This window comes from Balaenoptera physalus (genome assembly GCF_965194825.1).
Source record: "Balaenoptera physalus genome assembly, chromosome: 7".
Classification (NCBI taxonomy): Eukaryota; Metazoa; Chordata; class Mammalia; order Artiodactyla; family Balaenopteridae; genus Balaenoptera; species Balaenoptera physalus.
This window is the reverse complement of record NC_138886.1, coordinates 6,540,445-6,678,687: the sequence shown is the minus strand read 5'-3', so window position 1 is coordinate 6,678,687 and position 138,243 is coordinate 6,540,445. Positions and strand designations below refer to the sequence as shown.

The window sequence follows — 138,243 nt, the reverse complement described above, 5'->3', positions numbered from 1 at the left end:
GCAGTATGGAGGGGAGTGGGCATAAGGTCCTGCCTCTCCCATCCTCTCCCTCTCCCCATGACCCCCACGCTTTCTCTCGAGGAGTGGTCGAAGGAGCACCGGACTGGGAGTCAATGTAGGACTGATGTCCCCTGGGTGCCCCTCTGTGCCTTGGCTGGACTAACAACAGCCACGTCAAGGGTCTGGCTCCCGGCATCATGTCCAGTCCCTCAGTTCCCCTAAGGCCAGATGAGGGATCGGAGACCAGGACCCACCCGGGGTCCCACGGCCAGGAGGCTGTGCCTGACCCAGAGCCCTGTCCGCCTGTCCCGAGTCTGGGAGGAATGATTGCCTATCAGGAAGGACTTGAGGATCCCAGGCAGAAACCAGGCCACAGCGTTCAGAGTCCCCTTGTCCTGTCCCTCAACTGGTGGCTTTGGCTGCCAGTCATCTCAGAAAGGGCCTGTGTGGGTCAGCCTAGCAGCTGCCCCTTTGCCCACACCCGATGGTGGCTGATGCCCTGGGAGGCCATCCAGGGCAACTTCAGCCTCCACAGTGAGACCAGCCTCCCTTTTCAGAGAGGTGTATATTCAGTCCGTCCCATCTCTCAGAACACCATGGCAGATGACATCCAAGGCCTTACAGAATTCTTGATCTGGAGATATGGGATCCCGTCCCCCTGGGCCTTGGACCAAGGGCCCTACTTTATGGCAAAGAGAGAGCACAGTGGGTGTGCAAGCACGGTAGCCACTGGTCTGACCCTGGAGCAATGGGCCTGACGGAACGCCGGGGCAGCCAGCTCGTGCGACACCCTGTGTCCAGAACCCACAGCCAATCAATGGTGCTGTGACCCCCAAAACTAGGACACACGGTCCAGGAACAAGCTGTGGAAATAGGATTGTGCCCGCCTCCATCACTCCAGTGCCTCACTTGTAGTTTTGTACTTCTCCTCCCTGCAGCCTGAGATTTTGTCAGAGAAGAGGGCGGGGGCGGGGGGAGAGCTGGAGGAAGGGAACAGGAAGTGGAGGGAGGGCTCCACCGGGCACAGAATGGGTCCCGCTGAACTCAAAGCTGTGACTGCCATCTGACCACTTTGGAGGCCTCATGCCAGGGACCAGCAGGCCGAGAAAGGAGTTACTGTTCAGGGGTGGGTCATCTACCCCAGATCCAGCTGCAGGGGCAATAGTTTGCTTCAGTAACAGGCTTGTGTCAAGTCTTTGCGGGGACTGTGGATGGCCAGCTCCTTTAAGGGGACTCTAATGGGCCGGGCTCAGTGCAGGGCAGGGGCAGAGCTGAGTCCTGCAATGGGTGGGCTGTATTGAATACCTTTCCTGTGCTACTTCCAACGTCTTGGCTTTGCCTCTTAATCCAGGCCCAGTGGTGGTGAATAAACAGCCCCTGCAGGGTCTGGCCAGGCAGCTGCAGGCCAACAGTGCCTCACCCCTGAGTTGCATCTCTCTTCCTGCCCTGGGAGTTCACTGATGCCCCATATGGGATGTCCCTCTCCCCATCAGGAACCCACTCAGAGATCAGCTGTAACACCATTCAGGCCAACCCTTGATCCAAGGGAGACGGAGCTATGGGGTGCCTCCCCCTTTCTTCCCCCAGGCAGATGGTCCCAAGATGCATTTCATAAGGAATCTCGGACAACCCTGGGGGCCTGGGCGCCCAGGTTGCCTTAATGGTGAACTCAGGAATGCACATTTGGTTCTCTTTCCTCTCCTGTTTTCCTCTCCCCTCTCCCCATCCCTCACTCTTGCCCCTCCAACTGTACTCCCAAACAAACTACGGGTACCTCAGCCTTTATTTTAGCCTGCTTTCAGGGAGCCCAGACCAAACAGGTGTTATGGGCAGAATTATGTCCCTAACCCCTCCCCGCCAAATTAGTAGGTTGAAGTCCTAACACCCAGTACCTTAGATATGACTATATTTGGACACAGGGTTTTTAAAGAGGTAATTAAGTTAAAATGAGGTCATCAGGATGGGCCCTAATCCAATATGACTGGTGTCCTTCTAAGAAGAGGAGATTGGGACACAGACACGCACAGAGGAAGGATCACATGAAGACACAGCAAGAAGATGGCCGTCTACAAGCCAAGGAGGGAGGCCTCAGAAGAAACCAACTCTGCCTATACCTTGATCATGGGTTTCCAGTCTCCAGGCTGGAAGAAAATAAATTTCTGTTGTTTAAGCCATCCGGTCTGTGGCACTTTGTTACGTCAGCCCTGGGAAACCAATACACAGGTATATTCTATTATCGTCCCATTTTACAACCAAAGAAACAGAGGCTTTGAGAGGCAAAGGACTCGCCCAGGGTCACACAGCTAGTGAGTAGCAGAGCCCAAATGCAAACAGGGGACTTTGGGCGGCAGAGTGCAAGCCCTCCACACTAGGGACACTAGGAACCCAGTAAGTCTTCAAACCCCCCTGGCCCAGCATCCCCAGTCTCCCCTCCCACGTCTGGGAAGTCCCTCCCTCTATCCAGGCCCACCCCGCCTTCTCCAGCCTTGACTGCATTGGCCTTGGGAAGCTCCCTCCAGCTCCCCGCCTCTGGGCCTCTGGCTCTGCTGTTGCTGCAGCGCTAAGCTTTGCCAGCTCATTCCCTCCCGCCTTTCCTCTGAAGTCTGTTCTCCAGCAGCATTACACAAACGCACACACACACACACACACACACACACACACTCCCACGCGCGCTCCACGCTCACCTCAGCACTCTGAGGCTCTTTCTACCACCTTCCCTCATGCCTGCTGCAGACCAGCCACAGAGTGGCTTTGGGGGTGCCCCCTGAATACCACACCTCCCTTGCTCCCTGTGTCCCAGTTCCCCAGTGAGAACCCTCCTGTCCTAGCTGGGCACTGTGCACAGAGCACCTCACTAACTCCTACCCCCTGCAGCAGGGACTAGTATTGTCTCCATTTTCTATATGAGGAACTGAGGCCCAGAGAGGGATAGGGCTCTGCCTAAGGATGCACAGCAGTGAGAGGTGGGGCTGGGATTCATCCCAAGTCTCAGGACCGAGCTCTCTCCAGCAGAGGCCACACTCAACGAATGGGATTAATTCCAAAATGTTGTGGCTACGACATGGGACTTTCCCTGAGAGCAGGTTGTGATGCAGGGCAGAGGGCAGGCACTGGGCGTGTGCACCCAGAGGTCATGCCCCTCCCTGCCACTGCCCTGATCCTCCCCCTGTGGGTGCTCCACTCCCCCAAGGACAAGCATGAACCTCCACCCTGCCCACACTCATTATCATGTGGCCCTCGGCCATGAGGGTGCTATGCAGAGACCCTCAGAGACTCCCACTCGGGGGGTGGCGGGGGATGCGGGCAGTGGCCAACCGTTATCAAGCACCTCCTGTGTGCCAGGCTGTTTGCTGTGCTGTAGCAATGGAAGGGAGAGGCAGACCAGGGCTGACCTCCAAGAGCACGTGGTCTAGTGGGGGAAACACACACAATGAACTTTCTGATCACAACAGACGCTGGGAGAGAAAGGCAGTCAGTAATGGGGTGGTTTGACCCAGTCTCAGGAGAGGTTAGGGAGGGCTTCCCAGAGGGCGGGGCCCTAGAGCAGAGATCTGAAGACTGAGTGGCCTAGCTAAAGAGGGAGGGAACGGCATGGCAGCTTGAGGGAACAGCATGTGTTGTTCAAAGGGCCTGTGCAGGGAGGGCCGCAGGGAGGGCGGGGGGAGAAGGGGCAGAGAGAAGGCCTGTGGAGTGGAGCTGGTGGAGGCTTCAGATGAGGCTGGAAAGACTCCCAAGGGCTAGGCCATGTGGGGCCCTGTGAGCACGTTAGACTCTTGTCTTTCTCTGGCAGACATTTGTGTTTTGAGACCCCTGCACCAGCTCTCCGTGATGGAGAATGGGGTCAAGGCAGGTCGGCAGTGCGTCCAGGTGAGAGGGCCTGGGGATGTGTTAGCTGTCATGAATATTAAAAAAATAAAAAATAAAAAGACGCAAAACTCAGCACAGCAGCGACAATAATATCCAGTCGTCACCTGAAACTAACACAATATTGTAAATTAACTATACCCCAATAAAAATTTAAAAAAAAAAATCCAGTCCTGATTTCAAACTGGGAGGGACCTCAGAGATTCTTAGTTTGTGGACACACAGTTTTACACACGAGGAAACTGAGGCCTGGAGAGAGGAAGTGCTTTACATCCACGTGAGTGTGCTGGTTCATTCATTTAACATACATTTTTTGAGCAACTGCTAGGTGACAGACACTGTGCAAGAGGCTGGGGACATACGTAAGAGCAAGACAGAGCTGTCTTACTGTCCCAGGGTGCGCTGAGGCCAAACCTGCGCGGTTCTCAGGGCAGGATGGCCACTGGGGAGGAGGGGGGGTGATAATGATATTGACAAAGTTATACCCACGAGCATTCTCCATCCCCAGACACTGTGTCAAACCTTCTGTAAACATGATCTCATTAATTGCTACAACACTGCAAGGGAGTGCTGTGGTGCCATTTTACAGATGACAGGATTAAAGGTCAGAGAGGTGGCATGACCTGCCTCACCCACGGATGAGGGAGGGACCAGGCAGCCTGTCTGGGCTAAGGGGCCAGGCCACCCCTCACCCCGCCAGCGCACCCCAGCTTGCCCTCCTCTTGGCCTGAGCAGGTCGTCCGCAAGACCCCAGCCAGAGCTGGGGGGACGGTGCGGGAGGGGGGCAGGGGGATGCGGGGGGTGGGGGGGTGCTGCCTGGAGAAGTAGTGCCTGGCTTGGTGTCCCCTGGGGATACTGGGAGGTCTCTGCCCCTTCCCCCATTCAGTGGAGGGGCCCAGGCTGGGGGATGGAGGTCACGGGGAGGTCAGGGAGGAAGGAAGGAGCAGAATGTGTCAGCACTGAAGGCTGCAGACATACTCTTTCCTTCTCCCACTCTCTCCTCCCCCCTCCAACAGTAAAGCAACCTCCCTGAGTCCACGGTCTGCGCAGGGGAGAGGGGACCACAGTGGGGAGTGGAGCGCTCTGGCCTCCCCCTGCTCCAGCCCCCCTCCGGGGTACAGTCTTGGCTCCACCACTGTCCCCCATCACTACCTGCAGGAACATACGGGCTGCACAGCCCTCCTGCATCGAGCAAGCACGCATGTGCACACACGTGTGATCGCAGCCTCCTCACTCATGTACCCACACCTGTGCATTCACTCGTTCATTCATTCATTCCACAAAGTTCTGAACACCTGCTCTGGGCTAGACCCCATGCTGGGTGCTGGTGGCAGGGGAGAACAAGGCAGTCTAGGTTTCTGCCCTCAGAACAGGACCTCAGAAGGAAGAAGGACGCTCACAAGCGATTATCCTACCCTGTGGTTAGTGCTGAGACCAGGGGAGCACATGGGAGGGAGTTGCCGTGAGGTCAAAGGGTAATCATCCCAGTGGGGGTAGCAGTCAGGGAAGGCTACCTGGAGGAGGTAACCTTTCCAAGACCTAAAGACTGAGTAGGAGCTAGTCAGTGAGGAGGAAAAGGGAAAAGTGTTCCAGACAGAGGGAATAGCATGGGCGAAGGCCTGGACTCCCACGGGAACATGACCGCCTAAGGAACAGAGTGGAAGCAGGCAGGGCTGGATCTCAGGGTGCAAGCTGGGGAGTTGGGGAGGTGGAGAGGCTGCAGGTGCTAGACGGCGCTGGGTCCTGGAGGCCATGGTGAAGAGGTGAACTTCTCCCTGGGCCAACAGGGGGCTGTGAGTCGGGGAGTGACAGGTCAAAGGTGAATTTCAGAATGCTCATCCAGGCTGCATATGTACCTGCACACAGGTCCTGGCACACGCAGACCTGCACATGCACACCTGTTCACAAGTACCTGTACACACATGCCTGCCCACCCAGACACATGCAGGGATACACCTGTGTGCCTGGCCCTGTGCTGAGCTCTTCACACACATGGCATCCAGTTGGGCCCTACAGCTAAGTCCTACCTATTCTCTGCATTTTACCGCAGAGAAAACTGAGGCTCGGGGAGGTGGGCGGACCTGCCCAGAGACTCATGTGACAGCTCAGCAGAGCAGAGAAGCAGCGCCCGGGCTCCGGTCTCCAGGCTAAGCTTGTGACCCCTGGGCTCTGAGGTCTCCTGGTGAAGAGAGGCAGCGGCGACAGCAGCCCAGAGGGGCGCCACAGCTCTGCTTTGGAAGCACATCCTCCAGTTTCTCCTGCTCACCTCTCAGGCCCCCCCAGCAACCCCAGGCTCGGCAGTCAAACGGGCTAGTTTTGTTTCCTGGAGAAAATACAGATGGAAAGTCCCAGACAAGGGCTCCTCTGTGACCCCATGACCTCAGAAAGCTCCCACCTCTGCCCCTTAATCATTTGCAAAGCAGCATCACTGCATATTACTTCTTTTCTTTCTGGAACAGCAGGGCTGGCTAAGACCTGGGAGAAGAGCTGGTGCAACACCCCCGTATGGGTTTCCTGTAGCTGCTGCAACAAATAACCACAAATTTAGTGGCTTAACCCAAATGTATTCTCTTATGGTCTGGGGGTCAGAAGCCCAAAGTCCAGGTGTCAGTAGGGCTGTGTTCCTTCTGTGGGTCTAGGGGAGAATCTTGCTTTTTCCAGCTTCTAGAGGCTGCCCACTTTCCTTGGCTGTGGCCCCATCCTCCTTCAAAGCCAGCAGCACAGCACCTTCCAATCTCTCTTTCTGACTCTGCGCTTCTTGCCTCTCTTGTGATTACAATGGGCCCACCCCGCTAGCCTGACTGTAAGCCCCTGGAGGGCTCGGCAGTGCTTCTCCCACGTCCTCTTCCCCCAGCCTTTACACGCTGCCCAGGATAGGCACGGGGCCCACCACTGCTGCCTAGAAGACAGGGAGCCCCATCCAGGCTTCCTGGGAAGGAGTCAAGATGCTCTTGAGGTCTTCGGCTCTCTGGCTCCAAACTTGAGGCCTGCCTCTCCCTTGCCAGAGGTAAGAGCTGTCCAAGGAGGAGTTGAAGTTGGAGCTGGTGGGGACCCGTAAGTCCTGTATGAATTCCCCTAGGCCTGATTGGTATCTCCCACTTTGGGGGAACAATGCCAGCAGCCAGTTAGCTGGGCCCCACCAGGCTCTGGACCTCTCCTGGGGGCAAATGGGAGGGGGGGGCTCCAGGACCTGGAACCAAGGGCACTCCAGGGAGCTTGGAGCAGGGAGTCTCTACTCTGCCATGTCCCTGCTGGGCCACCCATGGGGAGTCTCACCCCCTCTCTGAGCCCCAGGGGCCCATTGGGAAGATGGAGATAATCGTGGAGCCCTCTTCCTGGGTTGTGTGGGGATTCAGGGCAACTGGTTGAGCACGTACTGCGTATTAAGAACAGTTCAAACCTGCAAAGTAGGCAGACATGGGCCTTTGTGGGGCCCTGGCTTACCATGAAAACAGCTATGTCTCCACCTGGATCCTGGAGAGAAGGTGACCCACAGCGGAGCTGCTGCCCTCCTGCACTCAGCTGACCTCTGCCGTGAGCAAGAAGTAAGAGCTCTGCGGAATCTGGCAGGGGGCCCAGCAGATGGGTGACTGGTACCCAGGTGGGGCTGGGTGGAGAGAGAACGGGGCTCTCTGGTCGTGTGGGCCTCTCTCCCTGAGGGATGGAGCCTCAAGGCTGGAGACTGGCCTTTCCAGGCCTCCTCTCTCTGCACCCCACCCATATGGATTAAGTAGGAAGATGTCCCCAGGAAGAGCTCCTTGGCAAGACACCCCATGGGGAGGCAACCACCACCCAGGGGAGATGTTGGAGAAACGCCGGTGAGACAACATCCCTGGGCTCCTACCCACCCCCAGGCTCACCTGCGTGCTCCCCCAGGAGCAGGACACCCCAGGAGCCAGAAACTGGGGCAGGGCCACCCCAGCTTCCACACTGCCCTGGAAAGATCTTTTCACACTGCTTCAGTCCCAGTTTTTGAAGGAGGCCAGAGGTTGCCTCCACGTCGCCCCTCCCCCTTGGTTCTCTGGAACCCTCCATCACAGCTGCCCTGCCCCTCCGTCCCCTCCAAGTGGTAAAACCCCCTGCCCCGTCCAGGAGCTGGCCTCGCTGAGTCCCCTTGCATCAGGCCAGGCTCAGTCCTGGAGACCACAGCCCAGACCCTGAGCCAGCCCAAGGGGGGAACCCACACTGAGGGGTGCCCAGTGCATTTATGGGGCACATGGAGATGAGCAAATTCAGTCAGGTCAGTAGTTCATTGTGCAGCAATTTATCAAGCACTGCAGAGAAGTAGAGACATATCAGCTCTAGAGCTAGAAGGCCCTAGGTTCGCATCCCATCTCCACCACTTACCAGCCAGGTGGCCTTGGGCAGGTGATTTGACTGATACTGTTCCTCAGTTTCTCTACCTTGAGAGTTATTGTGAGGATTAAATTAACAACTGCAAAGTAACGTAATAAATACACATCAGCTATTATTATTATTATCATTATTGTTATAAGCCAGGAGATGAGAACTGTTGACACAGGCTGCTAGGTCTCTTTTCTCTTCAACCATAAGAATAGCACCCCCCATTCTTAGCTAGGCATAGAACTGCCTGGCCTAGAGACTACATTTCCCATCTTCCCTTGCAGCTAGATGTGGCCATGTGACCAAGTTCTGACCAAAGGGATGTTGGCAGAAGTGCTGGGGCTCACTCCCTGGGAGTCTCCTTAAAGGACAGAGGGGACACCTTCTCCCTTTTTTCTCCTTTCTCGGATTAGAATGTGAGCACGGAGGCTGGAGCTGGAGCAGCCATTGTGCACTGCGAGGTTGCAGCTGTGTGTCGAGGACGGCAGGGCAACAAGACAGTAGGAGCCCGGGTCCCCAGTGGCCATGGACTCTCATACCAGCCCTGACTGCCTGTATTTATTTCAGCAAAGAATAGAAACTTTTCTTGCTTAAACCACTAATATTTGAAGTCTGCCCTGCGTGAAGCACAACCAAATCCTTTTTAACGCAGAGATGCAGCAGTGAGGAAGACATACAGTCCCTGCCTCGTGGGGACTTCAGTTGACTTGAGAGTTGTGGAGGAGCCATAACCATGTAAACAAAGAAGGAAATAATTGCAGTTGTGAAAAGAGCCATGAAGGAAATGAAACGAGAGAATGGAGAACAATAGGGGGAGTGGAGGAGGCATTGACTGACTCTGGGAGGACAGTCCACGGAGAGCCTCGGGAGGAGGGAACAGCCGAGCTGAGATCTGAGGCGGGAGGAGGAGAGGAGAGGTAAAGGAATGAAGATGGACCCCCACCCTTCCAGGAGCACAAGTCTGGGGTGGAGTCTGGTGGTCCTGGGCCCCTAGCCTGGTCCTGCCTCTTCCCAGCTGTGGCACCCAGGCGAGCTATTTCTCTCTCTGAGTCAAAGCATTCAGCAAGTACCTGACACATAGTAGGGGTCCAATGAAAGATGGCTGTTTTAGAACACATGGGTGAACCGTGCATGAAATCATAGAGGGGACAGAGGCAGAGGGTGGAGGTGTGTTCTGGAAGTCTTCACAGTAGAGGGAACATTTAGATTGGGTCCTGAGGGGGGACTTCCCTGGTGATCTAGTGGTAAAGAATCCTCCTTCCAATGCAGGGGACTCAGATTCGATCCCTGGTTGGGGAAATAAGACCCCATATGCCACGGGGCTACTAAGCCTGCACGCCACAACTACTGAGCTTGTGTCCGTCAACAAGACAGCCCGCAGGCCTCAACCAGAGAGCCCGCAGGCCGCAAGCTAAAGAGCCCACACGCCACACTACGAAGAGCCCACATGCCTAGGGGAAGAAAAGGTCTTCTAGGAGTGTGGATCACACCCCCTTTCTACTTGCCATGCACTTTGGAGCCAGCCCCACCCATCATACCTCCTCAGAACCTAGCTTCTGGTTTCTCCATTGACCAGTCCATTCTAGGTGGGGTCTGAAATACAGGCTGGGATTGTCTTCTAACCCCAATTTAATCCCTCCTGCTTCTTTTGGTCACACCCATTGCGTTCCCTCAACCGGGCAGTGGGGACCTTCTGGGCTGGATTCTGTGGGTTCCCAGGTCCGGCAAGGCCCTGCTGAACCAGGACCCTGCCCAGACCCCTTGCTGTCCCCTGGCCTCTGCCACACCACCCTGCTCTTCCCTCCTGCCATGCGTCCCCTCTCTCACACTCACAAAATCCAGCCCACCCACTGTGCCTTCTGCCATTGCCACCACTTACTCTCACCTGCCCTGGCCTTTGCTTTCAATTCATCCATGCCACTTCCTCCAGGAAGTCTTCCTTGATGTCTGGAGTAGAGCCTTTTCTCTGAACTGTCTGTAGTTCTACCATCATAGCCTGTATTTATGGATCTATTTGACTCGTGTCTGTTCCCCCCACTAAATGATGAATCGATCCTGTCCACAGAGGCACCCACAGCACTTAGCACAGGGCTGGCACAGAGTAAGTGCTCAGCAAACACTTATTAAAGGGAGGAAGTAGGAGAATTAGTCCAAACTTCCAGGAAAGATGAGAAAACAGGCTGAGAGGCTTGGCCCAGGCGGGAGTCAGGTCTCCTGCCCCCGGGGTGAGCCCTCCATTCTCTCTCCCTTCTCCCCTCTGCCAGCTTAACCCAGGAGAGAGCAGACCGTGGGGTGGGGGTGGGGGCAGTGAGAGGGGTGGGAAGGAGCTGCAGACAGAATACCCAGTCCCCTGGGGAGGCAGAAAGCTGGAGCTGGAGGGGAGACTGAAGCTCGCATCTGGTTTGGCCCACCTAGGCCGCAGCTCCTGCAGGCCTCACATCCACCTCTACACCCCGCCTAACCACGCCCCACCCTCCCCCTCCTGGGGAAGCACCGGAGGGCCCTTTCAGAGCTGCCCTTGGATTTGTGTGCACATACAGCCAGTTATATGGTGCTGTGCATGCATCTAAACATCAGTTCCTGAGACAGAACACTGAAACCTGTCTTGAGGCTTGCGGCCAATTTGTTCCTGTATTTAGTATACGAAAGCCCCACCCCTCCACAAAAGGATGGTGAGTGGACCCAGGAGGCCTTGGTTGAATGGAGTCCTAGGTTTGAATCTAGCCTGAGGGGCTCCCTCTCTTTCCTGAGGCCTAGCACTGCCAGCTCTGTCCCCCAAGCTCTGGGACCTGACCCTTTTGTGGGTCTTAGTGTTCCCATCTGCAACTTGGAACTAGAACTCTGTCCCCAGCCTGCCACTCTGGGGCGCTGGGACAGGCGCGGGAAGTCAGCTGGGCAGGCAGAGGAGAAGGCTGAAGGAGGCATCGTGGGACACTGGGGCAGGGAGTCAGGAGGCTGGGGCTTTCTGGAAGCTGTCCGTGGTTGAGCCCCTCTTTTTTGCCCTCTGCAGTGAGGGCAAGGCCCGGGCTGGAGGTGGGGAGAAAGGCCACCCAGCTTTGTAATTGGAGGATACAGTGTACCGGGAACCTGGAATTCTCCTGGCGCCCTCCACCTCCGCCCACCAGACTGGCTGTCCCTAAGGCTTATTATTATGGCTGCTGTTATTGAAAGATTCCTTTTCCCTGTTTCCCAAGCGCGAACCCACAGCTGATAAGGATGCAGTCCTGGAGCTCACAGCCAGAGGCCTGTGGGGGGGGAGGGTTACCAGAGCGTGGGCTGCCACGGGGGGCGCTGCGGCAGTGGACCAGGAGGAGGGCACCTGGCAGGGGTGGGGAGCGGTTCCGAGGAAGGCCCGCAAGAAGAGAGAAAGCCCCAAGCCAAGAGCTGACCCTGAGGCCTGGAAGGAAAAGATGGGAAGGGCTTCTCAGGCAGGAGGAACAGCATATGCTAGGGCCCGAGATAGGGCAATATCTGGGAACCACAGTTATTGTCTGGCCCAGGGGCTGCGTGGGAGCATCACGACCGGTGGTGCTGGCATGGTACCCGCCGTTGGGGCCTTGAACGCCGAGGACAACCCGCTTCTTCGCTCCATGGGCGGGGCTTGGGCGTTCACACACCCCCTCCCCCGCCTCCTCCCCTCCTCTGGGAGGTCCGCGAAGGCTGGACCCGCCGCTTCCCTTTCAAGTCTGCCTCCCGACGGCTCCGAGCCGGCCGGGCGCTGGGGCCGCTGCTACTCCGCCGACATCAAAGCCCGCCGTCCCGGCCTGATCCGGTTGCTGGAGTGGCGGGCGAGCCGGGAGGGAGGCAGGTTGGGGCGGATTCCCCTTTCATCCCGCGGCTCGGCCGGCGCGCCCTCCGGGAGGCCCTGCACGTCCCTGCAGGGCATGTCCCTACAGGGCCTGGCAGTCAGGGAAGGTAGGGGCTGATGGGGCCGCGAGGCTGCGCTGCTGGGCCCAGCAGGGGCAGAGCCTCCATCCTGGTCGGGCTGTGTGACCTCGGGCCTGTCGCTGCCTTCTCTGTGCTTCGGCTTCCACAGCTACCCTCCTCCCTGCCCAGGAAGCCCTAGCACCGGGAAGATTCTGGGCAGATTCCCTAATGTCTGGATTACTGAGATCCGAGCAGGGAGCTAGGGCTCACCTTGGTCGGCAGTCACCCTAAGAGGCATCTATACTTATCACCCCCATTTTACAGATGGGAAAACCTTGGCCTTAGGAGGTCACACAGCCAGCTAAGTAGCAGAGCTGGGTATTGACCTGGGTTTGTTTGTTTGTTGTGTTGTTTTGTTTTTTTCTCCAGAGACTTGAAGCTTAGCTGCTGCCTCCGGGATGAGAAGGGCAGGGCTCCCCAGAGCCCAGGCAGGGAACCATCTCAGTCAACACAAGAACCCCAGTTGGGAGGTACCGTTATTATGCCCATTATATAGCTAAGGGACTGAGGCACAGAGGAGTGAAGGGTGAGCCTCAGTCTCACGGGAAATGACCAAGTCAAAATTTGAACCCACACTGAGCCGCGGTGCCTGATTTGATAGCTTTGGCCACAGAGAGCAGTGGTGTCACCACCACCATCCCCCACCTCACGGGCCAAACAACACACAGATACAGAGCCTGGAAGTGCTTCTCTGTGCAGGGCCTTATCTGCCAAGAGAGGGTGGTTTTAATGGGCCTCCCCAGGATGTCAGGTGCACTCAGTCTGGGGGGATGGGATGGGTGCCCGGGTATCAGGCAGATGCCACCCCAACCCAGAGACTTAGAATTCCTCCCTGGAAAATCAGATAATCAAGGAAGTCACATACCGTGAAATGAGTGTGATCCTTGCCAGAAACCCACAGGGAGCACCAGAGAATCATCACACAGCACCTTACAGGCAGGGAAACTGAGGCGCAGAACACAGCAGGGAGCCCCCTCGCCCAGCATTTATTGAGGGCCTCCTGTGTGCTAGGGTCTGGGCTGGGGACCTGTTCAGTCCCTGTGCTCCTGGAACTCAGGGTCTGCTGAGACTGGTCCTCTGTGCACCAGTCACGTAACCATTGTTCTGTTCTGATCCAGGAGGGCTTCCCTGAGGAGGAGACATCTAAGCTGAGACCTGATGTTTAACAGGAGTCAGTGAAGCTAGTGGGAAGAGCATGTCAGGCAGAGGCGAAAGCAAGTGCAAAGGCCCTGGGGGCATGAAGGAGTCTGGCCTGCTGCAGAAGAGGGGAGAAGCCAAGGAGAAGGCAGAGGGGCAGGACCTCGGAAAAGCCTGCCTGGGCCAGGTCAGTGCCTGGTGGCAGGAGAAGAGGCAAGGTGGGGGGAAGGGGAGAGTGAAGGCTGGCAACCACCTCGGTGACACCCCAGGAGTTCAAATCTCCTTGGGAGAACCCCGGCTGGGAGCAGGATTAAGGTGGGAGCTGTCTCCAGCCCTGTTCTAAACCCAACTCTGTTGAGCTACTAAGAGAAAAAGGAAGGAGATCAAAAGGGAAAATTTGCAAGTTAGATTTACCCGCAATTCTATTAAACCACCAAAAGCTGTTGGAAAATAGTATTAGGGTCTTAACTCCACAAACGCTGAAAATCCCAGCCTGGAAGGCCCATGGAGGCCCGGCCCTGTCCACCCTGCACTGGGGCAGGAGGGAGGGGCCGACTGGATTGGGCAGCCTGGCCTGGTCTGAGGGCTCAGCCAACATGCAAACTGGGTAGAGCTGGTGGCTCCCCAAGACGGGGTCTGGGCTTCTCAGAAGTGTGCTGTGTACAGGGTAGAGCTGTTTCCACCCTAGTCTTTGCCTTGTTTGTGGAGGGGGGAGGGGGGCTATGGAGGAGGGAGGGAGGATGGAATAGGGAGGGAGAGAGACAGTAGCAAGGGAAGGAGGGAAGAGGGGCGAGGGAGGGAGAGGAGGAGCCTGCCTTGTGCTGGATGGCAGTCTTCGAGGGGTGTCTGCACTGTGGGACACCCACTTTGGTTCCTTCCCTCAAAATAATATCAGCTCCCGGGATGGTGGAGCCTGGACGCTGGCCCTGAGCCTGGGGAATCTCCAGGTGGGTCTCATCTGATCCTCACAAGGACTGGACCCCAGTCGTGAAGCTTGGCCAGACTCCCAAGCCTGGGTGCTTGACCTGGGGCTCCCCACGCAGACTCTCCCTGGGGCTAACCCACAGGTGTACTGAGGCACTGTGTGTGTGTATGTGTGTTTGTGTGTGTGTGTGTGTACCCTCGCGCACACGTGTATGTACCTGCGCACACATGCGTATATGTTATGGTTAGGTTAAGAGTACAGACTGGCTGCACTGGCTGGGCTTAGATCCTGGCTTAGCCCCTTACCAGCTGTGTGACCTTGGGTGAGTGACCCTCAATCATGGGGCATATGTGAGTTAATCTGAGGAACCCTGCGCTACAGCCCCTGAAACAGAGTAACTGCTCAATTTTGGCTATTACGATTATTATTCCTTATTATTCCAAAAAGGCTGACTGTGGGATTCCTTTAGGAACACGTTCTAAACTGGAGGGAGGGGGTCTGTGGATGGGCCTCAGTAAGTCCTAGAAGCTCCTGGAATTGACTGCAAAGCTTTGTGTGTGGGTACATTTTTCTGGACAGATAAGGTCCTTAGCTTTCGTCAAAAGGTTTCATGACCCCCCCCCCCAAAGTTGCGCCTTCTTTCGCCAGCGTCGATGGCACCCCCAGTGCTTGGAGGGCCCAACTTCTGGGGTTGCCTGTTGCCTGGGGTGGCTCGGCAGGGCAGGTGGGTGCCGGGCTGTCCTGCTGACCCACCACTGGCACCCACACTTGGGAGGCCATGTGTGCCCAGGGATAATGAGCCCCCAACTCAAGGGGAATCATTTTTTAAGGTTGAGACAACGCAGCACGTTGTATCTAAACCAGCTCCCTTCCCCGGGATGGGGGAGGCACGAAAACAGATTTCAAAGGCGAGCTTTGCATAAACAAAACACAATAAAAATAACCCTTAGAACCCAAATGCTGAATGGCAGCCCCAGGCATATTCAACCAGCTGATGCCAGCCCTCTCGACAGGCACAGCCCACCAAGGGGCGCCTGCCAGGAGCCTCCATGCATCTGGGGCCTAGGGGACAGGCACCCACACCTGCCTCGCCCCCCTCAGCAGGCCACCTGGCTCAGCCCCACCCTCCAGGCCTTGCTGGGACTCCTGCCAGCTCCATCCTGGTGGCTCTGTCAGGCTGGAAGGGTCCTTTGCCCAATTCTCACCTGCTGAAGTCAGAGGCCTCCCCATCTGGCATCAGGGAAGTTGTGAGTATATGGCAAGGGGCAGTGCCCCCCCCCCCCACCACCCGCCCAGGGAAATGTGAACCTGCTCCTGGGAGGTACTGCAGCTTTGCAGGTTCCAACCCTGGTTCAGCTGTGTGACCCCAAGATGGCGACCACACCTCTCTGAGCCTCGTGTAGAAATGCAGATCATCACAGTACCTCCTTCACAGGATAGAGCTTTGGCTCCCTCCACGGTAGTCCTTGAAATTAGGACAGGAGAGCGGCTGTCAGGGAGGCCTGGGCATATATGAGCACGTGGAAGGACCATGGGTCTCAGTATGCCAAGGCCAGGAGCCACGCCTGGGCCACCAGAACACCCACACTTGCTGTGACACTCTGGGTCTCAGTTTCTCCATCTCTACAATTAAATGACCTTGAAAGCGCCTTCTCCGATTTCCCAGTTAGACTGACAAGTGGGAACACTAGGAGCAGAAAGTGTGTGCAATGCAGAATGGATATAAAATCGACACGGCACCAAAAAAATAATAATAATCAGTATCACAATACAAAAATACACGTGTGTAAGCACTTCCTTGTATGATGCAGAATAACTCAGGAAAGTGCCCAGCAAACGTTGTTACCTAGTGGGAGGGACCAGGGCCTCGGGGGGGACGGCTGAGCAGGGCTTTCTTCTCTCTGGTTTCTGGCCTCTGCCTACCGATGCTGGGCATGCGTTATTTAGTCGATACAGACATGCAGGGGTATTTTTACAGTCCCTTTGGAGCTTTGCTGGTCCTGACCTCCTGCCTGAGGCTGACCCAGCTCCCAGGGAGCTGCCCTGAGGGAGCTGGGGACCCATGACAGGATTTGGGGTCAGGACAAAGCCCACTCCTAAGCCGATCTGTTACTGCCACCTCCAACAAACCTCGTGGACCCTCCTGCCAGCCCTCCCTGTAGCCCCAGCCCAGCATTCACCACAGTTTAATGTCTGTGTCCAGGACCAGCTATACAATTTGCAAAGGCCCAGGGCAAAGTGAAAATGTAGGGCTCCTTGCTAAAATTGATTAAGAATCTCAAGATGACGGCTTTAAACTCAGTGGAGGGCCCTTTTAGGCAAGCCCCTGTGTGGCTCACTGCAGGGGTCACACACTGCGAGCCCAGCCCCATCTGTATCTGCCTGGCCACCACGATGTGGGCTCCCTGAGGCAGGAGTGCGTCTGTCTTGTTCACAGAGCCTGGTACACAGTAGATGCCCAATAAATGTGTTCTGTGAATGAATATGGGAGAAGGAACAGAACTGAGGCGTGGGCAGAGTTTACCATCGATAGGCAGTCTGTGTACGCTGGCGACAGTCCTGCCCTCCTGGGCCTTCCCCTCTGGGCCAGAGGAAATCTGGGGCTAGTTTTTCTGGAGGAGGAAACCCTCACCTCAGAAGAGGCAGCTGCCCTGTGCTCCCCTGCACACCTGCCTGTACATCCCTCATCACAGCACTTCTCACTGACTTCTTATCTGGAGCTCAGCTGTGTGACCCTGGGAAAGTGACTTAACCTCTCTGTGACCCGGTTTTTTCATCTGTAATATGGAGCTAAGGGTGTGCCTACTTCACAGAGCTGCGCCCTCCTTCATGGATCAGTAAGCTCCGAAGCATGGCAGTCTTTGGACCAATGCCTGTACAAGGACCTGCTCGATAGCCTTTGTCACTATGCCTCTGTGATCCCCGGCGAACTCTGAGCTCCATGAGGACAGGGCCCAGGTCTGTCTTGCTCACGTGGATTCTTGGTTAACATTATGGAATGGCTGTGGGCTGTCAGAAGTTACTCAGGAGCCATCCTGGGGAGGCATCGTCCCTTGGAGAATGCACACTGGGGATCTGGGCTGCCTGGGCCAGCAGATTTCTGGAAGAAGATTCTTTGGGGTTTGCTGTGCCCTGCAGCTGGGGGAGCTGGAAGCCAGCCCAGAGCCCAGATGGGGGCTCCCTGGGAGCTTGCGGGTGTCACCACAATCCCCAGGGCTGCCAGGTGCAGACAATAAATCCGGAAACCCTGGAGGGTGAGTCATTAAGGGTCCCCAAGGTCTCATGATGGGAGATGGCAGATGAGCTCTTTGGGTCCAAGTGCCACCATTCAAGAGGGTTCCAGAAGCCAGTGATGGGTCCAACCTCTGCTGCTGGCTCAGACTCCACCCAGCATCCGAAGCTGGCTCCGATGGGCCCAGACGGCACAATGAACATCACCAGTGTCACCCCCTTTCCTGAGGCTGTTTACAGGGGAATGTTGAGGCTTGTGGAGGTGGCAGCATGCATTGTCTCCATGGAGGGGTTTGATGGCCCTCGGCAGGAGCCCCTGGAAGCTGCAGACCATCTGTCACTTAGGGCATATTTGGGAGGGAGGGACAACAGGACCCCAAAAGGCAGAAATGTCAGGGAAAGGGAGGACGTGGCAGGGCGGGGGGTCGGGGGGAGTTAGGATAAATGGCACAGACAAAGGCAGCAGGAATGAGCAGTGCGCAGCCCCACATGGCCGGGACAGAGGGGATGTGTGTGTGTGTGCCTGTCTTGGCTAGGGGAACTCCGGCGCTTCCTCCTGCCTCATCAACAGCCCTCCTGGGCCCCTTGCCCTACCCTGACCCGTGCTAGGAATCGTGGCACCAGCCTCGCTGCAGGGCCTGTAGCAATCCCCTCCCTTCCTGTGCTCTTGGTCTGCTGTCTGGGTCTGACCATGCCTCCATCTCACTGTCGTCAAAAGGCCCAGGTGTCCACCCCGTGCCCCAAACTGTGGGTTTGGTCCCCCCACTCTGTGCCCCCAGAGCCCGGGCCTCCCCTCACAGTACTTGTCACTGTGTCCTGCAATCGCCCATTCGAGTCCATGTCCCCCACCAGACTGTCCCAGGGCCCAGCCTGTGTGTGTGGCAAACAGGTGCTCACCGAACTGCCGGCAGAATGAAAGTGAATGAGCCCCTGGGGCAGCTCATGTCCCCGGAGCCCACCGTGGGACCGGCTCTCTCGGGTTCCACGTCTCCAGTGGCACCTCACTGCCATCCGGGCTGGGGGGGGGGGCCCTCTCTGACCACGCCCATGTCTGGAGGCAGCGCTGCCCTCCTGCCTCCCCGTGGGTCCAGCCCCACCCTCTGGGCAATTCTTGAGGCTTCCGGCTCACAGGACCTTTTGCTCCTGTCCTTTCGCTTGCCAGTCTCCACATCCTCCCCAAACACCACCTCCAAATACATCTCTCTCCCTCCCTGACCTTGCCCGGTTCTCCCTGCCTCCAAGGTGCCCTTCACGCAGGAGGAAGGACCTGGGGCAGGAAGGGTCCTCCAGACCACCCTGCTTGCCCTGGGGCGAGGGAGCCCCAGGATTGTACATCGGCACCTCTTCCTGCTGAATTTGAATCCTGACTCCAACCCTTCAAAACGAAGTGACCTTGAGAAAGAGATGCACCTCTCTGGGTCTCGGTTTCCCAGCGACAAATGGTTGTGAGAGGACACGGGTGTGGGTGGCTGAAGGCTGGGCACTGGCATAGGACACACGTGGGCCTAGTCCCAGTTCCGGCTCCTGCGCTTGGCACGGCCTGGGCAAGACCCCCTAACTTCTCTGGGCCTCAGTTTCCTTATCTGCAAAGGAGCTAAGGGGATGCCCTTGCAGCGGGTGGAGAGGCCCAGTGAGGTGGGCACCGCCGGGAGAAAGGAGCAGAGATTTTCCTGCTTCTCCCATCACTTCCTTCTGCCCTGGGTTGGGAGTCATTCCTCCCTCCCCGCCACCCCCAAAACTAGACCAGCTCCCACTGCCCCCCAGCCTGGGTTGGCCCCGGTCTGTCCAGGGCCGGGGTGTGGGTGGGAGATGGAATGGGGTGCGAGCTGCTATTGCACAGAGTGTTAAGGGCAGACAGGAACTGGAGGAGACCGGTGGGGGGTACGCCTGCCTTGCCCACCCCCAGAGATTCAGGGGGGCTCTGAGGCTGTAGGGAGCAAGAGCTGGGGCACCAGCTCCAGCCACGGCCACTTCCCCAGCCTTCCCGCTGCACTGCTCCCAGGAGCCCAGGCGGGATTGGCCACCTGCCAGCCCTGAGTGGAAATGTACCAGCGAAAGGACCCTGATGGGGACCCTGGGGAGGGGTCCATCCCCTCCCTGCAGCACTCCCTCCCCTCCTCTCCCCCTTCTTGGTCACCCCACATTCAAGTTCAAGCTCTGCCTGCAGAGGGGCAGGGGCATGTTGGGAAGGTCTACAGAGGGCTGGGGTGGAGGTTGCGTCTGCGGCCTCCAAGGCAACAAGTGGACTCTGGAATGTCGGGGTGCGGTCGCTGGGAGACCCTAGCTGGGGAGGACATGCGCGTGTCCTCTGTGAGTATGTGGGGTTTCTAAGTGTCGTGGTGTGAGTCTTTGCATGCGTGTGGGTGTGGGTGTGGAGGTGTTTGTGGTGCCTGTCTGTGTGCGTGTGTGACGTGTGTGTGCGACGAGTGTGTGGTGTGCGCGTGGGGCGCGTCTCCGGGGGCCTGTCTGCGGCTGTCCCTGTGTGTCCCTGCGTTTCTGCTGGCAGGGGCGGGAGGGGAGGCTCGGGGCTGCCGCTCAAGGTCCTCTTGACACAGAATCCATGTTTGTGGAGGAGGGAAAGAGAGCGGAGGAAGGAGAGGGGAGGAGAACGGAGCGAGAGAAGGAAGAAATGGAGGGCTGGGGCGGGGGCGAGGGGGGCGATGCGAGCGGAAGGTAGGCGGGCGAGGCGGGCGAGGCGGGCGAGGCGGGCGAGGCAGGCGGGCAGGCGGGCAGGCGGGCAGGCGGGCAGGCGGGCGGGCGGGGGGGGCGGGGAGCGGAGGGGTCCCCGAGAAACCGGGCTGCGGGACGCCGCGTGGCCGCCTGCCGGGTCCCCATCCCCACCCCACCGGACAGGCCCCCGCCGGGAGGCCGCTGTCCGGCCGCCCCGCTTTGGGAGGCCCGACGCCGCAGGGCCGTCCCCCGCCCCCTTCCCCGCCCCTGTGCGCTGCACGTGGGACTCAATCTTCAGTGCTCGTGGCTGACGGCGCTGTTGCAAGCTTAGCAGTTTTTTGGTTGAACAACGAAAAAGCGAGAAAGAGAAGTTGGGGGTTGGGGAGCCTCCCTTCCCCGCCCCGCGGTCCGGCAGCGAAGTCGGGCAGGTGGAAGGAGGCGGCGCGGCGCGGGGCCGGAGACGCGAGCACCGCGCGAGGGGAAAAGTTTCCGACCCTTTAGCAAGAGGCTGAGAAGTTTCGGCCGCGCCGGGCGGCGCCAAAGCCAGGCCAACACTGCCCCCGCGTGGGCGCGGCGCGGCGCTGCAGCCGGTGGCCGGTTTGGGGTCCGCCGCGGCTCTGCCGGGGAAACTGAGGCTCGGAGAGGGCGAGGTGGGCTGTGCAAGGCCACGAGGAAAAGGTGCGGTAGAATCAGGCCTCCGGGACCCGCAGGCTCTCCAGGAAATAGAAGTACTGGGGGGGGGAGGGGTGAAAGTCCAGAAAGTGGGGATGGAGGGGACAGATCATCCCAGGGATCGAAATCCCACTACACTCCCCAGTGAAGGGGAATGGTAGCACTGCTCCATCCCATCCCCACAGGGTTGGTAGATCCGTGGCCTTTTCTGGAGCCAGGGCCCTCTTTCGAAACAGTTCTCCCCCATCCACAACCCGTCGTGGCCCTAAAATCCCCACGGCCGGTCCAACACCAATCCCAGCCTTTCCTATTCAGCACTGCGTCTGGGTGTGGATTCCGTGGCTGTTTCTTCACTGGCCAGGAGGTGGCGATAAAGACCTCGATCCCGGGCTTGGCGAGGGGTTGGAGCCAAAGCGCTGCTTCTAGGAGAAAGGGGAGGGGGCCAAACTTTGCCCAGCAGTTGGAACGCAGGTGTGTGGCAGGGCCAAACCTGGCAGACAGGCAAATGGGGGTGGCACTGCTGGGTCAGTGCAGCGGTCAGAAAAGCTCCAGGCACTTCCTGCCACCTTGTCTTGCGCCACCGCCTGTGTGACTCTGAACACTGCCCCCCTAAGTGGGAGAGAAACATCTGACCCCTGCCCACCCAGATGCTTGCCCTCCAGGGACCAGATGAGACCCTGGCCTGGGGAACACAGAAGACAAATGTTTGTCCCTTTGGCCACAGTCTGGATGCCCTCACCCCACAGGGGAGGTTCGCAAGCAGCCTTTGGTTCCCATCAAAGATGGAGGCTGGGCTGGGGGAGGCTGGGGCAGGTGCCTGTTTCAGGTGTGGGCTGATCTAGGTTGACAGAGGCTTGGTCCCAGGTTTGAGGTGTGTGGCAGGGTCTCCCACCTCCCAGAAGAGGGGCTCACTTGGAACAAGCCTGACCCCTGAAGATGCCTTGCCCCCCCATCTTCATCCCAGCTGTGACTCTGCCCCTGCCCTCCCCCTGGCCCAGGACCCCCAAAGACCAGCAACCAGGAGAGGTTTGTAGGGGGAGACCTGATAGCAGATACCAGCCACCAGGGATGTGTGTTTATTTGTGGGTCAGGGAAGGCCTCTCCTCACCCCTCACCCGTGTCCACACCTGGGCTTGGGCACCAGCAGCCATTCACCTCTGAGCGCAACGTGATGTTGACGGCAGGAGGAGCTGGTGCCCCTTAGGGCGGCCTTGTTTCAGGACCGTGTGTGCAACACCAAGCTGGGCAGGAAGGACTCCTAGGGCGAGAAGGAGAACCAGCTGGGCGTTTTGGGGGCCTTTGGGCAGGAGATGGGGTTCCCTGGGCCCAGGGGGATTCTACACCGCAGCCCGAGGGGGCAGGCACTGTGGTCAGCCCCATTTTACAGATGTGGAAACTGACACGAAAAAGACCCCACCGATCGAAAGTTAGGAGCTTGCGATCTGAACCCAGGCAGCCTGGCCTGAGAGCCCACCCCTTAGCCGAGCACGTACGGGGGTTTTACCCAGAGCCCTGGCCACCCCACTGGGCACCACCCCCCCCACCAGGCAGGGGGGCTCCAGGTGGCTGGCTGCCAGCAGTTGCTCACTAGCTTCTGGCTCCAGGAACAGGGCGATTTGCCCACCTGCTCCAGAAAGGTTTTGAGGTCCCCCCGCTGCCTCTGGGGATGAAGGGCAGGCTGCTGTTCATAGAGGTGTCCTCAGAGAGGTGGCCCTTCGGCTCCAGGGTGGACCTAAGGGGTCAGGAGCCCATGAACTGCGTGGACCCTGAGTCCCAGGTCCACCCATGGCTGGCAGAGCCCTCAAGGGCCCCGACCACAGCTGGACGCGGAGGTTTACAGGCTGAGGAGATGCATGAATCCCGTCCCCTTCCACAGAGCCTCACAGGCCAGGGAAGTCCCAGCCGAATGAGTTGGCCATGGTGTCCTCCTTGGCCCTGGGATACAGGGCTTTGGGCAAACTCTCCAGCCATCTCCCGACACTCCCGAACACCTGCTCCGACGCTGCTGACCCGCTGGCTGTCCTGTTCTCGAGGATGCCCTGCCGGACTGGAGGAGAGAGAGCACGGGTGAGATCTCTACCCGGGCGGGGCACCTATACCCCCCTCTCTCCTCCTCCCTCTGGCAGGCAAGATCGGGCAGAGTCCTGTCTCCATGGCAACCCAAGGCTCCCAGTGCCTTCTGGCTGCCTCCAGGGAAGGCTCTGGTTTTAAAACTATCCTGCATGACTGTTTCTGCCTTTATTACCGAAGCTGTGCCCCCTACCCCCCCACACACACCCCCACTCCTGCTTCAGCCCAAAATGGGCCCCATTTCCCACAGTGGGAAGGCCAGTCGCCCCACCATGTGAATCCAAGAGACGATGCAGAGAATCCTACGAGGATGGAGAGTGTTTCCTGTCCAACAGCTGCCCCTCCAGCTGGTCAGGAACCCCGAATTCCTGAGGATGGAAAGGGCTGGGAAGCAGCCGCTGAGCGCCACTCTGGTGTTCTGGGCTATGACCACAGCCCAGTGGCTGACAAGGAAGTGTCTCCCATGCCAGCCAACTGCCATTCCCAAGAAACTTTCTCCAGGTGCCCCCTTTCCTTGTGTTCGCAGGGGTGGCCAGGGGGCACTCTGGCTTCTCTCTTCAGCTGCTGTGTCATGTGCCCTCAGGGCCTTGGCTGCCCCATCGAACAACCAGAAGTTGGGCAGAATTGCTGCTTCCACCTCCAACTTCCTGTGACCCTGAGGGGGATGGGTCGGGTTCCTTCTGAATCAGCCAAGGTTCTGGATTTTGAGGGCTTTGCCCCCAGCGGGGCTTTGGGGCAGCTGTTCCCTGAGAGCACACACAGTTGGTGCTTAATAAATAGATGAGGCCGTTGGACTGCTGGATCCTGAGAAGAGAAGGGGCTGGGCAGATGGGGAAAGCAGGCCTTAGGAAAGACCATACCAGAGCAAGGACGTGTATTCTTCCCGCCTCTTGACACCCACTTCAGAAAACACTGGAAACTGTGCCAACATGAACAAAGCTCTGCCTGGGAACCTGGGCCTGGTGGTTGGTTCCTAGCTTCTTTGCTGGACCAGGCAATGCCAGCCTTCCGTGGAGGTGTGACCTTCTAGAACTTTCTGGGCACCTCCCAAGCCAGGCCTCTGAGGTCTGCCTTCAGGGATATGGGAAAAAGATGCTTCGGGTGCCTTTGTTCCTACCTTCTCCAGCCCCTGGAGGCCATGTGCGGGGTCTGCAGGCTGAGGGTATGGGTTCCAAGGTGGGCATATACAGCGTGTGGGAACGCTTGGCAGTGAGAAATCCTTCCGTGGTGGCCAGGCCTGGACAGCCACTGTTTCCTGGGCCACAGCTGCAGCCTTGGGACACCTCTGCTGGACCTCAGACCCTCTACTTGGTACTTGAAGGTCACCCTAACAGCCTCTGGAGGGGCCAATTCAAGGGCCTCCTCCACAGGATCAATGGCCTCTTGGGCTTTTTGGCCGGCCCCTAACTCCCAGGACCCAGGGCCACAGCCTCTGCTCTTCAGGTTTCAGGCAGGAACTTTCTGGAGTCCTGGAGCTCCCTTTCCTGTCTGCTCACCTGCACAGCTGCGTCCCCAGTAGCGGAGCGCTGTGTCCCGTAGCGTCTCATCCGCAAACCGCACGCGGAAAGGGCAACACCGCCTGCGGTGCCCTGAGCCTTCCCCCAAGGAATTGTGGGTGAGCACAGCCTTGAGCTTGGGGGCCTGTGTAGCGTGGGGCCTGGTGAGAGAGATGAGAAGGGCAGGGGAGGAACAGGGCCTGAGCCCCCAGCGCCCCATGCCACCCTGACAACACACATCCACCAGGCCGGAGCTCCCTGTGGGATCCTGACAATCACAGCTGGCCTCTCCTGAGCACTTCCTGCCCTTCAGGCAATGGCGCCAGCATGTAACAGGCATCAGCCCACCAAACCCACACAGCCCTGTGAAACATGATTATTATTCCCATTTTACAGATGAGGAAACTGAGGCACAGAGGGTTTTTGGTTTTTGTTTTTTGCAACTTGCCCAAGATCGCACAGCTGGTTAGGGGTGGAGCCGAGATCTGAATTCTGGTTCCAGAGCCGGCTCTCTTATATATCAAGCAATTCAGCAGAGACAATAAGGATATGAACTCCGGAGTCAGGCAGTCCTGGGTTTCAATTCTAACTCTTTTGAGCCTGAGTTTCTTTGTCTGTAAAATGGAGATCATTGTTGTGCCCACCGTACAGGGTTGTGAAGAGATGATAGGGACTGAAAAGCACTGTCCCCCGCACCACCACCCCCGCCAGGGTCTGCAGGGCCAAGGGTAAGCACCTCTAACTGAGAACTGTTCTTATAATCGTCAATTTCAATTATGCCCCTTCCCAGTCCTGTGACATGGGGCAGACCGCCCTCAAGTCTCCATTTTACAGTTTTCCCCTTTAAATTATGTACTATGTATTGTAGACACGATAATAGCATCCTTGTAAGAGTCTGGTGAGTATCAAATAACTTACGTGAGGCATCTGGTACAGGGCCTGGCAAGGGACCTGTGCTCAATAAAGGGGATCTGTTATGGTTACATTTATTAATTTCAGCCTCCAGAGCAAGGCTGGCAGGAGGGCTTGCTTGATCCATCCACAGCTCTGTTATTCAGAAATGCCACGTTTGACCTTACGTACAATGCCTATTGATATATCTGACTCCATTTATCTGACCACATCTTTATGTCCGTTTGGACACAGAGGGGACGCTTTTCATAAGCCCATTGAAGAGCCAGGCATCCAGGAGATGGCCAAGACAGTGTCGGCTACAGGCATTGGGACCTAGTTATGCACCAGCTGTTTGCTTATCCATGCCTGCTTGGTGCTGGCCTCAGGACCAGCCAAAGGCTTGCCCCAGCTGTGCCCACCGGTCTGAAATCTCAGCTTCTCCTCTCAAATGCTGCTGGAGCGTGTTCTAATGCACCCAGTTGTCTCCAGCAGGGCCTACTAGGGAACGCCACACACCTCAAGATGCTCAAGAATTAGCTCCTGAATGTGAAACACTGTGAAGGTATCCATCCCTGTTGTTGCTTACATTCGAGATAATGAGTTCCATACTCTTATTTATTATATCTTGTGAGAAGTAGTGTGTTTATTTGGTCTGATTGATTTAAAGTTCCTGGGTTGGCAAATGTGTTTCATTTCTGGCACCTACTCTGATCCACTGGTGGTGTCTGCCTGGAGCACTGTCAGGAAGGGTTCTGAGGCTCAGTGGGGGAAAAGTGCTGTGATCAGTTAGTACTGTCTGCCATGGGTCCAGGATGAGAAGGAATGGCATGTCTAGTGTATTTCCTCTCCCTGGTCTTCAAACTCATGGGCAATGCTGTTCACCTTTCATCCATGTTTAAGCCTGTTTAAGCAGGAGGAATTAGTTCTGCATTCTTTTCCCCCTCCATTAGAGCTACAGCATCTAGGCCCAGTTAAGCTCTAATGCCCAGGCTCTTCCTACCCCCATCCCTTATTTTACTTCCCCCGATATTTGACATATAGTAAAAGCTAATAAAAGTTAGAGGAAGAAATGGATGAATGAATGGTGGGTTGTGTGAAAGGATGGAAGACTGGGTAGCTGGGTAGGTGGATGGACAGATAGATGAATTAATGAAAAGGTCTTTTTTTTTTTTTTTTTTTGACTGCACCACATGGCTTGCAGGATCTTAGTTCCTGGACCAGGGATTGAACCTGGGCCACAGCAGTGAAAGCGCCGAGTCCTAACCACTGGACCACCAGGGAATTTCCGAAAAGGTCTTAATACAAGGATTGGATCTCAGGAGGATGGGCACATGTATGGATGCATGGGTGGATGAATGCTTATGTAGATGAGTGTGTAGACTTGTACATGGCTTCAAGACTAAAGATGGATAGCATCCTGGATTTACAAGTGGATGGAAGGATTGGTAGATGATCAATCATTGGATTCATGAATAGATGGATAGAATTGTGGGAATTTGGGAATAGCTGGATGACTGGCTGGCTGGATATGTGGATTAATGGATCAACAGGAGACCTGATTCATGAGTGGATGGATGGATGGAGAGATTCATGAATAGGTTGTAAAAGACCTGGTTCACAGATAAGATGTATGCAAGGGTGGATGGGTGAATGGGAGAATGAATATATGAATGGATTCATCGATGAATTATGAAGGTGTTGGTAGAAGACCTGATTCATGGGTGGATGGATTCATAGATGTTGATGGATGCTCCTTGAACAGGTTGGGAGAAGACCTGATTCATGGATGGACACACAGATGGATGAATAGGTGGACAGATGGATACATTCATGGGTGAAAGGCAGAGGAAAGAAATGCTCTTTTTCCCCACTCGCCTACCCCATCCTCCCATAACGCACTGATTGGTCTTCTCGACCGTGGTGAATTGTGAGTGATCTCTCCTGAAGGGCCCCAGGGCAGGTATGTGATGGAGCAAAATCTTCTTAAGACTATTCTTGAAGTACAATGACTGGCCCCTTGAAGACAAATAGGCCACACCTGGCATGAGTGATCAGGGTCCCCCATCGTCAGAGCATTGATGACAACCCTGTCCCCACCAGCAGGTCACTGACACTTACCCCAGGTCTGGGAGGAAGGAGTAGCGGGGACACTGAGGAGGACTTCCAGAGTGTTCTGACACACCCCTTTGATGTTGTGATGCTGAGGATGCTGGGAGCCAGGAGGAGGTGGAAATAGTTATGAGCCTTCTCTTGGGGACCATCCTTACCAGGCTCTTCCTGGTTGCATGGCCTTGGGCCTCAGTTTACTCACCTGTACAATAGGGGCAGTGGTAGACCCGCCCTCAAGGGGTGGTTGCCATCTCCAGGACTCTGCCAGGCATACTCTGCTAACACTGCCATTATTCTATGCCAGGTGGTGGGACCCCCACCGGAGATGACTCAGCTCCCCCCGTGGGGGCCGTAGGGGCCTCCCTCGGTGGTCGCGGCTGCTCCGCAGACTCAACCCTGAGCTGGCGCAGGAACTGCCGGGACCGGCTGGGGGGGAACTCTCCTAGGAGGTCGCCCAAAGAGTCGGGGTTCTCCCTGGCCGAGCCCCTGCGGGGGTCCTTGCACTGTCCAGGCCCGGGGAGCCGGTTCCCGGGGCTCGCCGGCCAAGAGCATGGGCGGCAGCAGCGGCGACCTCAGCCCTGTCCGGTTCCGCGCCGCCCGCTGAGCCACGGTGGGCAGGACGGGCAGGCGCGACCGGGGGCGCCTGACGCCCACCCCGGGATCCGAGTGCGAGGACTCACACGCGGGGGCCTCCCACCACTCGGCGCCGCCCTCCGAAGCCCTGGAGCCCCCGGAGGCCCCCGCGCCAGAGGCTGCTCGGAGTTCGGGCAGCGGCAGCCTCGGCAGCAGCGGGTCTCTCAGTCTGCGATCGCCACCGCCGGGGAGCCCCTCGGGCGCCACCTGCTGGGCACAGGAGCTGCGGCGACGCCGGGGCATGTCTGGCCCTGCGCTCAGCTCAGGGCATCCTCACGCCAGTGGGGGCGGTGCCGTGTGAAGTGGAGAGGAGGGCGTAGACCAGCCTCCAGGCCATAGCGCCCGGAGCGGGGCAGCGTGGTTCGGGGCTACTACCCCTGGCTCGCCAGACGGTAAGTGGCTTCAGGCTAGAGCGTCCCGATCCTCTGTTTCCTCACCTGAAAAACGGTGACGGTGAGAGTACCCACTTTTTGAGTTACTGTGACGTTTAAATGAGCGAGCACATGTAAATGGCTTAGAATAATGACAGGCACGTTGTACGTGCTCAACGAAGCCTAGCTACTGCTGTTATTATATTTTAAAATTATTATTTAGGATTTAGACTCAGTTCCACTACTTATTAGCTGTACCCTTGGGCAAGCCAATTAATTAACTGCTCTCAGTGCCCTCATCTGCAGAATGGGGATAAACCAGCGCCTGCTCCTTTGTGAGAATGAAACAGCACCACATGGTAGAGAGCACTTAGCATCTGGAGTGTTCAACGTGTTGTTACTGTTATTAGCGCTGAGGTGGGAATTGGGAAAGCTGGAACCAGCTTGAAAGGGTGACCTGCCCTGCAGTTGTCCATTCCTTCTGGAGCCCCAGGGTCCCTTGGGTGGGAGCTTAGTGAAAAATACAGATGCCCCAGATTCCGATTCAGAGGTCTGGGGTGGGGCAAGACATATTTTTAACAAACTCCCCCTTTGGGAGACAGAGCCCCAGACCCGCCCCCAACTTCTGACACTGGGTTCTCAGAGCCTGCTTCCTCCCTACCACACCCCACTCCCAGATTGTTGTCAGCTCTGAGCTGGTTTCTAGTGTCACACTCACCCTAGTGGGGCTTTGGGGCGGGGCCGGAGATGGTCCCCTGAATTTAGAGCCCCCTACCAGGTGGGCTGCTCCTTGGAAGAGCCCATCTTCCCGGCTTGGTCCATCTGCTGGCCCCTCCCTGCTGCCTCCATGGTCTCTTCAGGGTCATTATGATGCACCGCTCACCCAAGGCGAAGTGGGCACTGAGGCTGGGGGCAGAGGGCAGGGCTGTTGTGCTCAGGATGCCAAGGCTGCAGTCACAAGGGAGCGTGGGACTCCTGGCCAGGGCAGTCAGGCCCAAGCCAGGGATGGAGGGCCCTGGGTTCAGCTACCCTATCTGGAGCTGGGAGGCTCAGGTGGGTCATGTTTGGGCTGGGTGGCTTTGGAGGTGGAACTTCCATAGAAGGCTGGGTAGTAAGAATGCGGTGGGCCTGGAAACTACGAGGAACCAGTTGTGAGTCCATGCTCTGTTCCTGCTTGCTGCGTGGTGCTGGATAAATCGCTCCTTTCTCTCCAAGGTAAAATGGACTGCTGGGCGCCACCTGTGACTCTTGGCTGGGAGGGGGCAGGGAAAACGCTTGTATTGTAAAACTTGAATGGGGGACGAGTGTAGTTTGGACCAGTAATTTCACTGGCCTGGTAGGATTTTACAATTTGAAAATGAAAAAAATGACTTTGGAATTCAAATTACAAGATGTCTGCCTGGAGGAGGCATCCCAGACAATGTAATATATTTCCGCAAATACTCCTCAACCAGGGATGGAAGGGCATACCTCCTTGGGAAGACAGAATATTGAGTGGGGAAGGTGAGAAATTGTTACATTTATTCTAAGGGTATGTGAGTTTTTAAAAAATGGATGAGGAACACCAGACTACCTAGATGATTTCTAAGGAGGCCTCCAGCTGCAAACATTTATTGAGCATCTACTATGTGCGAGGCTTGGGAATTCAGAGACGCAAGAGGCTTTGAGGTTAGTGGACTGGCCAGACCTGGAAAGGCCTTGGAGTCCAGGTGTAGGGAAGGGAGTTTGTCTTCTATTGACAGGAAAAAAAGGTAGGGGTGGATTTTTAGGCACCCCTAAAAAAGCTAGGCTCAGAGCTGCCCCCCAAAGATTATAGAAACCTCCAGATTGAGATTGCCCAAGATTTATCCCCTTGCCGTAGAGACATGGAAAATGAAGCTTGGGAGAGGAGCCCAGGCCAGGGGAACCAAGTCTGACCTGCAGTGCCCTAGCGAGGATGCCACATAATATGGACAGTTTTGGGGGACTCAAAAGCATGTGGGGGTTTTCAGGGCACCCCCCCCCATAGCTTTCACTTCATTAGAGCAAACACACTTTAAGCCCCTCCTTTGTGCAACGCCCAGAGGAAGGCACTGTAAATCTAAGCCAGGATGTCAGTTTAGGAAAAAAGAACTTATGATGAATATTGTGAATATTATGACATAGATGAATATTGTGATGAATATTATGAATCAGCTTCTATTTACTGAGAGCTGGCTCCAAGCACAGGGCAGAAGGCTTGACGCACAATATCCCACAAATTTAACCCTCAGAGCATTCCATCTATCTGGCAGAAGTGGAGACTGAGGCTTGGAGAGGTTCACAGGGTCTACCTACCTGCAAACTCTCATTTCCATCAAGGCTGCTTCAGGGACCGCTCCAGAATTTCTGTGTATGGGAGGAGCCTAGGGGAGGGCAACCTTTTGGGAACAGAAATTTCATGGATTTGCTCTGCTTATTTGGAGTGGCAACCCCTTGGCACTGTCAAGGGTATTTTTCTTCCTTTTTTTTCCTTTTTGATCTGTATATTTTAAGATGTTAATTGTTATCGGTGGGATTAAGGCTTGCATAAGGCTCCTCCTCCCCTTTTCACCCAGTGGAAATTCCACAGAACGCTCGTTTTTAAAAGTCCAGCCTTGCCGCCTCCAAATGAGCTGGTGCACAAGCTGGAGGCGGGACAGAGTCGGCGCTGCGGCTTTTTAGAGCTGGGGAGCTCTTCCCGGGTCAGTACTCGAGTTAGGTCCGGAGCCCACGGGGCGGGGCGAGCCGGTCGCGGGGCGGAGCCCGATGCGGCCCCGCCCCCGGGAGCCCGGAAGTGACGTAAGCGGACAAAGGCGGCGCGCGCCGCGAGGTGTCGCGTCTGGTAGAGGTTAGGCGGAGCTGCTCGGGGGCTGGTGGGGTCTTCGCCGCCGTCGCCGCCGCCGCCGCCTCCGCCCTCCCTTCCTCTTCCCCGTCCTCTTCTCCCGGGTCCTAGGAGCCCCCGCGTGGGGTGAGTAGCGCGAGGTGGAGCGGGGGACGGCGGCCGCCGGGAGAGGGGAGGCCCCGGCCCCCAACCGCCTCGGCGCCCTGAGGCCCCGGCTCCTCACGTGACCCGGGCGCGAGCCGGCAGGGCCCCACGTGCGCGCTCCGGGGAGGTCCGCCGCCGGCCGGCCCGGGGCCCCAGGTGGGGTGGGAGGAGGAAGGCCGAGGCCCCCCAAGCCTGATCAGGGCACTCCCCCACGCCGGCCCCCGCCGCAGCCAGTTCCTTTCCCTCTCTGAGCCTCAGTTTCCCCTGTGAGAAACGGGTAAGGAGAGCACCCACTAGTAGGGTGGGTGTGAGGATTCAGTAAAATGCTCAGATCAGAGTCGGCACAGGGCAGTGCCCGGTTACATCGGCGTTGCTATCATATTTCACCTTGGACCCGACCCCAGTTAGGGGTCAACATAGGTGCCGCTCAAAAGACAGCCCGCCGCGAGAAGCCCTTGGAGCCAAGGTCAGCCTGTTGGCAGAGAGGCTGCCATATCAGAAGGCCCAGGCTTTGCTGCCCATCAACTGTGTGATCTCTCTCTCTGGACCGTGGTTTCTCTGTACAATAAGGCATAGAACCAGCTGGTGTCAGAGGCCTTGCGGGTGGGGCTGGGCAGTATTGCACACGGTCTGGATGTATGGAATCTGCCCAGTGAGATGGGATGAACCCCTGGGAGAACCAGGGCCTTGACCCGGTCGGAAGTCTGGATTCCGTCCTTATTCTGTTGCTGGTTTTCTGTGTGTGTGCATCACTCCATGAGTGGAATGGTTTTTCTCTCTGTGAACTAGGGACTGTGGGAGGGTTGAAGTACATGTAGAATGCTTTGGTGGAGACTAGAAGCCGTAGAATCACAAAGACAGAGTCACCAAAACCAGCAGGGTTTCCGTGCTTCCATGGATGGGAAGCTCACTCCCCTCTGCCGATTGGCAGAGCTGAGTCACTGGAAAGACCACCCAGCAGTAACAGTAATAATCCCTTAGGTGTGGCCAACACTCTGGTTTATAGGGCCTTTCAGCGCATTTTCTCATTAGAGCTTCACACTTGGCAGAGAGAATTGATGAGACTCTCATTTGACAGAGACTTTGAGATTACTGCATGCCCAGCAGTGTATGGATCCCTTTACGCTTTTTTTTATTTTTTTTTTATTTTTGGCTGTGTTGGGTCTTCGTTTCTGTGCGAGGGCTTTCTCTAGTTGCGGCAAGCGGGGGCCACTCTTCACTGCGGTGCGCGGCCTCCAGACGCGCAGGCTCAGTAGTTGTGGCTCACGGGCCTAGTTGCTCCACGGCATGTGGGATCTTCCCAGACCAGGGCTCGAACCTGTGTCCCCTGCATTGGCAGGCAGATTCTCAACCACTGCGCCACCAGGGAAGCCCCACTTTACGCTTTTATATCCACGTTTAATCATCACAGCCTTCCTATAAAGTCAATGTTGCTGTTCCCATTTTATAGATAAAGACACTTAACTGAGGTTGTGTCTTATCTGAGCTTACACAGCCAGTGAGAAGCTGAGCCAGGATTCAGACCTGGTTCATTCAACTCAGAGCCTTTGTTTTTAAATCCCGCCACTCCCCTTTTTTTTTTGGTCTTCTTTACTCCCTCCCTCCCTTTCTTTTTCATAGAACACCCTGCCATTCTCAGAAGTCCAACGGCTGTCCACACAGAGCCAGGGAGAACAGGCCCTGTCCACGAGGGTGTGGGAAGGAAGAGGTAACATCAGGCAGGCTCTTGCCTCCCGATGCTTCCAGGCTTTTCCTTAGAGACCGGTAAAATGAGGAGGATGAGATGGGCCTGCAGAGCCTGATGGTGACATTTCCAACACCATTCTCCCATGGATCCTGGGAGAAGAGTAATAGCTGGGGCGGCTGGCCGCGGTGGCCCTAAACACCTTGGAGGGGGCGTGGGTAGGTGGGCCAGATGATCAGGAAGGATTCACAGGCACATTCCACTTGCTGAGGAGCAGAAGTTCCCCATGAGCAAAGGGTTTCACTTCCCCTCCAAGCTAGCCCAGAGCGCACGAAGCCAGACTGCCCAGGCCCCTGCCCTGTCCCTGCAGCCATGCGGCTCCTCACTGTGATCCGGACAGAGTGTAGGAGGACTTCCTGCTGTTTGACTGACAACCCCGCCGTTCCCTCTGACCCCTAGGGACCTCCTGCCCACCTCAATCTGGACGCTGGGAGGCAAAGTGTACACAGGGCCCCAGAAGTCATGTTTACTAATGAATCTAAGCTGTTAGAACAAATGTCAAAGTAATACTTGCCATTTCCTGGCCTAGATGTGCCTCCCCTGGCTTGTTCCTAGAATCTCCCCGTAAGTGTAATTCTTGTAAATTGGATTATTCGGGGGACCTTGACATTTAAAGGAATCATGTTGTAAGGCTTTTGGTAAAGCAAAAAATTGTATCGTCAGTAAAGGGCTTCAGTGATATCAGGCTTGAATGATTCGATTTTTGTCTGTAGGATTTTCTTAAAAGTGCAGAACGACTAGCCGCACAAAGGTCCTTCTATGATTCATTCAGCAACCAGTTAGTAAACACCCACCTTGTAGCAGGTGTTAGGCTAACGGTGTATGATGTAGTGTCCCTGGGCCTTGGAAGCTTGCCTCCTGGGAGGGAAGGCAGACAGATAGGCAGAGAGAGTACAGCCAGGGAAGCGTCTGGCCCCGGATTTATTCTGTTCATCTGATCGGAAGGGAACTTTGTTGAATACCTATGAGCTACATGAGACGCAAGCGAAATACAGTGATACATCTCAGGGTGTCGCCACTGCTTTCTAAGGAGTTCCCAGTCCAGTGGGGAGATAGACACAAATACAAAACCAGAAGTTTGTGTGAGGGGAACAGGGCCGAACTCGCTGAGCTCGTCCGAGTGGGAACATTGCTGTGTGGCCGGCTTTGGTGCTGTCCTTGCTGGGTGACGGCGGAGGGGCTGGGAAAGGGTTGCTGTGGTGCCTAGTGGCAGGGGCTGGGGAGCCTGCTTGGCCTTTCAGACCACATCCACATACCCCCAAACCCAGTAAAGTTCCATGGTAACATTCAAGCTGGTGGCTCCCTTTCCTGTCCGTTCTCAGGGAGCTACAGTGACAGTTACTCTGCCACAGCTGGCGTTCTTGGGGACTGGCAGGTCTCCACATTCTTTTGCTTGTCATGTTCCTCAAGGTTGGAACAAGAGTTCATTCTCACAAGCAGCGTGCCACTTCTTCCTTGTGGGCTGGGGGTAGTAGCTTCAGGGGCTGGGACACGAGTGTGGGACATTGCCGTGAGCCAGGGGTGGGGGGCAGTATTTAGAACTGAGGCCCCCCCAGCCTGTTACCCCAAAGGGCTCTTGGGTTGGTGCCGTAACTGGAACCGTCCTCATTGGAGTCCCAAGCCCTGCACCTGAACAGGGAAGGGAGGGGATCCGTCTGAGAGCTGATTCAAGAACCTGAAGAGGGGGTGGAGCAGGGGTCTCTGGGGGCACAGTGGAAGGGGTCTACGGAGGGTGGAAACAGTGGCAAAGTCCAGGTCTCAGGGCGGCCCTGGTGGGGCATGTTCCTCAGAAGGCCAGTGTGTGACCCTTTTCCTGGGGAATGCCCGGGTCCACAGAAGGAGCCGGGTCCGGGCACGAGGAGGAGGCCCCCTTCCCATCTGTTCCCAGCAGCCAGGCCAGGCCCACCCCTGGTGCCCCCACTGGCTGGCGGGCGTCTCCAGAAAGGGCTGGCCGTGGCAGAAGTGGAATTGCATCAGGGAGCAGCGTTTCTGAGTTGTTTGGCTGGGGTGGGCCTGCTGCTTCTGGAAGGTTCCTTGTCTTCCAGGACAAGTTCAGAGTACAGGTGTATGTTGGAGGCTAACTACAGACATGGCAGTGAGAATCTTCAGCGTTTCCCATGTTCTGTTCCCCTTCGCTCCTTCTCGTCTCTAAGTTACGTGTGGAAGGTCCATGCTTGTCCTCAGGGCACTTTCCTATTACTTCTCTTGAAGCTCTTAACGCACTTCTCGGTCTTAGGGGGTTTTCAGCTGTTTTTGAGGACCGTACCGGGAGGTCAGTGACTTAACTACAGCCCCGTGGAGTACTGTAAAGGGGGTGGAGCGAGCCCCCGGGAGCACAGACGTGCACAGCTTTCCTGGGGGACTGGGGGGCTTTCACCCCTGCACCGAGGGACTCCTGTGGCTCGGTGCCAGGATGCAGTGGTGAAAAGGCAAGGTCCTACCTCGGGGGCTTCCATTCCAGTGGAGGCCAGACGGTCAGTAAACAGTGTCATTTCAGCTAGAAATACGCACTCGGAAGGCAGCAGCCACGGGGACTGGGTAAGCGTGTTGGAGGAAGGCGCCTTAGACTGGTCAGGGAAGGCCTCTTTGAGGTGACACTTAAGTGGAACCCTGTGTTGAAAATCAGCTGCCCACGTGGGAAGGCCCAGGGCTCGGCGAACGCACGGGCCCCTTGACCTTGGGTAGGATGCCACCGTGTGCGTCGGCTCTCTCCTCCGCACGGGGCTCGTGGGGTGCCTGGGTCGCGCTGAGTCGTGAGGGTCCAGTGGCCAGCGAAGAGTGCGCAGTGCGTCCTGCCTCCTGGCACGGCCCTGCCGCTCCCGCACCGCCGCCGCTCAGCCCCCGCAGGCTGGGTCCCCGCACAGCCCTGCCCTTCAGAAACTCAGCTGATCAGTTTCCCGTTGTTGACAGACTGGACCCACGGCCCCAGGCTGCACGCAGGGCGCTGTACTCCAGGCCCCCGTCTGCCAGGCCGGGCTCACCTCCCACACTCTTTTCTCTGTCCACACTGCAGCCAGCCCGGCCATCCCCAGCCCTCTGTGTGGCACGCGTGCCATGCCACCTCTGCTCTGTCCCTGTCCCCTTCCAGAGCATTCCTTGTCCTCCGGGCCCGGCCTTCTCTTGGCTGCTGCCCCGCCTGTCATTCGGAAGGGACTCCTCTATCCCTCAAGTTTCCATAGCACTTTTTGGCTCAACGAAGAGTCCTCGTTTCTGCCTCGTGTTCTCGTTGGTTCCATTTCTTCCCTGTCTCCCCTGCTGTAAGCCTCTGGGTGTTGAACTTTATCTGGACAAGCCTCACAGCAGCTGGAACAGCCCTGCGCACGGTGAGCGTCTGTAGATGAGCGCGGTGCCTCGGGAGAGGTGTGACCCTCCATCCCCTACGTGGTGTGGCCCAGCTGGCTGAATGCGGCGCTCGCGGTGGGCCTCTGCTCTGCCATCAGGGCCCGGCCGTCTGCTTTCACTCTCCCCTGTGGCCCACGCGGCTGCCAACACAGCCTTCCAGAAGCACACATCTCAGGCCACTCCCTGCTTCACCTAGAGTAGTTCCAGCTCGCTGCTCTTTGGCGTGAAGTCTGAACTAGTAAATACGACCCTTAGGACCCCGAGTTTCCCGTTGGAAGGGCAGCGCACGCGCCTGTCTTGCTGGAGCAGCCTTCTTCGTTGCTGAGCGAACGCTTCCTCATCCTTGATGTTAGCTGGTGTGTCGCTTCTCCTGACACCTGTGCTCTGCCAGCACCTCGTACCTCTCCGCAGCCCTCACACACGCGTGATCGTGTGTATCCGCCTGGCCGTCTCGCTGTTCACAGACAGCACCTGGCACAGAGTCAGGCTCATGGGTAACCATGGACTGGACCCCGCAGTGAGCTTGTTTCTGTGCTCGCGACAGAGGAAGGGAGGCGTGGGGCTCCTCGGGCCCTGCTGGGATCAGCCGGAATGTCCGCTGTAGGAGGCTTGGGTTCCTTGCTTTGTTTTCCTTTCTCTTAAGTGTAGATCGGGGTTCTCTGTACCCTGGGTTCAGAAGCCACTGAGTCAGGTGTCATGTAGGGTAAGGAAAGAACTAGAAGCCAGGACTCTGGGTCTCCCGCTCTGACATGAAGATAGCTTTGCAAAATGACTTGAATGCAAGAGACGGGAGGCAGTGCCCTCTAATGGGTAGAAGCAGGTTGGGGGACACTGGCCACTCCTCTGCGTCAGGCAGGATCGAGTGACCAGCAGAAGCATGCGGGGAGCCCAGGGCCCTCAACCTGGCTGCCTCCCTCCTTTTTTATTCAGGGGACGCCGCTGCTGAGTCTGGTGCCTGAGCAGAGACGTGGCTGGCGACAGCATGACGAGCGAGGTGATCGAGGACGAGAAACAATTCTATTCCAAGGCCAAGACGTACTGGAAGGAGGTCCCGGCCACCGTGGACGGCATGCTCGGGGGGTACGGCCACATCTCCAGCATCGACATCAACAGCTCCCGGAAGTTCCTGCAGAGGTTTCTGAGGGTAGGCAGGGCTGCTGTGCTCTCCCGGAGGAGAGGCTGTGGCGCTGATGGCACTGCCTGCTCTGCGTGGGGCGCCACCTTCACACTCGCCGCCGCAGGGTCACCCCGTCGTGTCCACGACCCAGGCCTTGAAGCGCGGGAGGGGCGGGGTGGCTCACAGGCTTTGCCTCCAGGTCACCCGACAGGAGGCGGCTGGCGCGCTGGGGCCTCTCGGTGCCACAACGGAGCAGTCTTCTCACAAACCGTTCTGTTTCTCCAGAGGCAAAACCTTTGCTCTCCTGCCGTGTTTGCAAGCATCTGGGCTGTGGGTGTTGGCCGTTCTGCCAACACAGGCTTCTAGTTCCTTGCCCTGCCGCCCTCCTCTGTGCCAGGCTGGCATCGCCATGGCTGGAGCCTCCCTGCCTTTCCCTCGGCAAACACCGAGGCTGCCGCTTGCCCCCTGCTCTACCCGCGTTCCGTCTTCCCAGATCTGTTCACCGAGTGCCCTCTTCCCTCCTTTCACTGCCTGAATTCTTTATTCTCTCTCTGCTGCTGTCCTTTTAATGGGGTCTCAGGAGTGACAGGAGATGAACGCACCTATTTGAGTTAACATCCCTAAGTGGAGGTTGGCTTTCATGTTAGAAACATGTGGCCCAGAAAAAGGCTGTGCTGTGCTTACGCCCACTGCCGGCCCCACCAGTGCCAGCTGCCGGCCTGTGCCCAGGCCTGATCTGAGTAGTGCCAGGGGCTCGTGAGGAAAGGCCCCTTCGCAGTGACAGGGTCCCTCTGGCTGTCTAACCCTTCCTTATAGTCAGTGCCTTCTCTGCTTTTTCAGGAAGGCCCAAACAAGACGGGCACCTCGTATGCCCTGGACTGCGGCGCTGGCATTGGAAGGATCACCAAGAGGCTGCTCTTGCCTCTCTTCGGAGCAGTGGACATGGTGGACGTGACGGAGGACTTCCTGCTCAAGGCTAAGAGCTACCTGGGTGAGGAGGGCAAGAGAGTGAGGAACTTCTTCTGCTGCGGCCTCCAGGACTTCAGCCCGGAGCCTCACTCTTACGACGTTATCTGGATCCAGTGGGTGATAGGTGAGCATCCCGCGCCCCTTCTCCGCCTGCCCGCACGTCTCCCACCGCACAGGCCGGGCTTCCCGAGGCCTTGGGAGCTGAGGCTCCGGCGCTGCTGCAGAGGCGGCCGGTGGGGGTCCCTCGAATCCTCCCTGCACTCCCCAGGACTCCACCGAGAAGGTTCATTTGCTTCCATGTTTTGTTTCAGCTCAATACCTGCTGTGACCCATTTGGGGACAGATTTTCTTGTTGAAAAGTTTTAATTATCAATAACTTACTGCATTCAAAGAATGTGGAAATGAGTTTTCATAAAGAAGGGGTTTTCAGTAAGAGGAAAAGTTGAAGCCCTGGCTGCCCCTCTGCTGCTCGCGGTGAGCGAGCCCTGGCGTACCATCCGGTCCTGCACGCGCTTGGCCTGACGGCGTACCCAGAGTGCTCTCCTCAGGCTGCCGACCTAGCAGCAGGCCACCTCCTCCAGGTGGGCGGCACAGGCCTGCGGGGAACACGCTGGATTCGCCCTGTATTTTGTGGTCCTCAAAAGCCTGTTAGGAGTTGTAACGTAGGGAAGGAACTCTGTTTGGTACACTCCGCTGATCCAGGCCTAGGAGGGGCGGGTGGAGTGTAGGCGTTGGGCACGGCCTGGAAGTCACCCAGTCAGGGTGAAATCCCAGCAGCATACTTTGTGATTGCCCTTGGATAGGTGACTTCTGAGCCCGTTTCCTCTTAAAATGGGGTTTGGTAAACCCCTCTGGGCTGTTGAAAGCCAGTGGCCCTGTGTGTTTAGCACCGATAAGTGCTCAGCAAGTGGACACGCAGTGGCGTGGAGGGGCTGGCATCCTTCCCTTGTGACGGCCTCTGCCTCCCCCAGGCCACCTGACCGATCAGCACCTGGCCGAGTTCCTGCGGCGCTGCAAGCGGGGCCTCCGCCCCAATGGCATCATCGTCATCAAAGACAACATGGCCCAGGAGGGCGTGATCCTGGACGATGTGGACAGCAGCGTGTGCCGGGACCTTGACGTGGTCCACAGGATCGTCCACAGCGCGGGCCTCAGCCTCCTGGCCCAGGAGCGGCAGGAGAACCTTCCGGACGAGATCTACCACGTCTACAGCTTAGCCCTAAGATGAACGGGGCTGGCAGGAGAGAGGGACCAGTGTGGGGTGGGGGAGGGCTGGCAGCCGGGTGAGGTCCACAAGCTCAACCTCGGCGGTTCGGGAGTGTCGAGCGGGGCCGCTAAATACACCTGTCTGCCGTCCACTCACTATACAGACTCTTATTAAAAAGGCATAAGGGGACCCAGTTGGGAGGGGTGCTGCTGAATGGGACAGTGAGTGCGACCCCTGCCTGGGCCCCTGGTGCTCGCCTCGCGGGAATCCGGCGATCCCATCAGAAGTGGGATTCCCTGCTCTCCAGTACCACCACCTGGCCTTCCTGCCACAGGCCTGGCTGGCTGAAGAGGAAGAGAGTAACCATTAAAGCGGCTGCTGAGGACTTTATACCTCCAGAGGGGAAGGGAGCGGAGCTGGGCCGGCGGAGCCTGCGGCTCTCAGCGCCCTCCTGCCTGCGCTGAGCCTACGTGGTGCCTGCCGAGTGGTGCAGTGGATGGATGTCCACGTCCCGAGTGCTATTTGGCGATGGGGCCCTGGTGCCCTTAACGTGATCGCCACAACAGCCTGCAGGGAGGGGAGAGGCCTGGAGCTTCCCTCTTGGCTGTGCCTTGTGGCTCCTCCTTAGGGGGCGTTTTCAGTCACAAATAAAAGGGTGAACCTCTGTACTGGAAAGGCCTTCGCCAGTCTGGAGTGGTGCTTTTCTTTACTGGGACAACAGTGTTGTGCTGCTTGAAAACTGCTCTCCTAAGCTGGGCATCTCCTCGTGCCTGCCACCTCTTCCGGCTGCGTGGATCCTTTACCCTGAACTCGGGAAAGGGCGGGGGGTGGGGGGGCGGGGCCAAAATGTTATACAAGGACCTTTAAGGCCAAGGGAAAGCAGTTTAATTTTATAATATATCATTTGGTTGTCTCAGCTCATCTCCCAGGCATTTACGCAATTCACAATGACCATCTTGTGACTTGCAGACAGCCTGGTGAGGGCTCAGCACAGGGCGGAGGTTGGCTTTCAGTCTCGGTGGCTTTCTCCATCACATGAACCCTCACAAAGCGAGACATTTTGGAAAGACAGCCCCTGGTCATGCTTGATTGCTTTTTAGAAGGCATGGTCCCCAAAACCCCAGGTTTGGCACAAACAGAGCTGCCACCGGAGCAGAGCCCTGCACCTTGGTGGGCGACCTGGGCCCAGAGCTGTGGAAGCTGCAGGCATCAGCGCAGCTTTCTCCCTGCCTGCCCAAAAGCACTTACTGTCTGACAGACTGGAGTGAAGAGGCGCGTGTAAAGGGTCTCGGCTGGGCTGCACCCCACGGGCCCCTCCTGCCTGCTCCAGCCTCAGCCGCATCTCCACGCAGGACAGGCCGGCTTCCTGCAGCCCGCAGGAGGGCCTGGTCTCAGAGCTACCCTGCTTCTCTAAATGCCCGGCGCTTCCCTCAGATTAAGAGGGTACAAACGTGTCCCCAATCTAAACCCTGTCCCTTGTTCCACTGTGGGGTGAGACTTGGGGGTGCTGCCAGAGGGAAGCGGGGCAGTCTCCCTGGAAGACAGAAGCCTTTCCCCGCTGGAGTGCTTGCAGCTGCCGCCTTCCACCTGGCTTTCTCTGTCCTCAGCAAGGATCCAGTCTCGCCTCCAACATGCACCTTCTGACAGACGGGACTGAAGGTTCTCCCCTAAGGCCGCCACAGGTACTTAAATCCACCAACAGGTTGAGCTGCCCAGACCCTGTTCCCTGCAGTCGGAGCTGTCAGATGTCGTCTTCGACGGTGCCACTGTGCTCACTGAGGAGGTACCACTTGAGCCTGTCGGGCAGAGGTAGGGCCTTGACCTTCACGTCCACAGGCCACGGCTGAAGGTAGAGCCGGATGTAAACGCGACACAGGTGCTTGAGGGGTGGGGGGTAGCTCTCCAGCTGCCTCAAGGAGAAGTGAAGGGCCTGGATCTTGTCTGCCAGGCTGCCCACGGGATGGATATCGAAGTTTTCAGGCAGCTGGAGTTTGTGGGAATTAGTCACCATGAGATCCAGGACGGTCTCAGCTTTGCGCAGCAGGTCCACGTGACTCTCGTCCTCCGTGCAGCCTGGGTGGGAGCAGAGCCTCTCGAAGATGATGTGGAAGCCGGACCAGCAGGACGCGCCGTGGAGGGAACAGTTATAGGCGGCCCCGGACTCCAGCAGGAAGCGCAGGAGAGGGAAGTGCAGCTTAAAGCTCTTGAGGCAGATGTGCGTGAGGGACTCGTGGGCCGGGCACTCGCTGGGGTCGGCGCCGTGAGCCAGCAGCAGCTGCGTTACTTGGAAGCAGAAGCGGTTGATCAACTGGGCCTCCTCTTTGTCACCTCCGACCGTCTCGCCCAGCAGAAAGATGATGCAGGTGAACACGGTGTCCCCGTCTTTCGTGGTAGCCTTGACATCCGCCCCTAGAAGAACCAGGAGGGAGAAGAGAAGGTGGGAGGAGGCCTTAAACCCTGGCAAAGTGACGCTTCATGTTCCGGGGGGCAGCGTGGAAGGACAAGGCTCACCTCCTTCCAGCAAGAGCCGGATGTTCTCAGTGTTGTGGATCTGCACCCCGTCACTGCTGGCCAAAGCATGGAGCAGAGCCGTCTTTCCTGGGGAGGGAGAGTGAGTGAGGGGGAGTGGGAGGCCGGGAAGCCGAGGTCAGGCCAACCCCAGAGGTGGAAGGGAAATACAGACCCTCGGGATCAGAAAAACGAACTTCAAAAATGACTGACCTCTCAGCTAGGGCTGAGGGTGACAGGTTTCTTTTTTTTGAATTTTATTTTATTTTATTTTTTTATTATTTATTTATTTATCCATCCATTTATGGCTGTGTTGGGTCTTCGCTTCCGTGCGAGGTCCCTCTCTAGTTGTGGCAAGCGGGGGCCACTCCTCATTGCGGTGTGCAGGCCTCTCACTATCGCGGCCTCTCCCGTTGCGGAGCACAGGCTCCAGACGCGCAGGCTCAGCAATTGTGGCTCACGGGCCCAGCTGCTCTGCGGCATGTGCGATCCTCCCAGACCAGGGCTCAAACCCGTGTCCCCGCATTGGCAGGCAGACTCTCAACCACTGCGCCACCAGGGAAGCCCTTATTTTTTATTTTTTGAATTTATTTATTTTTTATATAGCAGGTTCCCACTAGCTATCTGTTTTACACATGGTAGTGTATACATGTTAATCCCAATCTCCCAATTCATCCCACCACCAGCCCCCTGCCACTTTCCCCACTTGGTGTCCATACGTTTGTTCTCTACATCTGTGTCTCTATTTCTGCCCTGAGGATGACAGGTTTCTGGCCATTCTCTTTCCACTCACACAAAAATGGGAACAGAAGGGCCAGGGAAAGTAGGACTTTTCTAGACCCTGAGATGCTACCTGAGACCCAGGCTGGGTCTCTCCCGACAGGGAGCCCCGTGCTTCAGAAGCTGAGCGCACAGGTACCCCATTTCCTCCTACAGATGCGCTCACGGGGCCGATGGTGCACTGCCTCTCAAGCCTCGGCGAGTCAGCAAAATGCACCAGTGTGCGCCCGGCTGTGCTGTGCCGTCAGACGGGCTGCCTCCAGCCTGCCTGCCAAGCCATCGCCCCAGGTTACCCTGGGTAACCTCACAAGGCAATTCGGCCCAGGCCAACCCGGCTTCTCTACAGGAGGCACCCACCGTGCTTGTCGGCTGCGTTGACATCTGCTCCAAGGTCCAGGAGGCGCTGCAGGCAGGGCAGGCGCTCCGGCTCCTCGCTGGCCAGGTCCAAGGGGCTGCTCTCGTGGATCTGAGTCAAGAAAGCACAGCTGCGTTGGCCCGGGGGCCTGTGAGCTGCTCAGGGCCCCGACTACATCCCCCCTTCAGAGCAGGCCGGACCTGGCTCTTACCCGGTCCCTGCGGTTAATGTCAGCCCCGTGGCGCACCAGCAGCTCCACCATGTCAGGCTGGTTTCGCAGGACGGCGATGTGCAGCGCCGTGTAGTAGGTGACCGGGTCTGAGGGCACAGACACAGCTTACGTCAGTCCTGCTTGTCGGCACATTCTCGCAGGGTCCCAGGACCAGCCTGGCAGCCCAGCCCCAGTGCTCCGACCTAAGGGCTCCCAGCACCACGAGGGGTCAGGACATGGCTGTCTTCGTCGGACAGTGCATGGAGTCAGGCCTAGGTTTGGGTCCTGGGGGTGTTCTAATTAATGGACATGGTACTTAATCTGGGCTTTAGTTCCTTCTGTAAAATGGGACCTAAACAGGGCTGTTGGAGGAATACCCAGAATGACAGCTCCTTAAGCCTTGCAATAAAAGCCAAATTCTCAAAGCTGGGTCTCCCAGTGGCTGACTTCAGAATGCCTCCCCCGCCTCTCTCAGCTCCTTGACCCTCCAGGAGCCCAGAAGCCTCTGAGCCTGTCCTCAAATGGGGAGGGGAGACACGCCTGGCCACATCCTGTGTCAGCACAAAACCCCCCAGTCGGCCACAAGTCAGCCCTGCATGTCTCCTGGCCGACTCTGCCTGCCCTCCCAGGGTGAAAGCGAAGGGGGAAGGAAAATGGCTCCATCACCATCCCCCAGCACACAAGCTAGAAGCCAACACCGTCCTGCTGTCATTTCTGCCCAGTGTGTCTTATCTGTTTTCCCCTCTCCCTGTGGCAGGAATAAGAATGCAAGGTGGCTCAGTGAGCGGCAGAAAATTACATTCCCTGAGCTCTGGGCACAGCGCCAGCAGCCACGTTCTCACATTCATGGAAGCAGGGATTTAGCTGGGAGCTGGGGGAAAGTTTGCTAAAGCAATCACATGGCAGAAGCAGTGACAAACTCGCTCTTGATCAGAGGCGGTTAAGGGCCATTTGAAAGCCCGCAGGGGGATGGGAGGCCACCCAATGTGGGTTTCCTTAGTCATCACCCATGAAATAAATGAGGGAAGTATCTCCCAAGAGAACAGTGAAAGCAGAGCCTGAAGGCTTGACCGCCCACCCAAAGCAGGGCCACGCTTAAGCCACCTACCCACCCCGGCCCCTCTGGGCTCCAGCTGACCTTCGAAGTTGAGGTTGGCCCCATTCCGCAGGAGAACGTCAGCTGCACGCGTCAGCCCCAGCTCGGCCATCTTCAGCAGGGCGTTGCTCACGCCTTCCTGGTAAAATGGAGAGTGGGCTTTTCTCTCCAGCAGCTCAGTGAGAACAAGGATCCGGCTCTCCTCGCTGGCGACATAACTGGGCCTGGGGCAGGAGAGAGGCAGACCAGTTGAGGGTGGGAACAGCAGTGGGACCAGCTGGCTGGGTACCCTGTGGGTGGGTGGCCTTTAGTCTCCTGCTGTCACACACAGGCAGGGCCCTGGCTCCGTGGGGCTGAAAGTCTCTTCAGAAAAGGTCGGTGGTAGACAGAGGGCCAAGCTGGATCTGCTCACCGGAGCAGACTTCTCGGGTTTGCTGAGAAAGGACTGGGGCTGTCTTCAGCCTCCCTCCAAGCGGCCCAGAGGATCTAGCCCCTGGCTTGGGTACAAAGCCTCATACACCTGGGATGTTGGCACTGAAGGGAACTCTTGTGGCCAAGATCAAGAACCAGACACTGACACACCCCCACCACAGACAGTGACTGTCCCTGAGCTGCAGACGATGCCAGACCAGCCCAGGCAACCCCACAGCCAGAGCAGTCAGCAGACCTCCTCCCTCGCTCACACCCAGAGACGTTTGGTGTTCCGAAGGCTGAGCGCACACAAAGTCCCAACCCACCTACCTCCCTCGCCAATTCCAACTGATCCCCAAAACGCACACCTGATGCCCCTTTCATCTGCTCTTTTCTCCGTTCCACCTAATACACTATTTACTTAAGTTTACTTATGACTGTCGGTCTCTCTCCTCTGGAGCACAAGCATCATGAAGGCTGGGGGCTTACCTCACTGACGTATCCCTGAACGATGCACTTTCTAACACCGTTCCCACCGGTTCACGGATAGACCCGCGCCTGTCCATACCAAATGCAAACTCTGCCTTGGAAAGCGCATTTCGCACTGCTCGCAGATTCCACCCTGCTCCTCTGCAACTCCAGGTGGAGGGCACAGGACAGGCAGGGCGCAGGGTGGGGCCCCGAGGCGGAGGCCCTACCGACACCCCACCCTCCGGCCCTGCCCGCGCTAGCTGGGAGCCCTCACCACCGCCGTCTCAGTCTTATCTGTCAGGTAGGGACACCGCCCGCCCCGCCCCGCCCCGCCCCGCCATGTTTGTAGTGACAATGAAAGGGATGCAGCTCCGGGTCGGAGGCGGAAAGGGAGCGAGTTACCCGTCCAGGGGCTCCTGCCGCTCGGGGTCCTGGATCCCCAAGGAGCCCAGAATCGCATCCACCAGCGGCTGGTACTCGAAGATAATCCTCCGGAAGCCGTGCAGGAACGGCATTGCGGCGGCCACACCTTCCGCCGAGGCCGAGACGCCGACTGGGCACGTTCCGGGGGCCGCGGTCTCAGCCAGGCTTGGCCACTGCTGGTCCAGTCTCCTCGCCGGCCCGCTGAACCGCCCAAACAGCTGCTCCGCGCCGGAAGTAGCTCTGGCACTTCCGGCCCGCTCCGGCCCGGGAAAGAGAGCAGGGGACGACAGCGCCCTCTGCGGGCTGGGAGGACCGCGGCGCGACTGGGCGCGCCAGCTGGGGGTGTCTGGGGGGCGGCCCTGGGGGACTGGAGGGCGCGGACCTGCAGCCCAGCCGGATCGCAGCCCTTGGAGGGCCCGTCCCTTGCCTGCCCGGCCCGGCTCCGCCCTGCGATCCCGCCCGCGGCCGCTGGGCGCCGTCCGAGCGCCGCCCATTGAGCGAGCACACCGGCCTGACCCCTGCCTAACTCCCTCCCGCGGTGGAGGTGACTCGAACCCCTGGCGCCCGCGAGCCGCCCTGGACTCGGGTCGGACCACGGCTGGGCCTGGCTCTCGCCTCGCCCCACGCTGACTGGACCACACCCAACCCGACGGGCGATGGGGATGATTCCTGAGTCTCTGTCCCCTGGAGCTCCTGGCCCCGCAGGCTGCCGGCTCCTTCCACTTTCTGCCTTGATGGACTCAACGAACTTTAATTTCTTCATCTGTATAATGGGGATAATCAAACGCACGCAAGAACCTGGATCAAGAGCTCTGGCACTGTCGGTGGAAGTGGAGTCTAGCAGGAAGGAGCCCAAGCCTGGGGCCACTTGTCTGGGGTGTAGGCATCCGGCCCTGGGCCTCGCATTTGAACCTCCACAACCTCGAGGCCCACAGTGGAGCCCTGATGTCTTCATGATTCTGGAAAGTCCGTTTTGAAGAGGTGCACCAGTCCCAGCCGTGCCCGTGGCAGCCTTGGTCTCCCATCTACCCCCACTTCCACCACATGGGCATGGGAGCTCTCCTGCCTGGCACCTGTCAGAGGCAAGCATTGTTGAGCGGAGTAGAAAACGTTTAGAGAGGAATTTAAAGACAACCCCGTGTGTCTATGATTAAATGTAAAAAGATAGATAGAATAAGGCTCCCCTGCCAAGAGCAAAAACAGTCTTAGCAAGAAAACCCAGTCCAAGGTATTCCAGGTCCAGCTATGGGGACCCAGCAGTGTGGAGTACACAGCAGGGGCTGGATAATTGCTCACTGTTATTATTGTTCGGTTTACAAGGTTGTTGTGCGTATCAAGTGATGAGCTATTAAAATCCCCATCAGGCCTCAGAAGGCCTCATTTTGCCTGCCCCTCCGTCGCCTAAAGGAGCAAGAAAGAGGGGTGGGGTTTAAGCCCTGTTAGGGCAGGCCAGCTTAGGGTTGCCAGAAGGGGCTCCAGACCATAGGGTCCCTGGTTCCCAGCACACATCTGCCTTGGTTCTCACTCCAAGAAGAAGTATCTTCTCCTTTAGTGAAATTGGGACATTTTTTTGCTCACACAGCAATGGAGATTTCCAGCTTGTCTGGTAAAATCAGAAGATCGGGAACCTGGGCCCAAATTCCTATCTGGCAACAAGGCGCATCTGGATGGGGGTTTGCTCTGAAGTGCCTCAGTCTCCCCAGGCGTTACCCTGGGGGTTTGGGAATGTCTGCCCCTGCCTGAAGGATCCACACCCCACCCCTCAATTGATCCCCAGGCCCTGAATGGTGCAGCAGCCCCCAGGTTTCACAGCCCTATTTGATCCCGGGTCACTTGCTCCATGGCGCAGGTGAGAGCCCTGAGGGGCCTGGAGAAGGCTAGAGCACGTGGAGGTAACTGGAGGAGGCCCACCTAGAATGGGGTCCAGGGCAGAACTGGGAGTGGTGGGCACAGCCTGGTCTGAGGCCAGCTTCTGCCCTGGCTTCATAAGGCCGTGGTAACAAAGCACCACAAACTGGGTGGCTTCAAACAACAGAAATGTATTCTCTCCTAGTTCTGGGGGCCAGCAATCTGACGTCAAATTGTAGGCAGGGCCATGCTCCCTCTGAAGCCACTAGGTGTCTGAAGACACTAGGGAAGGTTCTGCCAGCCCCGGGCATGGCTTGGCTTGTGGCAGCATCACCTACCTTTGTCTTCACATGGATTTCTTCCCTGTGTCTGTCTCTCTGTCCGAATCTCCCTGTCCTTTCTAAATGGCACCAGACACTGGATTTCTGGCCCACCCTAATCCAATATGAATTCATTTAACTTGATTACCTTTGCAAAAACCTTATTTCCAAATAGGATCACTGTCATAGTTTCCACAGGGTTAGGACTTGAAAATATCTCTTTGGAGGACACAATTAAAGCTGCTCCAATGGATGACCCCAGGCATGGCCCTTCTGGTCTCTGGGCCTCAGCTTCCCCACCTGTAACCTGAAGGCCCTTCAGCTCTGACAGTGTTGGAGCCAATGAAGAGGTCCTTGATGTCACCAATGGGCTGTACCACCAAGAAAACTATAATTGTCTTGTGATTAGGATAGTGACAATCATGAGTTAACTTCTTTTTTTTTTTTTTTTTTGGCTGCGTTGGGTCTTCGTTGCTGCGCGCGGGCTTTCTCTAGTTGCAGTGAGTGGGGTCTACTCTTCGTTGTGGTGCGCAGGCTTCTCATTGCGGTGGCTTCTCTTGTTGCGGAGCACGGGCTATACGCACGTGAGCTTCAGTAGTTGCAGCACATGGGCTCAGTAGTTGTGGCGCAGGGGCTTAGTTGCTCCGCGGCATGTGGGATCTTCCCAGACCAGGGATCAAACCTGTGTCCCCTGCATTGGCAGGTGGATTCTTAACCACTGCGCCATCAGGGAAGTCCCAATCACAAGTTAACTTTTATTTACTGAGCCCTTTGGATGTGCCAGGCACTGTGCTAAACACTTGACATACTAATCTTAATACAACCCCCCTAAGTAGGTGATGGTATTACACCCGTTTTCAACAAGGAAACTGAGGCTCAGAGAGGTTTGGGTGCTTGCCCGATGTTGCACAGCTAGGTTAGGACTTTAACCCAAGTTTGGGGGGGCTCTTCCATATACCTGGCCTCAGGTGCCCTGCAGTTCCTCTGGTTCTGGACCTGAGAGGGTCTGGACATGCTGGAGGGAAGGGCTGAGCCCTGCTCTGTCACAGTCCTCGGGCACCACACCATGGAGCAGGCCCTGTTGCCTGCCCGTCTCCCAGGCTCCTATCTTTAGAAAGCTCCGTGACCCATGACCTCCTTCCTATCAGCAAGGGCAACCCGTTTCCTCCATCTGCCTCCTATTAAGGCTCTGTCGCTCAGAGCCTCTCATTTCAGCTCTGAACCTTCTCTTTTTTCCCTGCCACTTCCTCTCACTGCCCTGTCAGCCCAGCCGCTTCCTGATGCCCAACTCCAGGGTTCTTAGCAGGCTGGGGGGCCTGGGGCCAAGCACCCAGTGCTCAGACCCTGGCAGCTTCTGTCCCTGCCTCCTTCTCCCGGGGGAGTTTGGGAGCCACTCTGACTATCCAATGCACAGAGGGGGATAACCTTCATATATAAAGAATTGTTAAAAATCAACAAGAAGAAGGCAAAAACACTAAGAGAAAAATGGGCAAAGGACATAGGCAAGTCAGAAAGGATGAAAAACTGCTGTCAACAAACATAAGGAGAGAAGTTTGGCCTCTCTAGCCCAACACCAACAGTGATAATAGCTGACATATAAGACTTATCATGTGCTTGACTCTGCCCTATAGCAGCTCAGCAAAGCAAGTTACAGAACAGTAGGTACTCTCTGATCCCATTTAGGAAAAAGTGGTGTGTGTGTGTGTGTGTGTGTGTATGCATTTGCTCGTGGGCAGGAGTAATTCTTGACGACCCTGTGCTGAGATATGAGTGGTGGTTGTTTCTGCGTGCTGGGATCTGGAGAACTTTGATCTTCTTTGTGTCTTCTACCTTCTTACCAATGAACGTGTCTTACCTGAAACTAAATCAGCCAGAGTCAGGGGATCAGGCCCTGCACACTTTTACACCTGGGGTTGAAGGTAAGGCCGTGAACACCAGGGCAAGGTCTGTCCACAAAACCTTTTCTCCTCCCAACTCCACCTAGTGACATCCTTCCCAGCACACAGGCCTTCCTGAATCCCCCGCCCCTGGGCACCCCCCCCACTGCCCTCCCGAGTCCTTGGGTACCGCAGGGCCCAGTCTGATCGTATGAATGATACATTGATGACAGCAGCAGCTTTTGGTGGAGTGAGTCCTGTGCCTTGTGAATCAGATTAGAAGCTCAGCATGGATGTCTCATCAACTCATCATAACGCTCCAGGAAGGAGGTGACAGCAGGATTCCCGTGTCATAGTCTGGGAGACCGAGGCTCAGAGAGAGAACTGACCAGCTCCAGGGCAGCTGGCTAGCGAGGGGCCTCCGGGACTCGATCCCGAGCCTAGCCCTTAATGGCTCCCTGGACCCCGGCTCAGGACACCTGCCCTCTGCCCAGCCATGGTCCCCTGCACTCTGTCCTACTCCCCTCCCTCACACACTCCTGCACACCGGTTCACACACTCACACAGATTCTCACACACAGGCGCCCTCACACACCCACATGTGCTTGTGACACCACATTCACACTCACAAGACATTCTCACACACAAACACTCACTTGCTCAGACACACAATCATGCACACTCATTCACACACACACACACACGCTCAGGGCAGGGGCTGCAGGAGGGGTGGTGTCACGGCCCCGGCCCAGCACCCCACCTTCCTGGTGCCCCCCCGTCCAGGAGGGGCAGTTGGCAGCAAGGTCTGTCCCTTATAACACACTGGAGAGAGAAATTGGGTAAAAGGCCCCCCTTTTATTTCCCTCTCTTTCTTTTTGATTCGGCAGAGTTTCCATAAAGCGAGATATTTGGAAAACGCAGCAATCTGCCGCAAGGAATATGCTTCCCCCTCTCCTTGGTGGAGCCTCCAGCTTCAGGCCTGGCAGCAGGGAGCAGCCCGCGGGCTGGGCGGACTCCTCCAGTGCCGTCATGGGGCCACCGCCCTGGGCTTCCTTCTGCCTGCGCCCCTCCTCCTCCGGCCCAGCTTCCCTCCCTCTCCTTTCCCCTCCCCCACACCTGACCCCGCCCTGACCCCTGACCCTCAAGACCCCAGGAGGCCTGGCCTGCTTGGCCCTGTTTGGCCACCGTCCCCATGCGGAAGGGCCTGGCCCTCTGTGGGCTCAGGGAGGAGCTGAGGGACCAGGGGACTGGGAGCCGGAGTGGGTGGTAGAGCCTCAGCTGGGCCAGGGAAAGACTTTCCTGTCCCCTCCCTCATTCCATTTGCTCTCCAGCACCCAGGAGTATTCTGGAGACCCCGACACCCAGGGACATCTCTGCTCCCAGTGGCCTGCCCTGCTCCTCCCCTGCCACCTGCGCCCTCCAGGAAATCCGGCCCTGCTGGCCAGAGTCCCCTGCTCCAAGGGTGGCCTCCTCCCTGACTTATCCCCCCACCCCATTCCACACCCAGACACTGCCAGGTGGTCCCGATGCTTGGCCAGGTGTGGGGCCTGTGAGAGCCAGTTATGGGCTGGGTCAGGCCCTGGTGAAGCCCCAGGTGGGCAGCCCAGAGCCTCAGAGGGGAAGATGAGGGATCCTGCCTTTCTCTGCCATCCTTGTGTGCCCACATCAGAGGCCCCACCTGACCCCCAGCCTCTTCCAGATGAGGTGGGTCCTTAGGGATTCACCCAGGAGAACAGGGTGAGAAGGTGCTTACAGCCTGTCTTAGTCAGCTCAGGCTGCCATACAAAGTACTGTAGGTTAGGTGGCTTCAACAACAGATATTTATTTCTCACAGTTCTGGAGGCTGGGAGATTCAAGATCAAGATGCCAGCAAGGTAGGTTTCGTTCCAAAACCTCTTCTCTGGGCTTGCAGGTGGCCACCATCTCCCCATGCACTCACATGACCGCATCCTGGTCTTATAAGGGCACTAATCCCATCACGGGTGCTCCACCCTCATGACCTCATCTAACCTAACTCCTTCCAGTGGGCCCACCTCCTAATACCATCACATTGGCGGTTAGGGCTTCGACATATGAATTTGCAGGTTGGGGAACGCAAACATTCAATTCACACAGAGGCCCTCAGGCCCCTCGCCTCAAGACAGGAGGGAGTCTGGGGCCTGGGCTTTGGCCTGGCCCTCTCTCAGCCTCACTGGCACAAGAAGATGGTGGTTGCAAGGCTCACCTAGATTCCTTCCCACTCCAGAGGTCAGGGAGGGGTCCTACTGAGAGTGACCCTTAGCTTCACGTGGGGGAACCATCCCAGGTCTCTCCCTGGCACAGCCTCTCCACCTAAATGCTGATCAGCCTGCCTCTGCCTTTCCCGTCCCTGGCAAGCAGGTATGTGTGATCTTGGCCCTGGTCTTGCCCTCTCTGAGCTTTGGTCTATCTCACTGCCAGATGGGTTCGGAAGGGTGCCCAGGAGGTCCGAGCCTGCCCCATCTCTGGCTGGTCTGTGAGCCCAGAGTACTGATCCCAGACTCCCCATCTGACCCCTGCTGGCACCCACGTGGCATCAGTCCCCAGCAGGCTGGCCCAGAGGCAGAGCTCATGGGAGGGGACCACTGGGCCCCCTCCAGCCACTGCAGCTTGGCCCAGGCAGGCTCTGCCAAGGTTAGGCTCGGGGGTGGGGGGTGGGCAGGGCTTAGAGCCCTCGGGGATGGAGGGGGGCAGAGGTGGGCGCAGGACGGGTCCTTTGTGCTCCGGGGAAGCCCCCTATTCCACCCCCACTGGCCCTGCTTGGCAAAGCTGACGGCAGGAAGAATCCCGTCGGCCATCCGTCAGGGAGACAGAGTGGGCCCGTTCAAGGAGGGGAGCCGGGAAATTTGATCATTAAGAAACCCTCCTGGCTGTCTGGGGGAATTTAATTAAATTGCTGGAGAGGGCTGTGAGAGAGAGCCACATCTGGAACCAATATGTAGGCTTTGAATTTTTTTCCCCTCCTCTCTCTCTCTCTCTTTCTCTCTCATTCCCTCCCTCCCTCTTCCCATCTCACCGCTGTAAAAGGGAACACAGGAGAGCCCTAGAGTACTGGTTCCTCTGGGACACAATTCCTGGCAGACAGAGACAGAGGGAAACCAAAGGCAGTGAAACCATGGTGGAGGCCCAGACAGAGGCAGGAGAAGAGCTGGCTGAACACTGAGGCAGAGGCAGGGACGGGAGAGCCAGGAAAGAAGAGGTGGGGTGGGAGGCCGGGCGGTGCCCGGGCATTTGGCCTCAGAGGTGTCAGCAGTGACAGGAGGTAAAGGTCTACTTCACAGACCAAGAGAGTAAGTCCCAGAAAATCCCAGAAAACAACACGCCCGGCCAAGGGTCCCTCAGGTAGCCAGCATTTATCAAGCGCCTGCCGTGCTTGAAACACATTGTGGCTGAATCCGACACCCCTGAGGTGTAGCTACAGATGAGAGGGAAGTGACTTGCCCAAGGTCACAGAGCACACGAGTGGCGGTGCCGTGGTTTGATCCCAGGCCTGTCTGATACTGTCTAGATGTACTGCCTGGCTTCGCTGGGCAGCCAGTGCTGGGCCCAGGTCTAGGCTCTGGGGAGAAACAGTCTCTCCGGGCCAGAGGTGGCTAAGAGACGAGGTGTAGACAGAGGCCTTGGGGTCCCTCTCTTGCCCCTGTGGAACAGGACCCTCCAGGCCCCAGGCTGCAGCCCGGAGCTGGGTCAGAGCGGGTGCTCACGGGCACGGGGATGGGTGGGCGGCTTCCCAGCCTTGAGCTCCGTCGCTGAGCCATCTGACACTGGCCTAGTCCCCTTTAAGCCAGACTCCTGCACGTTAGCAATCCGGCCCCTGGTCTCCAAGCTTACCACCCCCCCTCCCCCAGGTCCCAGAGTCCCCAGGCCCCAAAAGGCCCCCAAGGCTCCTGCCAGCCAGGGCTGTAGGGGAGGAACAGGATCTCCACTCTGGGCGGACCACTTCTGGGCTAATTCCCTTCCTCCCCTAAAACCCAACACCTGCCCTGCAGCCTGTGCAGCCTGGGGGCCCTTCTCTGATCCCTCTTCCCCCCGCGCCCCCCCCACCCCCGCCCAGGATGGCTGAGGTTTAGCCCCGAGTTCCGTATCCATCTTCACTCTTCCTCTGTAGGGCAGGAGCCAGCTCCAACGTGGTCCCCAGCTTAACCCCAGGCCTAGCCCAGAGCAGGCAGAGGAAGGAGCATGGTGCCTATTTGTGGAATGGATATCTCATGACCTTGGTACCTGCGGAGCAGTTGAAAAATGTAATTCAAGCTCTTGGCTTGGAGAGGAAAGTGAGACACAGCAGGACCAAAAAGGATGCTTGGAACAGGTAAGGTTGGAGGCTCTGGGCATCCTTTGCACATGCTGGGTCTCCTGCCTGGCTACCCCTAGACTCTGTCTCCTGTCACCTGCTAAATCCTGCTCAAGCTTGAAGAGTCAGTTTAATGCCCCTTCCTTAGGGAAGCCCTCCCTGATGCCCCTCCCCCAGCCCTCTCCCCCGTGGAGCCCGGATCCGCTTACTTCTCTGTTGAGATTGGCTTGTTGGCTTCTCTGCAGGACCGGGCTGTCTGGGTCACCACTCTATCCCCAGTGCCCCAGCCGGCTCCCAGCACTGGAAGGCATTCAATTAAAAAACGTGTTGGGCTTCCCTGGTGGCGCAGTGGTTGAGAGTCTGCCTGCCAATGCAGGGGACATGGGTTTGATCCCTGGTCTGGGAAGATCCCACATGCCGCGGAGCAGCTAGGCCCGTGAGCCACAACTACTGAGCCTGCGCGTCTGGAGCTTGTGCTCCGCAACAAGAGAGGCCGCGATAGCGAGAGGCCCGCGCACCGCGATGAAGAGCGGCCCCCGCTTGCCGCAACTAGAGAAAGCCCTCGCACAGAAACGAAGACCCAACACAGCCACAAATAAATTAATTAAATTTTAAAAAAAAAGTGTTGATAGAGGTACTAAGCCCTGCGTTTGGGTGCACCAGCTTGTGAGCTGGGGTGGGCTGCGGGAGGGGGGACAGGCCGGGTCCTGCCCTCAGGCTCTGCTCTAGGTTGGGGGGAGCAGTAACGGTGGTGACAGTGGCCGCTGCTCTAAGTGGATGTGCTCTGCGGGCTGGACACCGGGCAGATGAAAGGGAGGCCCAGCAGCTTCTTGCAGCCCCCAGGTGTGCATGTAATTCTTGTATCCTCCCATTGAACAGATAGGTAAATGAAGCCTTAGGGAAACTGGGGAGATGGGGGAGGTTGGAAAGTGACCAAGTTAGGACTGGAACTCAGTTCTGTCGGGGGCGGTCATGTCAGTTCTGTCACTGGCATAACCACAGAGCCGTATTTCCTCGTGGGGCAGGGAAAAAAGGACCCCGAGGAGGGGCCAGCACTGAGCAGCAGAGGCAGCTGGGGTGGAGGGGGGACGGGAAAGCCGAGGACCGAGGACCAGAGGCCAAAGGGCTGTACTAAGATCTGGGTGATCAGACGGGGTGAGGGCTCGGGCACACAATGCAGCGGTCAAGGCCCCGCTAAGGGAGGGAGCGGGAAGAGACGGTGGCCGCCAAAGCAGCCAGACTGCAGGGCCGTCCGCAAGCCCCGCTAATCCGAAACAAACCAAGAGGGAGACTCGGGGTCCCACTTGGAGGCCCTGACAGGGTGATGATATACAGAGTTTTAAATAAATGTATCTCATTAGGGACGCGTTGTCTGGCCAGAGAAAAATGATGCTCTTCCCCACCCCTGCCTCCCGTCCCTCCCCCGATAAGAAAAAAAGGAGAAAAAGGGAAAAAAAAATCCAACGCGATAGCTAAAAAGGAAATTGCATTAATACAGATTGTTTTATTTAAAAAACCTTGACCTCCACTTCAAAAAAAGTCATTAGACATTCTCCTTCTCAAAGGCCGCCGGAGCGATTACAGGGAGGCCTGTTCATTTCTCAATGACTTACTGTTCCTGGCTGCTTGGGGAAATGTGTGAGGAATGGGGAGTAATTTAAGGCTCCCTGCAGAAAGGTGTGTAAATCTTTGCATGTCTAAAGAAACTTTACCAGACCGCTAAGTCAGAGGAAAAGAAAACTGGAAGAGTCCCCCACCACCCCTCCTTTTTTTCCGTTTCTTTCCTTTGGAACTCTGATCTCTTTGATCGTAAAAATGGTCATATTTCACCCCCAAAATATCAGCAATCAGCGAACTAAGGAAGTGGGGGCCCTTGGAGAGTTTCACCGCCGATTAGGCCCTTGGTTTAATTATTTAACGCCTGCCTGGACTGTGCAGGCTGTGAACACTCTCTCCTGGCGAGGGTTCAAGAGCGAGTTATAAATAATAATAACGATTAGATCCCCAATTAAGCCGGTGAGCGGAAAGCCTCAGCCCTGTCCTTCAGCCCCACCTTGTCCTCAGCCACCGCGGGGGCCCCATCGTGCACAGGCCCTCACCCCCATGCTGAGTGCCAAGAAGAGCCTCGTGTAGTTCCACTCTGCTCTCCGCAGAATAATCACAGCAAGATGTTTCAGGGCCCGTGAGGGAGTGAGGGCAGGGCCCGAGGGCTCCGGAAGCCTTTGTGAAGGCTGGGGGCTGCCCTAGGCCTAGGCCTGTGCCCCTTGCCCCGCATCCTTCCCTTGACTCCTGGGGAAGGCAGGGCGGGAGGGGCTAGGGGCAGTTCACCGAAAGAGAATTCTGGAGAGCTGTGGGGTGGGGTGCGTCCCAAGTTTGGTCCTTTCCCCTTTAAGCCTCAGTTTGTCCACCTGTAACAGAAAAGAATTCTCCAACAAGGGCCAGCCTGGGAGTCACGTCGGTCCCAAGAGCCCAAGTGTCACGACTTGGAAGATGTCTGTGTTGGAACAGAGTGCCCAGCCCACCGGAGTTGAGTCTGTGGTGCTCTGGCTGCCGAGGCTGGACAGCAGCCCGTCCTTGGAGAGTCCCACTAGGTCTATGGCATGGTGCTCACCCCAAATGCCTCAGGATATAGTAGGTGCTCAATAAATCACTGTGGAATGAGTTGTTCAGGACTCTTTCCCATTGGTCCATCTCCCTGTGAAGCCTACAGCGACCCCCCACCCAGGGCAGCAGAGGGGTTGTCGTGGGTCCAGAGTGTAAGTCACATGGGCACCACGCCGTACCGTACACTGGGAGCCCTGCACACAGTAGGTCCTTAATAGGAGCTTGTCTTTGGCCCCAGACCCAGATCCAGGCCTGTCCCAGCCCTGGGGGTTCCTCGGGCCCCCAAAAACCGCCTGAATGCCATTGTGGCACTGGCCCAGGCATAGTGCACCATGCCAGCCAGGTGTGTCCTGGGCTGTAGGGAATCTGGCCACCAGCCATTCAACCAGCCGTTTACTTTCGAAATAACCATATATGGAGCCCTACTGTGTGCTGGGTCAGGGCCTGCATCACTTCTCCTTTCTTCTCCTTTGCGGGCTCTGGGGACACAACGGTGAAAAGGATAAAGCAAGCAGTTTATAGACGGGAAGCTGAGGCTCAGAGAGGGAAGTACATGACCCAGAGTCACACAGCAGGTCCACAGCAGGCCAGCCTTGTATCCAGCCAAGTCTTCCCATTTAGGAGAGGTTCTCTCTGCTCTCTTGACTTTATCAAAGCCTTTTCTCACGCTCATAGGTGCAGTTTATGGAATATTTTCCACATGCCGGGCTCGTGCTGGGATTTTTATTTACACAGATCATTTCATTTGATTCTCACAACAGCCCTGTGAGATAGGTGTCATTGTTACCTCCAATTTACAGATGAGGAAACCAAAACCCTGAGAGGTTAAGTGACCTGATCAATGTCACGCTGCTGGAAAATGTCCAACACAGGGCCACTGCATCAAAAAGATTTAAAACAAAACAGGAAAATGAAAAAGTCACGTGAAAGGAGAGGAAACGAGAAGTTAATACACTGACTTGCCACCTGGACAGATAGAGTTCTTGTGATTATGTCTTAACATTAGCCCTGGGGTTCCTGGTAGCCAAGGCAGGAAGGGAAATGCAATGGGTTGTCCAAATCTCATCATTTGGTCTTTTTTTTTTTTTTTTTAGGAGAGACCGTAATTCTTCAAGAGAAACAAATGATTTCCTAGTCCTAAATTCTCATGGGATAACTTGTGATGGTTAGGAGCCTGACGAACCTACCAGGAGACAGCTTAAGCTCTCTGAGTCTCGGTTTCCCCCTCCTCTCACGGTAGTTGTAAGGATGCTACAAAACAATATGGTTCGGTACATCACCTGGTTTACAGTAAGCCTCATTGAATATGAGCCCCCGCTATTATGGAGCACATCTTCGGATTTGCAGGTAGAGCAGAAACATTTTTCAAAGGGGTATAATATTTCAACCCTTGCCAAGAGCTGAGACCCAGTCGCTTCAGCAGGATATCCTGGCTAGGAGGCCCTCAGGAAGGAAACTGAGGCTGGGAAAAGTTTGGGCAGTGAGCTGAGGGAGAGAACCAGATGTTCTGCCCCGTTGGGCTTGACTCCACTTCCCACAGGGTGGACCGGGGTCTGGGGTGAGCAGGGAGCCCTGCTGTGATAGCAGCCTGACACAATATTTACAGAACCCTGTGATCTGTCACGGTCACGCCTGGTCACATCTGAGTCACATCGTCCTGCAGTGTTTATGATTCCGCAGACGTGCAGCAGTGAACAGAGTTTGGCCTGTGAGCCTCTGTGTGCCGTCCCTGCTAAACCATCTCCTTCAGAAGAGACTCTTGGGTTTGGGGCTAAGGGGGCTGATCAGGTGAACAGAAGAGCTGCAGGATGCCATGTCATCCTTGGTCTTTGTTTTCCCATCCATGAAATGGGCTTGGTCCTTTAGTGACTGACAGTCAAGTGTTTTGCAGAGGTCGTTACAGTGAAAGAATGGCCCGATTATAACTCCATAAGAAACAGAACCAAAAAATAAAAATAAAAATAATAATAATAAAAAAAAAAAGAAACAGAACCATTCCACTAGAAAAATGGGTGGTAACTATAAACAGACATTTTGCAAATAAATACTAGTAGCCATCAAAGTAATAACCTATATGGGAAAAGAATCTGAAAAAGAATGGATATGTATATGTATAATTGAGTCACTTTGCTGTACGCCTGAAACTAACCTAACAGTGTAAATCAACTATACTCCAATATAAAATAAAAATTAAATTTTAAAAACTTAAAAATAAGTAACCATTAAATATTCCCATTCAGTCAATATTATGACATAGTATGAGTGTGTTTCATGTTTGGTAATTGCAATCATTGTTGCTATTGTTGTGGTCAAAAAAAAAAAAAAAAAGTATAATGACCTACCTCATCGGATTATGTGGTTGATATGAACAATAAATGTCAAGTATTTAGTCTGATATGAAGTGACCAATAAATGTTATTTATAATTGGAAAAAAAAATATTCCCATTCAGTGATTAATTCAAGGTATGCAGATTAAAAGAAGGAAATTCCTTTTGAAATTTAAAATAAGTTATTATTATTAACCTTCTTCCTCTGTCTGAGGGCGGTATGATGCTAAGGAGAAAATGGGCAGAAACCCAGAGGCATTGACAACAGGATACAGAGAAGGTTCAAGGGCCTGTTCTTGATGCCCAGCAGTGGTTACGGGAGCAGCAAGGAAATGAGTACATGCTACCCAGTGGCTTCCTGAAGTTCCTGGTCCACAGCATCAAGGAGCTGGAAGTAACAGTGTTGCTGATGTGCAACAGATCTTACTGTGCTGCGAGCGTTCACAGTGTTTCCTCCAACCACTACAAAGCTGTCCTGGAAGAGCAGCCAGCTGGCCATCAGAGTCACCCATCCCAGCATGAGGCTGTGCAGCAAAGAAAGTGAATAGACAGCTCACGTGCACATTTTATTCATGTTGAATAAAACCGTAAAGACTGTGCCATCAATGAAGAAAATTAATAAAATAGCTCATGCTCTTCAGGGGTAGAAATTGATACAACTTTTTTGGAGGCTACATAGCAACATTCTCAAAAGTCTTCAATCTTTTTCAGTATCTTTGACTCAGTGCATTAGTTGTCTATTTGCTGCTGTAACAAATGATCACAAACGTAGTGTTTATAACGATACAAAGGCATTATCTTACCTTTGCGGAGAACAGAAGTCCTGGGCTAAAATCAAGATTCTGCAGGGCTGCATTTCTTTCTGGAGGCTCTAGGGAAGAATCTGTTTTCTTGCCTTTTCCAACGTCTAGAGGCTACACACATTCCTTAGTTCATGGCTGCTTTCCTCCACCTTCAAAGACAGCACTGCCCAGTCAAGTCTCTCATATTGCATTACTCCAGCACTGACTTTCCCATCTCTCTCTTCCAATTTGAAGAACCCTTGTGATTACATTGGGCCACTCAGATAATCTAAAATGTTCTCCCTGGGACTTCCCTGGTGGTACAGTGGTAAAGAATCCGCCTCCCAACGCAGGGGACTCAGGTTGGATCTCTGGTCGGGGAACTAAGATCCCACATGCCGTGGGGCAACTAAGCCCGCGTGCCACAACTACTGAGCTCACACACCTAAACCAGAGAGCCCTCGCGCCACGAACTACAGAGCCCATGCACTCTGGAACCCTTGTGCCACAACTAGAGAAGAGAAAACCCGCACGCCACAACTAGAGAGAAGCCCGTGGGCGGCAACGAAGACCCAATGGAGCCAAAACTAATAAATAAAATAAATATCTAAAAAAATGTTCTCCCTATTTTAAGGTCACCTGATAGGTAACCTTAATTCCATCTGCTACCTTAATTCCACTTTGCCATATCCACAAGTTCCAGGGATTATAATATGAACATCTTTGGGAGGTTACTATCTGCCTACCACATCCAGATATCCTATTTCTAGGTATTTACTATCAAGAAAATAACTATGGGGAATTACCTGGCAAGCCAGTGGTTAGGACTTGGTGCTTTTACTGCTGGTACCCAGGTTCGATCCCCAGTTGGGGAACTAAGATCCCACAAGCTGTGTGGCATGGCTGGAAAAGAAAGAAAAGAAAATGACTATGGATGTATATTAATAGGGAATAATGTATCACTAGGCTTTCATTAAAAATAATGGTGGACAAGGCTAACGACACAGTGTGCAAGTTATTAAAAAGTTAGTACAACATAGTTTGACTTTTATAACATATATAACTATCTCTCTCCATCTAGAATATAGATAAAAGCTAGAGAGATATACTCTAAATTTATTTTTAGCTCACTCCTTTTTCTTGTCTTATTGCTTCTTCTAGGTCTTCAATTCAATATTGAATAAATAGGATGATTATCATCAATCTCTTTCATTATACCAACATATATATATATATAATACCTACTGTGTCTCAGAAATCTCTGGGAGTGGGATATATGTGTTTTTAGTTTCTTAATTTTATTTATGTTTTCTAAAATCTCCTAAGCATATTACTTCTGTAATAAGGGAAGTTAACTTTTTTTTTTTTTCTTTTAAGCATGCAAGTTTTTGAGACTGGGGCAAATATGCAGTTTTACTCGTGGTCAGACCCAGGATCCAACCTCCAACAGAGGCACCAATTAAGGATCAGCTACTTCCTCATGGACTCCTCTTTGGAGAGCAGGGGCCCTCTCTGTTCCCTTCCCTTCCTCCCCATCCCTGCTGCCTAGAGCAGGGCCTGACTCAATAACCACTCGTTGAACAGAGAAGTTCCAAGGGATCCTATGCTCCCTTCATTCCTTCCTCTGGGTTAGCATCGCAGGATTTATCTAAATCACCCAGGAAGTTATTTATCGTTTAGCTGTATCCCTTTCGGGTAATGAGTTCCATCCTTCCCAGGTTAACTGGGGTTTCCTTGGGTGCGTTTCCAGGCTGCGTCAGTCCTGGAGCTCTTGCTCAAGGGCTGAGCTTTGGAATAGCAGTCTATGCCTCTTGCCCCACTCTGCCATCCCTGTACCACCCCGGCCACCAGCCCCAGGACTGGCAAGGGTAGTAACAACCTGATAACAACGACATTGATAATGCCAAGTTCACAAGGATCCTTTCGAATTGGCCCTTTTATTATACAGATGATAGATCAGACTCAGAGAGGACCAGCAAGTGACCTCCTCAAGGCCACACAGCTAGTAAATGGCAGTGAACAGATTCAAATTCATGTGTTCCCCCCCCACCCCCCCAGCTCTAGAGTCTGAGTTTGCCATCACTGTCCTCCACTGCTTCTTGGAATAAATGTTTTAAAAATGGTAACTGTTAACACCAATTGAGAGCTCACCAGGTATCAGGTGACCCCCATATATCAACCTACATAATCCTCCTAAGAGCCCATTTTACAGTTGAGGCAACTGAGAGGCAAGTAGATAAGGTCCACAGCTAGGAAGTGCAGGGTCTGCATTTGAAGCCAGATGATGTCCAGGCCCTTTCCAGCTCTGCAAGCTGATGCTAACAGCGTTCTGTGTTCTAGGCCACAGGCCCAGGATTTCACCTGTGATGGAATCCCCATGGTGCCCAGGAGGTAGGTACTTCATTAGACCCCTTCTACAAGGGAGGAGCTGGGGCTCAGAAAGGGAAGGTGACAGGTTTGAGGTCACACAGCAGTGTATGGCAGACTGGGCCTGGCACATGGTCTTTGACACCAATGCTGTTCTGAACGCTGGGCTGTGTTTTTCCTGGGATAAGTGCCCCCACCCTTGGCTTGCTGGGTGCTCCAGTGCGGGGGGGGGCCCTTCTAGACAGTCCCTAGAGCCCAGTCACCGCCCCACCCTGCTCAGTCCCTTAGAAAGTCATTCAGCCACTTACATTGTGGGCAGTACTGGGAACCCCCTGGTTCCACCTCTTTTGCCAGTCTTTCTCACTGGACACTCGTTGGGGCAACTTTCCAAAGAAGAAGAATCTCATCATCTCATCACCTCCAAATCCTCAACCTACCCACACATGTGCCTCTCTGGATTGCTGTGGCTAATGCCACCTTGGGGGGACACTCAGCCTCATCTTGGGGGTGATTCCTTTCTGGGAAGAACTCTCACTCATGCAGAACCTGGGCTGCTGGTCTGCAGGTTTTCAGGGGGTGTGTGCAGGGTGGGTTTTCTGTGCGTGAGTGGGGAAAGGAGATTCTGAAGGCCTTCTCCCTGTGGGCTTATCTTTGTTGCTATAACATTATGGCTCTACAATGGTGGCAGGGACTACAGAGGGCCAGGCCTCCAAGCAGCCTTCCTGGGGAAAAAACTGTAGCATCTGGAGGGCTTACAGTCTCAGCTTCACCACCGGGGGCATCTTTTCTGTGCTTTCCTTGCAAAACAAAAACAAGAGCAGAGACTCAGGCTGGCCTCTCTCTTTCCCTGTCACCCATCTGTCAGTCTGGCTGTCAGTCTGGCTGTCTATCTATCCTCTGTGTGTAAACTAGGAATTCTGGGGGGAGACTCTTTCCTCCCGGCTTGGTTTTCCTTGGGGAGGGCCTGGAGCATTCTGGAGGTGGGCTCCGAGGTGTATGTGTTGGTGGGGGGGATGCATACACCCCAGAAGCTTGACGATGTGCTGCTTTCTGGGGGAGAGTACCTGGGGCCAGGCGGAGTGAACAAGGCGGACCCAGGACTCTCCTCCGTCAGATCAGGGACGGCGTTGGGGTGCATGGGGGTGAGAATGGAGTTGGGAGTTCCAGATCTTCCCTGGCAACTGTCTCAGAGTCTCTCCCCGCTCCTCTGCGGAGGAATTTGTAAATGGAAGCGGGGCTGCTAATCCCTCCACTATCACCTCCCCAGACACTTGTTGGGGGATTTAAAAAAAAAAAAAAAAAAAAAAGACACACACACCCAAACACTGAACTTTCCCATTCCTCAAAATGTGGGTGGGGAGGGTGAAAGGAGGACACCCCTTGTTCTCCCCCTCCCCGCCCCCAGCCTCCAGCCAGACTCAGGCGGGACCCCCTCCCTCCCCGCAGCCGCCGGAGCGATGGGGGCGGGCGAGGCGAGGAGGAGGGGGAGGAGGAGAGTCAGGGGGCGAGGTCTGCTTCAAGAAGGGGCGTGTGGCCGGAGGAGCTCCCGTTTGAGCAACTTGGGAGCGAGCGAGGCGGCAGAGAAGGGGAGGGAAGAAAGTTGGTTTCCCCCGACGTCAGCGCCGGGCGGGCCGCGGCGGCCGCGGAGCCAGGAGGCGGCCGGGAGCGGGGCCGAGCGCGGGGCGGCCGGGGCGCGCTCGCTCCGACCCGCGCCTGCCACCCCCGCCTCGGACCCGCGCCCGCCACCGCCGCCGGCGACCCCGGGGCGGCCCGCGGGCATGGACAGCACGGCCGGCGCCGCCTTCGCCCCGGACAAGCCGGCGCTGGGCCCGGGGCCGCCGCCGCCGCCGCCGCCAGCGCTGGGGCCCGGCGACTGCGCCCAGGCGCGCAAGAACTTCACGGTCAGCCACCTCCTGGACCTGGAGGAGGTGGCGGCGGCCGGGCGGCTAGCGCCGCGCCCCGCGGCCAGGGCAGAGGCGCGGGAGGGCGCGGCGCGCGAGCCGTCCGGGGGCAGCAGCGGCAGCGAGGCGGCGCCGCAGGACGGTGAGTGCGCGGGACCGGGGCCGGGGGTTCGGGCGGGGCTGCCAAGGGCCGTGGGAACTGAAATACGGGGATGCGGGGGCTGGAGGGGTGCGAGGCCAGAGGTTCGTGGGTCCGAAGGGGCGAGCACGGGGCAGGCGACGGATGCGGGGCGCTGGCTCAGCCGCACCCCAGCCTGGGAAGGAGGCGCCGCGGCAGGACCTCCGGGGGTGCGGGCGCCAGGCACTGCAGCCCGAGTGATGGCTGGGCCCGCCGCCGCCGCCGCAGCCCTCGTTGAGGCTGTACGTCGCGATGGGGTGGGCTGCGGGACGGGAGCTCTCGACTGGCGGAGGGCACTGCCTTTTGGCCAGAGCCACCTCCAGTCGTTGGAAGCACGGGGAGCTGTGTGCCTTGTGCCCTACCCCGGAGGCAGCCCTGGAGGCCCCACTCCCAAAGAGCCTGAGACGCGGGTGCGATTACTGCTGGGGAAACTGAGGCTTCCGAGGGGCAAAGTGACCTGGTCGCACAGCTGAGTTTCAAACTCTGCCCCCTTCTCTAGCTCCAGGATACCAATCCAGCGACTGCTAGGCTCTTGTAAGATGGATTTCCTGGCTGGGGTACCGATGCCTGCCCCCCCCCCCACCTCCAGTTTGCCCCACTAGCAGCTCTCTAGGGGGAATGGCCCAGCCCTGAAGAGCTAGCTAGGCCTCTCTTCCCCTGCCGAGGTTAAAGGTCATCAGGAAAGGGCTTTAAAAACAAACAACCCACCCAAGTGGCTTTTTTCAAAAAGTCACAGAGGATTGCTGGGCCCTGAGCCCTTGGTAGGAAGGGGGGTGTGGCTAGGGCAGGAGAAGATGAAGATAAAGCAAAGATCCCGGCCTTGGAGAGTTTCCTGCAGGGAGGGGGAGAACTGGAGTCCCCATAGCTCACCCAAGCCCTGAAAAGGAGGTGGGGTCGTCTGAGACCACTGCCCACTTGCTCCCCTAGCTCTGGGGAGCAGGCTGCCCTGCTGGGGACTCTGGGCCCCTAAGAGTCACCCACCTGATTCCAGCAGCCTTCCCACCTGTCCCCAGGGACCCACCCCCACTTCCCGCGCCAGCCCCTTGGTCTCAGGGGAGCTCTGGATGGCTGCATGCCCCGCTTTTCAGATGAGAGGAGGTGCAGGGAAAACGGAGGTGACGGCAGCCTCATCGGAAACCTTGTCCGGGAGCCTGTGCGGTCGTGAGGGACACCTGACACACACCTGGCTTTCATAGTGCACCTCAGAGAGCGCCCAGCTGGTGCCATCTTTCCCAGTGGCATCCACCTCCCGCCAGCCACAGCGGCTGGCATCTGTTCACCCGCCCAGGTGATCAGGAAGTGGGTAGACCCACTCCTGGGAGTTGGGGTTTCCCTAGTGGAAAAGTGGAAGGAAGGTGTCTGGTTTGGGCCGAGGGTAAAGTGGGGTGCCCTCTGGTGAGGGGGTGGGGCCGGCCAGCCTGAGTCGTTTGAGTACCTCGGGTCTCTGCTTGCTCTGAGCTGGCTTCCCCGCAGGGCAGAGGAGAGGTCTTCGGTTTTGCCCTGATGAATGGGGGACCCCTGAGGGTTGGGGAGAGGAGGAGGAGCAAATTGGGAAAAGGAAGGAAAGGAGAAGAGAGGAGTACAGGAGGGATGGGGAGAGAAGGAAGGAGGCAGGGCGTTTTGTACTCAAGTGCCGGCAGGGGTGGGTGCCCACTTCCGTCCTAGGCCCTGGCCGTGGGGACGGACGGGGGAAGGTCTTGCTTCTCCTGGACACAGCATAGAAGGGCTCTGAATGGCGGGTTCTCCTGGGGAGTCCCAGAACAGCTGGGGTCACAAGTACCTGGACAGGGCCACTGGCAGCCCCCGGACAGCTGGGTGGGCAGCAGGCCTCTGCAGCAGCCCCGTGGGGTCAGGCCACCCTCACTGAGAGCCCAGGAGCCCTTTCTCTGAGGAGGGGCTTCTGCACACGGGGAATTTCCAGGTACCGGGGACAGAGGACACCCTGGGTGTGGCATCAGGTGGGACGGGGTCGGGGGCCCCTGATGCCCTCACTTGGTCTGCTTCCAGAGGTGGGGATCACCTTTCTCATCTGTGAGGCACAAGGGGCCGCAGGCAGAGTCGGGGCCGGGCTCAAGGGACCCCCACCCCCACCCCCAAGCTCTGTCCTTCTGGCCCTCAGCCCTTGGGACGATTTGCTCCAGGCCTCTGCAAATGGAAAGCAACGTGGACAATATGGAGAGTTCCTGAAGCTCTAAAATCCAGCTTAAAGGAGTCTCTTGTTTGGGATTATATCTTTCCTACTCATTTTTGGTGTTAAAACACCCTTTCTTTTATGAAATAAGGATAATAACTGGAGATTGTTTTATTTTAATGTCCTTACTTGGCAAAATTAAAAGGAGGTAACCGTATACTCATTCCTCAGACTGAAAACAAATCACTAGGCCATGCAATCCAAATGTTTTATGTCGAGTCAAGCAGCTCCCCAAGGCCAGCTGGGCTCATTCCACAGGTGCCCGCTGCCAGGAGGTGGGGGCAGGGGTGGGGGCACTCTGAGGCAGCCCCCGTGCCTGGGAGAATCCCTTGGCTTGCTCGCTGGGTCTGGGCCTGCAGACAGAAAGTGGATGGAGGAGAGGCCTGTGTCCCACTCTCCTTCCTTCCTTCCTTTCCTTCCTTCCCTTCCTTCCTTCCTTCCCTTCCTTCCTTCCTTCCTCCCCTTCCTTCCTTCCTTCCTCCCTTCTTTCCTTCCTTCCTTCTCTCCTCCTTCCCTCCCTCCTTCCCTCCCTTCTTTCCTCTCTTCCTTCCTCCCTTCCTCCCTTCCTCCCTTCCTTCCTCCCTCCCTTCTTTCCTTCCTTCCTTCCTCCCTCCCTCCCTTCTTTCCTTCCTTCCTTCCTCCCTCCCTTCTTTCCTTCCTTCCTTCCTCCCTCAAGCAGGTCCGCCCACCACTGCCGCTGGACTCTCAAGTCCTGAAGTCTCCAAAGCTGGGGGAGAGGGGACCTTTCGTCCCCTCGTCCTGGTGAGCCCAGCCTGCATCACTGGACCCCTTTACAAAGCAGGCAACCAAACCTCGGGATGCTGGGACTCTGGACCCCAGGCCGGCAGGCTTGGGTCCTGGGCTGTGGCTTAGTCCTCCGGTCCTGGACCCACAGGGAACCCTGGCCCCTCAGTGAAGATTTGGACATACTCAGAAGTGGGTTTTCCTGTGGCTTCTGGAGCTGTTTCCAGGTCCAAAGAAAGCAACTGACACCAAACAGAGATGGGGTGCGCCTTATTAGAAAAATGAAGGTTAATGGGGAAACTGATGAGTTGGAAAATTGATATATTTTCAACCTGCCAGGTTAGCAGTCTCAAAGTTTTCTGAATATATTTTTCCATCTTTTGTTTTCACCAAGTCATCAGTAGATGTAGCCTATTCTTGCCAATGATTCCCCAGGACCAGGCTCCCCCTGGAACTGACCGGGAAGGCTGTGGCTTCGCCGGTGACTCAGAGCAAATTGGGGTCTCGGGTTCCTCCCAAATCAAACGCTGAGGTCTGGGCCGTGGCACTGAGCTATGCCAAGCACGTTAGGAAAATAAACTCTCGTTTGCTGCCTTTGCACTGACTTACAACAAAAGAAACCACATTAATAACTGAGATTTTCTTTAAAGCATTCCCTCCTGTGGGCAGGGCAGAAACAGGGATGTGGACACACTGAAAATAAACGAAACCCCTGGAGCCAGGCAGGGGTGAGGTCCCCAGCCCGAGGAGGCTGCCTGGCCCGGGTGGGGCTGGGACGTGTTACAGAAAATGCCAGGACCAAGGGGGTCTGCTTCACGGAGATTCAGGACAGTGGGGCGCTTGGAGCCTGAGGGCACAGGCTGAGCCGGGGTGGGCTGGGACCCCGGCCAGGGGGTTTGCGCTCCCCTCGCAGAGCTGGTCCCTGAGCCACACCTGTTGATGGGTGACAGGAGGCCAAGGATGAGCCTGGTTTGGGTGGGGACCTCTACCTCCCCCTTGCCAGCGGTGGAAGGCAGGGCTGAGTGTCTGAGTGGGGGGCCTGAAGGGACCACTGAGTTTGAGAGACAGGCCGAATGGCCTTCAATTTTTGGATTTTTCTTGTGGTCAAATACCCCTAACATATGATTTACCATTTTAACCATTTTGTAAGTGTACAGTTCAGTGGCGTTAAGTACATTCACATCATTGTATCCCCACCATCCATCTCTAAAATTTTTTCATCTTCCCCAACTGAAACTTTGCCCCCATTAAACACTAACTCTCTGTTTTCCCTCCCCCAGCCCTTGGCAATCACCATTCTATTGTCTGTCTCTATGAATTTGACTCCTCTAGGGACCTCATATATGTGGAATCATACAGTACTTATCCTTCTGTGTCTGGCTTATTTCACTTAGCATAATGTTCTCAAGATTCGTCCATGTCGTAGAAGGTGTTAGAATTTCCTTCCTTTTTTAAGGTTGAGTAATATTCCACGGTGTTGAATAATGTTCCACATTTTGTTCACCCGTTCATCTGTCGGTGGACACTTGGGTTGCTTCTGCCCTTTGTTTGTTGTGGATAATGCTGCTGGGGCATGGGTGTGCAAATATCTCTTCAAGTCCCTGCTTTCAGTTCTTTGGGGCGTATACACAGGAGTGGAATTGCTGGGTCGCGTGGTAATTCTATGTTGAATTTTTTGAGAACTGCCATACTGTTTTTCGTATCTGACTTTAAAAAAAATTTTTTTTTATTATTTATTTATTTGGCTGCGTCAGGTCTTAGTTGCCGCACACGAGATCTTTGTTGCGGCATGCGGGGTCTTTCGTTGCGGCGTGCAGGCTTCTCTCTAGTTGTGGCACGCGGGCTCCAGAGCGCGCGGCTCAGTAGTTGCGGTGCACGGGCTTAGTTGCCCCGCGTCACTTAGGATCTTAGGTCCCCGACCAGGGATTGAACCCACATCCCCTCCATTGGAAAGCAGATTCTTAAACACTGGACCACCAGGGAAGTCCCCCATATCTGACTTTTTAACCAGCCTCCTTCTAACTGGCTCTGAAAGGTGGCAGCCGCAGCCTCTGGGGCCTTGGAGGAAGGAGACGGAGGGGGCCGGCCTGTGAAACAGGAGCAGGGCTGGTGAGGGATAAAGACAAAAGGGTTTCTTCAGAACCAGGCCTTTTAAAGATAAGCCTGCTTTCCTTCCCTCCTCCCTTCTCCCCTCCCCTCCTTTCCCTCCGTCCATTTCCTTGGGGGAGGGGTGGCGAGGGGGGACAGAGCCATCTCCTGTGAATGAGCCTTGGATGGGGGAGGTCAGGACACCCAGCATCGGGTCCTGGCTTTTGCTGCCATCTCCGTGTGTGACCTCGGGCCTGTCACATCCCTTCTCCGGGCCTCAGTTCGCCACCTGAACAATGGGAGGTGGCGCACAGATGTCTGTGGGGCTGCTCCTGTCTCTCATCATGAGGTGATTCGGGCTGAGAAATTGCCCCGTGATGGGCCCGTCTCCCCAGGAAGGTGGAGTCTCTGAGGACCGGGTCCTGGCTGGGCCTGAACCCCTAGACAGGTGAGGGCATCCCACAGCACATGCCCAGGAGCAGGGAGACAGGAGTGGTGAGAGCCGAGGAACCAGGCCTAGAAGCTGAGAGCCCGGGGGGTTCAGTCTGAGAACGGCTGGGTTTACCAGGGTAGCTGGTGGGAGTGGGGGCAATGGTCTACATCTCTGGCTCTTGTCAGAGGGAGCGCTCTTGCTATTTCGTTCATCGTCTGTGGTTGCAGGGTGGTCTTGCTCCTCTGTAGATCATCTAGGTGGCGCTTGGGGGCCTGGCACGGGGGCCTTAGACCAGCTGGCACCCCCACGAGGGCCCTTCCCGGTGAGCAGGAGCTCGACAGGGCAGGTGCTGTCGCTGTTCCCTTCCAGAAGACTCCAGAAAAGTGACTTTGGAGCAGAAGTGATAATGCCTGCTGGCACGCCACCCTTGAGCCCTAGAAAGTACCCTGAGGCTCAGTGTTGCCATCTGTGAAATGGGAATGCTGGACAGCAATGTCCCTTACAGGGCGGACCCTCAGTGGCTGTGGGAGACCATGCCTGGCGCATAGTAGGTGCTAAATAAAGGGCCTCCATTACAGCTCGTGGAGATGCTCGCAGCAGCCCCATGAGTCAGGCAGGGCTAGTGATTGCCATTCCTATTTTGGGGAGGCCCAGAGAGGCAAATCAACCTGCCTAAGGTCTCCCACCTGGGAACGGAGGGGTGGGATTTGTTTTTGGATTGCAAGTCCAAGCTTCTCTCTCCTGCAGAGCTCAGCATTTGGGCTGGAGAAATGGGAGAGGGGCAGCCCCATCTAGTTGCTGGGGAGACGCAGGCTAAGGTTTGTCTGGGGATCTAAAGGGGGCAGGGAGGCCTTGAGGGCTGGCACCGAGTGGGGCTATTGGGATGGACTCAGTGCCGTGTTAGGTTTCTAAGCGGATAGAGACAGGAAGGAAGGGTTTTCAGTGGCTTGTCCTGGGCGGGGATGCGAGGTCAACCTGGACGAGGCAGAACTTGGGAGGCCTTCCTGGCTTGCCAGACCCAAAGGGCAGTGGCTAACCCCAGGTGGAAGAGAACCTTGGGAGTGATTTAAGGGGGAGCCGGTGCTGCCCTGAACACAGCCTCCAAATGGGACATCAGTGTTGGAACCCGACCAGGGTGCTGCCCTGGGGTTAGAGGCCATGGGAGTGGAGTTGAAGGGATGAGCCCTTGATGGGACGTGGTGCGAGTGACCAGTTGCTTCCTCTTTGCTGGCCGGGGCCCCGTACCCCTTATGCCTCACTGTCTTCCCACCAACCGTGGAAGTGGATCTTTTTATTACCCCCATCTTATGGGGAGGGAAAGTGAGGCTCAGAGAAGCTGAGCAGTTGCCAAGTTCAGACGAATGAATACAGGCTTCCAGCCCAGGCCTGTCCCGAAGCCCCTGCCCTCTACCGCTGGCTGAAGCCATCCCCGGAGCCCCCAGAATGCTGGGTGGTCTGGCCAGGGATGCCCACTTCCAGGCTGGTGTGGGCTGCATTCAGGGGGCCGTGAGGCAGCCAAGGGAGGGGTCTCTTCCACATCCTCAGCAGCCTGGCCTGGGTTACGGGTGTGTGGGAGACGGGTCAGGCCTGGCAGCGTGGGGACCGTCTGGCTTGGGAGGTTTGGGAAGAAGTGAGAACAAGTGGAGATCTTCTACCCCCTCCTGCCTAGAAACATCCAGAATGGCCTCCTGGACACGGGAGAGCTGTGGAGGGTCCCTGACTCCGAGGAACAGCCATAGGACAGGCCCCCTTTCCCAGTCCACCCCTAGCTTCCATATTCCTTCATTCATTCATTCATTTATTCACTCATTCATTCAACAATCATTTTCTGAGCACCAACTATGTGTCAGGACTTGACCTCCAACCACCTGCCCAGACTTTCAGATTTCAAGCCCCAGTGAAAATTTCCAGGCACTTCGAAGAACTGGCATAGAGTGGGCAGTTTTAAAAGTTGCCAGGAAAAGCCATTTACTCACGACAGCTACCATCTTGTTGCCCCTATCCGTTTATCCAAGAAAGAACCTTTCAGCATCTTTTTTTTTCTTTCATCTTTTTTAAAAAATACATTTGTTTATTTAATTTATGTATTATTTTTGGCTGCGTTGGATCTTCGTTGCTGTGCGCGGGCTTTCTCTAGTTGCGGAGCACGGGGTCTAGGCGTGCAGGCTTCAGTAGTTGTGGCACGCGTGCTCAGTAGTTGTGGCGCACGGGCTTAGTTGCTGCGAGGCATGTGGGATCTTCCCGGACCAGGGCTCGAACCCGTGTCCCCTGCATTGGCACACGGATTCTTAACCACTGCGCCACTAGGGAAGCCCAAAAGAACCTTTCAGCATCTTAATCTCGGAGTAAAGGATGATCCTCAAAACGGACTTAATTTGGCTTAACAAAAAAACTTGCGAATTGCCCCTATTTTTCTCATTTTGCGGTAGGTCGGTGAAAACTCTGTCATGGGCTGGCATTTGGGAACCACATGGTGGACTGGCTTTCCCAGGCTCACAGACACGGAGATGTGCACAACCCACCCCATCCACCCCCCACCCCGACCAATACACACGATCCCCGCCCCACCATACACAAACCTGCTCACTCACACACACACCTACCCTCACACCCCGGCCTGAGGGCTCCAGCCTGGCCCAAATGATCAGGTCCAGGCTCTTAATGGCCAGCGTGGCCTCAGGCCGCTGGTGGATAGATGAGCGGCCTGATCTTGCCGGGATGGGCCAAGGGTTAAGTGCCTTTTGCGAGGTGGTGAGTAGGAAAGCACCGTGGGAGCTTCCTGTTTAGACAGAGTTGGGGAAAGTTATCTCGGCAAGCGCCCATGCTGAGCCGACACAGGGAGACAGGGTGGCGGGCAGCCCCCAGGGGCCGGAGGCATGTGGCAGGGCACTCCCCGCCCGGAGGGAGCAGAGCGGCTGCCAGGAAGAGGCCGTGCCTCCCTGGGATTCGGGGCGTCTCCAGATGTCCAGGGAATGAAGGTCGCTACCTCAATGACCCTGATGCTCGCGCTGCCCCCTGCCAGTCAGGCCCCCTCGCCCTGTGTCCCTTCTACATCTGGGAAGCTGCTTGCTCCCAGCCCGGCTCCAAGGGGCCACCGTGATGACAGGATGCTGTCCACATGGGGCCCTTTACGGCTAATGATATCTTTTATTGCATCCTAAAAATGAAGCAGGCTCTGGAAGACATTACTTTTGGTCCTTCCTTGTGATCCCTTCTGCGTTCCTGTGTGTGGGAGGGGCAGCCGGGACCTTCTGGTTTGGGGGGCAGTGGAGACCTTAGAAGGACGCTGGGGTGACGAGTTATAGAGAAGCCAAGAAGCTGGGACCTGGTGGCCCGAGAGGTGGACGGGGGCTGCTGGGGGGATTGTGGTCTTTGGAGAAGGTCCTGGGGTGTGGGGGGCAGTGAGATCAGGAGGCCCAGGGGCTGCAAGACCTGGAAGCTTCTACAGAGGCCTTTCCTCCCAGAGCTGAGCGATCACCTCTGTGCTTAGAACTGACAAGGGAAGATGTGTCTCCTCCTGTGACGTTGCTGCCCAGGAGGCACTAGGGCCCTAGACAAGGAGTTAGGACACTGGGGCTTGCCCAGCCCTACAACTCGGGACACGCCCTGACCCTGGTCTGTGCCTCAGTGTCCCCATCTGAGGGGGTCGGACCATCTGTTTGTCAACAAACAGTGGTCCCAGGAATCACTGCATTCGAATCACCCTGGGAGCTGGTTAGATGCATGTTCCCAGGACCCAGCCCATGGAATGACACCCTCTGGAGCCCGGGCCTGGACCTCTGCATTTAGCAGGGCCCCGAGTGAGTTCTATGTGCATTAAAAGGTGAGCACTGCCGTGCTCTCAGAGGCTCCTTCCAGGGCTAACGCTGCCCCTCTGTCATCTTCCTCAGTTTGCCTGAGTGGAAAATGGTCCTCTTGTGGGAGGATGGAGAGGCCAGGTGGAGCTGCCAGGGAAGCCGGGCATCATTTGGAAGCACCTGGAAGGGTCCAGTATGTGGGGGGATGGTGCTGCTCCCCAGAGCAGCGTCCCCAGAGCCCTGACTACGCTGGAGGCTGCACTGCTGGGTCTAGGAGAGCACGGTCACTGTTGACCGTCTGCCAGCACTCATTGGGCACCTACCGGGTACCCGCCCAAGGCCACCCAAAGAGCTGGCATTGCCACGGGGGAAGATCTGTCTCTCTCTCTCTCTCAAGCATCCTGACTCCCTCTAGCTGCCAGGGTGACAGGGTGGGGTGGGGTGGCCAGAAGCCTCACTGCTGAGCTGGGGGTCTCTGTCACTCATCACTGGACAAACCCCCTCCCGTTGTCCTGCCCACCTGCTGCTCTTTCCTCCTCTTCACTCACCCTGCCTCTCACAACCCTGCAGGCCCCCCAGCAGTGGTCCCCGGGGGTAGGACATCCACAGCCCCAGGAGGGCGGCCACCTTGCCCCAGGTTTTGTCCACCAGTCCCCGATCCCGCCTCCCTGCCTGTCTTCCCCCACCAGTGGCCTCCCGCTCCTGGCCGCCCCTGTTGCCCCGGGCGCAGCCGTTTACACACCAGAGATGGCGTTATTAAAAATGACATTTAACCAGAGCTGGAATTACCACGCGGATGGCTGCAAACCTCGGAATCAAAGCCGGAGCCGCCAGGCGCGCCTGGCAGGGGCCTCGCGGCCTCCTTTCGCCGCCAGAGCTCTGCGCCGGCCTCCCATATAAAGCCCCCGCAGAATGCCGAGGTCTTGAAAGCCCGTGCACCTCCTTTCATTAGACTAACAAATAACACGTAACAGAAAACATCTGTGAACAGCAGCCCCTAATGCTCTCAAGATGGTGCCGCGGGCAGCCGGTCCAGCCAGTGGGCAGCCGGGCCGCCCGGGGCTCAGGTTCTGGCTGCCCCCACCCGAGATGGTGAGGACCTTCGGGAGAGCCTGGCACCCCTCCCCTTCTCTCCTGCACCTCCCCCTGGCACCCTGTGGACCTGGGGGCCTCCTTCTCCACCTCTCCATCCTCCTTCAGCCCAGTCTTCAGCCCTCTCTTCTTGCGGATGAGAACCAGTAATCCGAGGGTCTGTTTGCATGGGGACAGTGCCCTGGACAGGGCATCACAGCCCTCCACTCAAGGGGGGGGATCTTGACCAGTCGTGTGACCTTGGCAAGTGTCTTCTTTTTTCTGAGCACCTCGTTTGTCATATGAGGAGAAGAATCGTGCCTCCTTGCAGGGTGGTTTTAAGAATTTAGGGGAGGGACTTCCCTGGTGGCGCAGTGGTTAGGAGTCCCCCTGCCAATGCAGGGGATACGGGTTTGATCCGTGGTCTGGGAGGATCCCACATGCCGCGGAGCAACTAGGCCCGTGAGCCGCAACTACTGAGCCTGCGCTCTAGAGCCCGCGAGCCACAACTACTGAAGCCCACACGCCTAGAGCCCGCGCTCCGCAACAAGAGAAGCCACCGCAGTGACAAGCCCGCACACCAGCAGCAAAGAGTAGCCCTGGCTCGCCGCAACTAGAGAAAGCCCGCGCACAGCAACGAAGACCCAACGCAGCCAAAAAATAAATTAAAAAAAAAAACAAAAAACCCAAAACAAACAAACAAACAGAATTTAGGGGAGTGATGGAAGCTGGGTAGCTAATCCCATAAGAAGCTCAGAAAAGGTGTCTGCTATTATGATTACAGTTGGGAAACTGAGGTTCAGAGCAGTTACGTGACCCGCCCACGGTTCCACAGTGGGTGGAGAAGCGAGGTTTGGAGTCTCGGAGTTTACACCCTTTTCACGAGCCCGTGAAACACGGAGTGAGGAGCCAATTGTTGTGCTGAGTGAGGCGCACGTTCAGAAATGCAGCTGCCACGGCCCCTTCCCTCAGGGAATGTCCAGTCGGTAGCTGATGGCAGAGGATGAACTCACCTTTGAGAGAGAGCAGGTCGGCCCTGCCCTCACTGAGGCCAGGCGCCCCCCCCAGCACTCCCGCCACCAACCCCGTGGGCTAGGAAGCCACGGGGGCCTCCAGATGTGACATCCTCCCCGTGTGGCAAGAGACCGGATGCCTCCCCAGGATCTAAAGCACCATCCGCACAGCTCAAACCGGGAGGAGGAAGGACTGCATCCCAGCCTAGGGAGGAGAATCCAGGAAAACGTCCCAGAAGTGGGAGAAAAGACAAACTGGCCCTTTGTTCCCTGTTTCCCTCATGAAGAAGCTAGAGAAAACAGGCCTTTTTCCCTTCCCCCAAGAGACTGTATGTGAAACACCCTGCCTCCCTGTCCCCCTCCAAGAGATGCCTTGCTACTTGGTTCCATTCATTAATTCACCCGTTCACCCGTCCATTCATTCATTCACCCATTCACCCGTCCATTCATTCATTCACCCATTCATTCATTCATTCATTTGGTGCACATGCGTGCTGTTTGAGGCATCAGTGGACAGGCAAGACGTGGTCCCTAACCAGGGAGCAGAGCACGGAGGCAGCTCCCTGACGCTCAGCTCTTCACCTCTGTCTGGCTCCGAGCTCAGTGCTTCACAAGCAGCCTCACGCTGAGTCCTCTCAGCAGCCTTTTGACGCAGGTGCAGTACTATCCCCATCTTACGGATGAGGAAACTGAGGCTCAGAAAGGCAAAGTGACTTGCCCAAGGTCACCCAGGAAATATGCTATGATTCCCAGAGCCCAGGTGCAGCGCTGGCCACCCCATGCTGGGCTCCCAGATGGCCAAGGAGCCGTAGTGTCCTCTTGCTGGAAGCATCCCAGGCCCTGCCAAGGAGGGACTGTGCCACCCATCTCCTTGGTTCTCACCCCGAACCTCCACAGTGCCTGAGGAAGGTGCCACTTTTCCAGGGACACCACTGTGCAGAGCCTGACCCATAGCTGACCCAGGCCAGAGGGCTCTGGGCTGTACTGTGATTGGGGGGCTGGGGCTGGGAAGGGACCCCAGCCTTTGGGAATCTCGTATTTCCGAGAGACATCGTGTTCTTATTGGAAGGCCAGCCTCTCCTGCAGAGCCGGCTGCCCTGCCACCTCACCCCGAGGCGAGGAGAGTGTCAGGGCTCCAAGTGGGAAATTGCTGGAGACAAGAAGTAAAAACGAACTACTCTGGTTTCACCGGGAAGGAAAAAAGAAAAGGCAAAGATCTAAAGCGGCTGAAAGTGGGTTCATTATTTAAAGAAAATTATTGCTGTTGCAGCGGATTCAAGTTGGGGGCAGATCAGAGCTCCAAGGGGGGAAAATGGGGAAGGCTTCCCTCCATCCTTCTTTCCACAAATATTTGTTGAGCATCTACTCCATACCAGAGCGAGGGCTGGATCCTGGGGTCCCATCAGGAAACAAGGGGGTGTGGTCTCCCTGCTATGAAGGAGGTAAGAACAGATAATGGGGCCCCCTACCTGGTCTGGAGGTTCAGAGGAGGCTTCCTGGAGGAAGCGGATTTTCAGAAGGGACCTAAAGGGATGAGTGAAGTTAGCCAGAAGAAGAGGTTGGGAAGGGTGCTCCAGGTGGAGGGAACAGCAGATGCAGAGGCTCAGAGGTGAGAAGGAGATTGGCTGTTCCAGGAGCAGAGGGGGTGGGAGGGAGCCCGGTGGAGAGGGCCAGCGAGCAAGGCCTACTTCAAGATTTGCAATTTTTGTGTTAGGCGGGGTGGGAATGCTTTCTGTGCACCTGTGGGCGTTTGGAGTGTCCGGAGCACCCAGGCCCTCCCCGGTAGCGCCCTTGCGGAGTGGGTGTTCTCTGTCCTGTGGGACGTGAATGGCTGACTTGGGAACAGCTCTTGTGTCCTGGCTGCTCAGAGCCTCCTGGGGTGCCCCATCTCCAAAGGAGCAGATCACAAGCCCTAACTGTCCGCTCCGGCCCAGCTGCTGTGAGATCTGACATCCCAAGTCAGAGAGGGGTGGGTCCAGGAGCCGTGCAGAACCCGAGGCAGGGCGGGACCCCATGCCCAACATGGGGCTCGCCGATCCATCCGTGGGACGGCTCTACCCAAGACGTGGACCCAACACTAGGGCTTTGTGCCATAGGTGCACAACCACTCTGAGATGGCAGTTTACTTAGCAGACCCATTAGCAAGATGAAGACAGTCGCCCCGGCTGTCTGACTGCAAATCCTGCCTCCCGGGGGGAGTGGAGGGAGTTCGGGGTGCTTGCGGCTGAGTCGGGGGCTGGGTGACTGGGGTGACTGGGTGGCATCGGAGTGTGTTCAGCTTCATCACTGTCAACAACTGTCCCAACAGTCAGGACCATTTATTGTGCACCTACTACGTGCTCAACCCTCTGCGTAAATCATCTCATTAATTCCTCCCAGATACTCTAGGAGGTAGGCAGTCTCATGGCCCCATTTTCCAGATGAGGAAGCTGAGGCCCAGAAAGGTGGGCTATGTATGGAGGACACGGGAGCTCCAGGCCTTAGGCCCTTGTTTTTGGCGTGTTCCCCACCCCTGCTGGCCCCGGAGCCCCTGGCTGTGCTCACTCTGACCTCACCCAGCCTCTCCGGGTTTGTTTAGAAAGGGATGGGTGAGAGAGGTGATAACGCGGGGCACAGGGTTGCCGGACAGAAACCAGAGCTGCTCCTTGACCCTGGCAGGCAGGCCAGGATCCTGGGACAGGGACGGCCCCCGTTGTTCCCATGCAGCTCAATGGTGACACAGGCATAGACGTGGAGAGCTGGCTCCAGAGTCCCAGTGGGTCCCCCACCTTCTCAGGGGCAGGATGTGCTGCCGGTGGGGACCCAGCTTAGCTGTGGGATTCCAGCTCCGTCCTCACCCCCACTTCCTGGATGATCTTGAGAAAGTGTCTTGTCTCTCTGAGCCTCAAATTCCTCATCTGCAGAATGGGCACATCACTAGTACCTGAGGCCTGGGTTGTTTAGAGGAGTTGATAAAGTCAAGCAGATAGGGGCTCAGCTCTAGGCCCACCTGGCCTCAGGTAGGTGCACAGTAAACACCAATTTGTTTTCTCTTTCACTCTCCCTCACACTTGGGAGGAGAAGGCAGATGCACATTTTAGGACTGTCAAGCCCCTTTCACAGATGGAAAAAACAAGGAGGGAAAAGTTTCCCATGGTCCCACAGGAAGAGGAGCTGAGATTAGGAACAGAGTTCTTGGCCCCAGAAGCTGACCCCAGTGGCCTTTGCTGGTTCCTAACTATGCTTTCCAAAAAGGAGACAAGTTATCCAACACACACGCAGGACCAAGACCCCTCTGCCCCTGCCCAGCCCTGCCTGGTGACCTAGGGTGCCCTCTGTGGGTGAGTTTGCTGCAGCCCCAGCCTGGCTGGAACTGACCCCTGCTCCCGTGTGGCATGAGTATCTTGCTTTATTTTCCATGGTATAAATTATAACCATGTATAATTTCATGACAAATACCGTCTATAAAACACAACACAACTATTTTTATAATGTGGCGTTTGAGGTTAAAAATTCAAATTAGAGATTAATTGCAACTTCTAGAAGGTCTGTGGATAAGATGGCTTGGGGAGGAAGGCTGAGATATTCAGATATGCTCCCTCAGGGGTTACAGATGGGTTCTCACCACATGTCTAGAACATGCACACGCATACACACACACACACACACACACACACACACACACACACACACGCTTGCACTCAACTGATCTCTGGCTTGAGCAAAGCTGGTTTAGACACGGTGTTTGCACTCATAGGAAAGCTGATCTCGATGCTGACTCCTTTCTCGGCCCAGGACTCTGATGTCCAAGCGTCCATCAGAAGCAGGTTACATGATAATCAAACAGCCCTGGGGTTTGTGGAGGCTGATGGCAGGGGGAAATTCACAGAACTTGGGGCGCCAAGAAAAGAAGCGAATGTATCGGGTTAACCTCCATTGGGTGCCAGCTCTCAGATTCTCCCTAAACCCTCCCCTTCCTCCACCCCGTAAAACCCAAACCAGATGGAAATCTAAGTGAATAGTGGGTCTGCGGACAGGGCAGACAGCGTGGGATGGAGCCCTGATCAGAGAGGAGGGAGACAAGCTGGGTGAGCCCCATTCCAAGGAGGCCAGGGGCGGAGTGTGTCCCCTTTGGCACCCACGGGCCAGATCTCAGCCCCCACAGAAGAACGTCAGGGCTCTGGAGAGCTCTGAGGCAGCTTCTTGGGCTCTGTGGGGATGGTGGCGAATGTTCGCTGCTTTCTTCAAACCAGAACAACAGCAGAGGTTGGGAGAGTGGGTCTGCCCTCTGCACTGCAGATTTTCCTCTCCCCACCTTCCCATGGGTCCTGGCAGAAGGGCAGCAGCTCTAGGGAGTCAGTAGCCAAGGGTGGGAGTCCAGTGGCCTCCTAATGCTCCCAAGGGCCCCAGGGAGAGGGGGGCCAGAGTGAGGCCAGCGAGTCCGACCGACCCCAGCTGGCTCCCTGGGGCCAGGGGCTTCCCCCTTCTGAGCCTCAGTTTCTTCATCTGTAAAGTGGGGATAATGGCGAGTGAATTGTGAGGGTGCAGATAGGCAGCAGTACTTTCACATAGTAGTGGCACAGGGCCAGCCGCTGCTGTTATCATTACTGCCATTGCTATTATTAGCAACTCACAGGCGGGTCCCTGCGAGAGGGCAGGCCGAGGACCCAGGCACACCCCTGGCAGCTGCTGGTCCCCAGGGTCCCTCATCTCCCCACATGAGGATGGGAACTGTCCCAACCCAAGCTAGCTCCACATTAAGGCAACAGCTCTCCTGCTGCCTCCACCCCCAGCCCCACCCTGGGGCGGGCAGCGTGAGTGGGGCTTGTTTATTCCCGTTGCCTGTTGGCATGTTCAGGGTGAGATGGAGGGGAGGGGTGCAGACAGCGTCTCCACCCCTCTCTCAGCAGCAGCTGTGTCCATCCTGGAGGACTGCTTGGGTGTCTTCAGCGCTACCCAGTCTTGGACACAGCAGACAAAGAGAAGCCTCTGTCACTAGAGCAGCGTCAGGAACAGCCCAGGGGAGGGGCTTCCAGCTCCGTCGTGGGGACCTCAGACCATTGCCTCCATCCCTCCCCCCCTGCCCCCCCGGCTGTCCCGGTGCCAGCCACGCCACCCTTAATGTCACTTCTTTGGTTGAACTCACTGTCCACAGGGAGCCCTTGCCAGGACCCCCTTCGTAGCAGTAACACATCCTCTCACTGAAGAGGCCCCCACTGACCCCAGGGTGTACATGCTAACCCCTTATCTTTACAAAAGGCCATCAAAATGTCCATTTCCCCTGGCAGTCCAGTGGTTAAGACTCCCCGCTTCCACTGCAGGGGGCACAGGTGTGATCCCTGGTCGGGGAACTAAGATCCTGCATGCCACGTGGTGGCACAAAAAAAAAAAAAAAAAAAAAAAAAAATCCATCTTACGGGTGAGAAACAGAGGCTCCTCCACTCAACATGTATTTCCTGAGCTCGTACTATGTGCGGGCACTGGGCAGACATCCACCCATCACCCCTTAGGAGCTTCCAAGTAACAGGAGACAGGCAATTAACTGATAATTGCAGTACTGGTAAATTCCAAGTTGAGAAGCACAGGGCCTCTGGGGCTCAGAGACAGGAGTCACCATCCCAAGGCTGCACAGCCGCCAGCACCTGGCAGGGGTGGGATCAGACCCCAGAGCCCTTCCATCCTAACTGTCCCCATGGCACAATGCTGTGGCTAATGGGAGCCCCTCTGAACAGGCTGCAAAGACCTTCATCCCAAATCATTTGGGAGAGGGACCCACGACCAGCCCAAGTGGCAGGGGCGAGGCTGGGAGCAGAGGAGAGATTATACACATCCCTCTGGTGCTGTATTCACTGCAAACTTGGGGGTAGGGGTTCCCCTAGTGGGGGGCACAGTACTCTAGTTCTGCCAGGGTCCAGGTGTACGTGGGGCTTGGGCAGTGTTCTAGACGGGCTTGTTACCTACGACGGATAGAAAACCGGCCCCAAGTGGCTTAAGCAGAACTAAGATAATGTGTGCAAAACTGAAACATCCAGGATGGGACTTCAGGCACCACTCGATCTAGGGCTTAAACAATCGAGCAGCCCTAGTCTCTCTACCGGAATCTTGCCATGCCACATCGGGTCCCTGCCCACCTCTGAACCAATCACAGCGGCCGCAGAGAAGCTCTGTGCTGATTGGCCAGAAATGGAGTGTGTGTTGCAGGGGTGGGGGGTGGGGTGGGGTGGGGGCGGGCGGCGGGCGGTGTGCTTCACTCGAATCCCTTGGACCAGAAATGGAGGGAGGTTGCCTCGAAAGCGCTGTTTCTGGACACAACAGAGCTCACATTTATAAGGAAGAGTTCCCTAAACAGGGCTAGCCCTGCTTTATGTGCTTCACGTGTATTATCCACTGAAAGTCTTGCCCCCCATTAAGTAGCAGTGTCCCTCTCCCACTCTGTCAATCACTCCATGGCTAATACACTTTATCCACAGCCAAGAGCATGGTGGACTTTCGGTGTCCAGTTGACATGCCATCATGTGCGGTAAACATGTCATTCATTACCCGTCTGCTTGTATTTTGGAGGCAATAAGAAATTGTATTTCAGGTGTCCCAAAGGTCAGCCTTTGAAAAGCTCCTGGGCCCTAGGCATTAGGGGCCTAAAGGCTAAACTGAGCTGGGCTGTGAGTCATTCATTCATTCATCCAGTGTTTACTGAGCACCTACCTTGTGCCGGGCACCACTATCAACACAGAGAACCCTGGAGAGGGATGGAGGGAAACACGCTGGTGCGGTCCAAGTGAGTTTAGTTCATGATAGTGAAGCAGCTGGGGAGGCAGATGAGCCCCTGAGCCTTTCTGGGGCTGTGAGGGGAGAGTTCCTACAGGGAGTGGTGCCTAAGGTGAGAGGTGAAGAGTAGGTTGGGCTTCGTGACGAGGTGGGAAAAGTATTCCAGCCAGAGGGAACAGCACGTGCAAAGACAGAAATGACAGAGTGCGGCTGGTGGGACATTTGTGGTGGGGTCGGGGACCCAGCTGAGACCAGGGGAGGGGCGGTGGATCCTAAGTCTGGGATCTAGACTCCAGTCCAGCATGTTGGCTCTTCTCTGGGTCAGGACTAGGGTGAGGGGGATGGGGCACTAAGGGTGCAAACTGTAAGGAAGTGCTCACTGTCGGGGCCGTGCAAGTGCTGGGGGGCATCTGAGACAGCGCCTCCCTCCCTTTGGCTCCCTCGATGGCAGGGCCAGCTCAGAAAGAGGTCTCTGCTCATCAGGAGACTTGGAATTTGTCTTCACAATCAGCTGCCCCTCCTCCACCCTGGGACCCCTCCCCTCCTCTCTGAAAAAACTCCACCATCCTGATTTTTTAAGTAGGGGGATTGGTGGGTCTGGTTGGGGGCCAGGGGTGGGGGGCCTGGGCAGAATGCTAATGAAATCAGAGGCACCCAGGTGGGGGCCAGGCCCCGGGTAGAGGAGAATTAAGCAAATACACCCAGCCTGCTGCAGGCTCTTTACCATATTTGATTGGTGCTGGCTGAGGGACAGCCCCCTGCGGTGCAGCCCCCTGCCGCCCCCCCGCAGAGGGTGATGGGGGGGGGATAGAATGGGGGAGGGGTTGCTCCTTCAGTCCTGGGAGCCTGAGACATGGGCTACATTTGGCCTTCAGGGATGCTTCATGGAAGGGAAGGGGCAAAGATGGTTGGCAGGAGCTTGGCCTGTACAGCCCATCCCCTCCTGCCGGGCGAGGTGTACAAAGGCCAAACGAGTGCATGTCAGCCACGGCGACACTTGTGGGTTCTCTGTCGTGACCACTTTCCAGGTATCACCCCGTGGAATCCCCACAACAATCCATGAGTGAAGTGCTATACAGACAGGGAAACTGAGGCACGAAGCAGCACAATGACTTGCCAGGGTCACAGAATCAGCAGCCTGACTCACAGCCCCTTTTGGTCACTGTACCTGAGTCCACGCAATCATGATAAGAACCCGGTGGGGATGGCTACTCTCATTATATCCACATGAGATTTGGGGAGCAGAAAGGTAGCATGGCCCAGGAAGTAAGAGCAGATAGACACACCCTAGCTCAGATCCCAGCTGGGCTTTGGGCAAGAACAGCAAACCCTCTGCACCTGTTTCTCTTTCTGTAAAGCAAGTTAATGACAGAATCCCCTCTGGGTGGATGAGAAAGGCTTTGAAGACTGGAAGCATCCCATGATGTGAAAGGGGGTTGTCTGAAGAGCCACCCTGGGCCCAGACTTTGTGGTATGGGCACTGACCATGAGCTGCCCACCTCAGTGTCTGCCCCTCTCTCTGGAGCTTCCTCCCCCCTCCCCAAACACGTGCAATAGCACGTCCATCTCACATTTTCTCCAAGAAGCACCATCAATGTCAGGACAAGGTTTATTTGATTCTGAAGGAGAAAGGCCAGGAAGATTCCCTGGGTCCACATTTCTGTCACTCTTTCTACTTCTGTTCAATTATACTATGTCCAAAGAGGCACCTGGGAGTTCACAGCCTAGTAGGGCTTGAGACAGCGGACCAAGCCCAGAAGCCAGTGTGAGGAGGAGGAATCAGACATGTGCACAAGGGGTTCTGGGCATCAGGGGAGGGCTTTTCAAGTGGGGTTTTGTAGGATGAGTAGGAGTCCATTGTTCACCAGCTCATGCCACACCACCCCACTGCCTGTGTGACTTTGGGCCTAGCGTCCCTACCTTCTCATTCGTAGGATGGAATGGAAAGTGCCTACTGTGCTAAGACTTCCCATAAGTTATGGGTAAGTAGGGTTGCAGAGGAAAGAGGTGAAGTATGCATGAGGCCAGGAATGCTCCATGTTGTTGGTTTTTAAGATGCCCCTGGCTTAGGGGTGCTGGTCCCATGGCACAAGGAGACACTTCTGTGCTCCTTAACACACTCCCATCTCCTTTCCAAAGCCCTCCTCTTTCCAGCTTTTCTGCCATCTCCACCCCCCGCCCCGCCCCGCCACTCTTCTCTGAGCACCCAAGGCACTCACGTCCTGAGTAATGAGGCTGCCCCCCAGCTCGCTGGAAGAGCTCGGGCAAGTCCTCCTTCTCCCTGACGCTTGGCTCCTCATCTGTAAAAGAGGAGTAGATAGTAGTGCTTATTCCCGGGGTGATGCATTTGGCTCAGTGCCCTGCACACAGGCATCGCTCAACACGGGTCTGCAGGCTCCATCATTATTTCCCGTTCTCCCTCCTTGTACAAGTCACTGTGCTTGGTTACCTGAGTTCTCACCTATGACAACCCTGGAGGTACATCTCCATTTCGCAGATGAAGAGACTCATTTTGGCTCATTTTGGCTAAGTGGCCTGTTGCTGGGACTTGACTCTAAGCCTGTCTAATAAACAAATATCACACACTTGGCATCGTCAGTGGTTCTCAACCCTGACTACAGGACAGCATGACCTGGAGAGCGGTCAGTGAATGCGATGTCCAGGCCCCACCCAAAACCTGTTGAGACAGACTCTGGAACATGGAGGGGTGGAGCTTGGCATTCTATTTTTAAAAGCTCCACCTACCCCGCCCCCCCCCACCCAGTGATTGCACTGAGCAGCTAGGGCTGAGGACCCCGGTTCCACCTTGCCACCTCCATCTCTCCCACCTTACTCCCCATCCTCAGGGGGTGGGAGGTGAGGCAGGGGGTTGCTGCTAATGGCCATCACCATCACTACAATACTGGTTTCCAGATTCAAAACAGGCTGTACACCATGATGCCAGCTCTGACAAAATACGCCTGCACGTGGTTAAGGATGGGAGGAAATAGGCAAAACTGAGACCACTTCTGAGAATTCCCTGGTGGTCCAGTGGTTAGGACTCGGCGCTTTCACTGAAGGGTTCAATCCCTGGTTGGGGAACTAAGATCCCGCAAGCTTGGCTTCCCTGGTGTTGCAGTGGTTAAGAATCCGCCTGCCAATGCAGGGGACACGGGTTCGAGAAGATCCCACATGCTGCGGAGCAACTAAGCCCATGCGCCACAACTACTGAAGCCCACATGCCACAACTACTGAAGCCTGCGTGCCTAGAGCCCGTGCTCCGCCACAAGAGAAGCCACCGCAATGAGAAGCCTGCACACCAATTAGAGAAAGCCCGCGCGCAGCAACAAAGACCCAACGCAGCCAAGAATAAATAAAATAAATAAATTAAAAAACAAAAAAAGAAGATCCCATAAGCTGTGTGGCACAGCCAAAAAAAAAAACAAACACAAAAAAAACACAAAAAACAAAAACTGAGACCATTTCCCTTAGATGGTCTAGAAATCATAGTAGTGTTCTAGCACCGGCTGGTGCTGGCTCATGAGAACCAACTGTTAAATTTCCAGAATTTTTTTAAAAAACTTACTTATTTTATTTATTTATTTTTGGCTGCATTGTGTCTTCGTCACTGCACGCGGGCTTTCTCTAGTTGCGGCGAGTGGGGGCTACTCTTCGTTGCGGTGCGCGGGCTTCTCATTGCGGTGGCTTCTCTCATTGTGGAGCACGGGCTTCAGTAGTTGTGGCACGAGGGCTTAGTTGCTCTGAGGCATGTGGAATCTTCCCGGACCAGGGCTCGAACCCGTGTCCCCTGTACTGGCGGCAGATTCTTAACCCCTGTGCCACTAGGGAAGCCCTAAATTTCCAGAATTTTGGAAGCTGGTTGTCAAATACAGATGCTAGCAAAGTTAAATTATATAAACTTACAATTACACAAATTATATTTAAAACAAAGGCAATATATACTCCAAACTTACCTCTCTCTAGTAATTTTACTACATTTTACTATTATTTATGTTCTTGGGATTATTTGTCTCTGGATAGTGGAAACACTATATACTGGTGTGCCTCTGCACACCCTAACTGATGTCACAGTGTAGCTAGAAAGTGGCCATGGTGGAAGTATCTATACCCCAGAAACTGGCAAACACTATAAATTAAGGGTCCCCCTTCCCAGAGGTCCAGTTGTTAAAACATTTACTGGAACACCATAGGCTATATTTTAATTTTTTATTTTCTCTTTTTCCCTTTTAAGTAGATTTTATTTTTAAGGGCAATTTCAAGTTCATACAATATTGAGCAGGAAGTACAGAGAGTTTCCACATACCCCTTGCCCCCATCATACATACACACCCTCTCCACTATCAACATTCCCCCACCAGAGTGGTATGTTTGTTACAATCCCTGAACCTAAATTGACACGTCATTATCACCCAAAATCCATAGGGTTTGGACAAATATATAATGACAGATATCCACCATTACAGTATCACGCAGAAAAGTTTCACTGCCCTAATAATCTTCTGTGCTCTACCTATTCATCCCTCCCCACCCCCCGTGCCCCCAACTCCTGGCAGCCACTTATCTTTTCACTGTCTGCATAGTTTTGCCTTTTCCAGAATATCGTGTCGTTTCCAGAATCATACAGTACGAAGCCTTCGGAGACTGGCTTCTTTCACTTAGTAATATGCTTTTAAACTTCCTTCATATCGTCTCATGGCTTTATAGTTCATTTCTTTTTATTGTTGAATAGTATTCCATCGTCTGGACGTACCACTGTTTACTTATCCATTCACCTATTGAAGGTGAATGGTTGCTTCCAAGTTTTGGCAATTATGAATAAAGCTGCTGTAAACATCTATGTGTAGCTTTTTGTGTGAATGTAAGTTTTCAACTCGTTTAGGCAAATACCAAGAAGTACGCTTGCTGGATTGTATGGGAAGAGTTGGTTTCATTTTGTAAGAAACCGCCGAACTGTTTTTTTACAGTGTACGTATCATTTTGCATTCCCACCAGCAACGAATAAGAGTTCCTGTTGCTCCACGTCCTCGCCAGCACTAGATATTGTCAGTCTTCTAGATTTTGGCTATTCTAGTAGGTGTGTAATGGTATCTCACTGTTGTTTCCATTTGCATTTTCCCTAATGACCTATCATGTGGAGTATCTTTTCATATGCTTATTTGCCATCTGTATATCTTCTTTGGTGAGGTGTCTGTTAAGATTTCTAGCCAATTTTTTAATCGGGTTGTTTATAATTTAATTTTGTAAAAGAGCTTTGTCACGGTAGATAGTCTTTTAAAAAATGTTCCCTTGTGGCAAAACCTAGCAATGTAGTATTCCTGTGCAGGAGGTAGAATATTGTCCCTATTTTTTCCTTCTAGTTTTATTGAGATATAATTGACATACAGCACTGCATAAGTTTAAGGTGTACAGCATAATGATTTGACTTACATACATCATGAAATGATTATCACAATAAGTTTAATGAACGTCCATCATTTTATATAGATGCAAAATTAAAGAAATGGAAAAATAATTTTTTCTTGTGATGAGAACTCTTAGAAATTACTCTCTCAACTTTCATATATAACATACAGCAGTGTTTTTAAATGTTGAAGGAGGCTGGATAATTCTTCCTGCACCACCAAGTCCCTGGACAAGGGTTTGCCTCTTGGCAACACCAGATTGCTACTCATTAATTTCCTTAAAGAGGCAGAACTAACTTAGCTGTCTTCAAATGTATTCTCGTAACCTATGTGGAACTTCCCAAAATGAACATGCTGGGGGCAAGGGGTGGTGAGATGGTGGCACATGTGACGCTGTTTGTTATGTCCCTTAAGGTGGAAAGAGCCCTGATCAGTGAGTGAAGCCCACGTCCCCTACCTGGCTCTATCCAGAACTCTCTCTGTGCCCTTGAACAAGTCATGCCTCCTCTCTGGGCTCCATCTTCCAGATCTGTAGAATGAGCACATCGGAACCAGGGGCAGGATTGGCAAATAGTTGCCTCCTTGTCAGAATCCCCTTCCTGAGCCCCTGGCAGACAATACTAATCAACCGGTGCTCCTCAGAATCCTCCTTAACACAGTGTTCCAAGCAGCTATTACCAGGCTATTGTTCTGAGTGATGGGGGGTGGAGGGGGGGCGGAAATGACGCTGTGAGCCAGCCGTGGTCTAAGCAGTCTCTAAAGTCCCTTGCAACTCTGACCCTGTACTGGATGCTGCCTGGGAGGAGGTGAGCACAGACTTACCCATGCTTGGCAGAGAACTTCCCAACAGGAGGTAGTATGTTTCAGTAGTTGGGAGCTCAGGTGCTGCAATCTGGTGCATCAGGGTGTGGGTGAGTCCTGGTTGTTCCACCAGTAGGCTGTGTGACCTTAGAGAAGTTACTAGACCTCTCAGATCCTGTGTCTTCCTCTGTCTGATGGGTTGATGATACCTGCTTCCTAAGGTTGCAGGTGTGAGGATTCCACAAAGTCAGGCCTGTAAAGTGCCTGGCCCATAGGGGGCTCCGTGGAGGGCAGCTGCGGGGGCCTCTTTCAGATCTTGATAACCCTTGTGGTGTCTGCACATGGCTGTGATGGTCAAGCAAAGGCCTCGGGGCTGGGCCAAGCCTTTGGCCTGGAAGCTTCAGTGTCTCCTGGGCCTCATGGAGATCAGGGCTGCTCTGGAAGTTCCAGGATTCCCTCCCCCACCGCCAGCCCTGGAGTGTGGACACAGTGCCTGCAATCAGCACTCCCTGCAGAAGTTTCTGACTCAGGGGGAGCGAGGGGGAAGGAAAGACAAGGAGACTGAGTTCTGTGACCAGAAATTGCCACAAGCCCTCTCTAGGAACAGAAGAATCTGCCTTTGTAGGGAGAAGGGATGCAGAAGTGACAGCTGCCTTGTAGAATCAGCTTCCCTCCAAATTCAGTCACTTGCTCCAGGCTCCACTTGAGCAGAGTGCTTCTTTGGTTTAGTTTTCACACATCAGAGCCAGTGTCAGTTAGTCCTGGCCAGTGGCCTGACCTTCAGCCCCTCCCGAGCCCGGCGGGGAAGGGGCCGGTCTCACCATGATCGGGGGCTGAGAGCTGGGAGCTGGGTCAGGAGCCCCCAGTTTGCTTGAGCCTCCCCTTCCTGCGCCATGCTGCTCTTCCCCAGACCCCCACCTCCCAGTCGGCAACCTTTACCGTGCGACTTGGCTGGTAAGTAAAAATACGCTTTTCTCCGTTGGTTTCCAGTGCCTGGGCATGTCCATAGAGGCCATTACAGAGCTTATTACCTTCGGCCTGGGAATTTTAAAAGTGTGGTTTTGTTCTAAAACCCAGAATTTCTGACAGCCCGAGTTAATAAGCCCCCCAAGTGAATTCAGAGGGTATGAATGGGAAAGTTCTGAACAGGACTCCGCTGTAATGTAAGCATCTCAGGAGAAGCCTCTTCTTCCGGTTTAAGGCTGAGTGTGGCACTTCGATGTGGGCCCCTGTCCTTATAAAGTCCCCTCCGAGGAGGGGTAGGCTAAAACTTAACCTGGACCCAACACAGTACTTGCAATTTGCAAGTACACATGCTTAGCCCTTAGGGGCTAAAGGCCATGGTTAAAATAAACAAAGAAAGAAAGAAAGTAACAAGAAAGACAAAACCCACCTGGGCTCACCGACCCACTTTAGCTCACTCAGACCGATAACCCTTTATTCTGGTACACGGACTGTTCCTAACGACCATGGCCCCCTTTAGAAGTAGAACACGTCATTTAGCCTTGAATAATAAAAAGGAGCTTCTACCACAGAGCAGCTCTCTCGGGATCAAGAGTGGGCCTGCAGTTTACCCTCCAAGTTCAGGGCTTGATGTGGGGTGCGATTGGGAATAAGCCATCTCGGAACCTTTTGAAGGGAAAGCCTCCACCCAGATTCCTGGGAGCCCCTTGGAAGCCTCACCGCCCCCAAGTGCTTGGGTCAGAGGACCTCAGCTAAGGGACCAGGGGTGCAGATGAGGAGAGGTTCTCCGAGAAAGGGAGGGGAGGGGCGCCCCAGATGAAGGCGTGTGTTGCTGTCAGCTTTGGGAGGCCTTGGGCCCCAGGTGTGTGGATCTGCCTGGGGGCTGGGGTCCAACAGTGCAGCTGAACGCCAGCTCTGCTGTTGCCTTCTCGCTCTGCGATCTTGGGCGAGTGACCTCTGCAGCCTCAGTTTCCCCGAGTGTGAAATGGGAACCGGAGATGGTAGCAGCCATCGCATAGCGTACCTGTCGCATAGGGTTATTATGCGGAGACGCACCGGGCAGTGCCCAGCCCAACCCTGAGCCCCTGGTACGCGCCGGGTAAACAGGAACTGCCTCTGTTAGTAACTGGCGTTGGATTTCCTAGAACTTGGTTTCCTAGGATGGGAAAGTCCAGTGCTAGCTCCAGCCCGGGACCTAGCGGAGCCTGGGGGAGGGGTGGGCTGGGGAAGGAGGCAGCTGGAAGGGGGAACGGAGGGTGGGCACTGCGCCCCCGCCTCCACCCGCCGCGCGCCCACCCCTCCGACCGCGCCCACCCTCCCGCGCGGGCGGCCGCCTCTCACTCGCGCTGAGCGGCTTGGCGGCGGCGGGCGCGGGCCGCGCGGGGCTGGGCGCGCCGATCTATTAACGTCTGTGTGTCTGGGCCGCGGGTCTGCGGCGAGGCAGGCGCCAGAGGCTCGCCTGGAACCAGATGTGCCGCGGCGCCGCTCTGGCCGCCACCGGCGCGGCGCGCTCGCACGCACGGGCTGGAGCGCACATGGCCAGGCGGGGCGGGCGGCGGCTGGCGCGCCGGGCCGGGCACCCCCGGGGTTCCGGGGCCGACCCCAGACCCGCGGGTGCGGAAAAGCGCCCACCCCTCCCCCCCACTAGCCAGCGCCGACGGTGCCCCGCCAGTAGGGGAAAGTGGCCCCGGCACGCTGGGCTCCCGCGGGTGGGGTCCACCGAGCCCGCAGGCCTTGTCTCCCGAGGGACGGATCCCTCTCGGAAAGCCCAGCCCCTCCACGCCCCCTACAAGGGCCGGGGACTCTTCCCGCCTCGCCCCCCAAGTTTGTTTTCTTAAGTTTGTGTGTAAGATTTTTTAAAGTTCTGAGTCAGAGCTTCCCCTAAGAAGAGGAGCTTGGGCCATACCGAGAAATGCCAAAATGGGGGGAGGGGAGCAGGAAATAGGGCAAAGGAAACGTAGGGGTTGGCGGCTTTTTAACGCCTGGGTTCGGAAGGGGGCTTTTCACCCACGGCGGGTGAAATACAAGGATTTCATTGAGGCCTGTCCCAGCTTGGCCCCAGATCTGCGTCAGCCACAGGATGGTCCCCAGCCCTGGTTGCAGGTCAGCAGCTTGCCCCACCTCACGCCGCGGCAGCCTTGGGGTGCCCTGCTTTCCCCTCTGGGCCTCCTCCGGGGTCCTGTAAAGGGAGCAACGGGAGCTGGGCCCCCAGAGCTCCCCGGTCTCAGTGCCTGGGCTCCCAGGCTCTGGCAGCAACCGCTCCCAGCAGGAGAGGTTAGGAAGAAGGGGGGTGGGGGCATGGAAAGGGGACGCTTTGGTACCACTAGATGGAGGCGGAATTGAGAGCAGAAAGAAGGCAGAGGGCAGGGCGGTGCTGTCAGGCTGGGCCAGCCCTTTCTGGCTGCAGCGGAGGGGGCCTCACGCAGGGCCTTTGCGTTGGGGGCGGTTCCCTCGGTTTGTAGCTCTACCCCGTGTTTTCTAGAAGAGTGTCTCATAGAAGACCTTTGAAGATTTGTGGAAAGACTGGGTTTTCCCAGCCCTGCCAGCCTTCCTTGTTCTGGAAATGAGGAGCTGAGATGCTGAGTGGGGGGAGGGGAGGTCAGCCCGGTACACATCAGACACTGAAAGACTAGTCTCCCCTAGATGGCTGCACCGTCCCCAGGGGCTCAGGATGGAGAGGGCTCAGCCCTGGGCGGCCAGAGCTCTGGCCCGTTTGTCAGTGCTGCGGTGGATGGTCCCTCTGACATCCCTGGCATCCTGTGGGGACCATCACGTGCCCTCTGGAAGAGGAAACTGAGGCCCAGAGAGGAGCAGTGACAGGCTCGAGGTCACAGGGCTGGCAAGTGGAGGAGGTGGGATTCCAACCCAGGTTGCTGGGCTCTGGAGACAAAACTGGGCTTGGGATCAAATTCCCTCTGCGTTTGGAGGCTCAAGGAAGAGGGAGGGTGGTAGCCCCAGTTGGAGAGGGGATCAGGGTAGCCAGGCGCCTGCCCTTCCAGTGCAGTCCAGCCATCCCTTTCCTGCCAAGCAGGCTCAGCGGTTGTGGCTCCAGCCCAGGCCCCCCCCTCCCCCTCCCCCTCCTACCTCTCCCCTCCCCACCCCCAGGGGTAGAATGATCCCCCATTCCTCTGGCCTTGAGCGCCAGGCTGAAGCCTTTCCCTTCCAGAGGGGATTTCTCTGGCTCCTGTTCTGACCCCTAAATTAAAAAAAAAAAAACCAATTAAGTAAATATATTTCTGCAGATAAGAGGGTCAGGGAAGTGGGAAAGCTTGTAACAGTTCACCCAGTCTATAGTGCACGGAAGTCTTCACATGTTTGGATGGACAGAGAACTGAAATTACCTCCCCATTGGGACCCAAGTTCCGTTCAGTCAATCATATATGTATTTGTTCAGTATTTATTGAGCACCTACTATGTGCCAGGCACTGATAATAAAGAGGCGAGTTCAGTCTGTGACTGTGGCAGGGCTTCCTGCCTGATCCAGCCCAGCTTCTCCAGAAGCATCCGTGAAGGACGGATTCCTCGGGCACATTCGGGACAGCTCTGGGGAAAAAGTGTCCTACAAGCTGTTGTTTAGGAGCAAGGCTTCAGTGCATCCTTGATCCTCTCAATAGAGTCTCCGCTCAACAGATACAAACATGAGGTTTAGAGAGGTTAAGGAACTTGCCAGTAGGCGGCACAGCCAATATATGGCAAGTCTGGGACTCAAACCTAGACCCATCTGACTTCAAGTAAATGTACTAACGGTTAAGGTGGTTCAGTGCTTACCGTGTCCCAGGCACTGTTTTAAGAACGTTACATATGGTAACTCATTTAATCCCCACAAAAACCCTATAAGGGAGATGTCATTAGCTCCATTTTCTAGATGGGAAAACAGAAGCACAGAAAAAGAGTGACTTTCTCAGGATCACACAGCAGTGAAGCTGGGATATGAACCCGGGAAAGCTAACTCCGGAGTCTGGTTTGTAACACTGTGCTGGGTGAATCACCTTTTATGCTTTTGTTGGGGAGCCTGTTCTGACTGACTTGGTGGCGAGAAAGAACCCAGAAAGTCCTGGCACAGGGGAAGGTGTGGCTGTAAGAACTTCCACTGAAGTAGCTGGGGTTTGGGTGGAGGTTAAGTGAACATCCACCACATGCTCAGCCCTGGTCCATGCCACCCACAGCAAGAAACACTTTACCTGAACTGTCACGTTGAATCTGCTCCGTGAAATGGTGAGGTAATACCGGTCACCCACATAATAGCTAATGTTACTTGAGCGCTTACTAGGTGCCAGACATCGTCTAAGCACTTTAGGTACTGCCAACCCCATTTACAGTGAGGAAACCCAGTCTCGGAAAGGTGAAGCCACTTGTCCAGAGAGCTCATGTAGCTGGTGTGTGGTGAAGCCAGGACTTGAATGCAGCTATTTCCAGGAAAGAGAGGTACGGTTGAGCAGGTTATCCACTGCATAGCTATAGGGGGCACCAGTCACACTAGTCTATAGGGATGCTGCCATGGAATTGTGCAGTGCACAACCTGCTCAACCATACATGCTGTCCCTGGGTGTGTCTGGTCTTAATGCTGGCCTCTTAATGCCCCATCCAAAAAAGGAAATGATATTCATGCACACTGTAAGTGGACTCATGTGTGAGCTGGATACATGTGGACATGGGTCCAAAAGTCTACCAAAAATTTAATAGATATGCTGGCATGGTGGGATTTAGGGATGATTTTTCTCCTTTCAAATGTCCTTCAGTAAGTCAGAAAGAGAAAAACAAATATCGTATATTAACGCATATATGTGGAATCTAGAAAAATGGTACAGATGAACCGATTTGCAAGGCAGAAATAGAGACACAGATGTAGAGGTCAAACGTATGGACACCAGGGGGGGAAAGTGGGGGGTGGTGGTGGTGGGATGAATTGGGAGATTGGGATTGACATATATACACCAATATGTATAAAATGGATAACTAATAAGAACCTGCTTCGTAAAAAAAAAAAAAAAAAGTCGTTCAGTGCTGGGCTTTGTTGTTGTTCTTCCCCATCCTTTAAAAGGAAAAAGAAGAAGAAAAATTAGAATATCTAGAGCAGCTCTATCTGATACAACTTTCTGTAATGAGGAAAATACTCCCTATCTGTGCTTTTCAGTCTGGCAGCCACTGGCCACATGTGGCTATTGAGTCCTTGAAGTGTGCCTGGTGTGACCGAGGAACAGGATTTATGCTTTTATTTCATTTTAATCAATGTAAATTTGACTTTAGATATAGCTGCATGGACCAGTGTAGAGCTAGCGGGTGGATCGGCGCTTTTCATGTCGAGTCATGACATTCTCTGTCTGCTGCACTGCAGCCCGTGGTTCCTAACCTCACAGGTGAGGGAGACTGAGCTGCAGACTCTCAGCTGGCCCTGGGCCTGCTGGATCGGAATCCCTGGAGATGGGATGGGAACGTCCCTTTTTTTCTTTTTTTTTGTGGCCGCGCTGCGTGGGATGTGGGATCTTAGTTCCCCGACCAGGGATCGAACCCGCGCCCCCTGCAGTGGAAGTACGGAGTCCTAACCACTGGACCGCCAGGGAAGTCACACAATGTCCCTTTTTAATGAGCTTCCCAGGGAGTCTTGAAGCAAATGGTCAGTGGTCACCCTTTGAGAAATCTGGAAGATCTGGTATCAGCCCTTCCCCTGGGGGCCACTGGAGTGGTGAGGGGGCAGGGCAGGCTCCCAGAATCACAGGAGAGGCATTGGAAAAGCTGCCTTCAAATGTTAGCAAGGTGGCCCTGGGGAAGAGTTCCCCTGTGCTGTCCCTCGCTTGAAGCATAAACTGGGGGACCCACAGGGAGAGGGATTATGACTCACTGCAGTAGAGAATTTTCTAGAGTCAGGGTTGACTGTCATCTGGGTGTGACTGGGACCAGTTAGAGATGTCACAGATGGCTCTGTGCCCCCCAAGCTCTGAGTGCACCCTGCCGGTGAGGCTGGTGGAGGCCGGGAACACAGACAGGCGCCCACCCCGCTGACACACAGCAGGGGATACTCAGCCTTGAGGGCACCAGGGCCCATGAGCTTGGGGTGGGGGGTGTGGGCAGAGCACTCAGATTTGCTCAAGTAGAACAGAGGGGCCAGCTAAGCCACAGGAAATTAGAGTGGTCTCTGCATCCAGCCACCAGCCCTCGTCCTGACTCCCAGCAGGTGCTGGTTGCGGGCTTTGAGAGGTCCGGAGCTCTTAAGTGGAAGAAAGAAAACCCACACTGGGTCCTTAGCAGCAACTTCATCCTGGTCTGGAAATGGTTAATGAGGGCAGCTTCCACTGCCAGATGCCAGCTACTTAGGGGACAGACAGACTGGACATAAGCTCCCGCTTCATCACTGCCTGGCTGTGTGACCTGGGTCAGCTACTTCACCTCTCTGAACCTCACTGGCCCCGACTGAGAACAAGGCTTACTAACAGCGCCTTCTGCATTAGAGAAGGCAGGGCTTTGTAACCCAGTGCCAGGCACACAATAAAAGTTCAGTAAATGGAAGCCAAAAAAAAAAGGGTGGGAAGTGGGAGTCCTGTCCTCACCACATGCCCACACTGTGGTGAGCAGGGCAGCAGACACACTCAAGACAGCCTGGAGCTTCTCTGAGCTGAACCTCAAACTCACATTTTCCAGCGTGCCTGGAACTCACACATGGGTCATAAAAACCTGCAGTGATGCTTTAAAGGTCAGCCTCTCTGGGAGTACAGCATCGACCCAGAGCTGGGGTCAGGGGAGGTCCCGCCAGCCTCAGAAGAGGGGCCGATGGGCACTGCCTTTATCTCAGCTGCTATCTGTGGGGAGCTGTGCAAGGGACCCCAAGGTGAAACAGGGGCAAAGGGACAGGTTCTCCTGGGGCACAAAAGCTGACTCTCCGTCAAGCTGACTTTTTAGCATGGCGGTCTGTGCACACGATTCAGAAAGTCTATGAACCACCCCCCCAAAAAAAAGTTACATGCAAACTTCTGTGTGCACCTGTTTTTTTCTGGGGAAGGGTCCATAGAATTCCTCAGATTCCTCAAGGGGTTCATGACTGAAATGGAGGAAGAACCAATGAGCCACGGCCTGGGTTTCATTTTGGAAAAGTAATAGTGAGGGGACTTCCCTGGCGGTCCAGTGGTTAAGACTCCACACTTCCACTGCACGGGGCACGGGCTTGATCCCTGGTCGGGGAACTAAGATCCCTCATGCCGTGCAGTGCGGCCACAAAAAAAAAAAGAAAGAAAAGTAATAGTGAGGGTAGTGGGCATCTGTGTAGCCCACTGCGTTTAGCATGTTCTTGGGAAAGCCCTGGACTGTTCCATCCTCTCTGTGTCAGCTTGAGAGGGAAGCATAGATACTCTTCTTGCCCCAGTGCACAGATGGTGAAACCGAGGGCCCAAGAAGGGAAGTCTCTTGACTAAGGACACACAGGGTAACGTTTTCCTCAAGCTCAGATGCTTGGGAGAGGCTCTCTTGCTGGGCTGCTGGTTTGCCCCGCCCCCTGCCCACCGTGCCCAATTGCTGGGTCAGGGATGCGCTCCTGCACGCCCCTCCCCAGGGAACCCAGAAACAGAGAGAGAGCAGGAAGGAGGAAAATGTGTGTTCTCAGGGGGTTGGACGTCAGTGGAAAGAACTTGGAGTCCCACTGCCTTGCTGGGAGCCCTTGGCTAAGTCACTGCCCCTCCTCATGCCTCAGTTTCCCCATCGGCAAAAATGAGGGGCTTTGGGGACTTCCCTGGTGGTCCAGTGGTTAAGACTCTGCGCTTCCACTGCAGGGGGCACGGCTCGATCCTTGGTTGGGGAAGTAAGATCCCCGCATGCCACGCAGCGCGGCCAAAAACAATAATAATAATTAAAAAGAAATTTTTTTTTTAATGAGGGGCTTTGACAGATAATCTGTAAGGATCCTCAGGTCTGAGTCCTGAGAAGACAAGCGTAACAGGCTTGAGATCCCCAGAGCCATTTGCAGCTTTGTTTCAGAACCAAGCCACACGAAATCGGACCTTCTCTGCGCCCGACCCCCAGCCCTCGCCCTGACTCCCAGCAGGTGCTGGCTGTGGGCTTCGAGAGGCCCAGGAGCTCAGAGCTGGGAGAGGAAACCCCACACTGAGCCCTGAGCGGCAACTTCACCCTGGTCTGGAAATGGTTAATGAGCTTTCCTCCAGATACCAGCCCCTTATTAAAATGTAGGTTTTACAATAAATCTGGCATTTGGCCACCAACCTTAGATTAAAACCAGACGGGACAGACGCTAGCCCCCTTCTTAGACCAAATTTTAAGCAAAGGGCTGCTCTTCGTCCTGATTGATTCCCGGGCTCCCAATCCCCCTGTACCCCCATTCCAGCCATGTGCACCCACTTTCTGGAGCTCGGTTTGGGGGTGTCGGGAACAGAGAAGACAGGGCTGACCACAGATGTGAACTTCTGGGTCCTGGAATGCTGAGGTGGGAGGTGATCAGGCCCCGGACCCAGAGGTTTTGGGGGCAGCAGGGGAGGTTCCAGGGACCCCAGAGCCTTTGAGATGGTCAGGGATATCTGGCTTTTGACCTCCCACCCTTCTCTGCGCCTAAGAATAGGACACACGTGTTCTCTGCCTGGTAGCTTCATCCCTTTTTCCCTACTTGGGCCCAATGATCACATTTTTCAAAGGCTCCTGGGTCTCTGAAGAAGTGTTTTGGCCTCACGCATCCCCCTGTGGCGGCCCCCACGTGGAGACATTCTGTCCGGAGAACCCCGCCTTGTGGCAGCTGTCTTACTGAGCATTTCCCCAAAGACCCTGACCCAGAGTGGCTTTGGGGCTTCCCAGGCAGTACTGAGCCACTATCTGGGCCTTAGAGACTCTGTCCCCCCTCAACTCCCTGTCACATCCCCGCCAAGCGTTCAGGGGATCTCCTTTCCTTGCTATTCTCAGCCAATCCCAGTATTTCTCTCTACCCCCTCCCTTTTTTCTGTGTTCTACTTGTATGACGACTTTATTGAGATTTAATTCACATGACATGCAATTCACCCACTTAAAGCATACAATCCAGTGATTTTTAGTCTGTTCAGTTGTACGACCATCACCACAATCGATTTTAGAACATTTTCATCACCCCAGAAATAAACCCTGCACCCTTTAGCCCTCACCCCTTCACCCCACCCCATCACCCTCCCCGGGTCCCTGGCAACCACTAATCTACTTTCTGTCTCTATAGATTTGCCTATTCTGGACAGTTCATATGAGTGGAATCGTACATTATGTGCCCTTTTGTCAATGGCACCGTCTTCTTTCACTCAGCATAATGTTTTCAGGGGTCATCCACGGTGTGGCATGGATTAGTACTTCGTTCCTTTTTATAGTCGAATAATATTCCGTTGTGTGGATATTTGGGGTACCCACTCATCAGCTGATGGGCATTTGGGTTGTTTCGACTTCTGGGCTATTATGAGTATTGCTGCTATGAACATTCATTCGTATCCAAGTTTTTGTGTGGACATATGTTTTCATTTCTCTTGAGTATACAACTGGGAGTGGAATTGCTGGGTCATATGCTAACTCTATTTTTAACATTTTGAGGAACTGTCAGGCTGTTTTCCAAAGTGACTGCATCACTTTTCATTCCTATCAGCAATGCCTGAGGGTTCTGATTTCTCCACATTCTTCCCACCACTTGTTATTATTTGCCTTTTGATTCTAGCCATCCTAGTAGGTGTGAAGTGGTATCTCACTGTGATTTTGCTTTGCATTTCCCTGATGGCTAATAATGTTGAGCATCTTTTCATGTGCTTATTGGTCATTTGTATATCTTCTTTGGAGAAATGTCTATTCAGATCATTTGCTCATTTTTAAATTGGACTATTTGTCTTTTAATTGTTGAGTTACAAGAGTTCTTGATATTTTCTAAATACAAGTCTCTTACCAAATATATGATTTGTAAATAGTTTTCCCATTCTGTGGGTTGTCTTTTTACTTTCTTGATGGTGTTCACAAAAGTTTTAAATTTGAAGAAGTCCAATTTCTCTTTTTTTTTGTTTAATTGCTTGTGCTTTTTCTGTCATATCTAAGAAACCATTGTCTGGCCCTTTTGAGGGTAAAGGGAACTGGCTTTGGAAGTTGAGACTTTCATCCCTTTTTGGAATGAGGGCTTCCTTCATCTATATAATCATTCATTCAGAAATATTTCTGAAACCAAACTACTTGCCCAGTCCTGGGGATACAGCAGTGACAAGGCAAACCCAGCCCCCACCTTCCTAGAGCTTAGAATGGAATGGAAGAGACAAGCATGAAGGAGAAAACCAAAACAGAAGAATGACTTAATTACAGATGTACTGGAGAGGGAGGAGGGCCCAGGAGCCTGTAACAAGGAGATCTGTCCTGGTCTGAGGGCTGGGAAAGACCCCCCAGGACAGGGCATCTAGTCTGAGATTAAAGGCCGGGAAACATTAGCCAGGCAAAAGGGGTGCAGTGCTCCAGGCCAGGAACAGCATGTGCAAAGGCCCTGAGGTGGCAGGAGCTCTTGCTGTCCGGTAAGGCAAATCACCTTGGCGCACTGGCCCCTCCACTGAGGTCTCTTGGGGGGGGGTCCGGTGGCCCGATGGAAGTGTGTGCAGCATGCCATGTCCTTAGTGCATGTACAGAAGAGGTTCTAGACCCCAGAGAGATCCAGATGCATTGCAGCTGCCTCCAGGACCCTGCTGAGGATTCGAGAGGACATGCAGGGGCCTCCCCCGGCCTCCTCCAGACTCCAGGGTTACCCCAAGCCTGCAGAGGCCTCCTCATAGCCATACTGGTTACTGGCCTCGGGCTGGGAGGGGGTGGGGGGCGCAGCAGTCCCAGGCTGAGGTGGCCCACGACCCTGGGTTCTTACATGCTGTCTGAGGCCTGTGAGATCATGGGGACATGGATAGGGCCCCAGGGGACCTCTCTGACTCCCTGGGCCCCGCTGTGTCTTCCTTCCTCACCTTCCTTCCTGAGATATTTTCTCCTTCTCTAGACTGGTAGCTATAAAAATGTATCAGTACCTTGGGTTTTTGTTCAAAATGAGTGAGATGAAACATCCTTGGAGGGGCAGCTGGACAGTGGGTGTCGGTGGCTGACTCCCCTCCCCCACTGCCCCAAGCCCCTCCCTCCTGCCCTGTGACACATGCTGTCATGACTCAGCCCTGGCCAGGTCTCTATGGCTCCATAAGGAAGAACCTGGACCCTGGAGACAGCCCGGGACCGGGGCAGACTCTGAAGTCTTCCCACACTCTTCCAGGGCCTCCTCATTTGTCTGTTCATCTCTTCATTCATTCACTCACTCAACACTCACCAAATATTTGTGGAGAGCTTACCCTGAGCCAGGTCCCAGAGAGACAGAAAAAAGTAAGTTCCAGTCCCTGCCAGACAAATGACCCTACATATACGCTGCAACGTGACAGAGCTATGATGGGGGGTCTGGGATGGCTTCCTGGAGGAAGCGGCATTCTGGGGAGACCTCAAGGTGAGCCAGGGAGGCAGAGAGAAGTCACAAGCCCACGAACGGAGCAGGCAGAGGTCCGCAGGGGAGAGGATGTGCATGTCCAATGTAAATCCTGACCTCAGGGAGGCTGCGAACCTGGGACAGCAGCACTGAGACCACCCCAGGCCCCCTGACCTGCCACTGCCCACCCAGGGGGCCTGAGGGGCCCCATCCAGTGGACAGAGCCCGAAAACCCTCAAGACAAAGGCCCCATCCTTCTGTCATGTTCACCGTCAGTTTGTCCAGGGCTGGGCTGGAGGCTGGGGCTATCTCCTCCCTCTGTTCTCCCTGCCAAGTGGCTACCAGGGGAGAAAAGAAAGGACCTGGGGTTGGCAGGGGGAGGACTGTCACTCTCTGTGTGACCCTGGGTAGGTCCTAGCCCCTCTCTGGGCCTCTCTCCCTCTTCTCTCCCTCTTCTCCTCTGTGAGACATCCCTGCCTCCCATCTTGAGGTTGCTGGGGGCCTCCAGGGAGGTGATGCTGGGAAGTCCGCCTGTGTGATCTCACCCCCCTTTGTGCCTTAGCCCTGGTCCCTGAGTGTCCTGGACTGAGGCCGGCCTGTCCAAACATGAAAGCAGCTCTTAGCTCCTTGTTTGAGATTCTGGCTGGGGCGGAGCTGGCCTCCTGGGGAAGCCCCCAGAAGCCCAGGCCCCCTTCTCCAGATGGCTGCAGGCTCCATGCTTCTTCTCCTTCCTCCTCCCTTCTGTCCATCCTTCCTTTCTTCCTGCCAATGTGGGTGACGCACTTGGTGCCAGGCCTGACCCTGGCTCTGCCCTCACAGGTCTCACATGCCCCACCCCCTCGAAGCTACCCCACCCTGCGTGCTGTTGACAGCCCCCCTGCCCTGTGTGCCGGGGGCTCCAGCACAGACCCCCGCTCTAGAGATGCTCCTGTTGCCTTCAGCCTCCCTCTTCTTGGCTGACCCATTCACCCTAAGCCCCTAGAGAGACCCCCAGAATCCCCCTGCATGAAGACCTGGGGGTACTCTTAGGGCCGGCCGCCCATGCCAAACTGGTTAAAAGCCTAGGCTCCGTGCCAATCCGCAGGTTTAAAAGTCCCAGCTCCAGCCTTGACTGGCCACATGGATTTGGCAGGTTGCTTAATGCCGTGCCTCAGTTTCCTCGTCCATAAAATCAGGCTAAGAGCACGCAGGTCTGATGGTTGTGAGGGTTCAATGAGGTGATTCCTGTTACTTCCGTTTCTCAGCGAAATTCCTGAGGCTGGGACAGAATAAAGGCTTCATCCACTGCTACGCTGCTGGTGCGCCAGGGCCAGCCTGAGGTCCTAAACCAGGAGGACCCCCGGCTCCTTAACCGCCTGTACTGCCTCTCACTTCCTATCCGAGGAGGTGAGATTCTCCCCCAAGTCTCTCCTGGTGGCATTTGAGCCAGGGATGCCACCTCGCAGCAACTAGGGACACCGTTTCCAGAATTCCTGTCTGAGCCCTTCTCCCAGGGGTCTTTCAAAGGAACCCAAGTCTCTACCAAGAGACCTGGGTGTTTGGGGGGGCAGCCTCTCTGTGCCCCCCACCTCCACTTCCTTCCTCAGACTTTTCTGGCTGTAAATATTTCTGCAGCTTCGAAGCTCCTTTGACCAAGGCCCAGTGTTAATTTGTTAAATCCACGTCAAGGTCCTGGGGACGCGTTGTTTATTTTTGTGAACGTGTTGGCAGAGATCACATTTGGGGTGGGGGGAGGCTGCTTATTCGGTCAGAATAAATGCTAATTAATAAAAGTTATTTATTTGGGTTGGAGCTTGCCGTGGCCCCAGGGTCAGGCACAAACTGACTATTTGAAGCAAAAACAAACAGAGAGTGTCTCTCAACAGCTTGAGAAAGGCAGAAATGAAGAGGCTGGATTTATTTGTCTTAGGAAGAATTTGCAGTTAATTCCCTCCAGACTATTTAGACCCTTAAATTACAGGGAATAAGAAAAACCATGGGTGCAGGGGAAGGAGCCAGGAACACTTGATCATTTGGCCGAGAGCAGAGTTTTTAAATGTCTTTGGCCTGAAGTCAGCCAAATAAATTGTATGTGTGAAATAATTTAATGGCAGAAAACTGAGCACCAGTCACTTCTTTTTCATTGTAATGTAATAAGAGAGAGACAGCATGGCTGGCCTCCCCTATGTGAGGCTGTTTTTCTCTTCCCTCATCCCGCCCCTCACAATAGCCCCTAAACAGCCCACGTAAATGGAGGTGGTTTCAGGCTTTATTTTCAATCCCAGAGGAAAGCAGAACTTTTATTACGGAACAAAAGGAAACTTTGGGCACAGCCCTGACTTGCACGGAGCTGGCCCCAGTACTTGCTGGCCTGAGGCTTCAAGAGTATTTATTTTCCAAATGCTTTAAGCTCAAGCGTGGAACCCCCAGAGGACACACGCCTACCACAATCCACCTCTCAGAGGGTGATTCAGGAACTCATGGTAACGAATATCCAGCACATCTGCTGGGAAACAGAGTCTAGCCCGAGAGCCCTGGCTGAGTCCAAAGCTGTGGGTTCGAATCCTGGGTCACCTCCAAGAGGCTGTGTGAATCTTCCTGAACCTCGGCTGCCTCTCCTCAGCCTCTGCCCACAACAGGGACTGGAGCCATCTTTCTACTGTGGGCGGGGCGGAGGGAGAAAGATCTTTGTCTTCAGGCGGGAAGAGGGTTGCACACAAGGAAGAAAGCCAGGAGCAGCGAGCATTTATCAAGTGATTACTATGCTCTTGGCACTGAGTTCAATTCAGCTCCTCCAGGAACTCTGTGTGACCTCGGGCAAGCCGCTGTCCCTCAAGGCTCCCAGAAGTGAGGTCTTCCTCCCCGGGGGGCTATAGGATGGAGACTCGGGGACCTTTCCGCACCAGTGAGATGACATGATCCACGGTGTCTCCCAGAGCTGGGGCGGAGAGTGTGACAGACCCCCACATTACCTTCCCAGGAACCGCGGGAGGCGACCCCCTCGGAGACAGGCTCACAGCCCAGGCCGCCTGAACCTTCCCACAGACACGGATTCCAGTCCCCGCTGTGTGATCTTGGGTGAACCTCTCAGAGCCTCAGTTTCCCAGTGTGTGAAATGGGGTAATGCCTCATAGGGCAGATGCCAGGATTCAGTGGATGGAAGGGGACAGAGCGCTTGGCATCCCTCCTGCCCAAGCCAACTTTTGTTGAGCGCATCCCATCATAGCTGCCTTGATGGGAACCCCCGGGGAGATGTGACTCCAGACCAGTGGAGACCAGCTGGTATCAGGGGTGGTGAGAGCCTGGGGTTGTTGGGAGGGGTGTTAAGCGCCCTTGTGTGAGGGTTTCAGCTCCAAGGCACCACGCAGTTTGGCCAAAGAAGGGAGTTGTTTCTTCCGGCACCCACTTGGAGGGGGCTGAGGCTGCAAAATGATTTTCATTTCAACACCCTCAGTTTTGAATTGCTAAATTTCCTGAAAAATTCTCCTTTTTTGGCAGAAATGCCTCCTGCGTTGGGTTTGTGCCCAAGAAGCGTTGCCTGAAGGGGGGCGGAAATCGACTCGCGATGGCTGGTGTTCCAGAAGCTTCCGTCCGCTCTCGGGCTCTTGATCCCACAGGTTTTCAGCGCTCAGCCCTTGTTATTTCAGTTTAAGGTTTCTTCCAGCTCAAGGGGGTGGGGAGCGGGGGGTGGAGAGCCATTCACTGGCACCAGACATTCTCATCCATCTTCACCTTTTCTTGGAGGAAAGGGGTGAGGAGTGAAGACTGAAGCGGGTCCAGGAGAAGAGGCCAGCTTGCCCGGGGCCGCTCCGTGTTCCCTGCCATTGCCTACCCCACCCCCAGATGTGTCCCACGTTTGCAGTGCTTCCCAAAGGGGAAAAGTACTGGACCTCAACTCCTGGTCCTCCCTCCAAACCAGGGCCTCTCTCTCTCAGCTCTATGGACACGGTGAACCAGAGAATTCCGGGATGCGGGGCCTTACTCGGCAGCTCCCCAGCCTCTGCCTCGATCCCAGGAGCTCCCCCTCTCCCGGTCCTGACCATCAGAAACGTCTCCGGACAGATGTCCCCTGGAGGCTAAATTGCCCTCTGTTGAGAACCACTGGTCCAAACCAAGTAAGGTCATCTTCTTCCAGGCATCCTGCCTGATTCCTGCCTGACAACCCCCGACCCTACCCCCGATGCAATTACTTACCAGGCTCATGGAACAATTTAGCCTCCGATCAAATCAGCTGGTTGCTCAAGAATCAGTAAACCCTGCTAACCTGGGAGCTCATTCAAAAGCCAGGATTGAGTGGTATCCATGGCTGGGCCTGGAATGTTCTAGATGCTCAGCTGAACAACTTCTCAGCATCGTGTGAAGAACATAGCATGTATAAAGGGAATGTGTAACTGGGGAAGCAAAAAAACAAGGTGTGGCCCCAAATCCAAAAGGTTGACAATGCATTCTGTTGGCCCAACTGTGGGCAAAACTGACCTTCCTATCCACCGCTGCTGGGAAGTGTTATGGGGGATTTGGCCACATCTAGCATTTTACTCACTGGCCAAGCAATCCCACTTCTAGGAATCTGTCCCAAATATTCGCTGGCAAAAACAGAAAATCATGTTTGCACGAGGTTATTAATCGTGGCATTCTTTAATTGCAAAAGATTGGAAACACACTACGTGCCCATCCATAGGGCTCCGGTTTTAGTTAACTAAACCACGGTACATTCGCACAACCGAGTGGTACAGAGCTGTGAGAAGGTACATGCAGGACTTCTCTGCACTGGATGGAGGAATCCCTGGGATGTATTGCTCAGTGGGAAAAAAGGGAGATGCACAACAGTACATGGTCTGCTATCTTTCAGTAGAAGAGGGGGAGAAAATATTATACTTGAAAAAAATATTTGCAAAAAGCAATGCTGGGGACTTCCCTCGTGGTCCAGTGGGTAAGACTCCGCGCTCCCAATGCTGGGGGCCTGGGTTCGATCCCTGGTCTGGGAACTAGATCCCGCATGCATGCCACAACGAAGAGTCCACATGCTGCAACCTAGAAGTCCACATGCCATAATCAAAGATCCCACATGCAGTAGCTAAGACCTGGCACAGCCAATATAAATAATAAATAAATAAATAAATAAATAAAATATATATATTTTTAAAAAGCAATGCTGGAAGGATAGAGCAAAGACTAATTTAAAAATTGTTCTGATATGTGGAGGGAGGGAACAAGAGGGAAAATATAATATGGAAATTAATGCAAATAAAGAGGGCTGGGTTTGTTGGGCTGGGTGGAGTGATCTCTGGAGCCAATTAAATAGGAAGAGGCAAGCTTCAGTTTTGGGACTTCCCTGGTGGTCTAGTGGGTAAGAATGCAAGCTCCCAGGGCAGGGGGCCTGGGTTCAATCCCTGGTCAGGGAACTAGATCCCGCATGCACGCCACAACTAAGACCTGGTGCAGCCTAAATAAATAAATAAATAATTTTTTAAAAAAAGAGAGAGACAAGTTGCAGCACCAGTGTGTTCAGCGTGATCTCATGCTTGTAAGTTTTTTTAAATGCACGTTTGTAATTTTGTAAATCTTGGGGAGCAGAGTCGGGAGAAAGGAGTAGTTTGTTTTACTTTGTGCCTTTCTGTGTTGCTTGAATCTGTTACTGCAACAAGCAGTGACATTATTTGGTTATTAAAATATACTTTTTTTTTCCTTACATGAAATCTCCAGATTTTTTAAAAATTAAATTTAATATTTATTTATGTTTCTCTCTTACTTTTGAATTTTGAGGTAAAGTTTGCATACAATAGTGTAGAAATCTTAAGTGGACCCTTCACTGAGGTTTTTTTTTTTTTTCTTTTGTTGTTGTTTTCTTTTTTTTTTTTATACAGCAGGTTCTTATTAGTTATCTATTTTATACATATTAGTGTATATATGTCAATCCCAATCTCCCAATTCATCCCACCACCCCCCGCCCCACTTTCCCCCCTTGGTGTCCATACGTTTGTTCTCTACATCTGTGTCTCAATTTATGTCCTGCCAACCGGTTCATCTGTACCATTTTTCTAGGTTCCACATATATGTGTTAATATACGATATTTGTTTTTCTCTTTCTGACTTACTTCACTCTGTGTAACAGTCTCTAGGTCCATCCACATCTCTACAAATGACCCAATTTAGTTCTTTTTATGGCTGAGTAATATTCCATTGTATATATGTACCACATCTTCTTTATCCATTCATCTGTCAATGGACATTTAGGTTGCTTCCATCACCTGGCTGTTGTAAATAGTGCTGCAATGAACATTGGGGGTGCATGTGTCTTTCTGAATTATGGTTTTCTCTGGGTATATGCCCAGTAGTGGGGTTGCTGGGTCATATGGTAATTTTATTTTTAGTTTTTTAAGGAACCTCCATACATTTTTCCATAGTGTATCAATTTACATTCCCACCAACAGTGCAAGAGGGTTCCCTTTTCTCCACACCCTCTCCAGCCTTTATTGTTTGTAGATTTTCTAATGATGCCCATTCTAACTGGTGTGAGGTGATACCTCATTGTAGTTTTGATTTGCATTTCTCTAATAATTAGTGATGTTGAGCAGCTTTTCATGTGCCTCTTGGTCATCTGTATGTCTTCTTTGGAGAGATGCCTATTAGGTCTTCTGCCCATTTTTTGATTGGGTTTTTTGTTTTTTTAATATTGAGCTGCATGAGCTGTTTATATACTTTGGAGATTAATCCTTTGTCCCTTGATTCATTTGCAAATATTTTCTCCCATTCAGAAACAACAAACAAGTCTTTTCTTCTTGTTTGTAGTTTCCTTTGCTTTGCAAAAGCTTTTAAGTTTCATTAGGTCCCATTTGTTTATTTTTGTCTTTATTTCCATTACTCTAGGAGGTGGATCAAAAAAGATCTTGCTGTGATTTATGTTAAAGAGTGTGCTTCCTATGTTTTCCTCTAAGAGTTTTATAGTGTCGGGTCTTACATTTAGGTCTTTAATACATTTTGAGTTTATTTTTGTGTAAGGTGTTAGGGAGTGTTCTAATTTCATTCTTTTACACGTAGCTGTCCAGTTTTCCCATCACCACTTATTGAAGAGACTGTCGTTTCTCCATATCCTTGCCTCCTTTGTCATAGATTAGTTGACCATAGGTAAGTGGGTTTATCTCTGGGCTTTCTATACTGTTCCATTGATCTGTTGATCTATATTTCTGTTTTTGTGCCAGTACCATATTGTCTTGATTATTGTAGCTTTGTAGTATAATCTGAAGTCAGGGAGTCTGATTCCTCCAGCTCTGTTTTTTTCCCTCAAGACTGCTTTGGCTATTCGGGGTCTTTTGTGTCTCCATACAAATTTTAAGGATCCAGATTTTTTAAATGTTTGATTAAATATTCTTTTTTTTTTTTTTGAAGTATAGTTGATTTACAATGTTGTGTTAATTTCTGGTGCACAGCAAAGTGATTCAGTTAAATATATATATTCGTTTTCATAGTCTTTTCCATTATGGTTTATTACAAGATATTGAATATAGTTCCCTGTGCTATATAGTAAGACCTTGCTATTTATCCATAAAATAAACATTTTTTATTAAGGTACACCGGACCCTGAACCAGACAGGGTTGGTTCTAAGTGCTGCATGAGTGCAGTGGAGGAGAGGGGATTCCATATGGAGTCAGGTGGTCAGGGAGGGCTCCCTGGAGGAGTGAACAATGAGCTGGGCCCTGCAGGAGGAAGGGTCAGCAGTTCAGCCCTTGGGTAAAATTGAAATGTGGAAATAGTAGCTGAACATCCCCCCTCCCCTCTCCCTCTGTAAATGGGGTGTGAAGAGCACCTGTCTATAGGATTCCTGTGAGCATCCAATGATCTGTGGGTGCCTGCAGTGGACCCTTGGAACTGTGACTCTCACTGCTCTTTTTTAATATATTAATATAATTCAACAACAAATACCCATGGAGGGCTTACCATGCCCCAGAGCCTGAGCTAGGAGCCGAGGACACGTAGATGTCTCCAGCGGCCCGCCCCCCCCCCCCACCAGGTCAGTTGTCCCTCATGGTGGTGGGTGCTTGGCCCCGGGCTCCACAGGATGGGGACCTGGCTGCTTTTGTTCACCATTATATCCCCAGGGCCCTAGCCCTGTGCCTGCCACCTAGTAGGTGCTCAGTAAATGTGTTGCAGAATGGATGGATGGATGGATGGATGAAGGAATGAATGAAGGAGTGAATTAAAGGGAGGTGCTGCTGCTCTCGGGCTGCACCATCCATCAGCAGAGGGAGACACAGGTAAAAGGCTCAGAGCACATTGATGAGCTGACGCCTGAGTCGTGACCATCTCGGCACCTCCGGGCTGGGGGCGCTGCGGGCACCCACCGCGCGCTGTCCGCCGCCCCGCTGACCCTCGGGCCCCTCCGCAGGTGAGTGTCCCAGCCCCGGGCGCGGCGGCGCCGCCAAGCGGAAGAAGAAGCAGCGGCGGAACCGCACCACGTTCAACAGCAGCCAGCTGCAGGCGCTGGAGCGCGTGTTCGAGCGCACGCACTACCCCGACGCCTTCGTGCGGGAGGAGCTTGCCCGGCGCGTCAACCTCAGCGAGGCGCGTGTCCAGGTGAGTGCTGCCCATCTGTGGGCCCCCCGGGGGAGCGTGCAGCCACCACTCACCCAGGGATAAGGAGCTGCCAAGGTGAGGTGTTTAAGAGCAGGACCATCTGAGGCCAGGAGGGCTGAGGTTCAAATCCAAGCCCTGCCACTGACCAGCTGTGTGACCTTGAGCAAGTTACTCAGCCTCTCTGTGCCTTAGGTGCCTCCCTGTAAAATGAGGATCACGTGGGTCTGTTTTATAGGGTTCTTACGGGAATGAAAGAAGTTGATATCTTTGTAGCTTAGAGCAGTGCCTGGCACATGGGGTTTGGATAAATAAAAGTCGTTTTAAAGTGTTCAGTGCTTGTTCCATGCCAGCCCTGAGCTGAGTGCCCAGCATGCACCTCTCTCATTACAACCTCACAGCAGCTAAATGCTCATCTATTCATTCTTTCTTTCATCCACTTGCACATTCTCCAACACATACTTACCCGGCGGCAGGCACCATTTATCACCCCCATTTTACAGATGAGAAAATTGAGGCTCAGAGAGGTGAAGCTGCCAGTGCAGGGTGGGTGGCAGAGCAGGCACACACTGGGTCCGAAAGGACTTGGGTCCCCTCGGCAGCCCGCTCACCCCTCCTTCCCGCCCCCAGGTCTGGTTTCAGAACCGCCGGGCCAAGTTCCGCCGAAATGAGCGGGCCATGCTGGCCAACCGCTCAGCCTCACTGCTCAAGTCCTACAGCCAGGAAGCCGCCATCGAGCAGCCCGTGGCTCCCCGGCCCACTGCCCTGAGCCCCGATTATCTCTCCTGGACGGCCTCGTCCCCCTACAGGTGAGAGCGGGAACCCTTTTGGGTCGCAAGCAACCAGGGGACCCCGTGGGGTGTTTTAGGGCCCAGACTCCTTTGAGGATCTGAAGAGAGCTGGGAAAGGTGCCCAGGTGCCCCGTGGACCTGGGGTGCACCAAGGGGTGTGTGGGCAAGCGTGTGAGCGTGTGGAGGGGCGAGAAAATGAGGCCTGTTTGGAAGGAGTGGAGAACCCACGTCATCCTGAGGAAGCTGAAAACCTGCAGATTTCTAAGCTGGCACGAGCGGCCCAGCACCCTTCGTCAACCATCCCGGAGAGAGGCCGGGGGGCCGAGGGAGTGGTTCCCTGTCCCAGGGGCCTGGCTGGGACCCAGAGTCAAAGTCTGGGGCAGTTTTGTCCCGGTCAAAGCTGGGGAAGGGTGGCAGGGCAGGAAGGGAGAGGGAGGAGGGTGCTGGCAAGTTAGGTTTCTGCACCCCACAGCTCCAGGGAGTGCCATCCACCCCTTAGTCTGTGCGAGCAGCTCTGCTGGAGCCATGGTCTCGTGAGAGGCAAGAGCCAGTGGGTCGTGGGATCTGAGTCCTAGTGATGCCCACGCTAGCCTCACAGCTCTCCCAGCCCCCTCCCTGCCCTGCTCTTACCTGGGGCAGGAGAACCTCCAAGAGGCCTCCTTCCATACAGGTGTGCGTTCATCCCAGCCCCATCCTGCTGTGTGCCAGGCCCAGGGCAGGCGCTACGGGTGAACAGGACTCAGGCCCTGCTCTCAGGAAGCTCCTGGTCCAGCAAGGAAGGACCGCAAGCCTACGGGGGCGGCTCCATGTCCCAGGGCTGACTGTGGGCACTTCTGCCTCTTCCCCCCAGTCTTGTAGCCCCAGGGGAAGGCTTCCCAGCCGAGTGAGCTGAGGAGGGGAGGCAGGAGGACCAGAGGCTGGGGTCCAAGACTGGCCGCCAGAGGTGGCCAGCGCGCGGCAGTCTGCCAGCCACAGCAATATGTCCTTGTGTCTTATGTCGCCCCCAGCACGGTGCCGCCGTACAGCCCAGGAGGCTCAGGCCCTGCGACCCCGGGGGTCAACATGGCCAACAGCATTGCCAGCCTCCGTCTCAAGGCCAAGGAGTTCAGCCTGCATCATAGCCAGGTGCCCACGGTGAACTGACAGCCAGCCCCACCAGGACCCCGCTGCCTCCCTGGTCTCACGACAGCAGAAAAGAGGGCAGACACACAGGAAGGTGACCTTCTCCTGTCCCCTGTCTCCAGGACAGGCTGGGTGGGCTCTCCTGGCCCCTCTCTTCAGCCCGGACTTCTGGGCCCAAGAGGCTGCTGAGATGCCCAGAGCCTGGCTCAGCCCCTCATCCATGGCTGCTGGAGACTGCGGCCTCTGACCCTTGGAGGTGTTGGGCTGGAAGGCTAGAGCAGCGGCTCACCAAGGACCTCACTTACTTTGTGTATTAAAGCCAAAAAGCTGTTGTCTTTAAGAAATAAAAAAAACAAATTTTAAGCCCCAAAAGATTGCGGGAGGGCGGACAAGGGCAGCAAACCGATGAAGGGACGGCCTTTTGGGGCCCGCTGCCCTCGTCTGTGTGCCTCTTTCTGCAGGAAGTCCTCCATCACCCTGTAGAGCCCCAGGGGTGGGGAGCGGGGTAGGAAGACAGAGACCTGCCCTGGAACCCCTGACACCCGGGTGTTTGGGAGAAACCCTGATGTGTGACCCTGGCCAGGACCCGAACCCTCTCTGTGCAGGGAGTGTCTCCCCTGCCCTATGGCAGGAGCAGAGGGTGTGTGGAGGCAGACGCTAGAATTAAATCCCTTGCTGTTGGGCATGCAGAAGCCGGGGGTCCCCTGGGCATTTGACTGTGGGGGACCCGGGCAGATGGCCCAGAATGTCGAGGTGCAGAGTGGAGGTCCCAGGTGGGCTCACAGGACAGACGGGTGGTCCTAACAGACAGGGCCACCAGAGACCTTCTTCCAAGTCCTCCAACCTACAGTTTCAGAGATGGTCACTGGGGGTGACAGAGGACACATGTGCCACCAGGCACTGACATCACTTATGAGGAGTCTGCAGAAAAATGGGGGGTGAGGGGAATGGTCTGAAGCCAGCCCTCTCCACCTGGCCCCATGCCACGCCTCCTGATGGGCACACCCTCCAGGGAAGTTAAGAGATCATTTCTGGGAATTCCCTGGTGATCCATCCGGTGGTTAGGACTCGCTGCTTTCACTGCCAGGGCCCGGATTCCACCCCTGGTCGGGGAACTTAGATCCCAAAAGCCATGCGGCCGGAAAAAATAAAATAAAATAAAGCGATCATTTCTGCAACCAGCCCCCAGGAAGTGAGACAACACTTCCCGACCCCCAGAGGGCGCAAAGATGCTCAGCCCCTCCGGAGGGGCGGCCCTCACAGTGACACAGCCATCACACCTCTGGACTCCACGGATGGACCCCGTTTCTCTAGTCTGCCCCACCCACACCACATCAAAGCCCCCCCAAAGGGCCAGTGTCCCCCCCCCACCAGCCACAGGCTGCATCTTCTAGGTGACCTTGAATAGGTCAAAGCCACGTGACAATCCTAACACGAGGGATGGTCCCCATTTTTGTTTTAGAAGGTGAAACTAACCCCTGAGTGAGGTGAGGACCCTCCCCATCTCCCCCAATTTACCCCCAGAGATTCTTCCCCATCCTTCATCGGGAATTCCACCATGAAAACACGGTTCTGGGCTTCCCTGGTGGCGCAGTGGTTAAGAATCCACCCACCAACGCAGGGGACACGGGTTCGAGCCCAGCTCCGGGAAGATCCCACGTGCCGCGGAGCAACTAAGCCCGCGAGCCACAACTACTGAGCCCGTGTGCTGCAACTTCTGAAGCCCGCGCACCTAGAGCCCGCACCCCGCAACAAGAGAAGCCACCGCAATGAGAAGCTCGCGCACCGCAATGAAGAGTAGCCCCGGCTCGCCGCAACTAGAGAAAGCCCGCGCGCAGCAACGAAGACCCAATGCAGCCAATAAACAAATAAATAAATAAGAAAACAAAACAAACAAACAAAAAAGAAAACACGGTTCTTGTGGGGTGAGCTTTGTCCCCTTCAGATGGGCCAACAGGCCCTGGGGACCATCGCCGTGTGACTTCCCTGTGGCTGGGCAGTTGGGACTCTGCCCGGGGCGGGGAGGGGGGAAACGATGAGGGGGAGGCACAGACTCCAGCTGAAGGCGTGGGGAGGGGGCATTCTGCTGATATATGGAGCTGGCTCTGCCGGCCTGACTACGGCGGCCAGAGCAAAGGGTTGGCCTGTGCCCTGTACTGTGTATGTGTATGGCAGGGGAAGGGAGTGCGGGGGGTACAGCCAGAGCTGTGTTTTCTTGCTCAGTTTGGCCTCTGCCTTGGGTAAGTGATTTCTGGGCTTCTATTTGCCATTCATTCACTGAACAAATATTATGAAATACTATATGTGTGCAGGGCCCTATGCCGGGCCCTGAGGAGAAAGCAGAGAATTGACACGGGGTCCCTGGCTTCAGAGGCCACACCAAGCCCAAGGAGCCCCAAACCTAGTCTAAGGCATCCAGGCAGGCTTCCTGGAGGAAGTGTCCTGGAAGGATGAAGAGTCCACCAGACAAAGAGGGGAGCGAGAACAGTGTTTCTGGCTAAGGGAACAGCAAGTGTAAAGGCCCTGGGGTAGGCCAGAAGCTGCCTCTTGGGGCCAGTGGGGACAGTTCTGGGCCTGGATCTCCTGCAGGATGAAGATGGAGAGAAGCAGGGACCAGCTCACGTGGGGCTTGTGTGGCCAGATCTAAAGTCTGGGTGTTGGGACTTCCCTGGCGGTCCAGTGGTTAGGACTCTGTGCTTCCACTGCAGGGGACACGGGTTCGATCCCTGGTCGGGTAACTAAGATTCCACATGCTGTGTGGCACAGCCAAAAAAATTGTTTTTTAAATAAATAAAGTTTGGATGTCACCCTGGCAGTGAGGAGCCATGGAGGGGATTTGCTTGGTGGAGGGACCTGCCCCTTGGACCCTGTTGGAAGCAGAGAGACCCCTGCAGAGGCTGGGCTGGATGTCCAGGCAGGAGAAGTGGCAGCCTGGACCAGATGGGGACAGAGTGGGCAATCTGGGAGGTGTCCCAGACACAGCAGGGACAGGGCTTGATGACTAGATGTTGGGCTGGGGAACAAGGGGGAGCCCAGGGGGCCAGGACTTGGCTTAGGCACGTGGATGCCTGGGAGGAAGAGACCCTGGAAATAAGACCCACCTGGTAGAGGGGTCGGGAAGATGCTGGCCTGCCCTTCCACCCAGACAAGCGCTGGGGCCGTCCTGGTCTGAGCAGGGTCCTCCCTCACAAGGAGCTGACACCCACCCCAGGGATTTGCACCAGCGAAGGGCCAGCCCACAGGGCCCAGAGCTGTGCCCTCACGGGCAGCCAGGAAGAGCGGCCTTTTTGTGAGCACGTGGACGAGCCCACCCAGGCCCTGGGCAGTGCCCCAGAACTCAGATGGAGGCACATCTGGTCTTTCTATTTTCAGTCCAGAGGGAGGGGCCATGAAGCATCGCCAGGTTGGGGCTGCCTGCAGCAGAGATGGGGTCACACTGGCGGGGGGCTCCCACTAAGGCCTGGAAGGTGGGTATCAAGAACACCAGCTTCAGAAAAAGCCATGGGCCCAGTTCCCACAGAGGCACTGGCCCCGCCATCGGGCCACAAGGATGTCAATGTCACTTCCTCTCAAGCACTCAAGAGAAAACAGACCGGCCTAATCGTTTACACATGCTGCTCTGGGGAGCTGAGGGAGGGGCCACAGCGGCCCTCCTTGTGAAAGAAAATATATTCCAACATTGCTGTTGCTATTGTAGCCCTAATTGCAGGGCCGTGTGGGCAGCTTCCTGGGCACCCATCCCGGGATATAATTTTCCGTGAGGATAAGGTACCCGAGGCCCCGTCCCGAGCTGGGAGAACTTGGAATCCTTCTCCCTCTGATTCCCTTTCCCCTTTCGGCCAAGCAAGCTTGGGACAGGGCATTGAATGTATCTGCTTCTGTTTTTTTTGTTTGAAATAAAGAAACTTGAGTCAAGAGAAAGAGAGAGAAATTGAAGGAAAGGCAGTCTGGCTCTTGCAAAACCCAAAACCTGAGAAATTAAGACCAGAGCTTTACCTTGGGCAAGGCACTTGTCCGGGCCTCAGTTTCCTCCTCTGTAACATGGGGTGATAACAGAAGCCACCTCACGGGGTTTCTGGCAGAGCTACCTTCCATAAATGAGCGCTGTGGTGTTTACGGTGGAAAAACACAGAGCAAGGGGTGGAGTTTAGGGAAGTCAAAATACTCCCTGTTCTGGGGTGAAATTGCACATTCCCTCCTCAGAGAACCTGGCTCTTCCCTTGTCCCTTCCAAGCCCACACTCCTTGGGCACCCGCTGGGGACCAAAGCTCCTGCACCTCTGCTGCCTGCCACTGGAGGGCGCTGTGGGGTCCCCGCCAGGCACAGAGCTGGGAGAACAAGGGACCTCTCCCACACAGATCACCAGAGGTGGCCTCAGGCTCCTGATCCAAAGACAAAGAAACAAGCAAATCCCAAATCACCAGCAGGGGTCACAGCATAAACATCAGCACAAGCCTTTTGGAAAATGTACCAACAGCCACGAAAATGTTTGCATGCTTTCCACCCAGTAATTCTACCTCTAAGCCCCACTTCAAAAAATAATCCAAAATGTGGTGGGGGGGGGGTGGTGGAAGCAACGTGTGCCAAGATGTTTATCATACGTTTTCATAGACGCAGTGTAAAAAATCTGGGAAGACCCAAACCAAGTTGTAAATACTTTAAATTTGATAATGGTTCACAATCCACTTGTCTCTATGTTTTCTGTAATGATACTAATAACCTCATAGGGAAACAGAACAAGCAGGCCAATGTGATCATCTCAACTACATGAGAAGCTCTTTGAAATGAAAAAAATGTGCTTTCTTCCCTTTTATGTCCCCCTTGGTGCCCCAGTCAGAGCTGGACTTGTCTTTTCCATACCTATTGGTAAGTGAGTGGCCCCAATCCAAAGCTCTCCTCTCTGCTCCTGTTATCCCACCATGAGTCCTTCAGGTGAAGCTTTGTGGTCATCAGGAATTCCCTTCTCTATTGCAAGGGCTGGAAAGAGCGTGTTTGAGAACTTCTTAAGCTCTTAGTTCACACCTTAGAACAAGTGGGAATGGATCGAGCTTGGGATATGTGGGGTCAGGAGTGGGCACCTTGAAACTGGAAGGTGCACTTGATAAAGTGGTGTGGATGACATAATTCTAAGATGGTCCCATGATTCCCACCCCAGGGAGACACACACTTTGTAATCCCCTCTCCTTGGGTAAGGGTGGAACCTCTGACTTGCTTCTAACCAATAGAATATGGTGAAGATGAAGGGATTTAGCAGATGTGATTAAGGTCCCTAATCAGTCGACTTTGACTAATCCAAAGAGAGATTATCCTTGATGGGCCTAACCTAACCAGGTGAACCCTTTAAAAGAGAGTCCAGGTCTTCCCTGAAAGAAGAGATTCAGAGCAGAGAGATGCGTTCCCACCAGCCTTGAGAAACAAACAGCTGTGCTGTGACCTGCCTGTGGAGGAGGTGGCCCCCAGCAGCCAGGAGCCTCATTCTTACCACCACAAGGAACCCAATCCTGTCTGCAATCTGAATGAGCTCAGAATAGGATACTGAGCTCCAGATGAGACATCAGCTGAGGACTCCTTGACTGCAGCCTGTGAGACCCCGAGCAGAGAACCCAGTTAAGCTGTGCCCAGACTCCTGACCTATAGAAACTGTAAGACCATAAATGGGTGTTGTTTTCTCTCTTTCTTTTTTTCTTTTTTGGCTGCACTGTGCAGCTTGCAGAATCTTAGTTCCCTGACCAGGAAACAAGGGATGGAACCCATGCCCCCTGCTGTGGAAGCACAGAGTCCTAACCACTGGACCACCAGGGAATTCCCTGGGTGTTGTTTTCAGCTGCTACGTTTGTGGCAACTTGTTACCCAGTGTAGAAAACCAATGCAGATGGAGATGGAGCTTGGAAGTCCTCCTGAGTTTGGCCTCCCTCTGCCCACAGCACACCCAAAGAACCCCCGGACCCACGACAGAGGAGACTTGACGCCTCTGCTCAAATTATCTGCCATCTTATCACTTTCCAGGCCATTCTGCATAAGCCGACAGATTAATTGCCCTAAAACACAGCTTTGGGACTTCCATGGTGGCGCAGTGGTTAAGAATCTGCCTGTCAATGCAGGGGACACAGGTTCGAGCCCTGGTCTGGGAAGATCCCACACGCCGCGGAGCAACTAAGCCAGTGTGCCACAACTACTGAGCCTGTGCTCTAGAGCCCGTGAGCCACAACTACTGAGCCTCTGTGCCACAGCTACTGAAGCCCATGTGCCTAGAGCCCGTGCTGTGCAACAAGAAAAGCCACTGCAATGAGAAGCCCGTGCACCGCAATGAAGAGCAGTCCCCTCTCGCCACAACTAGAGAAAGCCCGTGCGCAGCAACGAAGACCCAAGGCAGCCAAAAATAAAAATAAATAAAAAAACAAACAAAAAACACAGCCTTGATCATGTCCCTCTCCTGCCTAAAGCCTTCTGGGGCTCCCCAAGGCCCTCCCAACAAAGTACCATCACCCAGGCCAGGTGTTTGAGGTCCCAGCATCCAGCCCTGCTCTCCTTAAACCCGCCTTGTCCCCTACTCCAGATAATTCAGACAATCCTGACAACTCAGTCCCCTCCTCCTACTGTCCCCCTGCAGCAACATCCTGCCCACCCAGCCCCGCTCTGCCAGTGAAAATGTATTCCCCAGAGGGTTACAATGTAGTGTCAGCTTTTTTTAAAAAGCAAGTTAAATTCTAGACAGAAAATGCATTGGCATGTCTGGGGAGATGTGTGTCGTTTGAAAAAGAATAATTCAATGTTGTAATTTTATATTTGGAAAATGAAAAGAAAAACCCGATTATTTTCATAATTCAAACTTTAAAAAGTGAAGCTACTCAACATGTTCTTGGCGGGCACAGATACCAAGAGAAGCGACCACTGTCTCATGGGTGGCCACACGGCAGGATCTCCAGGGAGGAGAGGTAATATATAAAATATAAATATTATATATTTAATATGCATAGATATATACATATTATGTATATTGCATATAATTTGTATGTGTATTTAATATGCATAGTTTAAAAATCTGGAAAGTCATAAACCATAGCGTGAACAGTTGTTTTCTCAGGAACGTGGGATTGTGGGTGGTCTCTATTCTTTATATACACACTTGTAAATTTCCCTACTTGGGTTCTAAAATTTGACAAAACTTTTTAGAACTCTATCCAAATTGGAACCATCTTTTTGGAGAACAGTATATACCACAAGTCTTAAAAACAGGCATGCCTCTTGGCCCAGTAATTTTACTTCTAGTAACGTACCTGAAAATAATAGATCTGCACTGAGATTTATGTACAAAGGTGCCCATGAAAGCATTGTTTATGCTGATGCAGCCCGGAAAATTAATTATCCAACAATAAGGGCAGATTAAATAAATGATGAGGGTATCCGGGATGATGGAGTGCCAGGGAGCTGTTAAAATTCATGATATTGACCATCGAAAGCCCTGGGAGGAAGTGCAGATGTATTGTTAGGGAAAATCTCAAGTGATGATAAAAAGGCCGGGCTGTGAGACTCTGAGCACAGATGCCACCCACGTCTGTGACACACCAACGACATCTCCCCCAAGCCAAAAACCCTCGATCCATATTTTTTGTTGTGGAATTCCATCCTGGATAGAAACAGTTCGGAATCCCTATCTCTACACTATGTGTACACACACACACACACACACACACACACATTCATTTTACACATCATTCATTCACTTAATAGAAACGCCTTAGAAGCCAGATGCTCTTCCAAGACCTGGGGACACAGGCACGGCAAGGAATAACACAGACCCAAATCCCCGTCCCCCTGGAGTGCACATTCTAGAGGGAGAGATGGACAATGAAGAAGGTGGCAGGAAGATGGTGCGGGAAGATGGCGCGGGGCCTTGCCAGCCTCCTCTGGGTAGGGGGAAGCCACCGGAGGACTGGCACACAGAAGTCTCTGGCCCTGGGTGGGGAGTGGACGGTGGGGGCCAAGGGTGGATGGTGGACGCAGGTATCCAGTTGGGAGCTGTTGCAGTGACCCGGAGCGTGACCAGGGCAACAACTGCGTGGTGAGAACACAGGAAGTTTTTATTTTCTTCTTTGAGCTTTTCTGTAGTTTCTAAACCTTTGATAGTGACCATTACTTGTGAGTACCTGTAATTAACAGTTTAAAATCTCATCGACCTTTCCGCTTCCAACTCAAAGGGTGCCTCTCCAGGGAATCCTGCCTGGATTCCCAGCCACCCGGACAGACGCCCCTCTCCTGTGACTGCCCAAGACCCAGCCCACCTGGAATAAGAAGGGGTCCGTCTTTCCGCCCTAGCCAGCCTGGAAGCCCATTCCTGAGGCCAGTGGCCTCCCAGGGACACACACAGAAACCCCAGGAGCCCTTAATTCTGTGGGAATTAAGGGGGTCCCCAGATTCTGTCCCTGCCTCCAGGACTGAAAACCAGGCTCCTTTGTCCTCTCATCTTTGCCTCTTCCTCCAAGTCTGTCGCGTACCAGGGAGGCTCTTGGAAGCCTGGAGCCAAGGAATCCACTAAACGAGGGAGCCCCAGTGGTTCCCCAGAGGGGCCCTCCCAGGAGACGGGAGAGCCCAGGTGGGTAGGGCACACCAGCCATCACCTGTCTTGGGCGTCCTCCTTAGAAGTGTGTGTACTCAGGACTTCCCTGGTGGCGCAGTGGTTAAGAATCCGCCTGCCAATGCAGTGGACAGGGGTTCAAGCCCTGATCCGGGAAGATCCCACATGCTGCGGAGCAAGTAAGCCCGTGCACCACAACTACTGAGCTTGCGCTCTAGAGCCCGCTAACCACAACTACTGAGCCCACGTGCCACAACTACTGAGGCCCAGGTGCCTAGAGCCCGTGCTCTGCAATAAGAGAAGCCACCGCAATGAGAAGCCAGCACACAACAACAAAGAATAGCTCCCACACTCCGCAACTAGAGAAAGCCCACCGCAGCAACGAAGACCCAACGCAGCCATAAATAAATAAAATTTATTTAAAAAAAGAAGTGTGTATACTCGGGTAGGGGTGAAAGGTTCTATAGCATTAGACCAAATTGGCAACATTTTGAGGAGAGGGCCCCTAACTCGCAGACCAGGGCCCTGACCCTGGGGTCTGCGTGACACCTCAGGCTGGCTCTGGGCTTTCCTGCTCACTCAGAGCCCAGGAGAAGATGCCCCCAGCCACCAGGCCCCAGTCAGGGGCAGCTCCGGTTTCCCAGGCCTGGGCTGGGCCCCAAAGTCCTTGCCTGCCCCCAGGGCTGTGGTTCCGGGGCCCCAGGCTGCTGCTCAGCACTGCCCTGCCCCCCAGCACTGCCCACACTTCGCACCACCCCCAGCCCAGGGTCAGGAGGAGGCAGCCCAAGAGGGGGCCCGCATCTGGATGGGGTGCGATCCAGGCGAAGTCAGAGGAATTCACTGGTGCCTGAGGTCAACTCACTGGTGCCCAGGATGGCCTGGGGCGGGTGGGGGTGGGGCTTCCGGCCAGGCCAGCCCACCGGCATCGTCTCACCTGCTGTGCTCACTTTGCCGCTGCCCGGGAAAGGGGCGCTGGCTTTCTTGGGCCTGGGTGTTCAGCCACAGGGGCAGCTGCTCCGGGAAGCCGCCCCAGCCCTTCCCCATCCTGGAGGGTTCCAGGTCTACCCTGGCAACATCGCCCGGCTCCTGCCGGCTGCGCCTGCCTCTCCCCGGCCCCTCCAGAACCTGGCGGGGCGGCTGGGCACTGTCCGTGTCAGTTGGGGAACAAGAGCCACTGCCCAGCTGTCAACCTCACCATGCTGCCCTCCACGTGGCCTTCTCGGAAATCCTCTTAGGACACAGACTCAGGTCACTAATCCCTTGCCCACTGGTCCTCACCCTGGCTCTGAACCCACCCGACAAGACCCCAAGGCCTTGAATGAGCCCCTTTCCGCCCACCCCCCTTCCCCCACCCTCTCCCACACGCCCCCCTCCACTTCCCAGGCACAAGACCCCAGGGGGCTGAGCTCTGCTCGTCCTTCCTCAGCTTGATTGGACACCCCCCGAAACCAGTGTGACTTACCCCCATGGCAGGCGAGCTGTCACCTCCCCTAGGAAGCCCTCCCCAGCAGGGGTTAGAGGCCCTCGCTGTGCTCCCACTGCCCGCCCCCCCATTAGGGCACTGAGCACTTGGAGTTGCCACTGTCTGATGTCCTGCCGTCCCCCCACCCTGTTGCGGCTCAGTGTCTGAGGGGTCCCGGGGGACGGGGCAGGGAGTGAATGATGGGCCAGTGCACAAGGGGCTGCTGTCTCTGCAGTTCCGAGGAGCTGCCCCCTCCCTCGGTCCCAGGGTCACATGGTCCCTGTGGGTATCGGATGCCCTCCTCACCCGGGTCTGAGCTGGGCCCTTTGCCCTCTCAGTCCCTCTTTCCCCAGAAGGGAAAATATTAAAATACAAGCACACATACTGGGTCTGCTCCTCTTTTACCACATCCCAGCTCAGGCATGTTGGGCAAGTTACAGCTCCTTTCTGAGCCTTACTTTCCTCATCAAAAAGCAGAAATACCTCCTTCCTGGGATGGAGGATCAAGTGGAAAAAAAATTGTAAACACCATGCTCAGCCGATGCTTAGCAAACAGCGGGCACTGAGTACAGGGACGTGTGCTTTCTGTTTCCAGATGTGTAGCTGCAGCCCCAGAACAGAGTCTCATCTCACCACCAGGGAGCAATGTTACCCATCCCACCTCCTAGCACAGCCGGGCAGGGGGGCCGACTCGGATTTCGAGTGAAGCCTGGGGAACCCTGGGTCCCCAGTGAGGCCCCCACTAGGCAGATCCATCAGTCCGCGGGGGCAGAAGCTCAGGGGCTGCAGGGCTGTGAGAGGAGGCCATGCCCAGGTGTGACGGGGGCTTCCCTAGATCCTGGAGGAAAGGGGCAGCGCTGGGGAGGGGGTTTGGGGAAAGGCAGGACTGCACAATGGTTAGAGCAGTTTTGTGGAGCCAGACAGGCGGGGTTCAGAGCTGATCCCACGCTGCAGGGATTCCACCTTGAGCCTCGGTTTCCTCATCTGTAAAAATGGGGTTGACTGACCATCTTACTGGCCCTCGGCAGGAGGTGGGAGGGTGTCTCCCAGCAGCCTGCTTGCTTTCTGCATGATTCAGCGCCCTCGTCTGGGTGGGTTTGTGTGTTTGCCAGAGACTGTGTCTTGTCAGTTTCTCCCCAGACACAGACCCGCAAAAGTGTCTGGCGAGCCGGATCCCCAGCCAGCCTGGGCGGTGGTGGATGCCAGGATCCAGCAGCCAAGGGGCCAAGCTGGTCAGACACTCCATTAATGACTAAAGCCACACACTCTTAGAGCAGGAGTCCAGGAGAGACACATGATTCCCCGCAGGGGTGCACATTTGTGGTTTTCAAGCCTCGCAAATACCGATGGAGTCAAAATTTCCTTTTAGCAGTTGGTCCTTCAAAGCCCATTGTCCTTGAATGACAGCCCTTCGGAGCAACTAAAGCCTCGGGAAGAGAAGGCCGACCTTACTGTGGGCCCTTCCCATCGGCACCTGTGCCAAAGAGAGAAGGATCCAGCAAAGGAATGTGGCACAGGGAAGTGTCAGCAGGGCGCAGAGGAGCACAACCCTCCCCCACCGTGAGAGAAACTCCCACCCTGCCGGTCCTGGGCCCTCCCCTAGAGGGAACTGGCAGTGGGCCCCAGGCCCGGCCATTGCTGAGACTCACAGGAACTTTCTAAAAATGCAGATGCCCAGGCTCCCCTCTAGACCAGCTAAATCAGAATCTCTGGGGTGGAGGTGAGAAGTCCTTATTTATTACAGCCCTGGATTCAGAGGGTCGTTAGGTTCAGAAACCTGAACTGAGTCTCTGCTCGCCCTTCCCCGATTTGGGGAGGAAGAGGGAGGGATATTTTTCATGCTCTGTTCTTTAAGTGGAAGGATTTTCTATCAGTCGTGACAACCGGTCTCTAAACAGTTCCAATCGGTGGCTTCACCCAGGAATCCAGCTGGTTGCCAGGAAACCAGGCCCCGGGGCCTATCACAATCTCAGACGGGCACCTGGTCTCCCGGTGGCTCGTGGCCAGGGGTCTGGCGGCCGAGGAGGTGTCAGCGGCTGGTCACAGGTGGCGAGCTGCTTCCCAGACAATCTGCAGGGCCATGGAGGCGCAGGGGAGCTGGGCCAGGGTGTAGGCCAGAGAGCGGGTGGGCGCACGCAGCCTCCCCAGGTAGGCCACGGTGTGCACCATGCGGCCCAGGAAGACGACCAGGAAGTGCATCCAGGCAACGAAGGGATCAGGCCCCAAGAAGGAGTAGACGAAGCCCAGGAACAGGAAGGGGTAGATGGTCTCCATGTCATTCCGGTGGGCTCTGGGAAGGCAAGGGGGTGCGGTCAGCCAGGAGTCAGCTTTGAGAATGTCCTGGAAGCTGAGACCCTCCGCCCCGAAAGGCCCCAAACCCCTGGGGACCATCTCGGGGGTGCCAGACTCACGTCCATCATGGCCAAGACAAGGAGATACCCCAGAGGCAGGGGCGACGCTGACTCCAAGCTTGTGCCTGTGAGCAGCTCAGAAAGTGAAGCCCTGTTAGCAGACCGGGAGCCACAAAGGGCTGCTGGTTGGTTTTCTTACCAACCCCAGGGCTCGCCAAGACGCAGCCCCCGCCATGGTCTCCCCTATCTTCCCCTCTGGCCTTGGACACCAGGCAGGAAAAGTGGGGCTCAGTGGGGTTGAGTGAGAGCTGGGGTGGAGCCTAGGTCTGCCTCCAGCCCCTGCTCTTTTATTTATTTTTCTAAATTTTGCCCATGCCGCACGGCTTGCGGGATCTCAGTTCCCTGACCAGGAATTGAACCCCGGCCACAGTAGTGAAAGCGCCAAACCCTAACCACTAGACCACCAGGAAACTCCCCAGCCCGTGCTCTTTACCACTAAGGGAGGGCTTTTCTGAGGCCGTCCTCCTTCCAAATGCAGGTTCCTGGGCCCTCCCCAGCGGGATGGGCTAAGAACATGCATCTGAAATCCACGCCTGGCTCTGTCTTATTCTGCCCCTAACTCTAAGCAAACCCTTCCTCCTCTCAGGGATAAGAACAACTTGCACTCACTGAGCCAGCCAATCGCTGGACAGCAGCGAAGCTCTGTTTCATCTGCGCTATCCTGCTTCTTTCTTTGTTTAAAATAATCAGGTGTGTGCGTATATGTGGTGGTGGGGGGGAGGGGCGGCTGTGTATAACCCTGCCGTAAAAAAATGACCAACAAAGAAAACTCATCCACTTCTGCTAAGAGTTGGTTCACATTTTCCATGACTCCTGCTAATGGGCAGCTTCCTCTGTGGAGGGTGGGGAGGTCAAGCCCCATAAATTAGAGACTGAGCAAATGACCAAAGCCAGAGATGGCATGTTGGAGGCGCAAATAAACAGGAATGCAGTGCCTGGGCCATGACCTCCCCCAAGGACAGGCCACATGTGTGAGGCATGGGGACGCTTCTAGAACTGAAGCCCCTTCTCCAAGCCTTCCAGCTGGAGTGCATTTCACCAACGCTGCACCAACGGGCCAAGCCCAGCCCAGCAGCAGCCCCTGTGTGGGGACCTGCCGCAGAGTCTCCCCCTTCCCTGCCACTTGCAAGGACCTCAGGCGAGGGCCAGGGTATGCGGATGCTAGGAATGGGGCAGGGCAGAGAGGAGGAGCACTCAGCAACCCAGGGCTGCAGGGGTCTCTGTGGCATGACTAGGGTGGGTGTAGTCAGGGAAGGAGACGTTGTACTGAAGCCTGAATGATGAGGGGCCATCTGTGCAGGGGAAGAACTCTCCAGGGAGAAGGATGGGCATGTGCAAAGGCCCTGAGGTGGGAATGAGCATTGCGTGTTCGAGGCTCAGAAAAGTGACCCATGTGGCGGGAGTGTGGCACATAAGAGGGAGTGAGACAGGATAAGATGGGGAGAGGGGCCTCATGAAGCAGGGTAAGGGGTCTGGAATTCAATCTGAGTGTACAAAAGCTCCCGTAAACCCAGCAGGGCCTGGATCTTAGGTCAAACTCAAGACACAGCAGTTGGTGTCTCTGTCCCCATATCCTGGAGCCAACATGAGTCTTCCTTCTCCTTTATTCCCAAAGCTTGACCTTGGGACCCAGCCCCAGGGAAAGCAAGTCTACAGCAGGGCAGGTCTCACCAGCTGGGGGAAATACTGCTGGATGCCCATGTGAGAGAAGCAGGCCCTGGCTGGATCTTGGCTACAGGGATGAAGAGGGGGAACCTGAGGACTGGGGCCATTTCAATTCCTCAATCGAGCAAGTCCCTTACCTTACTGGGGAAGAGGCAGCAACTGTTGCTCTAAACCCACCCCATGCTATGGAGATAAATCTGTGTACACCAACATCCCCTAACATGCTATGAGACAGACACCTTGGAAAACCTATTTTACGTTAAGTCAGTGTGTCCTAGAATGTGGTCTTCCTCCCACAGGTTGACTCATATGAGATGGTGCCAGCTGGGAGTATTTTTGTCATGTTGTATATTTCTCGGAAAGTTTCAGGAAAAGCGTAACTAGCACATGAAACCCATTCAATGAGACACTTCTCCTTAAAGTATGTATTTACATTCTAAGAGTGAGTCACTTTTTAGAAAGCTGTTAAGAGGATCATTGGCCAAACCCCAAAGCACAGGTGAGGGAAAGAAGTCGGGGGACACCAGGCAGAGAGGAGGAGTAAAGATGGGAGGGGCAGCCCCACCTCCAGGCTCCAGCCACTGGGACTAAAGGATTCAGAGGTCACCTTTGAGGGAGGAGAGGTGGCTGGGAGCTGAGAAAGCCCCTCAGCCCCTGGGGTGCCCAGTCCCCACCCCCAGTACATTGAAAACCGCAGTGGGGCCCCCACGAAGCCACAAGTGGTGCCGAGGACAGTCATGATGCCAAGAAAACTCATTCCTCTCCTCCCCCCCATCCCTACCCCAGGATCTGAATCGAGAGACATGGAGGGAGTCACGTACCAGAGAGATGCTTGGGCAAAATGTGTCATTCCACTAACAACCAGTTTTTTTAAGGTAAAAGCTACTCAGAGCAAATTCCCGCTAGACTGGACTTGCATGGCTTCCTGCAGCATTAGGCCTGCCTCTCCCGTCAACAGACACTGCAACACCGGCTGCATTTTACTGCATCAGGTGACAGGAGTGCGGAGAGAGCCCTACGGTTCCCCCCAGGCCTCCTGGGCAGGGACAGCTGCTGGCTAGCTCTCTCCTCTTCCCTCACCAGGCTCTCCATCTGCACAGGTGATTTCCTTGAATTCAGGTTTGAGATGAGGTGAAGCCTGCTTAGTTTTGAAGGCAGGTTATAAAATAGAGTTAAACTGTGTTCTTGAAAGGAGAGCAGAGCCCATATCAGATGGCCTGGGCTCAATGGCAGCTTAGCCGTCACGAGCGATGTAGCCTTGGCAAACCTGCTTCTTCCTCTATAGATGCTAGTGCCGCCCTTGGAAGCCTACTGGGAGGCAGAGTGGGTTGGTTCCTATAAAGTGCTTAGAACACTGCCTGGCACTGAGTAGCTTTGCCCCAATTTAGCTGCCATCTTCTTTGTCGTCGTCACCATCACCACCAGCCCTGTCCTGGACATGATTGTTAAAGCTAATTTCAGCTCTTGGTTTTGCCAGACTCCCAGCACCCTCAAACGCCCAGGCCAAATTAATAAACATTTTATGGTGCGAGGCTAGCAGCCTCGCACCTCCCCAAGGTTGCTCGTTAGACCCCTGGCCTCGGGCAAGTCTCTGTCTCTGGACCTCTGTTCACCATCCACAAAATAATGTGTTTGGATGGGGTCTTAAAGGACTTCTAGGGCTGAGATTTTGTGACTCCATCTCCTGACAAACCAGTTCACTCAGATTAAGTCTCCACACCACACTCCAAATGATCAGAAATATCCCAAAGTTTGGGTCAAGTGTTTGTCTTCCTTCCTTAGGACCACTCAGAGACACACACCCCCGCCGGCCCCACTGAAGTTGCATTCACATAAACTCAGAATGTGGCCCAAACATACATTGCCGGGAGACTTCGATAGGTATCACTAAAAGGACGTGCCTGGGTTTCATCATTTTCCTTGAAACCTGGTTCCTGACCTCTCCCAGAGCTGGGCTCACATTTGGGCTCCAGCCTGTGCTAATCTGCAAGGCAGATCTGTGCTCCAAGAACCGAGACCAAAGTGCTTTCCTGTTTGTGCAGAAGGCGGCCCTGGTTGCACTAAAACCTCTAGTCTAATATTTAACTCACTTTTGCTTCCAGGGCATCTCCTGTCAGGTTCTAGCCAGTTCTCCGGTAGCGGATGGCAGGATGTGTGATTCTCTGCACCCTCCAGGTTCCATGATGTTATGTAAAGTCAGGAGGAGCCCTGGGGCCCCAGGAACCCCCAGGTCTGGCATAGTAAGCCCCAGTAAATAACAGTACATGGAAGGTCACCAATAACACTCACCGAATGAATATAAGACATTATTAGCTAAGAGGTGCTCAAAAAGTGCTGAATTGGGCACTATTTACGAGAGCCAGGTCATGGAAGCAACCTAAATGCCCATCGACAGATGAATGGATAAAGAAGATGTGGTAAATATATACAATGGAATCTTACTCAGCCATAAAAAGGAACGAAATTGGGTCATTTGTAGAGATGTGGATGGATCTAGAGACTGTCATACAGAGTGAAGTAAGTCAGAAAGAGAAAAACAAACATCGTATATTAACGCATATATGTGGAACCTAGAAAAATGGTACAGATGAACCGGTCGGCAGGGCAGAAATAGAGACACAGATGTAGAGAACAAACGTATGGACACCAAGGGGGGAAAGCGGCAGGGGTCGGTGGTGGTGGTGGGATGAATTGGGAGATTGAGATTGACATATATACACTAATATGTATAAAATGGATAACTAATAAGAACCTGCTGTATAAAAAATAAATAAAATAAAATTCAGGGACTTCCCTGGTGGCACAGTGGTTAAGAATCCACCCGCCAATGCAGGGGACATGGGTTCGAGCCCTGGTCTGGGAAGATCCCACATGCTGTGGAGCAACTAAGCCCGTGTGCGGTAACTACTGAGCCTGCGCGCTGTAACTACTGAGCCCGTGCGCCTAGAGCCCATGCTCTGCAACAAGAGAAGCCACCGCAATGAGAAGCCCACACACCGCAACGAAGTGTAGTCCCCGCTCATTGCAACTAGAGAAAGCCCGCACGCAGCAACGAGGACCCAATACAGCCAAAAAAAATAATGATAATAAATAAATAAATAAATTAATTAATTAAAAAAATAAAAGATAAGTGTTGAATTGGGGAATTCCCTGATGGTCCAGTGGTTAAGACTGGGGTGTTTTCACTGCTGGGGGGGCCCAGGTTTGATCCCTGGTTGGGGAACTAAGATCCCACAAGTTACGTGGTACAGTCAAAAAAAAAAAAAAAGTGCTGAATTGAATTTCAGCTATTTGAGTATCAGCACTGTAGACGATGTGTCCTCTTGTTCAGAAATGAAAATTGTATTGGGTGGGTGGAGACATCGCGGCACCACACGGGTGTGCGGTCTCTCCCTGGCATGGCTGCAGCCAATAAAAATAAAGCGTTCATGACCCTATGTAACCACCCCTGTGCCACAGGTAACACAAGTTTTGCTACACAGACCTGTCACCCCTTGGGAGAAGCCAAACACTCCTCGGGGTGGCTGCTCTGAGCTGGCTTGGCAACCGGCTGCCCCTGCTACTCATCACATCCTTCTCCACCGCCCAGGAGAGTCATGCCAACCAGATGGCATGAGGGTCACCAGTATGGATTCATGCATGGGTGAGGCTTTTGTTCACCAAAGTACAGCGAGTGCTTAGCACAGCAGCTAGCACATAGTCAGTGCTCGTTAAATGTTGAATGAACGGATAGATGGATGGATGGATGGACCTTGTATGAAGGACTATATACTGTAGTTACATTAGAAAGGATGAAATAGCAATGAATTTCACTTTCTACATTACACATTTCTGTAATTTTTAAAAACCACAAGTACATGTTATTTTCAATGGCCAAGAAAAATAAAAGAATCGCTATTATTTATACTACTTGGTCCCACCCATTTCTGCCTGTGATTCATGGGAATGTGTCAAGAACTAGGTGAGGGCTTGTGTCTGTCTCACTCCTGTCCAGCTACCCATCCTTCCCACACCCATCCCACTCCTGCTGACAACCCCCATCCCCTGGGAGTGCCTCCTCCTGGTTCTCCAGCCCATTGGTGTAAAACAGCAGAGAGGAAACTGCCAAAATACCCACCACTGAGACTGGCTACGTGAAATTAACATTTAGTCTCTGATGGAATTTTACACAGCCTTTTATTTATTGATTTTTTTAAAAAATTTTATTTATTTATTTATTTATTTTTGGCTGTGTTGGGTCTTCGTTTCTGTGCGAGGGCTTTCTCCAGTTGTGGCAAGCGGGGGCCACTCTTCATCGCGGTGCGCGGGCCTCTCACTATCGTGGCCTCTCTTGTTGCGGAGCACAGGCTCCAGGCGCGCAGGCTCAGTAGTTGTGGCTCACGGGCCTAGTTGCTCCGTGGCCTGTGGGATCTTCCCAGACCAGGGCTCAAACCCATGTCCCCTGCATTAGCAGGCAGATTCTCAACCACTGCGCCACCAGGGAAGCCCTATTTATTGATTGATTGATTGAACCTGGGCCACGTCAGTGAAAGTGCCAACCACTGCACCACCAGGGAACTCCCTCTGCATCCCTTTTTAAGAATCACTTTTCGAGTAGTATTTACTGACATGGAAAGTGCTCATGAAATAATTAACTGAAAAAAAATCAGAACACCCAGTTGGGTGTACAATGCACACCTAATGTTATGAAAAATATTTAGACAGATGACAAAGAGCAGATAGATGAACATGTTAACAGTGACTAGAATTGTGAGTGGTTTTCCCTTTTTTCCTCTATGTATTTTCAATATTAACCAAATTGTTTGCAATGAATAGTTCCGAGTTTTATAATAAGAAAAATTGCTTTTGATTGACTGGGGGATGCTAAGCATATGAAAAAATGTTCAACTTCACTCAGAAATGCAAAGTAGGGAATTCCCTGGACAGTCCAGTGGTTTGGACTCCATGCTCTCACTGCTGAGGGCCTGAGTTCGATCCCTGGTCAGGGAACTAAAATCCCATAAGCTGCACAGCACAGCCAAAAAAAAAAAAAAAAAGAAATGCAAAGTAAAACTGAAATGTGATGTACATTTTCACCCATCATGTTGGCAAGGATCCATCCAAAAGTGGATACAGAGTTGGCAGGGTCGGAGACATATCTCACACACCAGCTGTGGGACTAGATTTGTGTACCATTTGACAGTATTTCTTACCATTTGATTGCAACCTGCAGTTTTGCTCACACTGACGCACAAAGGAAAATGAAAGAAGTTTTGATGCACTCTGTTCATAACACAGAAAGACTTAGAACAGCCTAAATGCCATCGGAGGGTAAGTGGTTAGATCAGCTACAGACCATCTATTTAATAGAGAAATGGTGTAAATACTACAGTGCCGATGTAATAAACGAGGCCCCTTAATGGGCTGATATGAAACAATTTCTGTTATGTGAAAAAAGGACAGTATAAATCAGTGGGTAAAGCGTGATCCTTTGGGGGTAAAAAGGAAAAAGCATAGCACGTGTGTTGTAAATGCAGGAAAAGTGTCTCGGACAAGATGCATAAGACATTGGTAACAGCACTGGCCCCTGGTGAGCAGATCTAGGCAGGACCTGCAGGTCAGAGGCGGGAGAGAGACTGAAATTGCACTGAGTATCCTTTTCTAACTTTGTCATCCTGAGCCACGAGCACATATTACTTTTCCACGAGTAACCAGAAATTAAATTAATGAATAAATGAAAACAGTCTAAGAGGATCTGGAAGGCAGAAGACCTAGGCCCCCTGGGCATCCTCTAAGCCCCCGTGTTCAGAAGACGGCCTGAAAGGACAGGCCGTGATCAGGCTGAGGGCCAGTGGTACTTGCCTGAGACAACGTTCCACATCCGGGTCACTCCGGCAATACTGGAGGCCTCCGTGTCTCTGAGCATCCTCAGGGTTGGCAAAAGCCTGGAATACATCAGCTGAGAATTACTGTTCATGAGGTGGACGGCCCAGTCGACTAGGTCCGCGGCGATGTAGGCACATATGTGTCCATTCACCAGCATCCATGAACTCTTACTGTGTGCGAAGTGCCGGGGACTCACCGTGAACAAGACTGCTATGGACTAAATGTTTGCGTCCCTGCAAATTTCCTATGTTGAGGCCTAACCCCCAGTGTGATGCCTTTAAGGAGGCAGGTAGGTCATAAGGGTGGAGCTCTCTTGAATGAGATTAGCACTCTTATAAGAGACCCCAGAGAGCTGCCTCGCCCCTTTGCCATGTGAGGACACAGCAAGAAGATAGCCATCTATGGACCAGAAAGTAGGCCCTCATCAGACACCACATCTGCCGGTTCCTTGACCTTGGACTTCCCAGCTTCCAGAACTGTGAGAAATAAATTTTTGTTGCTGATAAGCCACCCAGTCTCTGGCATTTTGTTATATAGCAGCAGCCTGAAAAGACTAAGAAAAAGGCCCTCCTATCTCTGCTCTTGCAAAGCTCACAGTGTAATGAGGGAATTGCCAATGAACCAGGGAAGACCAGGTGGTGAGTGTTAAGAAACAGAAGACTGGGTTTGCTTTGAGAATGTTCACAGGAGACCCAACCAAGGCTGGGGATCAGAGAAGGCTTCTCTGAGGCAGTGACAGTAAAGCTGAGGCTTGAAGGATGCATCAACATTAACCAGAAGAAGGGAGGGTTATAGGAATAGCACACGGAACAGCATGTGCAAAGGCCCTGGGGTCAGAAGAAGAGCATGTATAAAGAATGAAAAACCAGCATGGCTGGAGCATAGACAGCAAGGGACAGAGTTCCAAGATAAAGTTGCAGGGGTCAGCAGGGGTCCTGGAGGCAGGACCCTAAGAATTTAAACTTTGAGCTAAGAGCAATGAGAGGGTCTTGACAGGTCCCGGTGAGAAACTCAGCTCCACACCGACAAACTGCAGGTTTCTGAACTTCCCTGGGTCTCAGCTTCCTCATCTGTGAATTCCAGATCAAAGGTGCATCTACCACACGAAGAGCAAGGGAGAGAAGTGGAGACGCCCCAGCACAGCGCCAGGAGGGCGCTCGCTCGGTGAATTGTCAGTGCAGAACAGGGACTTGAGGTCACACTCAGGTCATTGAGGGTCACACCCGTGGCTCTTGCTCCACTGTTCCCTGCGGGCATCCAGCCAGCCAGTCCCACCAACCCCACAGCAAACCTGAATCTCTGAGGCACGTTTTCTAAATTGCAGATCCTGCTGCTTCTGATTCATGAGCCCTTGAGATATCTGTCCCCAAGCGCTGGAGTTTTTTTTTGTCCTGCCTGGTGGGTCTGCCCCTGCTTCAGCCCAGAGGTGAATGCAACGCCTGTCACGATCAGGATTCCCCAACGCCCAGAATTCTTCTTTGCTGGCCCTTAAGTCATGGAATCACCAATTCTGATGGCCCTGCAGAGCCCGTGGGCCTGTGACACCTTTCACAGGGGCTCGGCATTCAGTGGGCAGCCGTCTTGGGTGGCCACAGTCCATGGGCTTGCTCACCCCTGAAGACAGCACGAATACAAGTTGGCCTGGCCAGGAGCCAGCGGCAGTGCAGACGGGATAAAGCCCCAGCGTCAGAAGCATAAGCACTGCCTCTAGCTGGGGCCAGGGTCAGGCCTCGGGATGCACTCCCACAAAGAGATCTATGGCCTGTCATGTTAATTCCAATTGTTAATAAGTAATGAAGACTAACACTGGTGGGGCATTTGCTCCGTGCCAGGCGCTGTAGTCTCCTGGCACTGCTGTGACCATCCTCAGTTTACAAACGAGGCTCTCAGACTGGCCCACGGTCCCAAGGCTAATGGGTGAAGGAGGCAGAGCCTGGCATCCATCACCTTCCCACGGTGTGGCTCCCCCAGCTCCTCCCTGACTGACTGAATGAGAGGGAAATTTGTAGTGTAGGGAGAACCTGAGACAGCCCAAGGGGAGGTTTCCTTCTGCCACTCCCTCCTGACCCGGCAGACAGGCACCCCAACAGGTTTGCCTCTTCCTTCCCTAACTCACATTAAAAGAAACACTCTGGGCCCTGCACGGCCCTGGTGAGAACACCATCCCCGCCATGGCAGGGTGTGGGCTCCGGAGCTGGGCACCTGGGTTCAAACCCTGCTGTGTGGCCTTCACAAGAGATGTCTCCTCTCTGAGTTCAGGTTCCTCAACTGGATGACAAGCTGTATACGCCCCATCCCGACTCCCACCCCCCGCCCCGGGCGGTGGTGGGGATTAAATGCTCCATGGAAGGACTCAGTGGGTGAACGGGGCTGTCCCCGCTTGGTGCCTGTATCTTGCATCCCAGGATGGGCCAGGGCAGGGAGAAGTCAGCATGATGCGTGTGCCTCTGCTTTGGGAATTCTTTCACCTGGGGAGCTGCCCTGCCTTCAGTCCTGCCCGTACCTGCTGAGTCCTGCTGCTGAGCAACTTTCCTCTCCCCAGTGTCCACCCCCCGGCATGGCACGATGTGGGAGCCGGCCTTGCCTTGCCTTGCCTTGGAACTGGACAAAGGGGCACGGTTGGAAACAACTCCTCTCTGAAATACCTGGGGGGACAATCAGCAGTACCCCTGGGCTTCTTCTCTATGTCTAACAGGACTGCTGCTGCAGTTTTCCTGGCTCTGGCTGCCCCGCGGGCTAGCGGCCGCCCTGGAACCGGTCCACCCGCCCCCCTGCTCCACCCCCCGTCCGCCCCCACCGGCCCAGATCTTGGCGTCTTTATTGCTGTTTTGGCTCCAGGACTCGGATTGGCGGATCGCTGGGGGAAATTCCTCCCCGAGAATTTCAGTGCAGCCTGGCTGAGACCTGGCCTCTGGAGGGAGGCTGCGGTGGGTTTGGGAGCGACCTTGCCGGGCGAGTTGGGAATTTCCACTTAAAGGTTTCTCTGGGCTCCTGTTCTGCCGGTTGCCACCCCACCCAAACATCAGATCTCCGGTGCGGGAAGCCGCCAGGTCGGACGGAGGCTGAATGCTGCCTCACTCCACCCTCTGGGACCTGCTTCTCTCTGAGCCGCCGGCAGAGCTCAGTGGGACTCGTGGAGTCTTGCTGTGCCGAGAACTCACCTGGTGGCACAGCAAATGGTAAATGCTCTTAAAACAGGAAAAGGAGGTGCGGGCCCCGCTGAAACCAAGGGCCGCAGAGAAGCCATCCCAAAGGGCTTGGGAGAGGCACCTGGTCCCGAGCCCGCTCGCTCAAACTCTGGCCCCGAAAACATCTGGGCCAAGGGTCCCGTCCCCAACCTTCCCGGCGGCGGGAGAAGGGAGCGCACGCGGGGCTGGGGTCCCCGAGGGCGGCACGTACCTTCTTCCGAAGCCTCACTTGGCCCGTGATGATGGCCACCACGTACATCTTGATGACCAGCAGCGCGCTGCAGAGCAGGAAGGCCGGGAGCACACGGCCGCTCATCAGCTCCAGGCCGGGGGGAGGCATCTCCGCGGTGGCGGCAGCGGCGGCAGCTCCGGGAAAGACAGCGAGCGGCTGCGAGCTCGGGCGCGTGGCTCCGTCTCCGAGTGCAGGGAGGGGCGGGGAGAGCGCGCGGGAGGCTTGTCTGCGTTCGGCACCCGCCCACCTCCCAGCAGCCGCAACTTCTGCCCCCAGATGCTGGGAGAAGCAGAGCCGGGGGGGTGGGGTCCCAATCGGGCCCCTGGCCCCGCCCCACCCTTCCCTGACAAATCCTTAAACACTTTCTAATCAGTTTCCTCAATCTGTCAAGGGGGGGGGGGGTGGTGTATGGCAGTGCCTGTCTTCAGGACGTGCAACAAAGCCAGGAGCCTGGCAGGACCTCCACAGGTGGCAGAGTCACTATCTGTGGCCACGGCCCTGAGGGTCAGGGTGTGAGAATCAAGCTATCTGTCCCCACATTCAGCCCGGACACTTGAGCCACAGCCAGACCTGCACTGATGTGACTTTGCTGAATACTGCTCCTCCCCCGCCCCAAAAGATGTCTACATCCCGATCTCCAGAGCCTGTGAATATGTTACAGAACATGGCAAAGGGCCTTTGCAAGGACTAAGTAAAGGTCTTAAAATGGAGAGATTATCCTGGATTCTCTGTGAATGCAGTTGAATCAGAAGGGTCCTCCTAAGAGAGAGGCGGTAGAATTAGGGGGAGAAAAGATGTGAAGACAGCAGAGGTCAGAGAGGAGAGAAGATGCTACACTGCTAGCCTTGAAGGTGAAAGGAAGGTGCACCAGAAAACGCAGGTGGCCTCTAGGAGCTGGACAAGACAAGGAGACAAGTTCTCCCCCGGAACCAGCCTTGTGGATACCTCGACTTCAGCCCACCGAAATTGATTTCGGACTTCTGGCCTCCAGAACTGTGAGATAGCAGATGTGTGTTGTTTTATGCCACTAAATTTGCGTTAATTTGTTACAGCAACTGTAGGAAACCAGCACAGTGATCTACTGCCTTTTTTAGTATCACTTTACTTTTCCAGGAGACTCCCAGGCAAATGGTTTCATTGTTCATTACAGGAACTTCCCAAAAGAGCCAGCTCTTCGATAGAAAGCATCAACGACTTGTGATCCCTTTGAATCCCTTGCTTCAAAATCCTCACCCAGTTGTGTCCTCCCCTCCCCTTGGCGCCCTTCCCCAGGTTTGGGGTGGGACCTCGGTAGAGGTAGGGATCTTATCCCTTTAGTTTTGCCAACACGGCTTGCTCCTGCTTGCAGGGGCACCCTGGGGAAGTGGGGAAGAGGGAAAAATCAGTCTCCGGTGCCCACTCCAAACTTGGACCTGCCCAGAGGGACAGCAGTGTCAGTCTTGTTACCTGAAAACTGGGTTCGCCTCTCGGTGGGTTTTGAGCCAAAAGACACACGAAGCCAAAGATGGGGAGAAGGAAGGATTTATTCCTTGCAGCAAGTAAGGCGAACACCGGGGATCTTTCCCAAAGCAGTGTCTGTTAACAGCAAAATTGGGGAAGTTTTAAGCTGAGGATATATGCATATTCATAGAGGGGCTTGAGCAGAGGAGAATTCAGCATAGAATTGGGGCAGAGGTCAACCGCGTCCAAGCTTTAGGTGATTGAAGTCACGAGGGTCAGAAAATGTTATCATCACCGTCCCCTAGGTTTCAGTTGATCTGGTGGTCGGGTGCCCGAGGGGGGTGTTTAAATTCTGCAAAACCTCTCTGGAAAGTGCTTCAGGCTATTGAAGCACCACTGAAACAGAATGAGGAGTTTTAACAACTAATAATTATCTTTGTTATTCCTCCTGCCTGATAACAGTTTGTTATTTTGTTCCCTTAAACTCCTTATTACTGAGATCTGTTCAAGGACTAGCATTGTGGCCACGCTTAGATCACAAAATGGCTTAGGCCAAAAACGGCTTCTCTTACGTCAAAAAACGATACCTGGTTCTTTTCCTCCGGGCACCCCCTACCTTATCTGCTTACAGCCTGGCCTGTGCCCCAAAGCAGCAGAGACCAAGGAAAGACCTGGCCAGAGGGCAAAGACACTTGCTGTGAACTCTGGAGCCAGACTCAGCTGGCATCAAACCCCAGAGCCAGCCCTCAGTGGCAGCTGTGTGGCTTTGGGCAAGCAGCTTCCCTCTCTGAACCCACTTCTTCAACTGTAAAATGCAGCCGACAGTCAGTCGCTCCCCACAGCAGCTGTGGGAACTAGGAGGAGTCATGTCTAATTATTAGGCACTGGGCACATAGTCGGCCCTCCATCTGCAGAAGCTCTGAGCCTCAAAGCGGGAATAATGATGCCTACCTAGCAGGGTTGCCAGGAGGGAGACTCTTGGAAACCCTCCGCCGCTGAGGCTGGGGGCAGTGGGTTGGGGGTGGGGGACGTGAGGTGAGGGATGGCTTCTTGTCCATTTATACGTGCCAAGCCTTCCTTTATCTGGACAAAAGATGAGCTTGTAAACCGACACCCATGTCTCCGGAGCATGGGGCTGCCAGCCTGGGTTGTCCCAGCCCCATGAGATAAATGGTAGGTCACGATCACGGACAAACATAGAAGGCATTGAATGTCCTGAAATGTGTTTTATCTCTGACACTAGATTGGGAGGGAATGTGCTGCCTCGCTCCGTGCCGATGTTTTTGTCTGAGAACAGACAACTCCCGCCTCCCTTGCCCCCAACTCAGGGGAACCACTGCAGGGGGCTGTCTTCCTTGTCAAAAAGCTCAGTGACGGGGCTGGGATCTCTGCACCAGCCCCAGAATCGTGGACCAGAGACAACCGAGAGGGGACGCTTGTGTTCATCCCTCCTTAGACCAGGGGGCGTGCTCTGCTGTGTTTGGTCTTCTAAAACAGCAAGATAGAAACCTCACCAGCAGAGGCTGGGAAAACCAGTATGGGCAAAGAGCAGATGATTACCTACTGTTACCCTCAGCGGAAAATAAGAGGGACTTTGTAGGGAGGACCTTCTGACCCGTGTGTGTGACTTCGTGGTAGGAATCTTTTCTTCATCGTCTGCTGAAATGAACCAGCTAAGCCAGGGCCCGGTAAGGATAACAAACCCTTCTCTGATCTTCTGCCAAGAATTTCCCTAAAGCCTTCCTCACTCAGTGGAGCTGCCCTTGTTGTTTTTGGTGGAGATGATGATGGTGGTGTT

The 138,243-nt window shown here is 54.7% G+C and overlaps 5 protein-coding genes across 14 annotated transcripts; 2 read left to right on the top strand and 3 right to left on the bottom strand.

The window, feature by feature from the left end:
* Positions 1–19,576: 19,576 nt before the first annotated feature.
* NTMT1 (N-terminal Xaa-Pro-Lys N-methyltransferase 1) lies at positions 19,577–40,386 on the top strand. 7 transcript variants are annotated; one of them, XM_082468245.1, is made up of 4 exons: positions 19,577–19,738; positions 37,346–37,559; positions 38,373–38,625; positions 39,473–40,386. In XM_082468245.1, exons 2-4 carry the CDS (start codon positions 37,398–37,400, stop codon positions 39,727–39,729), a joined length of 672 nt encoding a protein of 223 aa, XP_082324371.1. In that variant the 5' UTR covers positions 19,577–19,738; positions 37,346–37,397; the 3' UTR covers positions 39,730–40,386. The 7 variants fall into 7 exon arrangements, with proteins under 7 accessions (XP_082324371.1, XP_082324370.1, XP_082324372.1 ...); XM_082468244.1 differs by lacking the exon at positions 19,577–19,738 and adding an exon at positions 31,153–31,311; XM_082468246.1 differs by lacking the exon at positions 19,577–19,738 and adding an exon at positions 31,341–31,606.
* On the bottom strand, positions 21,831–31,042 carry LOC309663768 (uncharacterized protein C9orf50). 3 transcript variants are annotated; one of them, XM_082468254.1, is made up of 6 exons: positions 28,020–31,042; positions 27,349–27,439; positions 24,337–24,497; positions 22,655–22,817; positions 22,395–22,502; positions 21,831–22,028 (listed from the first exon to the last, which is right to left on the bottom strand). In XM_082468254.1, exons 1-6 carry the CDS (start codon positions 28,213–28,215, stop codon positions 21,971–21,973), a joined length of 777 nt encoding a protein of 258 aa, XP_082324380.1. In that variant the 5' UTR covers positions 28,216–31,042; the 3' UTR covers positions 21,831–21,970. The 3 variants fall into 3 exon arrangements, with proteins under 3 accessions (XP_082324380.1, XP_082324382.1, XP_082324381.1); XM_082468256.1 differs by having other exon boundaries at positions 22,781–22,817; XM_082468255.1 differs by lacking the exons at positions 21,831–22,028; positions 22,395–22,502; positions 22,655–22,817 and adding an exon at positions 23,307–23,660.
* A 184-nt stretch (positions 40,387–40,570) lies between the features above and the next one.
* On the bottom strand, positions 40,571–46,215 carry ASB6 (ankyrin repeat and SOCS box containing 6). Of its 2 annotated transcripts, XM_082468205.1 has the most exons (6): positions 45,943–46,212; positions 44,701–44,882; positions 43,563–43,669; positions 43,354–43,462; positions 42,220–42,306; positions 40,571–42,117 (listed from the first exon to the last, which is right to left on the bottom strand). In XM_082468205.1, the coding sequence occupies exons 1-6, from the start codon at positions 46,053–46,055 to the stop codon at positions 41,450–41,452; spliced, it is 1,266 nt and encodes a 421-aa protein (XP_082324331.1). In that variant the 5' UTR covers positions 46,056–46,212; the 3' UTR covers positions 40,571–41,449. The 2 variants fall into 2 exon arrangements, with proteins under 2 accessions (XP_082324331.1, XP_082324332.1); XM_082468206.1 differs by lacking the exon at positions 43,354–43,462 and having other exon boundaries at positions 41,879–42,117; positions 45,943–46,215.
* Positions 46,216–63,964: 17,749 nt separating this feature from the next.
* On the top strand, positions 63,965–112,788 carry PRRX2 (paired related homeobox 2). Its single transcript, XM_082468221.1, has 4 exons — positions 63,965–64,441; positions 109,510–109,697; positions 110,325–110,503; positions 111,493–112,788. The coding sequence occupies exons 1-4, from the start codon at positions 64,177–64,179 to the stop codon at positions 111,626–111,628; spliced, it is 768 nt and encodes a 255-aa protein (XP_082324347.1). The 5' UTR covers positions 63,965–64,176; the 3' UTR covers positions 111,629–112,788.
* Positions 112,789–123,359: 10,571 nt separating this feature from the next.
* PTGES (prostaglandin E synthase) lies at positions 123,360–135,257 on the bottom strand. The gene is made up of 3 exons (XM_082468261.1): positions 134,985–135,257; positions 131,562–131,644; positions 123,360–123,934 (listed from the first exon to the last, which is right to left on the bottom strand). The coding sequence occupies exons 1-3, from the start codon at positions 135,111–135,113 to the stop codon at positions 123,685–123,687; spliced, it is 462 nt and encodes a 153-aa protein (XP_082324387.1). The 5' UTR covers positions 135,114–135,257; the 3' UTR covers positions 123,360–123,684.
* Positions 135,258–138,243: the final 2,986 nt, after the last annotated feature.

Excerpts from the sequence above, each read along its gene's own strand:
- LOC309663768 (XM_082468254.1), bottom strand. The coding sequence starts at position 28,215 with ATGCCCCGGCGTCGCCGCAGCTCCTGTGCCCAGCAGGTGGCGCCCGAG. Across the intron at positions 24,498-27,348 it reads TCCTTCCTCCCAGACCTGGG|GCCCCACGCTACACAGGCCC; the intron begins GTAAGTGTCAGT and ends CTCTCTCACCAG. Across the intron at positions 22,029-22,394 it reads TCAAAACCTTTCTGGAGCAG|GAGTCCTTCCTGCCCAGCTT; the intron begins GTGGGCAAATCG and ends TTCTCGCCCTAG.
- NTMT1 (XM_082468243.1), top strand. The coding sequence starts at position 36,762 with ATGTTAGCTGGTGTGTCGCTTCTCCTGACACCTGTGCTCTGCCAGCAC. Across the intron at positions 36,933-37,345 it reads ACCATGGACTGGACCCCGCA|GGGACGCCGCTGCTGAGTCT; the intron begins GTGAGCTTGTTT and ends TTTTTTATTCAG. Across the intron at positions 37,496-38,372 it reads GTGGACGGCATGCTCGGGGG|GAAGGCCCAAACAAGACGGG; the intron begins GTACGGCCACAT and ends CTGCTTTTTCAG.
- ASB6 (XM_082468205.1), bottom strand. The coding sequence starts at position 46,055 with ATGCCGTTCCTGCACGGCTTCCGGAGGATTATCTTCGAGTACCAGCCG. Across the intron at positions 43,463-43,562 it reads ACATTAACCGCAGGGACCGG|ATCCACGAGAGCAGCCCCTT; the intron begins GTAAGAGCCAGG and ends TTCTTGACTCAG. Across the intron at positions 42,307-43,353 it reads CAACGCAGCCGACAAGCACG|GAAAGACGGCTCTGCTCCAT; the intron begins GTGGGTGCCTCC and ends CTCCCTCCCCAG.
- PRRX2 (XM_082468221.1), top strand. The coding sequence starts at position 64,177 with ATGGACAGCACGGCCGGCGCCGCCTTCGCCCCGGACAAGCCGGCGCTG. Across the intron at positions 64,442-109,509 it reads CGAGGCGGCGCCGCAGGACG|GTGAGTGTCCCAGCCCCGGG; the intron begins GTGAGTGCGCGG and ends GCCCCTCCGCAG. Across the intron at positions 110,504-111,492 it reads ACGGCCTCGTCCCCCTACAG|CACGGTGCCGCCGTACAGCC; the intron begins GTGAGAGCGGGA and ends TGTCGCCCCCAG.
- PTGES (XM_082468261.1), bottom strand. The coding sequence starts at position 135,113 with ATGCCTCCCCCCGGCCTGGAGCTGATGAGCGGCCGTGTGCTCCCGGCC. Across the intron at positions 131,645-134,984 it reads AAGTGAGGCTTCGGAAGAAG|GCTTTTGCCAACCCTGAGGA; the intron begins GTACGTGCCGCC and ends GATGTATTCCAG. Across the intron at positions 123,935-131,561 it reads GATGTGGAACGTTGTCTCAG|AGCCCACCGGAATGACATGG; the intron begins GCAAGTACCACT and ends TTGCCTTCCCAG.